Here is a 144,179-nt window from a genome sequence, read left to right as displayed (position 1 = left end):
TTAGAAAATATCAGTTATTAATGACTGCTAACATGCAGTCAAACTAAATTATCTTTATCAAATTAATAAGTTCAAGCTAGTTATACTAAATAATAGAAAAGAGGAACGGAAGATACTACACTACAGCTCACGTGGATTTTGCTATTTCCACGTGCCCACCGTGGGCGTGGGCACTGAGTGGGCATTACCTGTCCACGGGGGTCCACGTGCCCACGTGTCCACGCGTTGCCGTGGACAGTTGCCCACGCGTGTCCACGGGTATACGAGTGGGCGGAAGTTTATCGATCCATGTCTATTGCGTGTTTTACATGAGTCAGCAAGAAGCTTTAAATATATACAATGTAACAGATATGGTATGATTGGCAAGGTTCGAGACTACTCTTTACAAGAGACCAAATTTGACAAATAAATTAAGAAAAAAACGAGCGGTGTTTTTTCTTGGGTATTTCAAATATCTGTTATTATAATCCTTGATAATAAAGAATCTTAATTTTAATATTAATCAATTTCAATTTTCACGTGATTTTAAAAGATGAAAGCAGTTCATAGATGCAGCTTAAATGAGTATTTTTAAATACCGGTAAATATTTTGACCAATCATAATGAACCAGTTGAACCTAGATCCTCAAATTTCATACCCTTCGTGAGCTTGTTTGTAGCGTATATTTGCAGTTTCTAGATCCCCATGGTGTTATATAAAAAATTGTTGTTAAAAATAGCTACTGTGTATCGATTTGTGTAGTTCAGGTAATACACGAAGGTCGAACACAATTTAAAGGTAAACGAAGTGTAACGAGCTATTGCCAAGTATCTGGTTATTCACCAGTAGTGCTAGACGGGATCTGAATAAAAGTGACAAGCAATCATGATACAATATAAAGTCAATGTCAGGAATATATAAACTTTTTTGTATCATATGAGGCTGAGAAACTGGGGAAGGGCGAGGTTCCCTTCAACAGTTTTGCGTCGGGCACAAAAATGTATATGATCATGATATGGATTAATTGAGAAAAAAATATTCACACCTTTAAGACTCGTAAAATAAACAATTTCAAGGGATATTCAGTAAAAATGATAAGATCACCATTGGATGATTTTGTTTCCCGTGGGAGATACGGCGATGCAAGTAATTTCTGATTGATAAGTTCCATTTCAGCTACTTTGAGTTTCGCTTATTCTATTAACCTTTATGATATTTTCTATTTCAGCTTACTAATAACGGCCGCATGCCCCCAGCCCCGGCGGATAAGTCGGGGTCTGGAGAACCCCCGGTCATTCTTTAACGATTATACAAGGGTGTTCCAGAAACATAATTAAAAGCATTTCTACCATTAAAGGGCCGTTACAGATTTTATGAGATACATGTAGGAATTGTATGCTCTATGTGAGGAATTCACAATTTGTCAGCGTAAATGACACTGTTTACTTTCATTTTGAAAACAAATTGATCTAATATGCAATATTTCATTTTCCTTTGCAGATACGTACTGTGGTTGTACGATGCAGCTTTGGTCTTTAAATACAGTTTATGACATATAAATAAGTATAGTTTGAACAGAGATCATTTATTATCTGCGTTGTGGGGCAGTTCTTACACATACTTCTCGTGAAGTTATCCTTAGTCTACAAAAACATGTAAATGTATATCTTGAATATTTCTCGAAAAAGTATACTATTTAAAAAATAGTACTTTCTGAAGATTATAAACAGAAACTGACTGTGGTCTTTACATGCGACATATGAAAATGTAGGGGGAGGGGAAGAATAGAGAAAAATGTGAAAAAATTGTAGAGAATAGTGAGGTGTTTTAACAAACTAACAAGCTGTAAACAAAAACTAATTCATTCAAATTTGCACATGTCATCGTGCTCATATACATGTTACCCAATCTTTAAGCCCATTACACATTCTTTATGTGTCTGTCCCAATTAAAGAGTCTGCATATCATGTTGTTGTTGGTTCCGGTCTGTCTTGTTTGTTTTTCGTACATTGTTTTGTTATAAGTTTAGATGTTGAATTTCTCAATTGAATTGTTTCAAATTCTTCATGTCGTTGCATTCGACTTGACACTATTGGTTTTCTTCATTGCTGAAGTTTTCCGTCTTTGCTTAATCCACTGCATGTGAACTTTGGTTGATAGTTGTCTCATTGGCAATCTTACCACATCTACTTATTTTTACATTTGTGACAATGCTTCACGTTTCATTTACAAATTAAAATTATCCAGACAATTACCATGAATATCATAGAAACACGAGAACAATTCAACATCTATAACTATATGGCGAAATATCAAGCATTTTGTCAATACCATGCCGCCAATGAGGTTGTGGAGTGGGTTTTTAAAGAATAAAGATTAAGGAAGAAAAAAACACAAAAAAAACAAGGATAAGACTAGAGAATAAAGACGTGCTAAAATTCAAAGATATATAGAGAATGATGGAGTATAGTAAAAAGATGAGAGATAAAAGACAAAATAAAATGGGGAATTCACCATGCATGTATGTGTCTGTGCGATACATGTACATGTAGCTTATATTAATGTGTGAGTTTCACAGTGAATGTATTTCATACTATATTAGAATTCTTAACATTTCTAACTTATGGTTTCTCTCTTGTACCGAATGCAAGGTACAATATATATATAAATTGTCTTTCTTTGTGCATTTAAAAGAAGAAACCTGAAATTTTCTTTTATAAGATTACCAAATACGACAGCTACTTCTGGTAACTATAACAAATGTGCACTCTGAAAAAAAGGTTAACCTGTAAAAGTCAGTGAATAATAAAACAATTGTGACAATGTTTGGTGCATGCGAAGTGTTGGAGGAGTTGTGTTTATTTCTAAAGACACAAAATATATTAATCTACAATAACTTTTATCTCTGAAATATAAATAATTAACTGTCAACATTACATTTCATGGTTATTTGCAATTTGCAAATAAAAGTACTGTCCATAATAATGGTTCCATCTTTCTCGTGTAGTGTCAATTGTTCTTGCAATCAAGCCATAAACCTATTCAATAGGGTCGTTACTAATAAACAAATTCAATATGAACTGACACCTAGGTGTGAAATGAATATAGTATGTCTATTGTCTCTATGTCAAAGTGAATACCTGAATGGCTTCATACATTGTTCTTCGGTACACCCTTAACCCCCTTTTCCCACTTTAGACATTACCTGACAGTACCTGCACAATATTATAAAAAGATAATGCAAATTTGGTACTGTATCATTTGTTATAATTCGTTCAACGCAATGGCAACTACTTTCCGCTCACTAAGTCTGCAAAAGAAACAACCAACACACTATTTCGTGAAGTTCACAGCATGTGGTTCTTTCCAAGTGAGATCAAGAGGGTTCTTCAAATGTGATGGAGAGGTATGTACATTTACATTATTATATAGCTGCACATTAATATTGTATCCATTTCATTTTCTTTTCGGGGGGCTATGGATTTTTTTTGGAAAAAATCATTTGTTTTTTACCCTAAGAAAAAAAATGTTTCGTTTCACCCTCATCTGTCACAACAAATATGTAATGCTAGAATTGAAAGAAACAAAAATGTTTTCTTCGACTTTTCGCCAAAGAAATAGATCCCCCCGAAAGTGAAAAAAAAAAAATTTTGTCGAGAAAAAATCCATAGCCCCCCCCCCCCCCCGAATATCAAATGGTTGGTGCCTAAGAGGGGGCCATGTTTTTTCCTGTCCCAGCGTTTCAAATGGGTGGGCGCCTAAAAAAAAACCGTCTTAATCCGCCCTTGAAATATGAGACTATTATAACACTGTTAAAAAAAGGAGTTTCAGCTGATATCAATAAAAAAATCTATTTTCTGAAGACTATATGCAATTTATATATTCACCCAACTTTACTTACCGAAAAAATAACAACTCCATAATTTAAATATAGAAATGGGAAGACATTCTCACATTCGTAGAGTCAAATATTGTAGCAATTAGAAGATGAAAAACATTTTTCATTAGATTGTATATTAAATAGGGAACATAGATACAACTTCTTTTTAACAATTTGGAACTTTTCCTTTAAATACTATGATTTGTCTGATCCAAAAAGGTGATTTATATTCAAATTCAAATGCAACTATTTTATTGGACAAAGCACATGATACAAAGCGTATTCCAAGATATAAACACATTAAACATGACAATTGGTGCAAATACAACATTATGGAAACATAAAGAAAACATTTCAAATACCAATTATATATACATGTATAATATCACAGTATTACATAGTATTATACTTATGGTAGACCAACTGACATTCGATTTTTATTACGAACTTCAAAAGCTTGACTTAAATAATTATATATTTGTCTGGTGTTAACCAGATTTACTGGGTTAAGTAAATAAAACGTTGATTTAATATCATCATCATTATTAAGGTTTTTAAATATCAAACTTCTCTCGAAGGTCTTTATATAGACGACAATATAAAAGAAAATGAACTTCATCTTCTACTTTATCTTTACAAAGTTTGCAGTAATTATATGACATACTCAATAAATACCTTGAGGTGTCATTAGAATCGTGGAAAAGGGACACTTGAATAATTATTGTAATTAAATCATTGTGTATAGACATGTATATTCTTAGTTGGTTTTTTTTTTAAGTTAAGTTTTATATTATAGCTTATATGGCAATAAAACATTTGAATTTTATAATTATCATGATGTATATATGTTCCGGACCTTATGCGTACTTTTTCAAATTCTGGTACGGTCGGACCGTACGCGTACGGTCTGGTATCTGCAAAAAAAATTATCTTATCAAGTATTATCGTTAAAGGGAAACTTCGCAAAAAAACACAAAAAATGATATTATGTTTATTCTGTATAAACCATGATCTGTTATTTTTAGACTGATCATATTGCAAATAGTTAAAAAGTCAAAATTTCAACTCATAAATAAGTGTTCCGTGAAACTTGAATTGTTTTTGGAAATCTAATTAGTTCATAATTCTTTTATGTAATAAACTTTATTCAAATAAATAAGGATCTTCGCTCCACTGATTTCCCGCATGGCTAAAGGTATTACTCCCAAAGGTATTGTAGGGGGTGTGAGGTGACACGTCCAGGTATTCAAGCGATTCCCTGTCGAGCTTGCAAAATCATGGAATATGTGATATCGTATGCATATAAAATTCATGTACAGATCAACATAACTTAACTCACAAATTAATATTGAAAAGTTCAATTGTAATTGGAATAAAACTTCCTTTTTTTTTTTAACTACATGTATTTAAAAAGTTAACGATACTTAAATTTTTTAACATCTTGTATTTAGCATGTTAATCAGTAACACATTAATTTAATTATGATCATAGAAATTTACGATATCGGAAGTTAACATAATGTGGGATGACAGTTTTAGAATATTAGAAACTTTAACAAAAAAATGCAAATGCAAAGGAACATGAATGAACTGCAAACATGAAAATGTAAAAAATATTCCATTACTGGTGGTAGCAAGCGAGAGTACCAAACTACGATTCAGATATACAATTAAACAAATAATTAATTTTAGTTGTTCAATTTCTCATTTAATTTATTTATCTAATTGTAATGATAACAATTTATAAAACTAAAAATAAAGATTGTGATAAATGGTTAGCTCGTACTGGACCATACGCGTATACTCATACGGTCCGATCGTACGCGTATGGTCGGACCGTACGAGTATATGTATACGGTCCGGGCCGTACTCGTAAGGTCCAAATACTCATATGGTCTGGAACATATACATAGTTTAAGGGTAGAATATTTTTCGCAAAAATAAAATAGATACCTGGTTGTCAGAATAATCTTGATAGTGTGACAAATTTCTGATAATTTATATTTAAATCTACCATATACGACATTAAAAAAAATTGTCACAAAAAGCCAAGTCAGTACAATCAAATTGTTAAACGATCGAGTATCGAAAAGAACGAGTATTCTGGAATTGAATGTCCGACAAAAAGTTATCAAAGTGTGGGATCATATAATAAAAAAAAATACTTCCCATAAAACTATAGGGTTTCAAATTTATCAATGCATCAACACGAAACTATACGATATACTTTTGAAAGCACTTGTGACATTTAAATAAAAGAATTATGAACAAATAAGATTTTCGAAAATAATTTTCACGGAACTCTTATTTCCGCTCATTTATGACTATGAACTATAACTTTTTCACCAATTCCCATGATGTTTAAACAGTTAAAAACAAACGACTGACTTTAATTACTTAAATAAAACCAATTTCCGTATCAGGTTAGTTAGTCGGATAAAACAACCGTACGATTGACACGATATAGACACAGAATAAAACTTTAATATCTATGAATTTGAGCATTTTCATTCATAATGGACATAATACCATTCTTTGATTATTTTTTGAGGAGTTTCCCTTAAACTTTTATAATGATTTGGTATATGCCACAGATATAAAATAACTTTTTTAGTCCTCCCCCTTTTTTTTAATCCAGTATTTTTCTTAGTTTTCTAACAATTAATTAATTTTACATATACTATATTAAAATAAGTATGCTCGACCTGAATTTTATTTAGCTGATGTATTATGTTTCTTAGCACTTTCTTGTGTACAATGTACTATGTTAGTATTTTAACCCGCTATTGTTTCATGTTTTGCATTAAAGAGTTATATTTATTGTATTAATTTAACTTAGCCCAATATATTGAACTGGCTCCAGTTGAATTTAGATATTAAATTTAAAACAATCAAAATAAGTATTGGGAAATAAACACCTTTATTGATGTCAGTCAACAACATTAGAATCTTTCTGAATTGATTTTGGTGGCCCTTAAAAGGGCCGTTGTCACTAAGACAATTTATTAATCTTGGTACTCGTACATCTGGTCCATTTGCTCGTAAATTTCTTCTTCTTGTACAGCAGTCGTGTATTGTTGTAAAAGAAGCTTCACTGCTTGTAAACGATGCAAGAGTTGATTCTTGTACCGATAATTGTTGTTAATTCTACTAATCTCCCTCTCTAAGAAGTGCATCATATATGTATAGTGATTTACATAAGACATTGCTTTTTGTAGTCTGTCCATGATGACCACTGTATGAATGAGGCAAATAAAATGTATGGCCTTATATAGGTCATGCCAAGCAAATAATCTTTTTAACGTGTCATCCATGTAAAAACTCAGCACAGGAAATTTAAAACAATAGGTTTTAAAAGATAAGTGATATGAAGCCATAAACATAAAGGTACGGCACAATATAGGTCTTCAATTAACGAAGGACATAGTAATACAACAGAAAGTGACACCTGTTTAGTGTTTAAAAAATGACTAGTTTATAAATATTTTGGAATAGCAAAATGTTACAAAAGAGATTTATATATTAACAAAATCACTTTTCACACTCTGTGTTCTCTTTGTATTTATAATGTTTGGTCTACATGGTATCTCCAGATATTTCCCCAATTCAATTTCATATTTTGAAGTGTAATATAAACACCGTGATACAGTTTTCAACTGATGGATAATTATTCAAGAAATCGGAGATGAATAACGACCGATAGCTAATCATGAAAAGCAATTGGAAAACTATTTTAAATCAAATATTTCATTTTCTAAAAATAACTACTTGAAATCGTCGAATGCCTTTTTTACGTTTTTATAGAGAAAAAAAATTATACAGCCTTTATTTTAATTTCACATCTTAAATCTGGAAGTGATAACTTGACATTACAAGAAACATTTCTGAACCGCATTTGATCTAATTTGTACAGTTTGCTTGATTTTTAATACTTAATGAAATTACATGTACAATGTATGTGTGTCGGATTCACAGGTCATTTATAAATATTGCAGTTGTGACTGTGGATTAACAGGTGTGCGATTCCGCAATTCACCTCCAATCGCTTGATATTTGCTGGAGGGGGAGTTCGAAATGGATAACCTATTGACAATTATTTTTAAAAACTAACCAACTTGACATTTTATGTTTACATAATGAAGATATATATATTAACGTCTCACCATTAATATACACAACACAATATTTATATAATGCCATTCTTAAAAGAATTACGAGAGACAAAAAGTAAAATTTCTTTAAACAATAAAAGGACAACTAAAATAAAAACTATGTACATGCACTTATTTAAAATTTCTAAAACAAATTACAAAAATTTAACGGTCTAAAAATTTTATCGATTTAAAAAAACGTCTCCTTCTGTCTAAAATAGATTAACATTAACGTTCTGGCATCCTAAAGAGACGACCATTTGATATTCTGGTGGGGAGAGGGGGCAGGAGGATTTGTTTTTGATCGGTTATTTATTTTTGTACAGTGAGAGGACAGATTCTGAGTTTTTTTTATTTTCAATACATTGCAAGTCATGTAATTTATTTTCAAACTACCAAAGAACAAATCATTTATTTTTGTGATTATCAAGGCTGAGTTATTTATTTTCAAAGTCCTACCCCCAGAATATCAAATGGTTGTCTCCTAACACAAAAGACAGTGTCTCATGATCTCTCATGGTTCGTCAACATGTTAAAGTTCTCTACAGTGGCGGATCCAGAAATTTTCATAAGTGGGGTCACACTGACTGACCTAAGAGGGGGGCCGCTCCAGTCACGGTTCAGTGATTTCCTATATAAGCATTTTTTCCCAAAAAGGGGGGGGGGGGCTAAATCCGCCTCCGCTCATTTACACTGTTTATTTATTCATAAAGTTCGTTCCTTAAATCATCACAAAGTGGACATTCAATTAGTACATGTTCCTCAGTTTCAGTTTTATTTTCACACATAAAAGTCCGTTCATGCATTAGTAAACGTTCGAAGCGCCCGGTTTCGATTTGTATGGGTGCAACCCCACATCTGAATTGCGAATATTATCTAGGTTGAGCAGGAGATAATAGTGTTTTTATATAAAGTTCACAACTAATTCCGGTTTTAAATGTTCTATATGTCCTTAATGTGTTACTACCACCATCCGTAAGTCTTGCAGAAACTCTATGTAGATCTTCCGTCCACTTATTTGAAACAGAAGCACTGAACAATACTATAGTATTCAATCGGGGAAGCACAATTTAATCGATTTAAGAAAAGAAATACAACAAGTTCATAGTATGGAAATGTAGCCAGTAGAATTTGGTCAAATGTCCGATTTTGTCTCGTGGGAAACAGATTTAATATCTAATTTAATGTAATGTTATATAAAGTTTTTCTGTGATTAACCTATAACTATATGATCATTTATGTGTTAACATTGTATAACTGTCAAAATCAACATTTTCCTATTCGCAGATACATGTACATTGAATACGGTACTTCAATTACACCAATTATTTCTTCGTCAAGTCCCAATAAAAATGAAATTTGAATAAAAGCTTTTTTTTAATGTACTTAGGGGACACGCCATATGTATTTTATAGCCCTCCCCCTTTTTGACCAAATTGCTCGTGTTTTCTTCAATAAATTTTATATATTTTAACAATAACTCTGTTTTCATGCATGAACAGAATTGCGTTGTTCCGTTTCATTCTTAAATAAGGACCTATTTAGAGCTAATATGACATTTGGCCCTTCTTGTCATTGTGTGACAGATTGTGAGGATGTCTACCATTACCTCTTCATTGTCCGAAATACAAATGTCAGATATAGAAAAAAACTCATTCAAAAATCTTCACTTGCTATAGAAAACTTTCAATTTACATTAAAATAATTGCGGACACTTGGAATTTTCGAATGAACAAAATATTTAAATTTTAAAACAGATTAATACTCTCATAAAAAAGGTCTAACAGAATTCTTATACCCTGATAGAGCGTTAGTTGCTGTGTCAATTATTTTTCTCTCTCTGTCCTTTCTTATCTTCATTCTATTAACTGTTTGCTCTAAATGAATGTTCGTTCTCTAATTGATCAAATAAAATATGTTAAAACTAAACCGTGAAAATACTAGAAACAGCTTGTATTGGATATTTACTATGATATATAACAAGAATTCAATTGTATAAGCTTCCTTACAGTGGCGGATTTACCGGGGGGCACAAGGGGTCACGTGCCCCCTCCCCCAACATTTCAGGTTACCAAAAATATACACCTATCCACTCTCCTGTCAATCATCAGTTAATTGACCAATCACAGCGGAAATGAATCCCAGCTTGATTTGACTTTTTAACCTGGCCATTTAATATCTAATTGATACCAGCGTCCACACGTGTGATCTTTGACAACTTAGCGGTAAGGGTGTAAACATTGACACCTGTGTGTAATGTCATTAAAATACATTAACATGTTGATTCGAATAGAAAGATTTTCTTAATTGTTTTATAATTACATTTGTACGATAACCAGGTGAAACTTATTAGGTTTCTTTTTTTTAAAATAGGTACAAATATATGTTTGAAGTCGATAAGGCTGACATTCTTTTATATTTTAGTAGCTCTTCATTCCAAACTACAGAACTCACAAATAAAATTACTTCTTCAATTTCGTTTTGAGAATTTTATTCAGCAAACAAATTAAAACTATTATTTATTTTCAAAACCTTACAAGATTTGTTTTTTATTAAACGGCATTTCATAATTGATTGTTGATTGTTTATAGTCCAGTGGCAAATATGTATTGCATGTTTAAATTGTTATTTGGATGGAGAGTTGTCTCATTGGCACTCACACCACATCTTCCTATATCTAATTAGGACGAATATGATAAAGATCAATTGACAGGAGAATAAAGTATAAAGTGAAAAAAAAACACGCACTCACACTCACATGTACATGTATACATCTCCAAAACAAATAATAAAATTTAGTTTCATGGTGCTCCCCCCCCCCCCCCCCCGGGGGGAATCGAGGTTCTGGATCCGCCCCTGCCTTTATCTTCTTAAAAATAACATTTTTCTCCTTTGAATTGTATTAGATTGTGCAAAAAAGATGTGGTATGATTCCAGTGAGACAACTCTCCACAAGAGACATAAATGACACATAAGTTAACAACCATTGTTAACCGTACGGCCTTCATCAATGAGCACAGCCCATACCGCATATAGCTGTATAGCTATAAATAACCCCCTAAATGACAATCATATACAATTCAAATCTCAAAGGATTTCCATTGTTGAGTATTAATAGGGACTGCTTAATTTACGGTCTTAGAGAAACTAATGCTTTGGATAAAATGTAAAGGGCGTTGCTTCCTTTAAACAACAGTTGTATTGGCATAGAACTACAGCTACGTTTTGACTTTAAAGATAAACAATATTATTTTGTTTTATATGTATAAAGTCAAGTGTAAGAAATTACCATTTACAACAACGCGTATCGCGGTATAACTTTGTTTTGTTATATTTGATTTTTAAACTCGCTGTAAAACATTTTTTGCATTATAATTCCTGTATATGAAGAGTAGAATTTGAAACTAAAAACTTGTCTATGAAACAAAAACCTTGGAGAAGTGATTGATTTTGATTTAAGAAATACACACTGTTTGATATAACAATTGAATGTATGACTCTTCAATTTTAGATAATCGACTTGGGGCTGTACGAGGTACAGTATGGGTCGAAGAAACAAGTTGCTACGGCAGTTGTTTTAGCCAGTGGGACCGAGACGGACATGACGGCAAAAAAACTTGAGAGAGAGATTGTTGAAGACAGATCACCAACACCTTCACCAGCTCAATCACCAACCCCATCACCAAGATCACCCACTCCACCACCTAGTCCTCCAACTCCACCACCTAGGTCCTCATCCAACAGACAAAGTGACAAGATGCCAACCCTACGAATACCAGCAAGGCGAAGGAAGAACACCAACAAACAGCAAAAGAAGGTTAGTTTTTTCTTTTACAAATTGTTTTTTATTATGACCTTAATCTGGACTTCGGGACTTTCTTAGGTTCCGGGTTTTTGTTTCCTCTCGAATTTCCGGATTTCGGAATTCAAATTTATTTAACGTCGGGACCTCGGGATTTCGTGTTTTTTAAGCCCGCGTGATTTCGGGATCAGGACCTCTCCTACCCTCCCTCTTGACTGAGTAATTTAAGGGATGAACTGTAAAAATGATGTGTGCGGTGAAACTGTCTACATATTAGCAATAATGCTGGGACTTAAAAGTGGGCAAACTAAAGACTTTAACAATGAGCAAAACCCTTGTCGTATAGAAAGCTGAAGATGACAAAATGTCAATCAATTGAACGGACAAAAAATAGTGACCAATGTGTTATAACAATGTAACACCCCCACCGACATAATGATACTGTAATTTGGGGAGAGGTTAAGGCGTATTTTTTTATGATAATAACCCTATCGTAGCGATGGGCCATACATAATACATAATAGCATTATATAAACATTTGTCCAAATTATTGAGAGCTTTTTTTCATTATTGCAGTACTTCTGAGAGAAAAAAATCTGTTAATCATTACCTTAATATTTAAGTAAGACAAAGTTCAGTAGCACATTCGAGGTGCTTCAGCAATTTTGTTCTGAGAACAGGTGACCAATAACCATAACTCAATTTGAAACCAGCATGATATCACTGACAGTAAACGGACTGAAAGTTTAATACAAATGTGATATGACAAATATGAGTCGTGCCAAAAGTCACAAATTAATGTGTGGACAATTGTTTAAATATGTATAAGATAGAGATCTTTAAATATTTGTTTTTTATATATCCTTTTTAAGTTAACAAAATTGTTCATAACCTTGATAAAAGAATGAAATTTTTTTTTACTCATTATTAACATGTACTTTGGCGAGTCTAGATGGTGTCAAAGAACGAAACAAAAAAGTATATACACCACATTCTCACAGCCCTTGTCGAATTATTACGGTATTTTGATTTGTATAACCGTTAAAAATATATGTAACACTTAAACACTTAAAACAGTCATTTCAGTAACACTTTTGTTTCATTTTCAGAAATCAACACCTGGCAATGTGATCTTAACAGGGAGTCCTCCATCATCATCCGACGAGGAGCAGCCACCCCCAGCTCCTGAAATATTGACCCCTCAACCACCAACACCTGCACCGGCACCAGTACCTGCACCAGGACCAACACCTGCACCTGCACATGCACCAGGACCAGTACCAACACCAACACCATCCCCAATTGCACCCAACAACATATTCCCAGACGACCACCGGATATACAGACTGTTCGACGTCATGATTTCCGGCCAATCAAGACTTTTCGCCATGATGACAAATTTTGATAAGCGTCTGAAAGCCATGGAGACCGAGCAACAGAAACTGCACGCCAAGCAGGATAATTTAGAACGATTACTTACCACACAGAGGCAGGCAACACCAGGACTTCTGGCTGTTGGTAGTGACACTGAGAGTGATGAAGAAAACACCATCCCGGCAGACATGAAAATTCCAGATGATAGACTCTTAATTCTTAAAGACCGAGCCCATTCTGCCGGTAATTTTGCCTCCATATTGTTAAAAGAACTTATGCCACACCTTTTCGGCGATCAAAATCTAAGAAACATGTATAATTGGAACGGGGGCGGTATCAACGCAAAAAGAGAAGTGTGCCCACGGGCTAAGTTAGCCGTAAGGCAATATGTGAACCACTACTACCCAGAATGCCGGAAAGAGGAGACCTTCCGAAATGTGGTAGTTCACAAGGTGCTTATAATTGTAGAATGAAATATAAAAAATCAGTACAAAATCAAAGAAAATGACTGCAATCAGAGAAAATTTCTTTCTGCCATGCATACTCGGTAACAGATAGTGTCAATGTCCACATTCTTCCCATAGTTATTTGCCCACTGTTAATTAATAGGGATATTTTTTTAGTAGTGGGGGGGGGTCATACTTGTGAAACATCATTTTAAGGGGTCATTATGTGGTTCATAAAAATTATGGGGGGGGGGTTGCCAACAAAACTTTTTGATGTGAAAATTTGAACCGACCCCCTCAGCTGATAAATAATGACTGTTCCCTAAGATACAGATGTGAAGCCCACCCCTCCAGAAAACCGAGTTTTAGCAAATTCCAATTTTCCAAGTCCGTATTTGTGCTCAAACGCTACTTATACATGAGAAACGTGAATATGGATAGCGTCAGGTTCACGGAACATGCATAATTGTTAAAATAAGTATCATAAAGCGGACTTCTAAAAGTATGGAACGCCATTGGAGCCAAATAACGGTTATTAGGGTATGCCCTTCATATGTGATTGTGATACTGGCGGAGGCAATTGAACTAGATATGGTAAACTTTTACATCCTATAGTGGATGGGCAAGTTGTGGTAGCTGATGAAAAGATTTACATCTTCGGCGGAGTGACCGTAGACGAGTATGATACCGACACATGTGTGCAATGCTATGATACCTTCCTCAAGACCTGCTATATATTTAAACATAATGACCTCGGAATTCAGTTAACAGAATCAAAGGTGTTTGGTTGTGACGATAACATTTGCATTCTTAATAAAAAATTAAAGAGTTTTTCAATTATACCGTATTTCAAAAAAGTTGGAAGTGTTTCTCGCAATGAAGAGAAGATACAGTTAGTCGATAAGTGTTTCACTACGTTTCCGCCAGAGGGATTTCTGAAGAGTGGTAATATCTACTACTTCATTGGGGGGATGGATCGACGTACATCAAATACAGTAGTGAGTTGCAACTTAAAAACAAAACAGACGTTAATTTTTGAAGATGATGCTTCCTTACCTAGGAGCTTGACTGATTTCTCATGCTTAACTCTTGTTCTTGAAAAAGACATTTACTGGCGTAATTGAAATGTTTAACAATTAATATGTGAATATATTTTCCGGGCAGTTTTTTTTGCTATTTTCTTTTATTCTATGATCTATAGGTAGATATACATTATGCATGAGTTATACTTATACGATTATATTTACATACACGTTACAATGCATTAGCTACCGTATCATGTGGACAGCAATCATGTAAATAACTTAAGAATTTGTCATGTCGAGGCTTTTTATTACTGCATGATTAAAATATGTGCAAAAACTTTTTTGTGCATTGCATTACTTACGGTAACATATTATCTGTTTACACCTTCTGATGTTAGCAACTAGAAAATGTGTCATTTACAATCAGACCAAATCTTCATTTGATTATTTTTCCTTAAGATGTTCAGTTAAATTTGTGTAGAGTCAGAGTGACACACAAAAGAGTTGTGCACGTTTTCATACATGATACTGAATGCTTGTAGTACCTTCTTTTATCAAATTGTCAACAAAAACAAAAAGACATAAGTTACGTAAGCCTTAATCCTGTAGATATTTTTCGGATTGGTTTAGGTTGAATTTGTTAAGTCTTTGAAATAAGTTTGAATTAAGAAAAAAAATAATTGTGTCTATAAGCATCCATGCTGCATCTCTTTTTTAGGATCCTTAGTTCACGTTTGACCTCTTCAACCTTTTTATTGGTATTCCCAATTCTAAACCTAAAGATAGATTAAAATAATTATTCAATCTTTTTTTATACAAATTAATGGCTGAAATAGATTCCTAATATACATGTATCTTAAAAGAAAATATTTGGTCCCGGGACACAGTTATCGTCTTTTCAAATAAAGTAACTAGTGCAGATAGTGTTTAACTTGCATATCTTTTTCTTACACCTTTCAAAATTTATATCTTTATATGCCATGCCTAAAATATTAAGTTTGGGGTGAAATTACATGGATAAATAGTTTGAATTAATTGTTGTTGGAAATTGCCGAGGGTTTAATATGTTTGTCCCATCCGTCATTCCGCCAGTCTGGCAGTCCTGATTCTTGTTATAGCAACTTCTCTGAGACCACGCAGAGAATTTCTTGAAATCTTTTTAGATTATAAGGACATACTATGTAGTTGTGCACATCGACTGAAAATTACGAACTTTTTTCTAGCAGTTACGCCCCTTTGAAATTATTTTCTTCAGTTTACTACTGAAACATTTGTCATCAAAACTCCTCTGAAACCACACAACAGATTTGAATGAAAACGTTTAAGATAATACGGACATACTATGTAGATGTGCATATCGACAGGAAATTACGATTCATTTTTTTTAATGCACAAGGTCATGTTTTTCTGTAACTGTTAATGACTTATTTAAGTAAATCTATTGGTTGTTGGATGTCAACCGATTGACACTTAAGTCTTAGATTCTTGATTTGTTTACAAGTTGTTATTGGCTTTGAACTAGCTGTCAGTAACTTCGAGTACTCTCAGATCTGTACTTCGTGTCATTTCGTTGTAGCAATGTATATGTTTACGTTTACATCCACTCATTTTTTTCGATGATATTCTACTTTGTATCCATCTGATGGGTTAAGCCCTTTGCAACTAGTTTTTAGTTTTGTTATATGTTATAATATCTCTTAACTGTTCCCGTTTAGGGATGGGTTGGCGCCTTCAAACTAGTTTGACCCCACTACATACTTTATAATCTTATTCAAAGTTAATAGCCTGCAATTAAGTGTTAGTCTTTTATTGCTTCATACAACGGTTGATTGATTGATGGTTGCTTTACGCCGCATCAGCACAAAAAGGTTATATAGATTGCTTCATACAAGTCTTTTGTTTATTCATTTGTAGGTAAACAAAGATGTCAGTTTTTTTCGTTTGGATTGTTTTACATATGACATTTAGGGTCCTTTGCTATCTGACTATACAGTAATGATTTCACTTATTGGTGAAGGAAGTACGTTGACCTAATATTGTTAATATTTTGTCACTTATTGAGGAGAATTGTCTTATTGGCAACTATACCAAACCTTTTTGTATGTGTCCTTTTCATTCTTTACCCAATTCAATTAAAAAAAGACCAACATTTGCATTGTTTAAACAATTTTTTGGTGCAAATTGAGAAATTAATCACAAACTACTAAATTTCCAAAATATTGCAAACAAATGTCAAAGTTAACAATTCCGACATAGTATATTTAGGCTGTTTAATTGTACTTTTATAACAGAAACAAATTTCATGGAAACACAATACATTCACTCAATATAGTGTACACTTAACAACACTTTAAATTTTTGAAATACTAGGGCTTTTCTACCTCAGGAATTGATAACCTTAGCTGTATTTGGCAAAACTTTTAGGTATGTTTGTTCCTCAATGCTCTTCAACTTCATACTTTGTTTGGCATTTTTAACATTTTTTAATGAGAGCTTCGCTGATGCATGTGCCTTTTGTAGACGAAACGGGTTGCAACATAAAATTTCAATCCTTGTACCTATGTTGATTGTATTTGCAACCACTGGATCGATGCCACTGCTAAAGGAGTTTTAATTCCTCGAGGGTATAACCAGCCCAGTAGTCGATACAGCTATGTTGACTAATGTTAACATTGATATGTTCATTATTATAAACTATCTCTTAACAAATCATTGATTTTTTTAAATTCTACCGTAACGGCTTTTCTACCTCAGAAATAAACTACATTAGCTTTATTTGGCAAAATCTTTTAGAAATTTTGCTCCTCAATACTTTTCAAAATTGAACTGTATTTGGTCTTTTTAACATTTTTTTATGTGAGCGTCACTGATGAGTCTTTTGTACGAAATGCGCGTCTGGCGTAGATATAAAATTTCAATCCTGGTTTCTGTGATGATTTTTTTTTATTAACAAATAGTACAAATTATACTTTGCAAAATTTGGAAATAACTCATTTCTTGATTGAAAAGCGCTTTTGCGAAAGAATAACATATACATTATCTAAAATAAACAGCCGCTGTTGTAAAGCAGGTGCAAACATTCCTTTTATCCTCACAACAAAGGATTGATCACATTAGATTTACGAGCAATATATAATAATGAGTTTTAGAAATTGTATCTTGCTTTTATATAAATCAAATATCAAATCCTAACATCAAAAACATTTTCATCCCTTTTTAGTCGTTGTTTCTATGACATTTTAAATAAAAATAAAAAAAGTTAGTAAGAATTTTTTTCACTATCTTGCTTATTATTTTGATAATAACTCCCTATTCGGTTAATAATATCTACATCTTGCGCATGATAATTGAAACCTTAACCAAACATATATTTATAAGAACATAATGTTGTGTTAGTCAAAGTCGTGTATGTAATCAAACAATATTGAACCGCATCATTTCATTTATTTACTATAGTACATAATTACTTCAGAATATATACAAATAATTTTACAAAATTGTTTGTGATAGTTCAAGAGGGCAGACTATGGGTGCTATTGGCATTGTATCCGTTTTAATTTGTTTTATTTGTCTAGTTCTTAATACTATTTCAGTTACCGTTTTAGTGAGTTCAAAGAAATTAAAGATGTCTAAGTTCAAGACACTTGTTTTATGTTTAAGTATCAGTGATATAATAGTGGTGTTAGAAGGTCTATCTTTTGTTATTATACAATACACTGATAACGGAAACGACACCTTTGAATATATATGTGCCGCACTGAAACACGTTATGGCTGGCGGGTTTAGTTTCTCATTGTACCAGTGCTTTGTGATCTGTTTAGAACGTCTGAACGCAACATTTGCCACTAATAAACGCACTTTATGTATACTTACGTCACGTAGAGGAATATGCACTGGCTTTGTTCTGATACAAGTAGTAACGTCTTTGCATCTTGTTAATGATATTACGCGAGGACACAAACCGTGCACAACTCCGTCAATCTCGGTACCTAGCTTTGTACTGGTTTTCGATTTACCTGTTTTACTTTTGTGTGTAGTGATCGTCGGAGTTTACATAGTGATAATTTTTCGTATAGTTAAACAGCAATCAATTAATAAGAATCTAGGGTTAGGGAACGTCAGATCAGCTGATGCAATGAAGAAAAGTACAATAACACTAGGAATTATCATTGCTGTATCACTGGTAGGAATTATGCCGAGAGTATTGCTTGCTGTTGTTTCGATGTTTACTGGAAAAACGTTCACAGACTTTTGGAGGACCCTAAGTAATGTTTTATTACTATTAAATCCATTATTGGATCCGATAATTTATGTCTTTTGTGTGAAGGAATTTGGAGACCATCTTAAATTAATTTGGTCAAAATTCAAAACCTCAATCCAGCCTGTGAGTACTGTTGAAATAATTCAGCATTCTTTAAATTCAATAGAAATGTGTGACCATGAGGTACTTGAATCTATATAATTTATTTGATTGGCTCAATAATTTGTCAGAAGATAAAACAAGGCGTTTTTTGTGTATTGTTTGTTTAATTTAAATTATGTGATATATTGTTGTAGACCTAAACTACTACACATGCAAAGAGTTTAAAATAAAGGCAACAGTAGTATACCGCTGTTCGAAATTCATTAGTCGATCTCGAATGTTTCATTTTATTTTCAGTACACTATTAAATTTGATGTAAATTTAATGTTAGCAATTTAAGTCCTTTTGATAAATATGTGAATCTACCACTGCAAAGAGTCTAAAACGACATTTATACACATGCAGAAAGTTTAAAATAAAGTATTATACCGTTGTTCGAAATTCATTAATCGATCTCGAATGTTTCATTTTATTTTCAGTACACTATTAAATTTGATGTAAATTAAATGTTAGCAATTTAAGTCCTTTTGATAAATATGTGAATCTACCACTGCATAGAGTCTAAACCGACATTTATACACATGCAGAAAGTTTAAAATAAAGGCAACAGTATTATACCGTTGTTCGAAATTCATTAATCGATCTCGAAGGTTTCATTTTATTTTTAGTACTTTGATGAACATTATTAAATTTGATGTAAATTTAATGTAAGCAGTTTAAGTCCTTTTGATAAATATGTGAATCTACCACTGCATAGAGTGTAAAACGACATTTATACACATCAGACAGTGAAAGTTTCAAATTTAAACCGCGAGGCTCGCCAGGCGTTTTAAAAATTTCAAATTTAACTGTTGTTAGCTGTTATTGTTGTTTTGCACGAGATGTGATGGTGAAATCTGTATCACTCCTGATTTTAAAACAATATGTAGACAACCTTATTACTCCTCTCCGATTGATCTGCAAAAAAAATATATTTCTTTGATGTGACCTCGTCATGCATGGTCGCTTTATTAATGACTTCACAGAAGAATTTCAGCGAAAAGCAAGTACATTAAACTTCATTATCGAGTTTTGACCATTGAACAACTGAGATCAAAAGAACTATACGTTGTTTAAATACAAATAATCAAAAAAAGGATATGTATCGTGTAAAAAATAAAGAAATAACCTTTGATTAATCTAAAAATAGTTGCTAAAATAAATGCAATAATTTTCCACGTCAGTTGTGTCAGGTACTTATGTTGTTAGAATTTTATTAATGTTGTTTTGACATTTCGTTGATTTATTCTGTCTTGCACCTTTTATATCGACTCTATACTAGGCTGACGTAATTTGTTTATTCCAAGGATAGTCATATTATTAACATTATCTTATTACCGCGCATTAGCGATTACAAACATCATATCCATGTTAACGCACATTAAGAATTATTTGAATTTTCTAGCCAGCAACACCCACACAAATATCTATTTTGATCACCAGCATTGATAATTTCATCGGACATTGCATGTTCCATTGTGACGTAATTCACGTGCAGCCCATGTTTTGGTGAAATTTGAACACAGCTTTAATTTTTGTCAAAGCCAAAGATGAACGTCATACTATAGATTACTTTTCATGTCAAAAGATTCATATTTGAGATAACATATCCGTTTGTGAAATAAAGTTATTTAGCTTCTTTGATTTTCTTGGTTTTTTTTATAATGTCTTGAACAAACTCTTACTCATACGCAAATACGTAAAAGTATTTTGTTTACGCATAGTTAGAAAACATTGAGCAGTGCAGACAACAGAGGTATTGGTGAAATGAAGAGAAGAGAAAGAGGACTAGTAATTATTATTTGTAAGTTATTCGCAACAAATAATCGGATGTCGTCTCTGTCTTTAGTTTCATAGTTTACAGAACCAACATCGCTCAAATTGTATTGCTTGGCTCTACATATAATTTTCTGCTTTAAGATTTATATTTTTTTTTAATTTGAGCGTCTGGTGCAAATAAATATTTTCAACCCTAGTATCTATGATAATAACAAAATTAAGAATGAACATTGGGAAAGAAACAACAGCTCGACCACGGAAAATACAATAGCAGAGGGCCACCAAGGGGTCTGCAAATCAGCAAGAAAGACCCGCACCCGGAGCTAGCCCCTAACATAGTTTTGTACTAGTTCAGTAAAAATGGACGCCACACTCCAAAGATGTAAATGAACCGAAATTAAAAACATCCAAGACTAACAAAACCAAGAGGCTCTTGACTTGGAACAGGCGCAAAAATGCGGCGAGATAAAAAATGTTTTGTGAGATCACAACCTCTTTATAGTCGGGTTGTTACCCCTTACCAACCAAAAAATAAGAAACACATAGCAATACGGAGAGTTAAAAGCATTTTAAAAGAAGTCGGGGTCCGATGTCAGAATAGGTAACAAAGGAAACTTAACACAATGACAATGATACATAAATGAACAGAGGACTACTATCTATACTGACGTAACAGACAACAATTACTAGTAAACTGATTAAAAGATTATATCTACATCATACGAATTTCAAGTACTATGCCATCAGTTAGGGGTTCAGTATCATACTATCATAAAATATACTTAAAGAACATAACAGGTCAGTTTACTTACCACAGGGGCGATTCCACTTCTGGTGGAGGTAATAATCCCGGGGCTTATCACCAGCCAAGAAGTCAGCACTTCTACACGTTCTGTGTTGACATGAATCATCATTGCTATGATCATAATTATAAATAAACTGTTTTCAAAACCTTGAATTTTTTAACCTCTAAGGCCTTTCACTTCAGGAATAGATAACCTAAGCTGGTATGGCAAGGTTATTTTGGGTGTTCATTTTTTAAGAATTGGTCCTCAATGCTTTTCAAGTCATTCTTAATTTGGCCATTTTTACTTTTTTATTCGAGCGTCACTGATGAGACGAAACGCACTTCGGGCGCATATACAAAAAACAATCCTGGTATCTATGTCGAGTTTATTTATTAATGCAGTAGACCCAATCCGTAAATAAAAATCAAAAAGATGACACACTTAGAGTAAATGAGGAGTGAGTGCTATGTAGCTCACCTGGCGAAGTAGCTTTTCTTATCCCGTGATGTCCGTCGTCATCATCCGTCGTCGTTGTTTGTTCTCCGTAACTTTTTACAAACGTCTTCCCCTCTGAAACAAATAGGTCAAAAACAAATTAATGGGTCAAATTTAATCTAACTTTTTGGAATTTCGGATCCTCAATGCTCTTCAACTTTGTACTTGTTTGGCTTTATAAATATCTTGATATGAACTGATGAGTCTTATGAAGATGAAACGCACTCCTTGCATACAGGATTATAATCCTTGTAACTTTGATAACTATTGGCCACAATCAATATTAGGGTATCTAGTTAAAATATGTGTCCGATGATTCCGTCTGCTAACCAAAATATCCGACATGGTCAAAAATAGAACATAGGGTAAAAATGCAGTTTTTGGCTTATATCTCGGAAACTAATGCATTCACAGAAAATCTTATCTTTGTAGAAATGTGTATCTGATTGAAATCTGTCCGCTCTGCAATTTTAAAAAAGACAACATATTGTTGGGTTGCTGTACCTATATATATAATTGTGACGACATTTTGCAATCATTTCTTAATATTTTGAGTATAATTTGAGATAGAGAAGATTTTGAAACAGTAATAATGTTCAGCAAAGTAAGATCTACAAATAGGGCAACTCCTATGATTTCTGTGTATTCCTGGACATTCACTCCTATGTTCTTTGTTCTATTCAGAGCTTGAACTTGATTTTCACTCCAATATTTCACTGTTTTAACTACATGTTTACACTCTTAGTTTTAACTTTTACTACGAAGTTTGACTGTTTACTTTAATGGGTTTTTTTTGTACAGGACTTTTACTTTTGTCACTCCAGTGTTTTACTGTGTTTACCTTGACCTCCTCGAAAGATAGAAAGGGATGTTAAAACTTGTATTGATCAAATTAAGATTTAAAGACCTTTTTATAATTTTTTATTTGATAGTATTTTTTATCAGTTTATTCATTGATCAATTACTTAATATCGATAGTATATAAATTCTCGAGCAATAATGATAACCTCACCATAAAACCAACACAAAAACAAACTCAGCATAGATACCAGGATTTAAACATATAAAATTTGTATGTAAAACGCGCAGGTATTTTTTTAATGATAGTCTAACTAGTGACGCTTGAATAAAAAAGTTGAGTTAGCGAAATAAAAAACATTGAGGGGCATGTAGTATTACATGTGAACAACTCTTTTTTTTGTATATTTGAAATAATTGAGAACCGATTTACATAGTTGGCGGCAACAGAATCTCTAACTAAATAATTTACCATCATAACACTCTACATATAGGTTTATTAAGTATTCAGCATATTAACCATTTTTAGATATGAGGCTATCCTTGGTTGTCTACGATTACCAATACATGTATATTCGGAGTTTTGTATGACGTTCATTGTCACTGAATAAGTAAACATATTTGTTAAGGAGCCAGATGAAGTATGCCTTCGGATGCGGGATTTTCTTGTTGCAATTTAAGACCCATGGGTGGCCTTCGGTTGTTGTCTACTCTATAGTAAGGTTCTTGTCTCTTTGACACATTCCCTTTTTTAATTTTTAATTTTTGTATTTGTTTCGTACAATTTCTGTATCGTTTGATTTCTTATGGAGAGTGGTATCATTGGATATCATATACCACATCTTTTTATAGTTATTGCGTCAAAGGATGTTAAATAAACACATATATTTAATTTTATTTTCAAACAAACCATTAGGATTCTAGAGAAGATATATCAATTAGTATACGAAAATAGTTCATCAAAGTTTTAAAAGCCAAATATCAATTACATGTTGAAGGCCCGTCATTACAGCCAAGTCGAAAAAATAAACCTCTAGTAATCCCAGATCTTTACTTATTGTCTTCTCTGTTTGTTGTGGTCATGTAGTAGTACCCTGCCACGTCCAGTATGTGTTCTGGTAAGATGTAATTTCGCGTTGTATCGATCTGATCTGTGAAGCCCTCAATACATAGTTTGATAGCTTATTCTTGTGTTTCACTGTTACACTTCTGTTTCAGGCTAGTCAAGAGCTTGTAAATAAGTGGTTTCCATTTGTTATTATACTAGTATATCATTTGTTTTGGCTCATTATTTTGTACATCAGTCAGGTCATTAATTTTCTCGTTTATTTGATTTGTTTTAAACCCTATACTGTGACATTTATCTATGTTATTTAGTCTTTTGTGGAGAGTTGTCTCATTGCAATCATACCACAATTTCCATAGATTGAATGCAAATGCAAGGCAATATCACTACCGCAAATAAATGAATTTTCCAACATCTACCAGCACATAAAAACACATTCATTTTATCATCAAACTCTGGAACATATTATACAAACAAAACTGCTACATTTTGGAATATAGAATGATGAAAAGGCATTGAAGAATTCATCAAAAGGTATATCAGTGAGTATTTATGCAAAACTCAGCATAATTTTGATCTTAACATAAAGATAGTATTTGAAATAAACACCATACTGAAATACTTGCTAATTCCATTTCAAATTAAACAATGTTGATATCATTTAGCTGTAACACGATGTAAAATTTCAAAAAAAAAAGAATGAAAACTTATTATTTTATTTTATATCTAGAAACTGTAACAGTATTTTGTATCGTGAATAACTTTTTCATATGAAAAGAGAACGCATACAAAAAAACCAGACATGGTTATAAAAGCTGAAAGATAAAGTTGTAAAGGTACTTCATTCGACTGAAAATATTATTCTATTTTGTATCCAGTTCTTTGAAGTGTGTCACTTTCCAATATTCTACCATTCCAAACTCCGAAACAGTGGTGACGTTGCTTCGCTAAACTATCAACGAAGCGTAGCATTGAGGACGTAACCGCTGTTTTCGGAGTTTGCTACCATTTACCCATTCTTGTATATGCGAAGTCATGTCCTGCGAGATCGATGAATGCAACCCAAGGACAGCACACGCATTGATAAACTATTGGTGAAACTACGTGTCGATTTCCGCAATCCGTTAGTATCCACTTTTTATTTTGTCTTTCTTGTCTGAAGCATATTCACCAAAATACAATAAACCTTCTCACATGTTCAATTTAACTATATCTTTAAAGGTATGCGTAGTAAATAGAAAAATCACAAAAATACTGAACTCTGAGCAAAATTCATAACGGTCCCTAGTATTCAAATGGCAAAATCAAAAGATCAAACGAAATGATTACATTTGTTACAACTATCATATTTCTGACTGGATACCGACAATTTGCATGTAAAATGTTGGATTGATTCTAGTTGTATCGCGCTAAAACGCTCACTTGTAAACGTCACTTATAATTAACTGTCAGAAAACTGTCGTTTCAGTTATGCAGACATTATCTTTCAACGAAAGTAGTAAAACAAGCTTTTCACAAGCTTTTTTGTTACCAAAAGGAGACTTTAAATAAAGGTTATTGACTTTCCTGTTCGATGTAAAGAAAAAGTCGTAAATTTTCGTGAAATTGTCTAGTGTTGAATCATAAATAGTTCAGTTGGTTTCGTTTGGAATTTATCTAATTTTACAAATAGCAAAGTTGTTGTCATTATTGTTTCAATCACATATGGTGTGTTTAACTTTATTCACGGGAATGGCTTCGAATTTAAAATGGTTTTTTTTCGTACAATATACGTGAGGTGAATTTCCGAAAAGGAAAACAATCCGCACTTCTGTTCATATTTTTGCCATTGGCATATCGTACCGTAGCAAAATACAAATAAAGTCGTGGATAACATCAGAAAGTATAGAAATGAAATTATTTCTAGAATATTTTAGAAAAGAAGCAAACCATCAATAATTATGCATCATAGACATAACACTAATTATCCAATAAATCTTCACAAGACAGTGGTGCTACAATCAAAGCAGTTGTATATAAGAGTAAAATTATCAAGTGTTATTTAAGTTCGGCATATTTTTAAGAGGATTACAACTTCTTCCTGAATCGATACCAAGTAAAATCTTTGCCTCCTGTCCGTTGCAGTTACACAAATGTATAATTAAGGGTTGTTATCGTCTTTTTGATACGGTCATCAAAATTTTAATTTCAACTACCTTAAAAACACAAAAAGACTGTTAATGGAATGTAGAAAAGAAATACAGTTAACAGTACAAAAAAAAATATACAAGAACTCAAAATTTACCAAAACACCATTGAGATAAATACCTATCCATGTATGATCTAAAATGAACCAACAGTAAAGGTTACAAGGAAACAAATCTTTAACAGTATATGCAATGTTAATAATGACCTCTAAAATAAAGAACGTACGTCACTGTTTACGAATAACTCATTATATCAGTTTTACATCTTGAATTGTCACTTCTGTTTTAGTTTAGCCGTATTGGGCACAACTCTTGGAACTTTTGATCCTAAGGGCTCTTCAACTTTTACCCTTTTTGTGTTTGGCTTTCAGACTTTTTTCGTAAGAGCGTCACTGGTTAGTCTTGTGTGGACGAAACGTGCGTCTTTTGTATAAGATTTTAAACTATGCATCTTTCGTGTGTTTCTCTGTCTATATGTTCTCCCATTTATTTGTATTACAGTCCTATCATTTAATGTTGTCATTTTATTGTTAAATTAAGCATTGCCATAAAAGCGGGAGAATTTAAAGCCACAAAACCAGGTTCAACCCGCAATTTATTTTATAAAATGTCATGTACCAGGTCAAGACAATGGCCATTGTTATACTATAGTTCGTTTCTGTGTGTGTTACATTTTACAGTTGTGTCTCTGTTGTGTCGTAGTTCTCATCTTATATTTGATGTGTTCCCTCAGTGTTAGGTTGAAACCCGGATTTGTATTTTTCTCAATCGATTTATGAATTTCGAACAGTGGTATACTACTGTCACCTTTATTCAAGCTAATTTGTATATCAGATGTTAAATAATATGTGTTACTTAGGAGCTTACTCATGAAAACTGCTGACATAAACGTAGCATTGATTTAAAAAGAGTTATGTCCCGTTACCCATAGTAATTGATTCTATACTGAAATCCAATCTTACTTATACTGTGGACTTTCTGTTACTCATAGGAACGAAATTTAGATTAATATTTTTTTTTAAACTACAAACTTTTATAGCGTTATATGAAGAACGTTACAACGGCATGAAATCAAATATCAACGAAATGTTAATTTTCATCTATCCACACGAAAATCAATGACTTTCCAAAATATTGCAAAAAAATGCCTACGTTAACAATTCAGACATAGTATATTTAGGCTGTTTAATTGTACCTTTATAACAGAAACAAATTTCATGAAAACACAATATATTTACTCAATATAGTGTACACTTTTAAACAACACTTTAAATTTTTGAAATACTAGGTCTTTTCTACCTCAGGAATAGATAACCTTAGCTGTATTTGGCAAAACTTTTTGGCATGTTTGCTCCTCAATGCTCTTCAACTTCATACTTTGTTTGGCATTTATAACATTTTTTAATGAGAGCTTCGCTGATGCATGTGCCTTTTGTAGACGAAACGGGTTGCAACATAAAATTTCAATCCTTGTACCTATGTTGATTGTATTTGCAACCACTGGATCGATGCCACTGCTAAAGGAGTTTTAATTCCTCGAGGGTATTACCAGCCCAGTAGTCAATACAGCTATGTTGACTAATGTTAACATTGATATGTTCATTATTATAAATTATCTCTTAACAAATCGTTGATTTTTTGAAATTCTACCGTAACGGCTTTTCTACCTCAGAAACAAACTACATTAGCTTTATTTGGCAAAATCTTTTAGAAATTTTGCTCCTCAATGCTCTTCAAATGTGAACTGTATTAAATCTTTATAACATTTTTTTATGTGAGCGTCACTGATGGGTCTTTTGTACGAAATGCGCGTCTGGCGTAGATATAAAATTTCAATCCTGGTTTCTGCGATGAGTTTATTTATTAACAAATAGTACAAATTATACTTTGCAAAATTTGGAAATAACTTATTTCTTGATTGAAAAGCGCTTTTGCGAAATTACAACATTTACATTATCTAAAATAAATAGCAGCTATTGTAAAGCAGGTGCAAACATTCCTTTTATCCTCACAACAAAGGATTGATCACATTAGATTTACGAGCAATATATAATAATGAGTTTTAGAAATTGTGTCTTGCTTTCATATAAATCAAATATCAAATCCTAACATCAAAAACATTTTCACCCCTTTTTAGTCGTTGTTTCTATGACATTTTAAATAAAAATAAAAAGTTTTTACTATCTTGCTTATTATTTTCATAATAATTCCCTTTTCATTACACCCTATCTACGTCTGGCGCATAACAAAACATATAAGTATATTAACGTAATGATGTGTTTGCCGTGTATGTATTCAAACATTTATGATACCGGATGATTTCGTTTATTTAGTATAGCACATAATTTCTTCAGGATATATACAAATAATTTAACAAAATTGTTTATGATAGTTAAATAGGACAAACTATGGATGCTATTGGCATTGGAACCGTTTTAATTTGTTTAATTTGTCTTATTCTAAATATTATTTCAGTTGCCGTTTTAGTGAGTTCAAAGAAATTAAAGATGTCTAAGTTCAAGACACTTGTATTATGTTTAAGTATCAGTGATATAATAGTGGTGTTAGAAGTTCTATCTTTTGTTATCATAAGATACACTGACAACGGAGAAGACACCGTTGAATATTTCTGTGCCGCACTGAAACACGTCATGGCTGGCACGTTTATTTTCTCATTGTATCAGTGCTTTATGATCTGTTTAGAACGTCTGAATGCAACATTTGCCACTTATAAACGCACTTTACATGTTCTTACGTCACGTAGAGGAGTATGCACTGGCTTCGTTATGATTCAAGTAGTTACGGCTTTGCATCTTGTTGATGATATGACGCGAGGACACAAACCGTGCACAACTCCGTCAATCTCGGTTCCTAGCTTTGTCCTTGTTTTTGATTTACCTGTTTTACTTTGGTGCATTGCAATCGTCGGAGTTTACTTAGTGATAATTTTTCGTATATTTAGACAACAATCAATAAATGAGACTAGGTTAGGGAACATGCGATCTTCTAATGCAATGAAGAAAAGTACAATAACGCTAGGAATTATCATTGCTGTATCACTGATAGGAATTATGCCGAGAGTATTGCTTGCTGTTGTTTCGATGTTTACTGGAAAAACGTTCACAGACTTTTGGAGGACCCTAAGTAATGTTTTATTACTATTAAATCCATTATTGGATCCGATAATTTATGTCTTTTGGGTGAAGGAATTTGGAGACCATCTCAAATTAATTTGGTCAAAATTCAAAAACTCAATCCAGCCTGTGAGAACTGTTGAAATTAATCAGCATTCTTTAAATTCAATAGAAATGCACATGCGTGACCATGAGGTACTTGAATCTATATAATTTATTTGATTGGCTCAATAGTTTGTCAGAAGATAAGACAAGCTGTTTTTTGTGTATTGTTTGTTTAATTTTAATTCTAATATGACGTGCTTCTTTCGCTTTTTAAACAACACTGTGATAAAATTCTCGATATATCTATACTTAGCGCAGACTCCGTGGTGTACATAATAATGGCTGTTACAATATACTTCCCACGTAAATCCACATGCATTGAAACCTATTTGCAAACCCTTTGTCGATTTAATTGTTTTAAAAATTGCAATTCAGAAAAGACAAAATCACTTTTATTCTTATTCGGATGCACAATAAAAAGAAGTAATGCATAAGAGCTCGGAGAAACCAACATAATAAAAATTAAATAAAATTCCGCGAAAGTCTATTAATGTTTTTGGCGCATTGAAGTCATTTCAAAACATGACGTCATACAAATGAAAACTCTAGAGTTGAACGTTTTCTGTTACGTTAACTATTGATATGTCGTTTACAATTGTATTAAAATTGATTATCAAGGTAGGTTATGTTTGATTTTCTATTCTATTGCATTATTCGCATATGTACTGATTTCAGCAAGTCAACATGGCGGCTCATTGGTTACGAAATGTCAACTTTGGATTTGACGGTAGCCCACGGAAAAAAACATATAAATCAACATGACAATTGTTGGTTTTGAGAATGAAACATATTTTTTTCAGCGGTTGTTCACGAAATAATCCGTGCAAGCTACGGATCTATTAAAATGATGAGCTTTATCTAACAGGGAGTAAAAAAGAACAGCCATACACACAGATTTACCCACCCTCGCTTCAGTTTTTTTAATGATCGTATTTGTCCTATTAGAATCGAAATAATTCATGGAAGCCATAGATTATTGGAAATTTACACATGGCCTGGGCCGTGATATTCGTTGATTTTATCCCTCGCTAACGCTCAGGATAAAATTTGAATATCACGGCCCAGGCCATGTGTAAATTTCCAATAATCTATGGCTTCCATGAATTATTTCTTAATTATATGATGTATTGTTGTAGACCTAAACTACAACACATGCAGAAAGTTTAAAACAAAGGCAACAGTAGTTTACCGTTGTTCGAAATTTATTAATCGATCTCGAATGATTCATTTTATTTTTAGTACAAAATTTGATGTAAATTTAATTTTAGCAGTTTAAGTCCTTTTGATAAATATATGATTCTACCACTGCATTGAGTGTGAAACGACATTTATCAACATCAGACAGTGGGAGTTTCAAATCTAAAACGCGAGCCTCGCCAGGGGTTTTAAATATTTTAAATTTAACTGTTGTTAATTGTTATTGTTGTATTGTTCGAGATTTGATGGGGGAATATGTATCACTCCTGATCTTTAAACAATATGTAGACAACATCATTACTCCTCTTCGATTGATCTGCAACAAATATGTTTCTTTTATGTGACCTCATCAGTCATGGTCGCTTTATTAATGACTTCACAGAGGAATTTCAGCGAAAAGCAAGTACATTTTACTTCATTATCGAGTTTTGACCAATGAAGAACTGAGATCAAACGAACTATACGTTGTTTAAATAAAAATAATAATAAAAAAAGATATATATCGTGTACAAAATAAAGAAGTATTCTTTGATTAATCTAAAAATAGTTGCTATTCACGTCGGTTGTGTCAGGTTCTTATGTTGTTAGAATTTTGTTAATGTTGTTTTGACATTTCGTTGATTTATTCTGTCTTGCATCTTTTATACCGACTGTAGGCTGACGTAATTTGTTAATACTGTTCATTGTTCTCATATAGAATATTATTTTCAGAGTTTATCTGTGTTTTGTTATTTAACATTTCTCAAATTATCAAAATTGCTTCTTATTACCGCGCGTAAGCGACAAAAATCATCATATCCATTTAAACGCACATTAAGAATTATTTTCTTGAGTTTTCTAGCCAGCAGTACCCACACAAATATCTATTTTGATCACCAGCATTGATAATTTCATCGGACATTGCACTTTCCATTGTGACGTAATTCACGTGCAGCCCATGTTTTGGTGAAATTTGAACAGAGCTTTAATTTTAGTCAAAGCCAAAGATGAACGTCATACTACAGTTTACTTTTCATGTCAAAAGATTCATAATTTCGATAACATATCTGTATGTGAAATACAGTTATTTAGTTTCTTTGATGTTTTTGTTTTGTACAAGTGTCTTGAACAAACTCTTACTCATATGCAAATACGTAAAAGTATTTTATTTTCGCAAAGTTAGAAAACATTTAGCAGTGCAGACAGCAGAGGTATTGATGAAATGAAGAAAAGCGAAAGTTAACTAGAAGTTATTATTTGTAAGTTATTCGCAACAAATAATCGGATGTCGTCTCTGTCTTTAGTTTCATAGTTTACAGAACCAAAATCACTCAAACTGTGTTGCTTGGCTTTACATATAATTTTCTGCTTTAAGAATTTTTTTTAATTTGAGCGTCACTGATGAGTATTTTGTAGACGAAACGCGTGTCTGCTGCAAATAAATATTTTAACCATAGTATCTATGATAATAATAAAATTGAAAATGAACATGGGGAAAGAAACAACAGCTCGACCACGGAAAATACAATAGCAGAAGGCCACCAAGGGGTCTGCAAATTAGCATGAAAGCCCCACACCCGGAGCTGGCCTCTTGCATATTTTTTTACTAGTTCAGTAAAAATGGACGCCACACTACACTCCAAAGATATAAATAAACCGAAATTAAAAACATCCAAGACTAACAAAACCCAGACGCTCTTGACATAGAACAGGCGCAATAATGCGGCGAGATAAAACATGTTTTGGGAGATCACAACCTCTTTATAGTCGGATTTTTACCTCTTACCAACCTAAAATAAAGAAAGCATAGCAATACGGAAAGTTAAAATCAGTTTACAAAAAGCCCGAGTCCGATGTCAGAATAGGTAACAAAGGAAACCAAACCAAATGACAATGTTACATAAATGAACAGAGGACTACTATCTGTTACTGACATGCCAGACAACAATTAAACTGATTAAAGGATTATATCTACATTATACGAATATCAAGTACAATCCCATCAGTAAGGGATTCAGTATCATACTATCATAAAATATACTAGAAGAACATAACCTATCAGTTTACTTACCACAGGGGCGATTCCACTTCTGGTGGAGTATTAATCCCGGGGCTTATCACCAGACAAGAAGTCGGCACTTCTATGTTGACATGAACCATCATTGATATGATCATAATAATAAATAAACTGTTTACAAAACCTTGATTTTTATTAACTACTAAGGCCTTTTCACTTCAGGAATAGATACCCAAAGCTGTTATGGCAAGGTTATTTTGGTGTTTTATTTAAGAATTGGTCTTCAATGCTTTTCAAGTCGTTCTTAATTTGGCCAGTTTTACTTTTTTATTCGAGCGTCACTGATGAGTCTATTGTAGACGAAACGCACTTCGGGTGCATATACAAAACACAATCCTGGTATTTATGTCGAGTTTATTTATTAATGCAGTACACCCAATCTGTAAACAAATTAAAAAAGATGACACACTAAGAGTAAAGGAGGAGTTCTATTTAGCTCACATGTCAAAGTAGCTTTTCTTATCCCGTGATGTCCGTCGTCATCATCCGTCGTCGTTGTTTGTCGTCTGTAACTTTTTACGAACATCTTCCCCTCTGAAACTACTAGGTCACATAGATTAGAAATAACTGTGTCAAATTTAACCTAGCTTGGCCACAATCAATATTAGGGTATATAGTTAAAATTATGTGTCCGGTGATTCCGTCTGCCAACCAAAATATCCGACATGGTCAAAAATAGAACATAGGGGTGAAATGCATTTTTGGGCTTATATCTCGGAAACAAAAGCATTCACAGAAAATCTTTACTTTTGCAGAAATGATTGAAATCTGTCTACTCTGCAATTTTAAAACGAATCAGACAACACATTGTTGATTTGCTGTACCTATATATACAATTTTGACGACATTTTGCAATTATTCCTTATTGTTTTGAGTATAATTTTAGAAAGAGAAGATTTGTAAACAACAATAATGTTCAGCAAAGTAACATCTACAAATAAGTCAACTCCTATGATTTCTGTGTATTCCTGGAGATTTTTTGTTCAAAGCTTGAGCATGATTTTCACTCCAAAGTTTTACTGTTTTAACTACATGTTCACACTCTTAGTTTTACCTTTTACTACGAAGTTTGACTGTTTTCTTTAAATGTTTTTTTTCGGGTTTTTTTTTACAGGATATACTCCTGTCACTCCAGTTTTTTACTGTGTTAACCTTGACTTTCTCGAAAGATAGAGAGGGATGTTAAAACGTGTATTGATCAAATTAAGACTTAAAGACCTCTTTATAATTTTTAATTGCTAGTATTTTTTATTAGTTTATTCATTGATCAATTACTTAATATCGATGGTATTTAAATTTTCGAGTTATAATTACGACCTCACAATAAAAGCAACACAAAAAAAATCAGCAATGATACCAGGATTTAATGTAAAACGTGCAGGTATTCTTTTTACGATAGTCTAACTAGTGACGCGTGAATAAAAAGTTGAATTGGCGAAATAAAGAACATTAAAGAGCATGTAGTATTACATGTAAACAACTCTTTTTTTGTATATTTGAAATAATTGAGAACCGATTCACATTGTTGGTGGCAACAGAATCTCTAACAAAATAATTAACCATCATAACACTCTACATATAGGTTTATTAAGTATTAAGCATATTAACAATTTTTAGATAATATGAGGCTATCCTTGGTTGTTTACGATTACCAATACATGTATAGTCGGAGTTTAGTATGACTTCCATTGTCACTGAAATAGTATACATATTTGTATAGGAGCCAGATGAAGTATGCCTTCGGATACGGTAGTTTCTTGCTGCAATTGAAGACCAATGGGTGGGGTTCGGCTGTTGTCTGCTCTATAGACGGGTTGTTGCCTCTTTGACACATTTCATATTTCAATTCTCAATTTTTTGTATTTGTTTTGCAATTTCTGTATCGTTTGGTTTCTTATGGAGAGTGATTGCATTGGATACCATACCACATCTTTTTTATAGTCATTGCGTTAAAAGTAGTTAAATCTACACATATATTTAATTTGTTTTTCAAACAAACCATTAGATTATAGAGAAGATAGATCAATGAGTAAACGAAAATAGTTCATCAAAGTTTTAAAAGCCAAATATTAATTATGTGTTGAAGGACCGTCATTACAGCCAAGTCGAAAAAATAAACTTCTATTAATCCCAGATCTTTACTTATTGTCTTCTCGTTTGTTGTGGGCATGTATTAGTACCCTGCCACATCCGGCATGTGTTCTGGTAAGATGTAATTTCGCGTTGTTTCGATCTGATCTGTTAAGCTCGCTTTAGATAGTTTGATAGATTATTCTTGTGTTGCACTGTTACACTTCTGTTTCAGGCTAAGGGGATGTTTGCACCTTAAAACGAATCTTACCCAACCTCTTTTTTTCCTAAGTCAAGAGTTTAAGATAAGTGGTTTCCATTTGTTGTTCTACTAGTATATCATTTGTTTTAGCTCATTTAATTGTACATCAATCAGGCCGTTAGTTTACTCGTTTATTTGATTTGTTTTAAATTCTAAGTTTTAGTTGTCTCATTGCAATCATACCACAGTTTCCATAGATAAAATGCAAAAGCAAGGCAATATCACCACCGGAAATAAATAATTTTTTCAACATCTACCAGCACATGAAAATACATTTATCGTATCATCAAATACTGGAACATATTATACAAACAAAACTGCTTCATTTTGGAAAATATAATGATAAAAAGGCATTGAAGAAATTCATCACATGCTTTATCTATGTGAGTATTTATGCAAAACTCAGCCTAATTTTAATCTTAAATTTAAATAGTATTTGAAATAATAAACACCACACTGAAATACTTGCTAATTCAATTTCCAATTAATCAATGTTGATATCAATAAGCTGTAACACGATGTTAAATTAGAAAAAAAGGAATGAAAACTTTTTATATCTAGAAACTGTAACAGTATTTTGTATCGTTAATCACTTTATTATATGAAGAGAAACCACTTAAAGATAAAGTTGTAAAGTTACTTCATTCGACTAAGAATATTATTCTATCTTGTATCCAGTTCTTTGAAGTGTGTCACTTTCCAATATTCTACCAATCCCAACTCCGAAACAGTGGTGACGTTGCTTCGCTAAACTATCAACGTAGCGTAGCAAAGAAGACGTAACCGCTGTTTTCGGAGTTTTCTACCATTTACCCATTCTTGTATATGCGAAGTCATGTCCTGCGAGATCGGTGAATGTAACCCAAGGACAGCGCACGCATTGTTACACTATTGGTGAAACTACGTGTCGATTTCCGCAATCCGTTAGTATCCACTTTCCATTTCGTCTTTCTTGTCTAGAACATATTCACGAAAACACATAAAACCTTCTCACATGTTCAATTTAACTTTATTTTTAAAGGTATGCGTAGTAAAAAGAAAAATCACAAATATACTGAACTCGGAGGTAAATTCATAACCGTTACGGTAAGTCCCTAGTATTCAAATGGCAAAATCAAAAGATCAAACATATCAAACGAAATGAATACATTTGAAACAACTATCATATTTCTGACTGGATACCGACATTTCTCATGTAGAAAATGTTGGATTGAACCTGGTTGTATGGCGCTAAACCACTCACTTGTAAACGTCATTTAGAATTAACTGTCAGAAATTATTAATTATCTGGCATTTTGATTTCATAATTGATCCACAACTGTCGTTTCAGTAATACAGACAATATCTTTCAACGAAAGTAGTATAACAAGCTTTTTTTAAAAAGCTTTTTTGTTACCAAAAGTAGGATTTTTTAAAAATAAAGGTTATTGACTTTCCTGTTCATTGTAAAGAAAAAAGTCGGAAATTTTCGTGAAATTGTCTAGTGTTGAAACATAAATAGTTCCGTTGGTTTTGCTTTGGAATTTATCTAGTTTTACAAATAGCAGGTTTGTTGTAATTATGTTTCAATCACATATGGTCTTTTTAACTTTATTCACGGAAATGGCTTCTAATTTAAAATTTTCGTACAGAATACATGAGGTGAATTTCCGAAAAGGAAAACAATCCGAACTTCTGTGCATATTTTTGGTATTGGCATATCGTACCGTAACAAAATACATATAAAGTCGTGGATAACATCAGAAAGTATAGAAATGAAATTATTTCTAGAATATTTTAGACCATCAATAATTATGTATCATAGACATAACGCTTATTATCAAATAAATATTCACAAGACAGTGGCGCTACAATCAAACCAGTTGTATATAAGAGATAAATAATAAAGTGTTATTTACGTTCGGCATATTTCAAGATGATTACAACTTCTTCCTGAATCGATATATGATCTAAAATGAACCGACAGTAAAGGTTACAAGAAAAAAGATCCTTAACAGTATATGCAATGTTAATAATGACCTCTAAAATAAAGGACATACGTCACTGTTAACAGATAACTCATTATATCGCTTCTACATTTTGAATTGTCACTTCTGTTTAAGTTTAGCCGTATTAGGCACCACTCTTGGAACTTTTGATCCTCAGTGCTTTTCAACTTTTACCCTTTTTTTTTTTGGCTTTCGAAATTTTTTCATCCGACCGTCACTGGTTAGTCTTGTGTGGACGAAACGCGCGTCTTTTGTATAATATTTTAAACTAGGCACCTTTCATGTGTTTCTCTGTCCTATATGTTCTCCCATTTATTTGTATTATAGTCCTATCATTTAATGTTGCTATTTTATTGTTATATCTAAATAAAGTCAACAGCAGTATACCGCTGTTCAAAACTCATAAATCCATGGACAAAAAACAAAATCGGGGCAACAAACCAAAACCGAGGGAAACGCATTAAATATAAGAGGAGAACAACGACACAACACAGAAACGCAACAGCACACAGAAAAGGACCAAGCAACAGACAATACACCACGAGAATAACAAATATAACATCAAAACCAAATACATGAATATGGGATAGACAAGTACCGTGCCACGTCTTATCTCAAAAATAAGAGAAAACAGAAACGACTCAACGTGAAATGCAACACACACACAGAAACGAACAATATTATAACAATGGCCATCTTCCTGACTTGGTACAGGACACTTTTAAAGGGGAATAAAAGTGGTGGGTTGAACCTGGTTTTAAGGCATGCCAAACCTCGCACTTTAATGGCACAGTTAAATATAACATTGAAATGAAAACAAAATATTACAGGACTACAATACAAATAAAAAGCAGAACATATTAGACAAAGAAAAGCATGATTAATAGATAACAAAAAGCATAAGGTTTAAAATTCAATACGCCAAAAACGCGTCTAGTCCACACGAGACTCACCAGTGACGAAAAAAATACAAAATTGTACACCACTGAAGATCAAAAGTTGAAAAGGTTTTGCCAAATACGGCATTGTTTGTATGCCCAGGATAAGAACATTCATATTATATAAAACAATTCACACTATTGCAAACAGTAAATTTTAACAAATGAATATGAAAGAGATATACATAATGAAACTGAAGTAAAAACTAATTACAGAAAACTAAACCCGAATACATAACGCCCAGATATACAAGATCGAAAGTGAAAAAAGTACAAAGTTGTACAGCACTGAAGATCAAAAGTTGAAAAGGTTTTGCTAAATACGGCATTGTATTATGCCCGGGATAAGAACACTATTATATAGAACGATTCATGCTATTGCAAACAGTAAATTTTAACAAATGAATGTGAAAGATATATTCATAATGAAACTAAAGTATTAACTTATTACAGAAAACTAAACCCGAATACATGATGCCAAGTTCAATACAGCATAGACACACCAGAATCAGTCCAGTCAGTAACATTGCCATAAAAGCGGGAGAATTTAAAGCCACAAAACCAGGTTCAACCCGCAATTTTTTTCATACAATGTCCTGTACCAGGTCAAGAAAATGGCCATTGTTATAGTATAGCTCGTTTCTGTGTGTGTTACATTTTAACTTTGTGTCCCTGTTGTGTCGTAGTTCTCATCTTATATTTGATGTGTTCCCTCAATTTTAATTTGAAACCCGGATTTGTATTTTTCTCAATCGATTGATGAATTTCGAACAGTGATATACTACTGTCGCCTTTTATTCAAGCTAATTTGTTAATCAGATGATAAATAATGTATGTTACTTAGGAGCTTACTCATGAAAACTGCTGACATAAACGTAGCATTGATTTAAAAAGAGTTATGTCCCGTTATCCAAAGTAATTGATTCTACACTGAAATCCAATCTTACATATACTGTGGACTTTTTGTTACTCATGGGAAACGAAATTTAGATTAATATTTTTTTTTTTAAACTTCAAACTTTTATAGGGTTATATGAAGAACGTTAGAACGGCATGAAATCAAATATCAACAAAATGTTAATTTTCATCTATCCACACGAAAATCAATGAATTTCCAAAATTTTCCAAAACAATGCCTACGTTAACAATTCAGACATAGTATATTTAGGCTGTTTAATTGTACTTTTATAACAGAAACAAATTTCAGGAAAACACAATATATTTACTCAATATAGTGTACACTTAACAACACTTTAAATTTTTGAAATACTAGGTCTTTTCTACCTCAGGAATAGATAACCTTAGCTGTATTTGGCAAAACTTTTAGGTATGTTTGCTCCTCAATGCTCTTCAACTTCATACTTTGTTTGGCATTTTTAACATTTTTTAATGAGAGCTTCGCTGATGCATGTGCCTTTTGTAGACGAAACGGGTTGCAACATAAAATTTCAATCCTTGTACCTATGTTGATTGTATTTGCAACCACTGGATCGATGCCACTGCTAAAGGAGTTTTAATTCCTCGAGGGTATTACCAGCCCAGTAGTCAATACAGCTATGTTGACTAATGTTAACATTGATATGTTCATTATTATAAATTATCTCTTAACAAATCGTTGATTTTTTAAAATTCTACCGTAACGGCTTTTCTACCTCAGAAATAAACTACATTAGCTTTATTTGGCAAAATCTTTTAGAAATTTTGCTCCTCAATGCTCTTCAAATGTGAACTGTATTTGGTCTTTTTAACATTTTTTTATGTGAGCGTCACTGATGAGTCTTTTGAACGAAATGCGCGTCTGGCGTAGATATAAAATTTCAATCCTGGTTTCTGTGATGAGTTTTTTTTATTAACAAATAGTACAAATTATACTTTGCAAAATTTGGAAATAACTTATTTCTTGATTGAAAAGCGCTTTTGCGAAAGAACAACATATACATTATCTAAAACAAACAGCCGCTATTGTAAAGCAGGTGCAAACATTCCTTTTATCCTCACAACAAAGGATTGATCACATTAGATTTACGAGCAATATATAATAATGAGTTTTAGAAATTGTGTCTTGCTTTCATATAAATCAAATATCAAATCCTAACATCAAAAACATTTTCATCCCTTTTTAGTCGTTGTTTCTATGACATTTTAAATAAAAATAAAAATTGTTTTTACTATCTTGCTTATTATTTTTCATAATAATTCCCTTTTCATTACACCCTATCTACGTCTGGCGCATGACAATTCAAACCAAACTAAAAAATATATGTGTATTAACATAATGATGTGCTAGTCGTGTATGTAATCAAACATGTATTATACCGCATCATTTCATTTTTTTAGTATAGTACAAAGTTTCTTCAGGCTATATACAAATAATTTAACAAAATTGTTTGTGATAATTAAATAGGACAAACTATGGATGCTATTGGCATTGGGACCGTTTTAATTTGTTTTATTTGTCTAATTCTAAATATTATTTCAGTTTCCGTTTTAGTGAGTTCAAAGAATTTAAAGATGTCAAAGTTCAAAACACTTGTATTATGTTTAAGTATCAGTGATATAATAGTGGTGTTAGAAGTTCTATCTTTTGTTATCATAAGATACACTGAAAAGACACCGTTGAATATTCTTGCACTGAAACACGTCATGGCTGGCACGTTTATTTTCTCATTGTACCAGTGCTTTATGATCGGTTTAGAACGTCTGAATGCAACTTTCGCAACTAATAAACGCACTTTACATGTACTTACGTCACGTAACGGCTTTGCATCATGTTGATGATATTACGCTAGGACACAAACCGTGCACAACTCCGTCAATCTCGAATCCTAGCTTTGTCCTTGTTTTCGATTTACCTGTTTTACTTTTGTGCGTAGTGATCGTCGGAGTTTACGTAGCGATAATTTTTCGTATGATCAGACAGCGATTAATACATCAGACTCTAGGGTTAGGGAACGTGCGATCAGCTGATGCAATGAAGAAAAGTACAATAACACTAGGAATTATCATTGCTGTATCACTGGTAGGAATTATGCCGAGGGTATTGCTTGCTGTTGTTTCAATGTTTACAGGAGAAACGTTCCCAGACTTTTGGAGGACCCTAGGTAATGTTTTATTACTATTAAATCCATTATTGGATCCGATAATTTATGTTTTTTGTGTAAATGAATTTGAAGACCATCTTAAATTAATTTGTTCAAAAATCTATTACAGAATATAGATCATAAACTAACCGAAGAAAATAAAAAAATGTGTGAAATGGAAATAACTTTGGATGAAATAAGTAAGGCCATTACAATCTTGAAACCTGATAAATCCCCTGGGGAAGACGGAATTGTAAATGAATTTTACAAAATATATGAGTATTTGATAAAGGAAGACTTCGTGGCGGTTATTAAGGATATCTTTGACAACAATTTGCTCTGTGAATCTCAAAATAGAGGTATGATTACGCTTATGTTTAAGTCTGGGGAGAGAGAAGACATAAAAAATTGGCGTCCTATAACGCTCTTGAACACGGACTATAAGATTATTTCCAAAGTACTCGCGGAAAGATTAAAAAATGTATTACCGCAAATAATTGATTTCGATCAAAAAGGGTTTGTCAAAGGACGCAACATTTTTCAAGGCAATAGATTACTACAAGATGTTATAGATTTTTGTGAATTAGAAGATGAGGAGGGTGCAATATTATGTTTGGATCAACAAAAAGCATTTGATAGGGCGGAATGGGAATGGATCGATTTTTGCTTATTAAAATTTGGGTTTGGGGAAAAATTCCGGAGTAGGGTAAATATGCTTTTCATTAACGCCAAGACGTGTATTCATACGAATGGGTTTACTTCTAGATTCGTAGGCATAACCCGTTCAATTCGTCAAGGGTGCCCAATAGCCCCGATGTTATATATCCTGCAAGCAGAACCACTTGCAGCTTCAATTAGAAACAATCCTAATATAGAAGGAATAAAACTTCCTACTAGAACGGGGGACTATATTGAAACAAAGCTAAATATGTTTGCTGACGATACTCAACTCTTTAATAAAAGTGAGGAGTCTATCGAAGAAACATTTAAAACTTTAAAACTGTACGAAAATGCTTCGGGGGCTAAAATGAATATGAAAAAGACTGTTGGCATGTATTTAGGCAAGTGGCGAAATAAAAAAAACAAAATTTAACAAAATTAAATGGTCTAAGCGTCCTGTGAAAGCATTAGGGGTACAACACGGATACGGGATAGACTTAGATCAAATTTGGTTAGAAAAAATAAATAAGATAAAAAGCTGTATGGAAGTTTGGAAATCAAGAGATCTCACATTTACGGGAAAAGTTTTAATTATTAAATCCTTTGTACTGTCTGTCATTGGATACGAAATTGAAATAGAGGTATCCCGGAGATATACGAAAAACAAATAAATAATATTATATGGCACTTTATATGGGATGGGAAAACAAACCAAATCGCTAGAACAGTGTGCTGTTTACCGAAAGAAAAAGGGGGGATAGGAATGATAAACTTAAGGGACTTTATTAAATCAAAACAGGTGAAAAGTATGTACAGTATTGTCAACTCAAAAACACAAAAATGGAATGCAATAGGAAAATACTGGTTAACGTCACTAGACGAAAAATATGATACAGATTTTTTTTATATGTTCTTGTTCGGACACTACATGTTTTAGGCAAATACAAATGTCCAAATATTATAAAGAACTTTTAATTTCCTAGTCTGACTTACAGAAAATCCAAACATCGGTCACGAAAGAGGACCTTTTAGAAGAAAATATATTCGGCAATTTTAAATTTAAGTTCAAGGGACATGAATTATATTATGCAAATTTTGCCTCCAGTGGAATAAAAAAATAAAAGATATATGGGACTTAAACAATAAATCCTTTAAAACTTCTTTTGGTATTTGTAACCGTCTTAAAGATAAAAGGAATTGGATTGCACAATATAGCCGAATTAAATCTTCGTTAACACATCAACAAATTGACGTTTTAAAAACAGACTCCAGCATGCAAAGTCACTCTGATAGACCTAAAAAAATAATAAATTCTTGTCAATTTATAAAAAATGGAGTTGACCTTAAAGATATGAGATACTTCTATGAGAATAAAACAGCTCCAAAAAGCCAGTTTAAGTGGAATTTACATTTTGGGAATGAGCTACCATGGGAATACATTTGGGAAACCTTGAATAAGAATTTAGCTAACAGAAAAACTAAACAACTTCAATGGAAGTTACTACATAATATAATTTACACTGAAGAAAAATTACAAAAAATGAATCACTCAAACGGGAAGTGTCACTTTTGCAATGAAAAAGAATCACTTGTTCATCCTTTTATTTATTGTAAACTGGTGGAAGACGTTTGGCGGGAAATTTTTTAGAAAATATGGGAATTTTGTTCACAATTAAATATCGAAAAATTACAAAAATCGGAAACAAGTATAATATTTGGGGTCATTAATGCAGATGCATCTTATACCCAAATTTTAGATACGGTACTTCTAATCACGAAATGGGTTATCTGGAAAACTAGAAATATCGCAAAATATCAAAATAAAGGGATAAGTAAATCTTTGATTTTAAATATGATAAAACAAGAAATGCAATTTTTGCTCAAATATTTTAAACCGAAAACGAAAAACGAAGCCTTTTCTATTATGTGTGACATTTTTTGTATATAAATATACATTTTGTGTGGTCAGGTCAGTGCAATGACCTCTTTGATACTGATTGAATAATAATACGTATACTGCTCTCAACTCCCTACATGTAATTTCTATTGTGTATGTAATTCAGGTTTATCATCTAACTGTAACAAGACATGTAGTATCAACAGGTTCATTTTATAAACAAATATTTACTCACCATATCTTTGAAATAAAACCTTTTTGGAAATCCAAAATCATTAAATAATCCATTTTTTTTTATGAATGAACTACTGTAACACATCCCTTTAACAAATCGCACGTGGTAAATGATCACATGACCAGAATTTAAATGTAATTGAAATTAACATAACAAAAGACTTGATGTACGGTAACTTTGAAACTGCTTAATAAATACAGGTAGCTTTTGTGAGAAATAAATAAAGATACAAAACATACTTTATCTAAAAAATTATATATGGTGAGCGTAAAGATATATAGATCGATAATGATTGCAGGTACATGTACATTTGTACAATGACAGATAATATTTTTAAAGGTTGATGTTAATAATTTATAGTGGGAGTTTTTTTTTCTCATTTGCTTTTTCCCCGACAAATGAGACTGTAACAATTGGGGCCCCCTTAGTTGCTCCCCTTGGCAACTGAGGGTTGATGTAACAGGCGATTGTTAATAAAATATGTTTTATATTAAAATTAAAAAAAAAATGTTCAAAAATCAAAAACTCCGTCCAGCCTAGGTACTGTTATTCAGCATTCTTTAAATTCAATAGAGAGGTGTGACCATGAGGTGCTTGAATCTATATAATTGATTTGATTGACTCAATAATTTGTCAGAAGATACAAGACGCATTCTTTCCGTTTATAAGTTATCATAAGTCATAAGTTAAAGTATTACCTTCTTATTTCTTTTCTATCTTCAACTTGACAAAGAGTAATCAACTTTCACACAAACTCAAATACGCTAATATGTAGTGATGCTATGTTTAAAACGGGTGAAGTTACTGAAAGACGTTTTTGTGTATTGTGTATTTAATTTAAATCATGTGATGTATTGTTGTAGGCCAAAACTGCTACACATGCAGAAAGTTTAAATCATCACAAATATTTCATTACATGTTTAGTACTTTGATGAACATTATTAAAATTAATGTAAATTTAATGTTATCAACTTAAGACCTTTTGATAAATATATGAATCAACCACTGCATAGAGTGTGGTACGAAATTTATCCACTCCAGACAGTTGAAGTTTCAAATTTAAAACGCACGGCTCACCGGGTGTTTTAATTATTTTAAATTTTAGTGTTGGGAGATGTTAATATTGTATTGCACGAGATGTGATGATGGAATCTGTTTCTCTACTGATTTTTAAACAATATGCAGACAATATTATTACTTCTTTTCGATTTATCTGCCTTTTTTCATGACGTCACAATAGGAAATTCAGAGGAAGGCAAGTAAATTGGCCGTCATTATCGAATTTTAACCAACGAAGAACTCAGATCAAACGAACCACACGTTGATTAAATTAAAATAATCGACAGGCCAAGAAAAGGATAAATCGTGTAAGAATTCACGTCCGTTGTGTTACTAGGATCTAGGGTCTTGCGTTGTTGCTTTTTATTAATGTCGTTTCGACAGGGTGACGTAATTAGTTGATACTGTTAACAGGGGCAGATCCAGAATTTTAGGTTAAAGGAGGGGGAATTGGGGGGGGGGGGGGGGTCGCTCAAAGTAAAATTTTCGCGAACGAGGCGAAAGTTTTGTTGAGGTAAAATTATCGAAATATTCTTCTAGAGTGACAGAGATGACGAAATTAAATGTAGGACGAAGACGTTTTCTGAAATTCTTTGCACAACGCTGAAGTTTGATAAGGGTACGATATTTCTAGAAACAGTTTCATGAAACGGTTAATCAATCTGAATAAAATACAGATCTTGTGTCTAAGGATTTGCTTAAAAGGATCTGAAAACTCTCTATACTACCTTCTGATTAAAACACCTTTCGGGGTCCTCTGAAATTGTAGACATTTCATTGCTAATGAAATAGTTTCCAGAACAGAAAGTAGAATGGAGTGATGTCTGATCTTTGAAAGCAAAGCATGGACACACGATATGTGTTGTAAACAGATTCTGGGTGAATGTTTATTGAGTAACTTTTCAGCACTTTAGGATGTTATTAGTGTGGTATTTGATTGGTACCAGAGATTAAACAGGAAGGAACAGGTCATGCAGCAACACATGACATGGTGAATAGACATAGTTTTAAAATTGCTCCAGCATTTTGCAATCACATGTTTGTTTTATTAAGGTAGATCGGGTGTCTGCCTTCATCTTGGATTGTAGCAGAAAATGTAATGATGTTCATATTGCAAAACAATATTGTAATTAATTTGTAAGACTTTTCATTTTAATAGTAAGCAAGTAAATATATAGTTTATTAAAGTGTCACATATTGATTGACCTAAAAATAAGCAACATTATATAAATATATACACATCAAACAATCAATTATATCCAGCCATAAAAACTATTTATGAGGCACTATAAAACTGTTAAATGTCTATAAATATTTCGAATGTTTCACTTAAAAACATACAAGTCTCAATAATGACTTTAAAAAAAATCCTCATCAATATATTAAAATTATTATTATTTATATATTTCAAAAATTGTCTTATTCTTGTTTGTTTAATGCAGAATGTTTGTCAAATTGTTTTTCTCCAAAAACAAATTTATTTTTGCTTGTTGCAATTTTTTAGCGTTTGTCATATAAGGGAAGATAATTCTGATATTATAACTTTTGTAAAGGAATGTGTTATGTATTTACCTATTTTGTTTTGTAGCAGGAAAACGATTCCTGCCACCCCAATTTTTAACGAAACTAAGTTCCAGACTTATTCCTCTTAACTGACAGCCGCGGTATGATACTAAGAGGAGAAAAATACAAAATACTACTAATCATGCTAATACTGATATATTTTTGAAATGTTATTTTTTTGTGTATTCTAAATTGAAAATCTACGCATCATCATCGATGAACCTTTCAAAGTGTAGTTGGTTCCTTTCCAAGCACGCCAATAAACGCCTCGATGGGGCGCGACAGGTGTCTTAAGGAAATACTGGCCATTCAAATCAGCTTTTACACAGGCATCAAACCACCAGGCCCCGTGATACACTATAGCACAATGCGTATGGTCGTTATCGTTATCGCTATCCTTTGTTGAAAAGCGGTTGCCGTTGTGATATTCCAAGCCGTTACCTGCAAATACGAATAACACATTAAAAATAGAACATTAGTAAAATGCTAATGACTCATTTGTAAAAATTAAGTTATCATCAAGATGTTTATTGTACTTATACTACCATCATTGCGTAAATTTGTAGGTATGACATCCAAATAAGATCAAATAAGTAATAAAAAAAATCCCAATAGAGCAGTGTCTGTTTTCATATTTCAAGCTCGTATTCGCCCCGCATCTAAACATATTCAGAATACATCCAACCACCACTCCATATGATATGAAGTTAACGCGAATGTCTTCAAGTAAACACACTCTTATTTATTGTCATAGATAACAATTTGCTAGATTGGTGTATTGGAACAGGGACATTAATATATTGAAATTGTTATTTTCTAGAACTCAATACCTTTTTTTTTTTTTTTTATCTCAACTCTTATACCAAAATAGAACATAAAAACCAACTTAATTACCTGAGACTAGTATACTAAATATATTATGTCCCAGATTACGAATTGCTAACTTTTTCATTGAGATAGAAAAATCTTGCATGTGAAAGGTGAAAATGAAAATATGAAACACTGTCACACGACCAGACGTGACAATTTGATTAACTGTCTGATGAAAATAAAAAGGAATTACATTAGAAAAACGGTACGTTAAAAACTATAAACTTTCAGTTATTAACAAACATTTGATTGACAACATATTTGTTACGTTCGGGGGACGTGTTTTTCAACAAACTATCGGCATTCTAATGGGAACGAATTGTGCCCCTCTTCTTGCCGACTTGTTTCTTTATTATTATGAGGCTGAGTTCATACAGGAACTTCTTAGGAAGAAAGATAAGAAGTTAGCAATATCCTTTAACTCTACTTTCCGCTATATAGATGATGTTCTTTCACTTAATAATTCAAAGTTTGGTGACTATGTCGAACGCATCTATCCTATTGAACTAGAGATAAAGGATACAACAGATAGTTAAGTCGGCCTCATATCTTAACTTACATCTAGAAATTGACAATGAGAGTCGATTGAAAACAAAACTTTACGACAAAAGAGATGATTTCAGCTTTCCAAATGTGAACTTTCCATTTCTAAGTAGCAACATTCCAGCAGCACCTGCATACGGTGTATATATCTCCCAATTGATAGGATATTCCCGTGCTTGCATTTCCTATCATGAATTTCTTGATAGAGGGTTGTTGCTCACAAAGAAGCTATTAAATCAAGAGTTCCAAATGGTGAAGTTGAAATCATCTCTTCGTAAATTTTACGGACGCCATCACGAATTGGTTGACCGTTATTGAATAACCGTTTCACAAATAATATCGGATATGTTCCTTACGTCGTAACTACAATCCCCTTCCCTTTCATAAATGTGACCTACCGAATTATACTATTTACCGGATTTGTTATCTCATAAGCAACACGACGGGTGCCACATGTGGAGCAGGATCTGCTTACCCTTCCGGAGCACCTGTGATCCTCCTAAGTTTTTGGTGGGGTTCGTGTTGTTTATTCTTTAGTTTTCTATGTTGTGTCGTGTGTACTATTGTTTGTCTGTTTGTCCTCACGTAAGGAACATATCCGATATTTGGAACTCTTGGTTTAATAGCTTTCTTGTAAGCAGCAACCCTCTATCAAGAAAATCATGATAAGAAATGCAAGCACGGGAATATCGTATCAATTGGAGATATATACCCCGTATGCAGGCGCTGCTGGAATGTTGCTTCTTAGAAATGGAAAGTTCACCATTGGAAAGCTGAAATCATCTCTTTTGTCGTAAAGTTTTGTATCTGTAGTATCCTTTATCTCTAGTTCGATGGGATAGATTCGTTCCACATAGTCACCAAACTTTGAATTGTTTAGTGAAAGAACATCATCTATATAGCGGAAAGAAGAGTTAAAGGATATTGCTAACTTCTTATCTTTCTTCCTAAGAAGTTCCTGCATGAAGTCAGCCTCATAATAATAAAGAAACAAGTCGGCAAGTAGAGGGGCACAGTTTGTTCCCATTGGAATGCCGACAGTCTGTTGAAAAACACGTCCTCCGAACGTAACAAATATGTTGTCAATCAAGAAATCAAGCATCTTGATAATATCAGTTTCAGAGAATTTTTTGTTTGAATCAGAGTGATTCTTTACAAAGAAGAATTTATCCCTCCCTAAGACAAGATACTTGTATCTACGTTGGCCATTCTTTTTTATGAAGCAAAGTAATACCAACTCTTTCAATTTGTCTTTTAGTTTGGAATGTGGATTAATTGTGAAATTTTGTTATAAAAACGATACTCATTTCGTTTTTTTTTTATTCAAATCGGGTATAATCTAAACGTACCCTTAAAAACGATACATCAAAATATCAATATATGAAATCCGTACCTGCAGTACCATAATATCCATTTGCGGTTAGTTTGAATTTTGAACTTTCATCTCCAATTGCAAACACTTTATATTTTGCAAATGCAGTATTTCCATCGAAATCTATTAAATCGATCCTCATTTCATAGTTTCCTTGTGATGTAAGAGAGTGCAAGTTCTCGTTGCCTTAAAAGAAAAAAGAAAAAATTAAAGAGATCTAGTCCAAATGCTATCAAATCAAACTATGGTCAATTGTGTCTAAATGACGTTTATGTAATAACATTTATTATACATCAGCTATCATTTTCTATATAAAATAAGTACATAATATTTTGGCTATCTTTCAAATTGCAAGCGCTGAACTATTTGACCGGTCACCCGTTAATAGTTTCCAACTATTGGACCTCGATGAAACTGTTTAACCGCAAGCGTCATTATATTTCGCTGAATTTCAAATGCAGCAGATTGGAGGATTTTAAAAACACCGCGGGAGTTACGACATCGCGTTTACCTATTGTATCTAGGGTTGACGTCATTTCAGAATATTGAATATGAAATAAACGTTAAAGAGTATGGTTGGGTTTCTGCTTTTTATATCATGACAGTTTATTTATCCATATAATGAAGCACTTACTGACTGGATACTTGTTGAATAGTAAGTTTATTGTCCCCTCGGATACAACAATTGTTCTCGTTTACGCCTCCGGACGATATATACCTCGGGGACAATAATCTTACTTTTCCACTCATACCCAGTCAATAAGTATACAATATAGGTCGACTTTAAGTACAAAGAACACTCGATAAATGTTGTTCGTTCGAAGCGCTTTTCAGGATTAACCGCGATAAGGACGACTCAAACTCTAAACATATGAAAGTCAAGGATGTATAAGTATCTATACAATCAGCAAATCCCATGCCGTAATGTAAGCTTTACAATATAAAACAATTTAAACGCGAAAACCAACGGCCTTATTTTAAAACAATAAACGACAACAACTATGACAGACAGAAACCAACGACAACAACTATGACAGACAGAAACCAACGACAACAACTATGACAGACAGAAACCAACGACAACAACTATGACAGACAGAAACCAACGACAACAACTATGACAGACAGAAACCAACGACAACAACTATGACAGACAGAAACCAACGACAACAACTATGAAAGACAGAAACCAACGACAACAACTATGACAGACAGAAACCAACGACAACAACTATGACAGACAGAAACCAACGACAACAACTATGACAGACAGAAACCAACGACAACCATGCATTGAATTACACGATCCTGACTTGGATCAGCATTACACAGAATGTTGCGAGATTAAACTGTTTGCGAGCGCTCAACTGCAACCTTACTGGTTAACGGTGCGCTCAACTACAACCTTACTGGTTAACGGCGCGCTCAACTACAACCTTACTGGTTAACGATTGTAAAACAGCACAACAAAGGGATAAACTGTTAAAAACCATTGAAATGCGAGGAGTAGCAGCAAATGTCAATTTTAAAGTATTTGGTTTTACCTTGATTTACCTTGCTAGTTGTCAAACCAACACCTGTCCAACTCGAGTTCTATATACAACCAAGAAAGCACCGAGACGTGGTTTTTTTCAACGAGTGGCTTTAAAATGAATTATAGTTCAAAATCAAATTTCAATTAATATCTTGACTCTATGAACTTCAATGGAACATTTATCTTTATTTCCTTTTCATAATTAAAAAGATTTCTTTAGACGACCATTTTGTTTTTACGATGTCAACAAACATCCTTTTTCTCGTTGTTGATTGCCGTAGTTTCATCGATAGTGTTGCTTATATCCGCTTTATTTGAACTCTGGTGTATAGTTGTCTCATATAAAAGACCCCTAACTGATTATTGATAATTGATAGACCTTCTATCCGTATCTATTTAATTTGTTCTACAGACTGAAAACCTAAATAAGATATAAATTTTCAATTTTAAGGGATATTATAAGTCAAACCGTAGTTTGAAAATTGTATGTGTATTTTATAAACGATATAAAGGAACTAAAATGACAAATTATTAAAAGTCAGACGTGATAAAAAAAATTATAAAAATGATGATTATGATAATGGTAAAATACAGTGTAATCATATGCAAATTTACCAAGCCAGAACTCATGCTTAGGGCTCCCGAATCCTGATTTGTAGTCATTCCATCCGAGGTAGAAATCGATAAAGCCATTTTCTCTTTTTTGAAAAACCTGTAAAATATGCATGACAAACAAACTAAAATACCAGAAACATCAAAAACAAATAAATCTGAAGAGGTTGACCGTTCGGTAACCAAAAGTTATGGGTTTTAAAATGTAAGAATATGTTCTCAATTATTATTTTTTTCTGTCAAGGACTTATCTGTTTTTCGTCGACTTTTATAGGTTTTTTTTTGTATCCTTTATGCTAATCAACATGATATGGGTAGCATATACTTATATGCTGAAATCCTGGAAAATACCAAATATGAATTGGTATTTTTATTCTATATTTACTTTTGGCAAGGAATAGACTATTTTCATATTTCCGACTCTGGAGTATGAAATTATTTTTTGTGATTTAGTCGTGTAAAGAAAACAATAAATTGTTACTTTTTCCAAAAAAATGCACCGATTGTAAGCTGAATTTGTTTTTCTTCTAATACTTGCTCTTACTTGACTGGGTACCAGAATGACGTTCTACAGTGTGTAACATGGTGTATATGCAACCTGTCGAAAATTATAAACTCCAGTCTCAAAGTCAATAGTATGAAAATTGTCTATTGAAAAACAAAGTGTTCGGAACTATAAAAGAAGTTAGCTAAAACATTTACCATTTAAATTGTCAAATTGGCCGTTTCAGAATTTTAAGGACTATGAGTAATTTCATTGTTCGTACACCAAAATGAAAATAACGTCAAGTCATTGGATGAATTTCCATTGTTTAGGACGTTGCACAATTTTGAAAATATTACCCATAATACATTAGATTCTCAAACGCCGAATTCTGAAAACTAACTTACCGTCCAGTGTCCCTCGTCTAAATTCATTTCACAATAAACATCAACTCCTTGCGTTTGTTTTGGAAACACCTTATATACTCCACTTGGACATTTGTCAGAAATATCATTACAGTCAATAGGTCTTCCATCTCAAATAAGATAAAATCAAATAATACAGAATTATTCAGGATTTTAGTGCACAGTATGTATCCATATCAACCATGTCAACTGATGAACATCAATACTATTTAAAATATTTAAAATAGATGGTAAAATTGTGCCCCGAGGGGTGTCTAAGAGTGCACGTAACTTGCATTTATTTTAAAGCTTAACAGAAGTACTTTTATTGTTTATGTTTTAAATCAATTATCATTTTTATGCATGAATTACATATAATAAATAAAACAATCTTTAATTGTTATTGTTTTAAAAGTTAAAAAAAATTAAAAAAAAAAAATTGCTGTATAACACATTTTAACTTCTTAATTAATTTTAAATATTATTTACTTTGAACGAAATATGTTCGGTATACCACAAGTTCTATAGGAATGATTGAGTCTAAACTCTATTCCGAAGGACCGACAATTTGCGCAGCATATATATCAAGCTATAGTTGGTTCACTGTGTTTTCGTCATATTGGTTTGAAATATCAACAGAAAAAGGAAAGATAATATTAAATAATATATATACATGTAGCTTTGCCGCGGTTGACAATGTTTTCTCGGGGTAACAATCTGCTATTCCATCCTTTCAGCTATGTGGTATTTATATTTGACAGTGGAACATATATATTTGAGAAATACATATGACATTTAATATTAAAAAGGAACAACTCTTTTGATTTATAGTTAATGAATGTTATTACCATGACAAGTTGACGGCTGTGTGAAATAATCCTTCGCCTGTGTCCATGCTTCTTCTCCATAAAAACATATTCCTAAAAAAAATAAAAACATTCATTTTATATAACCTAGATTCTTCATTTGTCATGCAAGCATAAAATGAATGTCATAGGGTCATCCATGTTGAAAGTAACGTCTTTCAAAGTAATATGTAACGAAAACAATCTAATACAAAATATAAAAATTTGGAGATGTGGTATGATTGCCAATGAGACTACTATCAGAGTTCAAATGTAGTGGATGTAAGCAATTTAAGCTAAATCCAACCGTCGGCATCCAATAAAGATCATTGTTTGCCAAAAGCTGTATACTAAGAGAATTTTTTTTCAAAATGGTTAATATTAAACCAGCCTCAATTAAAGTTCAGCTTCTCTTTGAATTTCGAAATTATTATAAAGTTCAGACTCATTTCGTAATAATATCTTACAAAGTACAGACTGATTTTGTAAAAATACCAAGAAAATACTCATTTCGCAATAATTACTTACCCGGTTCTTGAGTAGTTTCATTGACAAATAACCAAACAAGTGATAAAAATATGGATATCTTTTTCATTAGAAACATTTTGCACTGATCAGTTCTCACTGCATTCATATATCATAACCTTTTCTCTACACTGAGTATTTATATGCAGATTTAAAAATGCGTAGATAGTTATGTCTGCAACATCATCGGGAAGACAATTACACTTACCGGTTTTCCGATAAGGTAAGTTTAAGATCATCTTTAGTAACAGATAAAATACAAGTATTAGCTTTTCTAAAACAAAATAGTATCCGTCGATGTGCAGTGTTAAATGATAAGTTTATAATACACGAATGAATTACATTAAAGGGTCATTAGCTATACGATATATATTATATCAAAAATCTAAAGTATGATTTTTTTCTGTTCAATCATTAATGAAAGTGAAATAATGAAATACTAATTCGCTTTTAGAAGTCAGTCTGGTTCAATTTTGTCAAATTAAACTAAGAAACATTGATGATGGATTATTCACTTGCAAATGAATAATTCGACCTCATTGAATCCATATGCATGTGACTTCCAGTTTAACCCCTTAGCTAGAGATGGATAGTATATGTATTGTGCGTGTACGGTTATTTGAAGGAAAAGAATGTTAAGATTGAAAGTGAAACAAAGGTAAATCATTTGATTGATGATTCGATCTACAAACTTTTTTTATACACTCAGGTAGAAAGATGATTAACATATATTTTTAATATATCATATGAAATTAAACAGACCTAGAAAAATCCAATTGCACGAGTTTCGCTCACTTTTTTTGTCTATATCTATGTTGATATCGCTTCTATGACCATCGGCAGTATTCGGAGGTCAAATCGATAATTCATTAGACGTCGTCAAGACTAAAAAACACACACGAAACGAAGCTACAAATCATCGTGCCCAAGCACTTTAAATTGATTATTTTAGACTTTTTATAATTTGGATAAATGTTTAATGTGTTTATTATAAATCAAATATGAGACTATGCGTCAAATTGGTGTACATGAATTTGGAAGCTAGTGTCAATCAAGCTGAGTTATATTTTCTATCGTATAACATGTATCACAAGACACACGCTTATGAGATAGGAAGATGTCAATTTCTGATCTAACGGGAATAGTAATCAAAGGTACTAGGCTTATCATTTGATACGACAGATGCGCATTTCGTATGCATTAGACTCATCAGTGACGCTCAGATCAAAATAGTTAGAAAGCTAAACAAGTATAAAGTTGAAGAGCATTGAAGAACCAAAATTCCAAAAAGATATGCCAAATACGGCTAAGGAAATATATGCCTTGGATAAGAAAATCCTTAGTATTTCGAATAATTCATACTTTTGAAAACAGTAAATTTATTAAAAAAAAAATTTAAAAAAAGGAAATTTAGAAACAGAAAACATATAAAACATAGCCTTGTGACACTATTTCATGGAGAGAAAATTTGATTTGTCAAATATATTATGCATTTAATCTCTAAGATCTTATTATATCTTTAAAAATACTGAATATTTCAAATACTTATATCATATATTCCTAAACCAGTTTAACCTTATCACATATTATGAAGCTTGAAACTCCTCTGGGCAGGATTATTATACTTTGATGATAGGATTGCAAGTTTTCCTACTTAAGGTCGCTGGTTCTTTCTTGTTACTCCGGCTTCCGACAAATATGGCAACCTTGATCAAGCCAAGTGTTTAATCTGGTGAAGAATGCCATAAAACAACCAGCCAAGCAATGTGCATGATACAATTATTGTACATGTTTTACATGTATTAACGTACATAGCAGTGAACAAAACGTTTGATTTTTTTTTTAAATTATAAGGATTTTCTTTCATAGAAAAAGATTACCTATAAGCTTTATTTGGCAAAACCTCTCAGAATTTTTGTCCTCAATGCTCTTCAACTTCGTACTTCATTTGGCCTTTTTATCTATTTTTATTGGAGCGTCATTAATGAGTCTTTTGTAGACGAAACGTGCGTCTGGCATAAACAAAACTAATCCTAGTACATATTATAGTATCTATGATAAATTTATTTATAAGTACGTGGTGCTATAAATTTAGGAATACAGTGTTATTTCAAATCCGATGAAATCCATATGAAAATACTGCAAGCTGACATACAATCATGTAATAACACACTCTAGCAAGACTGGATATATATTCAATGCATAATTGACCTTGGATCACGTATTTATTGCGCATTTACTTTTTAGCTATTAAATGTAAAAAATAAAAATAAATAACTATAACGTATAAGTATCGCCACACACAAGGCCAGCACTTTATGATCTGATAAAATAAAGTACAAGGTTAAACATTTTTTTTTAAATCTGGCGAGTCTGACTTATTATTTTAGTGAACGTCAAATATGTCATCTGATAATCTGTGTATTATATCAAGTACTATTTCAATAGAAAAATGGGTCATTACTTGACTATTGAAGTAATATAAATGCAAAACTTTCAAACTTCACAATTCTGAACATTTCCCGAACTGTTACATTTTGACAAAAAGCAGTCTGAACCGAACCATAAAATTTAAGAATTGATTCATAAAATGTAAAATTAAATTGCATTATATAGAGATATACCGAACTCTTACCGTTATCTTTCTGACAATTAATTTTGTTCAAAGCAACATTTCACCGATGATGGTGTCATATTTATGTAAAGGGAATACATTCCATAGATTGATTTTTAAATAGTTGCATCAATTCCTATCCTATTTGAGGAAAAATGATCCTCTGTTTTAAACATGTTAAAATCAAAAGAATGTCCTGGAAGAATATTACATTTAAACGGCATGTTTAATCGTGACACATTTTGATGGAGTCTGGAATTCAGTGGTTGAATGCCATTTCTTGTTGCCCGTCATAATTGTGGGGTTTTTTTGCTATTTAGTTTGTCATTATTTCAGGCTGTTGGTTTTCTGGTTTGAAATGTGTTACATTTAGTTATGTTTGGGCCTTTGTATAGTATACTTTACAGTAAGGGTTTTGTTCATTGTTGAAGGCCGTACTTGTACTTTAATAAAACATTGAATTGTATTGTAAAGCCAGTATTTGTACTGTAAGTCATTTATAGTTCCTTGCTTTCGTGTAATTAATATTCAGGTGAATAGTACCATTGCAATTAGTTATTATACCACATCTCTTAATTTCTATATTTATTTTAGTACTTTGTTTATATATCTTGCATTTAAAAGTACCTTTTTCTTTCTGCATGACCTACGATTTTTTTGTGATTCCTAGCTTTGAAGAAAGCAATATTCTGATACGGGAGAAGGGGCAAAAAGACTGCGTGAGAGCATTAACATTAAATTTAAATTGCATGGTATGTTCTTAAAAAGATTGCAAACGATTTGAACTATGCGTGACAAAAACAAATAATTTGATGCACGCGTGGTTCGAAATCAATTTTCAGATTGACGGGTGCTCCTCAGTAAAATGTTCACTTATTTTGTTGTATACAGGTATCATGCTACATGTCCAGTGGCAAATGGTTTATGCTTGTTCAGGACGAGAACAAATTAACATTAAAAACAGTACGTATATTCTGCAAAGAAGGCCGACCAGGAAGAAGGAGGGGATTTAGACTGCCACTAGAAATTATGGAATGTTGGGTAGGGGCATTAATTTAGCCTGGTAACTGCCAATCTAGATAATAGCAAAGAGTTGCTGCACGGTTTCTTTAACAGAATGAAAATATGTGACACTTTCTCTGCACGAAGCATAGGAATAAACATCCCATTCTGACGTTCATGTGAAATGGTTAAAAAAAATAATATTATATGCTGTAACTGATAAAGATGTAGCAATTAAAAAAAAATGGCAAATGAACCCAGGGCTAACACTCTGTAGGCACAGGGCTAGGGTTATAGGGAAATAAAGATATGTTTATCGAAGGCACTCTCTCTGCATGAAGCATTATATTTAACATCCTCATACTGACGCACTTTCATGGAATATGAATTAAAAAAACTATAAACCATATCCTGTTACTAATAAAAATGTATTATTCTAAAAGGAGGCCAAATGAACCCAGTACACATAACCGTCACCAAATTCGTGGATATTTGTCTTATTGCGTTTAATCTTCTTAACTTTAACGTGAGTCAATTTTTCATTACTGCAACTTAATGTCTTTAAAGTAAAATGATACCAAAGGGACAATCTCAACTCATTAATCAAAGAAACTTAGATAAATCCATGATCAAAACCAAATAAAAGTCCAACAGACAATGCAAACAGGTCCACAAAACACAGCACAGCATGAAAATCAACACTATCTAAAACAGCAAATGATCTTATGAGGTCAGGAAGGATATTTAACCTTTCATTCATTTTATATCACACCTTCTAATAATGTTCTTACTTTGCTGAACATTATTGCTATTTATAGTTTATCGCGTATCTCTATCTATGATAATATTCAAGATAACCAAAAACTGCAAAATTTCCTTGAAATTACCAATTCAGTGGCAGCAACCCAATAATGGATTGTATGGTTCGTCTGAAAATTTCAGGGCTGATAGATCTTGACCTATTGAACATTTTTATCTAATTTCAGATTTGCTATAAATGGTTTAGTTTTTAAGCCAAAAACTGCATTTGCCCCCTATGTTCTATCTTTAGCCATAGCAGCCATATTTGTTGATGGCCAAAGCTTTTGGATACAATTTATCAACTAAATACCCTTAGGAAGAATCAGTAAAAGTTTGAAAGTATTTAGCCGAGTAGTTGCAGATGAGAATATTCTTAAAATAGTTTACGACGACGATGGATGACGACGGACACCAAGTGATGGCATAAGCGCACATTGGGCCATAAGGCTCCTCACTCAGGACAGGTGCATAAACATGCAGCGGGTTTAAACATTTTAACCTGTGCCAACTTTCACCCTAACCTGAGACAGTAGTGTGACAATAAATCATAAAAAGACACACTATAAGATATATAAATTTAAATGGATTTACTCGATCATAATAACTTTAAACAAAAACAGATTTGACTGTATTTTGCCGGGATTATGATAGCTATATTATGTTTCCAACATAATTTTTTCAAAAATTTAAAATTCCAGCATCTTTAACTTTAATAACTTTTGTTTAAGCAACAGTAATTATTCAATCAAAAGGTGACCCTACACCGTATTAATACAGAGTCGCTATTGAATACATTCAGCAAATAACATCTGCGTTAAATATCAACTTAAACTTTCAAAATGCGGTTTCTACCAATTTTTATCATCATTGCAAGCACCGTTATGAACACGACAAAAAATACAGCTATGACAAACATTGAAAATGAAGAGGTACAAACAAAACAGGATATAACAGTAAACAGCTTGTTTACAACAGAAAAGACTAAAATCACCTAGAACTTACCCTTATAAATGCAAATCAGTACATATTTACTGCTCATACTATTAGCAAATGCAAACCCAGGGCCAACACATAATGAAACCAATAATACTGAATGATGTAGCCAGTGAAATTGGTCCAATCCTAACAATTATTTACATTTTTTTCAATGGAGAAAGCAAGGATTTGTATATAATACAAATCCTTGGAGAAAGGAAAGATACCTGATGACTGGCGAACTGCAAATGTCACTCCGGCATATAAGAAAGGCCAGAAATACATACCAGCCAACTATAGGCCAATATCACTACTATTTATCTGCTGCAAAATATTAGAACATATAGTCGCCAGTAACAGCATGAAACATGCAGAGGTAAATAACATCCTACACCCGCTACAACATGGCGTTAGGAGTTATAAAGATCATGTGAAATACAACTCCTTGAATGTATTGATGATATTACAAACTAGAGGCTCTAAAGAGCCTGTGTCGCTCACCTTGGTCTATGTGAAAATTAAACAAAGGACGCAGATGGATTCATGACAAAATTGTGTTTTGGTGATGGTGATGTGTTTGTACATCTTACTTTACTGAACATTCTTGCTGCTTACAATTATTTCTATCTATTATGAACTTGGCCCAGTAGTTTCAGTGGAAAATGTTAGTTAAAATTTACAATTTTTAGGGGGTCAATTGACCATTTTGGTCATGTTGACTTATTTTTAGGTCTTACTTTGCTGTAAATTGTTGCTGCTTACAGTTTATCTCTATCTATAATAATATTCAAGATTAATTTGGCCCAGTAGTTTCAGAGGAGAAGATTTTCGTAAAAGATAACTAAGATTTACGAAAAATGGTTAACAATTTACTATAAAGGGCAATAACTCTTAAAGGGGTCAACTGACCATTTTGGTCATGTTGACTTATTTGTAGATCTTACTTTGCTGAACATTATTGCTGTTTACAGTTTATCTCTATCTATAATAATAACCAAAAACAGCAAAATTTCCCTAAAATTACCAATTCAGGGGCAGCAACCCAACAACGGGTTGTCCGATTCATCTGAAAATTTCAGGGCAGATAGATCTTGACCTGATAAACAATTTGAACCCATGTCAGATTCCTCTTAATGCTTTGGTTTTTGACTTATAAGCAAAAAACTGCATTTTACTCCTATGTTCTATTTTTAACCATGGCGGCCATCTTGGTTGGTTGGCTGGGTCACGCCACACATTTTTTAAACTAGATACCCCAAAGATGATTGTGGTCAAGTTTGGATTAATTTGGCCCAGTAGTTTCAGAGAAGATTTTCGTAAAAGATTACTAAGATTTACGAAAAATGGTTAAAAATTAACTATAAAGGGCAATAACTCCTAAAGGGATCAACTGACCATTTTGGTCATGTTGACTTATTTGTAGTTCTTACTTTGCTGAACATTGTTGCTGTTTACAGTTTATCTCTATCTATAATAATTGAAGATAATAACCAAAAACAGCAAAATTTCCCTAAAATTACCAATTCAAGGGCAGCAACCCAACAACGGGTTGTCCGATTAATCTGAAAATTTCAGGGCAGATAGATCTTGACCTGATAAACAATTTTACCCCCATGTCAGATTTGCTTTAAATGCTTTGGTTTTTGAGTTAAAAGCCAAAAACTGCATTTTACCCCTATGTTCTATTTTTAGCCATGGCGGCCAACTTGGTTGGTTGGATGGGTCACGCCACACATTTTTTAAACTAGATACCCTAATGATGATTGTGGCCAAGTTTGGTTTAATTTGGCCCGGTAGTTTCAGAGGAGAAGATTTTTGTAAAAGTTAACAGACGACGCCGCGGACGACGACGGACGACGGGCGCAAAGTGATGAGAAAAGCTCACTTGGCCCTTTGGGCCAGGTGAGCTAAAAATCTGGAAAATGGAAAACAATCAGATCTGCTAATACTGGACTTTTCAAACGCTTTTGACAAGGTGTCCCACAGTTTACTCCTACATAAACTACACCATTATGGAATTCGAAGCAAAACAAATAAAGGGATACAAGAATTTCTCACCAACAGAACCCAAGTAGTAGTTGTGGAAGGCGAAACATCAGACAAAGCTAGACTCATCATGTGCTACAAAATAACAAACGACCTTGTAGCCATTGACAAGAGTAAATACCTACAAAAACCAACAAGAAGCTCTAGTTGGACAGGACATAATACTTAATTATTACCTTTTACAGCCAGCCCACCAAAGATTGTAGGAAATCAAATGGTCTTTCTTCGTAAACAATGTCAAGGGTTGGAACAAACTGCCTCCAGATATCGCTACATCAAAGTCACTTGAGATATTCAAGTCTCAAGTGACTAAAACTTCTAACTAAATCAATCATCAATTTGTTTTTAGCCAGTTTTTAATTATGCACAACTTGCCAGAATATTCATCATGTTAAATGAGGGCAGTATTTAGAAGAAGAAGACATAGTCTTATGTTTTTTACAGGGGCGTAGTTTGACCAAATTGATGTGCATGTCCATCTACTATCTAAAAAAAAATTTGGATCATTTTATGCAGAAAATGATTTTTTTTGGTTTTCAGTCATAGGAGGGTTAAAATAGATGCTACTTAGGACTTATAGACAATTCATTAATGCAAAACTATTCAGAATTCTTTTGAATAGGGTAAATCATGGTAAATTGAATACATATAAAGCAACACATTTTTGTGAGATCAAATTGTCCAAAATCTGCTCTTCCAGTCTTAGCAGAAACAAACTTCTCCATTACATGTACTTTGTCAATATTCACACTGAAATGAATATATGCATTAATACCAGCGATGATAACCTATTGTTATTCATGGTTGATCATACATATGTTTTCAACCGACGGAGTACAATTACGGATATCGTAATCGGTATCACTTGTTATCTTACCTCCTATACATTTCTAGGAATATGATTGGCTGAAAGCGACCTCGTGGAGACGGTGTATATTCAATATTAGGTTAGTAGGGAGGCGGGGATTTTTTCAATACACGGTTAGTTGTGGATTTACGACTTAGGCACTATTTGATTATTTAAAACTTATAAAGTTCTGTTTAATAGTGTTGATATAAAGTTTGTTGATAATAAATATTTATCGTTTAAACTAGTTGTTTAGTGCAGACCAAATGAAAAAGGTTCTTAAAATTGAACCCTTGAACACTTTAATACAGAAATAAGAAGATGTGTTTTGATATCAAATAAGACAACTTTAGTCTAAATTCAACAAATAAAGATAGTCGGTAAGATAAATTCGTTACATAGTGTGCTAGTGACCTAATATGATATATACAGGGTCAGTAAATTCCATATGGGGTTCGAGCTTCGCTCTCACCCCATATGGAATTTACTGACCCTGTATATATTATATTAGGTCACTAGCACACTATGTAACTAATATTACCAGCATTGTCAACATACACTGGGTTTATCGTATTGAGTGTGTTACACACTAGTGTGCTTGTTATCGAGAAACCTCCTGATTAATGCTAATCATACTTTTTTATGATACTAAGTACACGAAACTAAAGTAAGACCAAAACTAAAAGAAGAATGTGTCTGAATGACACAGACGCCCCTGCTGTTCTAACGCGAAACATACATTGGATATGGTTGCAAATCAAACTTGATCTATGTTTTGTGGTACTTAGCAATGTGTATAAGTTTACAAAATATTTGGTTGAGACAAACTGAAAATGAAGTTTTAGATCGGAAACTGATTTCTGCATTTTTTTTGGTAAACAAGAGACTCTCAAGAGCCTAAATCGCTCACCTGAAATTTTTTGCTTAAATCTTTCATCAATGATTATTTTTGCTTTTCAATATATATTAATGAATGGCTTAAAACTTCCATTGAAATGTTCTTTGTATCTGTCATATTTTTTTCAAAATCAAAGAAATGCATTTTACCCCTATATTCCATTTAAGCCATAGTGGCTATGTTTCATGACATACAAGAAAATAAAATATAAAATTTTATACTAGATTCTCTGAAACTCATTCAGCCCAAGTTTGGCTTAAATTGATTCAGCAGTTTCAAAGGAGAAGATTTTTTTAAAGTAAGCAAACTAAATGAACAAATTGTGAAAAAAATGATTTTAAAGGGCAATAACTCCTTAAGGGGACAATTGCAAATGTTGGTCATATGAACTTATTTGTAGATCTTACTTTGCTGTTTACAGTTCATCTTTATCATTAATAATATTCAAGATAATAACCAAAATCTGCAAAATTTCCTTAAAACTACCAATCAAGTGGCAGCAATCCAACAATGAGTTGTTAGATTCATCTGAAAATTTCAGGGCTGACAGAGCTTGGCCTATTAAACATTTTCTCCTCCATCAGATTAGCTCTAAATGCTTTGGTTTTTGAGATACATGTATAAGCCAAAAATTGCATTTTACCCCTACGTTCTATTTTTAACCAAGGCAGCCATGTTTTTTTACGAAACAGAAAATAAAACACAAACTTTATTCTAGATACCCTTATGACCATTCAGCTTAAGTTTGGTTGGAATTGGTTCAAAAGTTTCAGAGAAGAAGATTTTTTAAAGTTAGAAAACATGATAAACAAATTGTGTAAAATTGTCCTTAAAGGGCAATAACTCCTTAAGGGGTCATTGACAATTTTGGTCATACAAACTTATTTGTAGATCTTACCTTGCTGAACATTTTTGCTGATCACAGTTTATCTTAATCATTAATAAAATTCAAGATAATAACCAACAAGAGGCTGTCACAACGACAGCAAACCGGATTTATTAACATTTATTTGTATCCTGCCAATATCACAAGAACCATAACTGATGAACAGTGAAAGTGAAAATCGTCAATATCAAATTTAACCTCCATTTTGTCATCAGTAACAACATATTAAAATTTGGGAAGCTTTGGATGAACAGTTCATGCGTAAATGCACGGACACGACTGGAAATGCCATTTTGCAATCTTTCAAGAACCATAACTCCAGAACGGTAAAAGTAAAAATCGTCATTATTGAACTTGACCTCCATTTTGTCATCAGTAACAACATATTAAAATTTGAAAAGCTTTGGTTGAACAGTTCATGAGTAAATGCACGGACACGACTGGAAAAGCCATTTTTCAATCTTTCAAGAACCATAACTCCTAAACGGTAAAAGTCAAAATCGTCATTATTGAACTTGACCTCCATTTTGTCATCAGTAACAACATATTAAATTTGGGAAGCTTAGGTTGAACGGTTCATGAGTAAATGCACGGACACAACTGGAAATGCCATTTTTCAATCTTTCAAGAACCATAACTCCTGAACGGTAAAAGTAAAAATCGTCATTATTGAACTTGACCTTCATTTTGTTGTTTGTAACAACATATTAAAATTTGAAAAGAAGTTTGGTTGAACGGTTCATGAGTAAATGCACGGACAACATTTGGTTGACGCCCGCCCGCCCGGCCACCCGCCTGCCCGCCCGCCGTACATACCCAAATCAATAACCGACATTTTTGGGGTGTCACTAAAGACCTGAAAATATACGACTAAAATTATTCAAATTGCAATAACTTTTTTATTATTGGATGGAATTTCTTCAAGTTGGAATTTTATTAATTGTAAATATTCATATCTCATTAAAATTAAAAAATGTTAAATTAAAAACAATTTTTTGATGCCAAAAGTTGGACCTGAATGGAGAAATGAAAAGACCTGAAGGGACCTGAAAATCTATGTCGGACTAATTCTAACTACAATAACTTTTTTAATATTCAATGGATATCTTTCAACTTTAGATTTTGTGAAACTAAAAACTAGTTATAATGATCAAATTAAAAAAAATATATATGAAAAATACCATTTGGGTGTGAAAAATCGGAACTGAACGGAAAATTAAGTAACATAAATTTGCTTGAAAAGACTGCGGTCAGATTTATTCAATATATTTAACTGTTTTCAATCATTCTCCTTGAAATATGAATTTTGTTATAGGAAAGGTATAATATATCATTGAAATTATAAAGAATTTGATCGAAAATATAATGGTTGAGTTACAAAATTCGGACCTTGTCGGTGAAATAAAAGACATGAATGGATTATAGGGGTAGTTGTATTTAAACTCGCAAAACATTGTTTTCCTATTTGTTTCTATTTTAGACAAAAGTCTATTGAAGAGAATGAATGACTTTATATTTATACAGGAACATATTTGAAAACAAAGTACATTGTTATTAATGAATCCTGAACCTAAAGGGGAAAAAAAGGAAGATTGTCCGTTGAAATTATTCAAACTAATACAACTTGCTTAAACTACATTAATATATATTAACATTGAAAAAGTTTTAAAATTTATTACAAGTAATTTTACAACATACAGTGACCATGCTCCCATACATGTTCAATTTAAAACTGACTTTACTATGCAGTGCAATGATATAAATACAAAATTAATGGATGGCCAGTGAAGAATCTCAATTTTTCAAATGGAGTAAAGAATTTAGAGAATTATGCTATAATGCCCTACTAGTTAATGTTGATGATTTAAGTTCAACAATAGCTAATATGGACATAGCGTCTCAGGATGGTATGGACTTGTGCATAAATAACTTCACTCATTGCTTAACAAATGTGACAGCTCCTTTTTTCAAACAAATGCCAAAAGTAAAAGCGAAATTAAAGCGAAATTCCCAAAATCAGAGAGTAAATACTGATAAACCATGGTTTGACCAGAAGTGTAAAGAGCTATATGCCAATTATTGTAAAAAAATACATACTTTTAATGTTAAAAAAACATTTAATAGTCATATAGATATGAACAGTGCTAAAAAAGCTTAAAAGAAGTATGAAGGCGAGCTCAAACGTAGTTACAAACGACAGGAAGGTTATATGTCACCAAGGTTCGCTCCAGAGCACTGTTAGATAAGGGGGAGCTAACTCGTTTGTGCTTGAACCAAGGGACAGGGGGTCAGTCTATCGCTAGACTTAATGTTCTGATAGGCATAGCTAAAACGCAAGGAAGGTTTTCATAATTTAATTACTGTAACAATTTAAACGAATGATGATAACAAATCAATTAGTAAACAATTCCAAATAATAATAGTAATCTAATTAAAGTGCAAAGTATCAAATCTAAATATCAAGTCCAAAGTAAAACTATTTCTCCTTAAAATGTAAAATATAAAATAAATGCCAAAATTACTAAATCATAAAATATACTTAATCTCAAATTCAAAATGTAAAGTCTTAAAATAAAAGATTCTCAAAAGTATTTCCAAAGTTAAATTATTAGTCAGAGATAAATTTTGTCTCACACTACACAGTCAACTGGTAGACTGGTAGACAGTCTTATAGGGCCAGTATAATGACATGAGTAGTGTGAGGTTACGCTTCCGAAACACTGACTGTTATCTTAAAAATTCCCAAAATTAAATGGTGAGTCAAAAATACATTTTTGTCTAAACACTACAAAGTCAACTGGTAGACTGATCGACAGTCCTACAGTACCAGTATAATAGACTTTAGAAGTGAAAGGTTTGGTTTCCGAAAGGTGACTGATTTTCCTATATTTCACAACGCTATTTATATTAAATCCAAATATAAATCAATATGACTCGACATGTAAATATTACTCTCATTAACAAAAAATAGACATTAATTACCAAAGCCTAATCCTATAATGTTTTGATAAAAATCTAAACTTTCAAAGTGACATATGCTAATTACAATTAGTCTTTCAAAATAAAGTGCTTTGAGCAAACTGTGACATTTCGAGTACTAATGCCTCAGCATAGGTTAAATTAATTAAACAGATTTATTAAAACTTTTACAAAATACAAACATTAAATTTTCTTTCATAAAATAAAACATATTTTTTTCCAAAATAAAACTAACACAGATTTAAGCCAAATAACACACCATGACATATTCCCCCCTACTCCAATATGTTTGTCCCCAAACATGATATATACATTCACATATTAACATCTTAAAAATAGTCTTTATACACTCCAATAAACTATATATAACCTGGCGCCAAAATATGTACATACATCAACAACAATTTATTTCAACTTGCTAGTTTCTGGCAACCTGTATTCTACGAATTTAACAGATGAATAATAAAATAACATTTCAGTAATCCAAAATTCAAATTGATGTAGTGAAAAGAACCAACAGGCGTGCACTCCTACTAATTCCTAGCACTACAAAAAAAAGATAAACACTGAATGTTTTCTATATCCTACTGTCTTGGGAAGGTTGCTATGGTGGCATGAAAAGCACACTCATGATAATCACTAATGTCTAAATGATCTGAGTTGGTAATGTCAAAGTTCTGTTCTTGTAGTCTGTTTTCGCTTTGTTGTTTCACAAAAAGTTTAATCCTATAAATAAGCTCTAGCAAGACGGTTAAGTTCAAGAATTATGAATTTCTGGTAAGATGTCCAAAAGTTGAAGCACTATTTCTCTGATTATTGCAAACACCTGTCAACGGACACCTATTGCATCCTTGATCCTTGATCTCTGTATCGTTGTAGTGGTGTTAAGACGGTACACCTGATGTTTGCTGATACTGCTCAAGGAAGCTCCACTGTCAACTAAACATTTCACTTGATGGTTCTCTAATCCAATTTCGACAAAGTTCCTCTCCATAGTTGTAGTAAACTGGAAACTTGCTGTTCCTGGTATTACACTGGATAGCCTGGCACATCTGTCTTTTTGGCAGCACCATCCTTTTGAAATCCTTTTTCTACCCATAATGATATTTCTATTCCAATTACCAAACTGAAACTTAAAGTATTTTTGTCAGTATATTGTTTATGTTCGATTCTCTCTACCTTAAGTTATAACTTTATTAATTATGCAAATAAAATCTCTCCTGAACTAAATGTTAAATTCTATCTACTATGAGTCAAATTTCCAGATCGTATAAAATTATTTGCACAAGTACAGTTTCTCCTGAACTAAATTTAAATTCCTGTAAAGTTTTTGCACAAACAAATATTTATTTAAAGTTAACAGATTCACACCAAGAATCAACATACATCTATACTTTTCACTAAAAAGTTATTAAAGTGTATTATAATAGGCAAGATGTACTTATCTTTTAGTTATGTGTTGTTTAATCTGCAACTTGTCTCTCCTGCTACTGGTTCTCTCTTCCTCTCATAGTCTCTCCTGCTGTTGTCTCAATTTTGAAATTTTAAGTTTTTAATAATTTTGAATGAATTTTGCCAACCTACATTCTAGCTATGCAGTTTCAGAATCTAATTTGTATCATGCCCGGGTCCTCCACCATATCTGTCACCAAGGTTCGCTCCAGAGCACTGTTAGATAAGGGGGAGCTAACTCGTTTGTGCTTGAACCAAGGGACAGGGGGTCAGTCTATCGCTAGACTTAATGTTCTGATAGGCATAGCTAAAACGCAAGGAAGGTTTTCATAATTTAATTACTGTAACAATTTAAACGAATGATGATAACAAATCAATTAGTAAACAATTCCAAATAATAATAGTAATCTAATTAAAGTGCAAAGTATCAAATCTAAATATCAAGTCCAAAGTAAAACTATTTCTCCTTAAAATGTAAAATATAAAATAAATGCCAAAATTACTAAATCATAAAATATACTTAATCTCAAATTCAAAATGTAAAGTCTTAAAATAAAAGATTATCAAAAGTATTTCCAAAGTTAAATTATGAGTCAGAGATAAATTTTGTCTCACACTACACAGTCAACTGGTAGACTGGTAGACAGTCTTATAGGGCCAGTATAATGACATGAGTAGTGTGAGGTTACGCTTCCGAAACACTGACTGTTATCTTAAAAATTCCCAAAAATAAATGGTGAGTCAAAAATACATTTTTGTCTAAACACTACAAAGTCAACTGGTAGACTGATCGACAGTCCTACAGTACCAGTATAATAGACTTTAGAAGTGAAAGGTTTGGTTTCCGAAAGGTGACTGATTTTCCTAAATTTCACAACGCTATTTATATTAAATTCAAATATAAATCAATATGACTCGACATGTAAATATTACTCTCATTAACAAAAAATAGACATTAATTACCAAAGCCTAATCCTATAATGTTTTGATAAAAATCTAAACTTTCAAAGTGACATATGCTAATTACAATTAGTCTTTCAAAATAAAGTGCTTTGAGCAAACTGTGACATTTCGAGTACTAATGCCTCAGCATAGGTAAAATTAATTAAACAGATTAATTAAAACTTTTACAAAATACAAACATTAAATTTTCTTTCATAAAATAAAACATATTTTTATCCAAAATAAAACTAACACAGATTTAAGCAAAATAACACACCATGACATGAAACACTGACTGTTATCTTAAAAATTCCCAAAAATAAATGGTGAGTCAAAAATACATTTTGTCTAAACACTACAAAGTCAACTGGTAGACTGATCGACAGTCCTACAGTACCAGTATAATAGACTTTAGAAGTGAAAGGTTTGGTTTCCGAAAGGTGACTGATTTTCCTAAATTTCACAACGCTATTTATATTAAATCCAAATATAAATCAATATGACTCGACATGTAAATATTACTCTCATTAACAAAAAATAGACATTAATTACCAAAGCCTAATCCTATAATGTTTTGATAAAAATCTAAACTTTCAAAGTGACATATGCTAATTACAATTAGTCTTTCAAAATAAAGTGCTTTGAGCAAACTGTGACATTTCGAGTACTAATGCCTCAGCATAGGTAAAATTAATTAAACAGATTAATTAAAACTTTTACAAAATACAAACATTAAATTTTCTTTCATAAAATAAAACATATTTTTATCCAAAATAAAACTAACACAGATTTAAGCCAAATAACACACCATGACATATATGTTGTGTAAACTAAAGAAAGACAATCCAAGAAAATTTTATTCATTATTTAGGGAAAAAATCAGAGGAAATGTGATTTAAACATTACTGACTTTTTTGAATATTTCAAAGAACTTGTATCAAGTGCGCCGAATAACAATAAGAGACCCGAAGTGATTAATAATGAATGTGTTTTTGATGAACTAGATGCAGATAATGCCATGGTACAGACTGTTTGCTGAATGAATTTTTTATTGAATACAAGGATTTTATTATACCACATTTATGTACTATTTTTAACGCCGTATTGAATAGTGGATATTTCCCGTCATCATGGTCAGATGCTATCCTGGTACCAATTTTCAAATCTGGTGATGCTAATGATGCAGCAAGCTATCGTGGCATAAGCCTTGTCAGCAATCTAGGCAAACTTTTCACCACAATACTCAATAAAAGATTGTTGAATTTTTTTATATTATCATTAAATTGAACTTTTTGTGTCACAAAATCAAAAGTTGAAAGATATCCATCGAATATTAAAAAAGTTATTGTAGTTAGAATTAGTCCGACATAGATTTTCAGGTCCCTTCAGGTCTTTTCATTTCTCCGTTCAGGTCCAATTTTTGGCATCAAACCATTGTTTTTAATTTACTTTTTGTTAATTTTAATGAAATATAAATATTTACAATTAATAAAATTCCAACTTGAAGAAATTCCATCCAATATTAAAAAAGTTATTGAAATTTGAATAATTTTAGTCGTATATTTTCAGGTCTTTTCAGGTCCACTTTCAGGTCTTTAGTGTAACCCACATTTTTGTCACAAAAATCCGGTTAAAAACTGCAAAATCTCCTTAAAATTACCAATTTAGTGGCAGCAACCCAACAATGGGTTATCAGATTCAACTGAAAATTTCAGGGCTGATAGAACTTCACCTAATTAACACCTTAACCCCATGTCAGATTGCTCTAAATGCTTTGGTATTTGAGATATAAGGCAAAAACTGCATTTTACCCCTATGTTCTATTTTTAGCCATAGTGGCCATGTTTTTTGACAAAACAGTAAATAAAACACAAACTTTATTCTAGATACCCTAAGGATCATTCAGCTTAAGTTTGGTTGGAATTGGTTCAGTAGAATATGTTTGAAATAGTTTACACCAGAAGGACGACGACAACGACGGACGACGACAGACGCCAAGTGATGGCAAAAGCTCACAGTTCCTTCAAAACGGTGAGCTAAAAAGGAGTATAACTCTCGAATGAAAAAAGTGACGTTACCTAAATTGGAACTAGATCTGTGTTTTGTAGTAATACGCATTGTGTATCACTTTCATAAAATTTGAAGGAAGCAAACTAAAGTGAGAGTGGAAACCAATGTCTAATGGGTGTACGGACATACATGGGTAAAGCTTAAAGCCTTGTTGCCATACAGCGGGGGCATAATAATAAATATTCAATTAGGACAATTGGACATCATTAGAGTAAAATGCCATCAGTGCATTCATTACTTTAAGTAAATGCATTTAAGTTCACAGATGGATGATTTGATTTTGATTTTTGGTGTTTTAACGCCCCTTTTAAGCACCGTTTTTGGGCCATTTCGTGGCGGCCAGCTTTTATTGGTGGAGGAAGCAGGAGTGCCCGGAGAAAACCACCGACCTTCAATAGGAAAACTGACAATCCTAGTCAATTAAGATTGGAGTCGAGTGCACCCACACTAGTGGGCTTCAAACTCACAACCTCAGTGTTGACTGGCTAGTGATTACAGTAGTAACTACTTAGACCACTCGGCCACCAAGGCCCCTACACACAGATGGTTGAACAAAGACTGTCGCTTAGTGATGACAAATAGGTAAGGCTAGCTAAACCCCAATTAATTAAAAATGTATTTTGTTTTATAAACTCTTACATAGAATGCTGAAAATTGTAAATATTTTTTTCAGGATGCTGATGTGCATGCAAGTGCATTTAGGCGCATATGGAGCTACATGCCGATTGAAAAAACACCAGCATGATGGAATTTTCAAATTGCCAGCTTGTCATCATACAAAATCGTTGTTCCAAACTATATAAGAAGACAAGTTTGTAGATGTCATTAAAAACATTTACTCAATGAAAAATATCTTTATTAGAAAGACTATTCACAAATAAGCTTCTGTTTTTTAGAATCACTTTGTCCATTTTTGATACGTAACACTGCTTCACCAAGTTTGTCATAATCAGTGAGATCGTTATAGATATGACAAGAAATCCTCACATACAAAACACCATCAACACACTTTATCGGTACCTATAAAATAGAAAGAAAATTTCATAAAAATAACTGTTTTTACAGATCATTTAGTATTTATAAATAAGTTGTGGTTTGAGTGCCAATAAGAAAACTGTCAATCCAAGTCACAATGTATAAAAAGTTAACAATTATAGGTCAAAGTATGGCCTTCTACACAGAGCTTTGACTCACACTAAACAGCATGCTATAAAGGACACCAAAATGACTAGTGTAAAACAATTCAAACAAGAAAACCAAAGGTCTAATCTACATAGAAAACAAGAAACAAAAACTTATGAACCACACCAACAAACCACATCAAAAGCTTTGATTGCTGATAAAATAGATGTTAATTATTTAGAAAGAGGTTTCGTGGAGCGCTTTGAAGACCCAGCAATATACCGTTGTTTGTAAGGACACTTATGTAGTTTAGATATCCAATACAGTGATGGAAGATCCCGTTCTTCATCTTTGGTTGAAATTCCAAACGAACATAGAACAGATCTATGATTATCCAGGATTTCCTCTTTGATAAGTGTTGTGAGGGTATATGTTGAGTTTCCAAGTGACGCCATCAAGACCTTTGTTGGCAAAGGAAAGTTTAAGAAAAGATCTTTTCCAATGCGAAATGGTTTGAAAAGTCTGTGACTTGCAATATCCGAAATGATAGCTATAAGTTTGTATTGGTTAAAATGAGGGTTTGTAACAGTGGTTTCCAAACATAAATTGAACAGAGAATGAAGTTTTGAAAGGGGTAATGAATAAAGTTTTGTGCGAATGTGATGAATACCTAACAGCTTTTGTATAAATGGCAGCAAGTTATTAATAGAGACATCATGCAAAGTAGGTAATGTATAATGGAGATGACCATGACAAGAGACATGTGTATTGTATATATTAATTTGAGTATTCTTGTCATCATTTTTTGCTAATATGCTTGGTCTATATGCCATTTTGTGCTTCTTTGTTACATATTTGTTTGTTTTTAAAGTGATTAAGATTATAACACAATGTTGACATGCTGTATACATATTTTTTTTAATTTTACCTATTATGTCTGCTTGTTTTGTTGTCAATATAATGGAATTTGATGAGACTGTCATACAAGCAGGGATTGAAGTTGAAAATTTGGCATAGTTGCCCACATCTTATATTTTGTACCCAATATATAGAGTTCTATACAAGAAAAGCAGAAATTTTAGAAACCCACACCAAATTTTAGGGGCAATTGGCGAGTGGGCCCCTGCTAATTTTAAACCATGACAAGTGAGAGGTTTAGCTAGCTTTAAAACCAGGTTTAATCCACCATTTTCTACATAAGAAAATGCCTGTACCAAGTCATAAATAAAAAAAATCCCCAATTAACAAGAAAATATTGATACAGAACAAAAGACAAACACTGATGAAGTTCCCCACTTGGGATAATATTTTCATTTCTAAAAAAAGTTCATTTGTCAGTATTATCCTAACGCAATATAAAAACCATTTAAACATTCCGGTTTCCAGTGACAATAAGCAATGCTAAAGTTCAAACAATCGTAGCTGAATTCGAAGCCAACCTCCTGGTATGGGATTTTCTTGCTGTGTTGAAGACAAATTGTTTTCTGCTCTTTGGTCAGGATATATCTCTTCAACACATCACCATTTCCATTCTCAATTCAAATCAAGCTTGTTCTTAATGGCATAGTTTTAAGAAGTGTGTATTTGAACATGTATTGAATTGACAAACCTCTATGTTAAACTGGTGATAAAGTTGGTTTTGTAGAGACTCTGCATTACTGTATTCAATCTTAGTAGTATTTCTATAGACATCTGGTGGTATTTCCACTAAAGCCATACAACCTTAAAAAAAAAACATAAATAAACTTGTAATAACTTATTCTGAGTACTCTTAAAGAGGGGACCCAAGTCTATGACTAAAATAGATATCTCTTGTACAATTTTCATAAAATTTTGACAAAATCTTTACTTTGAACTGTAAACAAAAACATTAAGAAATTTGAGCCACACCATTTACAGAAATAATTTCATTGGCTATGTAGCATTTTGACAAACACTAACTTTGATCATTGAAAAGCTTGATTTTTCTTTACTTACAGTGTGCGATTAAAACGTTCAGCTGAATTTGAAAAAGCTAACTCACTTAGGTGTTCTGTAACCCTTAAGATTGGAAACTTTGTGTTTTTGTCATTGTGTTACAACTGTAGTTTGGGCCAATCTTATGAGTAAAACCCTTTTCAACTCACTATTTTAATAGTTATTTTATGTAGTGCTTTTACACCAACATCGTACACTCACAAATATGTTAAAACCCTACCCTAGACATTTTTCCTAGGAGATTTTGTGAGGAAGTTGTTTCTGGTTTCTAGCTGGCAGTCTGCAATACAGTCGAACCTGGTTGTGTTGAAGTTGAAGGGACTGGACCAAAGTATTAGACTCATCCGAGGTTCAACTCATCCGAGGTCGAGTGTGTTGTCAACAATTTTGAATGCATAAAATACTGTATGAGATTTGTGTAAACAAGATACAATGAACAGTGTGCCTTTTTTTTCTATATGACACTTTTTTATTGTGTATTCAATCTCCATTTTTGGTCCTTCGTAATAATTAAAAACAAAAGTACAGATACAAATCATGCACAAATAAAATCAATAGTCTACACAAATATTTACAAAGGTCAGTCGCTATAAATTATGAAATCACTCCCGGCACGAAAATAGTTCTGAACGGTCTCTGATGAGGTCGTCTGCTTCACATTAAATTATCATGAATTTATTATAATTGTCCTAATCCTTTTATCTATAGTAATTAATGAGTTTTAAATCTAACGATTCATTTAATGTCGGCTTGGGTCATTTAAATTCGTTTCGTTTTTATCTCATGTGAAAAATGTTCAACACACTAACATTCCGCTTGAACGATCAACAAAGGTGTTAATTAGCGGTCACCATAAACATGTCATTTTAACTGTTATACAAACAAGTATGTTTACTCAGCTTTAATCTCTTTTGAAAATGATTAGTTGACATAAGAAATACATCCGACTTAAATTTTTATCATTAGGTCTTTCCAAAATTCTTATGTTCGAAACTCGAGACATCAGGGTCAATTTACATTAATTTTACTTCGAAGGGACCATAAAATTTACTCGATTTAACCGAGTATTCGAATCAACTGAGTCCGACTCATCAGAGGTAATTATGCATTGAACAAACGGAAATTTTACCGAGACTGAGAAATTACTTCCGACTCATCCGAGTTTTCGACACAACTGAGTTTCGACACAACAAGGTTCGACTGTATCTGGTTTTTTTTTATTTAATGTTAAAAGCTTAAATCTGGTCGTGATTTTTTCTTTTTGAATTAATTCATTTTATGATCCAGGTCTTTCATAATTTACTATAAGGTATTGAATCTGCTTCTTCTTGAAGGTTGCACAGTGGTAAGTAATTTTTTGGTGGAAAGCTTTGACAATCATACCATATATTCTTATTTGTATACTAGTATTGTAATTTCAAACACGCATCTGCCGCAAATATAAAATTTCAATCCTGTCATCTATGATGAGTTTATTTACAACCACTGGGTCGATGCCACTGCTGGTGGAATTTTTATTCCCTGAGGGTATCACAAGTCCAGTAATCAGCACTTCTGTGTGGTCATAATTATAAGTTAACTGTTTACAAAACATTGAATTTTTCAAAATACTTAGGCTTTTTTACCTCAGGAATAGATTACCTTAGCTGTATTTGGCAAAACTTTTAGGAATTTTTGGTCCTCAATGCTCTTCAACTTCGTACTTTTTTTTGGTCCTTTTTAACATTTTTTTCATTCGAGCATCACTGATGAGTCTTTTGTAGACGAAAAGCTTCTGGCGCAAATATAAAATTTCAATGCTGGTATTTATAATGAGTCTATTCAGAAATAAAGGTGAGCATTTATTATTGTGAACACAACTAACTGGTATAAAAGTGACTGAAAAACCTTTTTGAATGGAAATCACAACTGAAATTAAGAATGTGAGTTTTATTATTGCAAACCTGATACTGTCACATTTTTAGCATTAATAAAAAAAAACATGCAACAATTTCATACCCCACATCCCCATATTGTTATTGCAGAAATGAAATATGTGTAAGAAAAAAAAATTGTATAAGAAAAAAAAAATTGATTCATAATTTCCTGTCAATATGCACATTTACATAGTATGTCCTTATTATCTACAAAGTTTCATGAAATTATGTTGTGTGGTTTCAGAGGAGTTGCCATGACAAACTGTTGCAGAAGTACATTGAAGCAAATAAGTTGAAAGGGGCTTAACTCCTAGAAAAAAAATGAATCGTAATTTCCTGTAGATATGCACAACTACATAGTATGTCCTTATTATCTGAAAAAGTTTCTTGAAATTCTGTTGTGTGGTTTGAGAGGAGTTGCGATGACAAAAGGTTGCAATAGTATATTGAGCAAATAAGTTCAAAGGGGCGTAACTCCTAGAAAAAAAATTAAATCGTAATTTCCTGTCCATATGAACATCTATGTAGTATGTCCTTATTATCTGAAAAGGTTTCATGAAATTCTGTTGTGTGGTTTGAGAGTAGTTGCGATGACAAAAGGTTGCAGTAGTATATTGGGCAAATAATTTCAAAGGGGTGTAACTCCTGGAAAAAAAATTGAATCGTAATTTCCTGTAGATATGCACATCTATGAAGTATGTCCTTATTATCTGAAAAGGTTTCATGAAATTCTGTTGTGTGGTTTGAGAGGAGTTGCGATGACAAAAGGTTGCAGTAGTATATTCGGCAAATAAGTTCAAAGGGGCGTAACTCCTGGAAAAAAAATTGAATCGTAATTTCCTGTAGATATGCACATCTACGTAGTATGTCTTTATTATCTGAAAAGGTTTCATGAAATTCTGTTGTGTGGTTTGAGAGGAGTTGCGATGACAAAAGGTTGCAGTAGTATATTGGGCAAATAAGTTCAAAGGGGCGTTGCTCTTGGAAAAAAAATTGAATCGTAATTTCCTGTTGATATGCCCATCTACATAGTATGTCCTTATTATCTACAAAGTTTCATGAAATTTTGTTGTGTGGTTTCAGAGGAGTTGAGATGACAAACTGTTGCAGTAGTACATGAAAGTAAATTAGTTCAAAGGGGCGTAACTCCTTGAAAAAAAATGTAATCGTAATTTCCTGTCGATATGCACAACTACATAGTATGTCCTTATTATCTGAAAAGGTTTCATGAAATTCTGTTGTGTGGTTTGAGAGGAGTTGCGATGACAAAAGGTTGCAGTAGTATATTGGGCAAATAAGTTCAAAGGGGCGTTGCTCTTGGAAAAAAAATTGAATCGTAATTTCCTGTTGATATGCCCATCTACATAGTATGTCCTTATTATCTACAAAGTTTCATGAAATTTTGTTGTGTGGTTTCAGAGGAGTTGAGATGACAAACTGTTGCAGTAGTACATGAAAGTAAATTAGTTCAAAGGGGCGTAACTCCTTGAAAAAAAATGTAATCGTAATTTCCTGTCGATATGCACAACTACATAGTATGTCCTTATTATCTGAAAAGGTTTCATGAAATTCTGTTGTGTGGTTTGAGAGGAGTTGCGATGACAAAAGGTTGCAGTAGTATATTGGGCAAATAAGTTCAAAGGGGCGCAACTCCTGGAAAAAAAATTGAATCGTAATTTCCTGTCGATATTCACAACTACATAGTTTGTCCTTATTATCTAAAAAGGTTTCCTGAAATTCTGTTGTGTGGTTTGAGAGGAGTTGAGATGACAAGAAACCGGACTGACAGACTGACGGACTGACGAACTGACAGACGGATAGACGGGTCAAAAACATTATACCCTCCGCAACTTGTTGCATAGGGTATAATAATACAAACGTCAAGATAATTAATTTTACCCAAACCTTCTCCTTAAATTTTCATGTCAATAAAAAGTAATAATACCATATGATGCTCCCCTGCATAAATAGGTGGGTATATAAATGCTATCTATTGGCACACAGTTTTCCCTTATTTTCCTTACCAAACATTTCTTCTGGGGCTGCTAAACTTGTACCCCATTTCTTCAGTAATAAATAGCCTAAAAATAAAATAATTTAATAGGTTAATAATATATATCAAAACAAGAGGCTGTCAGAGCGACAGCAAACCAGATTTATTAACATTTATTTGTATCCTGGCATTTTTCAATATCACAAGGACCATAACTGATGAACGGTGAAAGTAAAAATCGTCAATACCAAATTTGACCTCCATTTTGTCATCAGTAACAACATATTAAAATTTGAAAAGCTTTGGTTGAATGGTTCGAGTAAATGCAACAACATGACTGGAAACACAATTTTTCCATCTTTCAAGAACCATAACTCCTGAACAGAAAAAGTGAAAATCGCCATTATTGAACTTTACCTCAATTTTGTTATCAGTAACCTCATATATAAATTTGAAAAGCTTTGGTTGAACGGTTCATGAGTAAATACACAGACACGACTGGAAACGCCAATTTTAAATCTTTCAAGAACCATAACTCCTGAACGGTAAAAGTCAAAATGGTCATTATTGAACTTGACTTCCATTTTGTTATCAGTAACAACATCTTAAAATTTTAAAAGCTTTGGTTGAACAGGTCATGAGTTAATGCACGGACAGAACTGGAAATGCCATTTTTCAATCTTTCAAGAACCATAACTCCTAAACAGTAAAAGTCAAAATTGTCATTATTGAACTTGACCTCCATTTTGTAGTCAGTAACAACATATTAAAATTTTAAAAGCTTTGGTCGAATGGTTCATGAGTAAATGCATGGACAACATTTGGCTGCCGCCCGCCCTACATCCCCAAATCAATAACAGACATTTTTGTCACAAAAATCCGGTTAATAAGAAATATGAATGAACAACCCACATTTGTTTACCTTGGCAGAGCTTTTACTTTCTTCTGTTGGTATTTAAAGTTCAAAATGAAGATATATTTGCCTGTGCCGTTTTTGTCTGATCTTATCAGCATTTTTTTTGCTGAAAAGTCTTTATTTGTAATTTTCTTGCAAATGAGTAGAAATACACCATTCAAGTCTCCAAGCTTTTGAAACTTACAAACTTATGTTAATTAATTATATTCAATAGGGTAATGACCAATTCAACCATATTTATGTTTTCCATGCCCTTCAATATATATAGGAAGATGTGGTATGAGTCCCAATGAGACAACTCTCCATCCAAGTAACAATTTCTAACAGTAGATCATTAAAGGTCAAGGTATGGCCTTCAACACGGAGCCTTGGCTCACACAGAACAGCAAGCTATAAAGAGTCCCAAAAAATTACTAGTGTAAAACCATTCAAACAGGAAAACCAACAGTCTAATCTATATAAAAAGGAGAAACGAGAAACACTTGATCAGACGACAACCACTGAACATCAGATTCCTAATTTGGGACAGGTGCAAACAATTGTAGCGGGATTAAATGTTTTAATGGTACTAAACCTTCTCCCTTTTCTGAAACAATAGTATAACCTTCAACTTTGTATTTTATATGGTCTTTTAACTAGTTGTGTGATTGTAAGATGTGCATGTCCAACTGGCAGGTGTCATCTGACCTTGACCTTATTTTCATGGTTCAGTGGTTATAGTTAAGTCATTGTGTTTTGGTTTGTTTTTCTTATACTGCATGCAATAGGTTTACTATATTTGGTGTATGGAATGATTGTAAGGTGTACATGTCTAGCTGGCAGGTGTCATCTGACCTTGACCTCATTTTCATGATTCAGTGGTCAAAGGGTCAGTTTTTGAGATTTGGTCTTTTTTTCTAACACTATATGCAATAGGTCAACTATATTTTTGGTATGAAAATATTTTATGATGTGCATGTCAGTCTTGCAGGATTTATTTGACCTATACCTCATTTTCACGGTTCATTGCTCAGTGTTAAGTTTTTGTGTTTTGGTCTGGTTTTTTTATACTATAAGCAATAGGTCAACTATATTTGTTGTATGAAAGAATTGTCAGCTGTACATGTCTGCCTGGCATGGTTCATTGGTCAATGTTTAGTTTTCTTGGTTAAGTCTGTTTCTTAGAAACTATAAACAATAGGTCAACTATATTTAGTGTATTGAATGATTGTAGGGTGCAAATGTATTTCTTGTTTGGTTATATGACCTTGACCTCATTTTCTTTGATCATGTTAAGTTTATGTGATAGTTGTAGTAAAGCTTTATAATTAGGACTATCAACATAATATCAATGATAAGTAAAGAAGGCGAGACATTTCAGCATGTGCACTCTTGTTTTTTATATTAAGTAAGTATGATTTGCAGTGATATAGCCTTTTTTAAAGCAGTGTAAAGCCAACATATATCAATGAATATTAGGTATGAGAGACAACTTTAAAAATGTTATACTATGTCAAGTATTTAGAGGTGTAATACCTACAAATCAAAGTATTCACATCCAGTAAGCAGTCGAAAAAAAAGAGACGATAAAAGCACCATTATCTTTTTATTTGGTGTTTCTTTAAAATATTTTGGAAACTTGAGATAACATGGTTACTTTAGCCTCAATTTGATTGCTAAACTTCCCGATATGGTTATTTTTCTTATATGCAATGAAATGTTGTGAAATTTTTCTATAGTACTGGACAGGATAAAACTGTACTCATGCCAAGTATTTCTTTATTTGAAACAAAGATAATTTATAAATTCTGCACATTTTTTGAAAAGTGCAAATTTAACAAAGGCGAATAGGGAAAAAACAATGGTGATATTACACTTAGATTGATACATCAGTTTATCCATAGTTTACATGCTCAGATAATGAAACCACAGCTCTGTGCAATACAATTTATGAATACTCTGGCAACACAGTACTTTATATGTCTTTCATTTAGATAATTACATCCCAAATAACTGAGCACAGTCAAAAAACAACTATTATGTGGGTTTTTTTTCTGGATATCTAAATTTTGAATTTCAATGGCAAGACAAAAAATTTGATTTACATGCTTTTCTAGTCCTTGAATCTAATCTCTCTTAAAAATTAAAGAACCTTAGTGAGCTCGCTCACATAGCCCACGTCCCCTCATTGTCACTGGAGAAATAAAATAACTGTAAGAAAAAAAATATTATAAGAAAAAAAAATTGAAACATTATTTCCTGTCCATATGCACATCTACATAGTATGTCCTTATTATCTACAAAGTTTCATGAAATTCTGTTGTGTGGTTTCAGAGGAGTTGCGAAGACAAACTGTTGCAGTAGTATATTGAGGCAAATAAGTTTAAAGGGGCATAACTCCTAGAAAAAAAATTGAATCGTAATTTCCTGTTGATATGCACATCTACATTGTATGTCCTTATTATCTACAAAGTTTCATGAAATTCTGTTGTGTGGTTTGAGAGGAGTTGCGATGACAAAAGGTTGCAGTAGTATATTGGGCAAATAAGTTCAAAGGGGCGTAACTCCTGGAAAAAAAATTGAATCTTAATTTCCTGTCGATATGCACATCTACGTAGTATGTCTTTATTATCTGAAAAGGTTTCATGAAATTCTGTTGTGTGGTTTGAGAGGAGTTGCGATGACAAAAGGTTGCAGTAGTATATTGGGCAAATAACTTCAAAGAGGCGTAACTCCTGGGAAAAAAATTGAATCGTAATTTCATGTCGATATGCACATCTACGTAGTATGTCCTTATTATCTACAAAGTTTCATGAAATTTTGTTGTGTGGTTTCAGAGGAGTTGAGATGACAAACTGTTGCAGTAGTAAATTAAAGTAAATAAGTTCAAAGGGATGTAACTCCTAGAAAAAATTGAATCCTAATTTCCTGTCGATATGCACAACTACATAGTATGTCCTTATCATCTAAAATGGTTTCCTGAAATTCTGTTGTGTGGTTTGAGAGGAGTTGCGATGACAAGAAACAGGACTGACGGACTGACAGACTGACGGACAGGTCAAAAACATTATACCCTCCTCAACTTGTTGTGTGGGGTATAATAAGGCCTACACGAGGGGACATCAAACGTAATGTTAGTGAATTAAAATCTTGCCTAACAAATCACACCTTACAGTAGAACTCGATAGTTTATGTAATTACAAGCAAATGTGACCATTTTTTACACAAAAAAAGGGCTAAAAAAAAAAAAAACACTTGGTAGCTCATTGTAAGAGAAAGTTTTGATCAGGGATTTCTATATAAAACCAGAATGTGTCCATAGTACACGGATGTCCCTCTCGCACTATCATTTTCTATGTTCAGTCGACTGTGAAATTGGGGTCAAAACTCAAATTGTCAGTAAAATTAGAAAGATCATATCATAGGGAACGTGCGAAAGCTGAAAAGCCAGTCAAGGTCATAAAACACTTCCAGTAGTGTACTAAGTTTCAAGTTGATTTGACTTCAACTTCATCAAAAACTAACTTGACAAAACACTTTAACCTGAAGCTGGATAGACGGACGAACGATCGAACCAACAAACGAACCATTGCACAGACTAAAAAACATATATAATGCCCCTAGGTAGAGCATAAAAAGCCTCACCACAATGAACTTATATGAAAGTATAGAAAAAGCTGTTAAACTGTACAGTTATATATAAAACTTACATGCTTTCTTACATAAGCCATACATATATTGTCGAATCTTTGATGGTCCAACCGAATCCCAAAAGTCTATAACAGTATGAAGAGCAAGGAAAGGACTGTAATCATGTAGTCCTGTAAAAATGAGAAAATACCAAGATGTCAATTAAAAATCATTAGTTTAAAAAACACACTTTTATTGCTATTCATCATACTGTAAATTCTGAAATAATGGCAATGTTTTATTATTACGAAAAATGACGCAATAATTTAAACTTGCATTTTGAAATTTTTAAAATAAATTAAACAGGATTTTTCTCAATATTGCAAAAATTAAAATAGAATTTTAGTCTAAATTGACAAAATCACAATAATAAATGCACCCAATAATTTCTGAATTTACAGTGTTTGTTTTTGTATTTTTATTTTTTACATAAATCAGCACTTTAGTTTATTCTTTTGAATTATTAAACATTTGTCAGTTCCAGTCCTTTTATAGCTTGCTATATGCAGTATCGGTTTTTCTCATTGTTGAATATTATACAGCTATCTATAGTTGCTGACCTATGTTATTTGGTCTCTGGTGGAGAGTTATCTCATTGGCATCACACCACATCAAATATATTTGAACCACTCAATTGATAAATCAATACTCAACTGTACCTGCCCAAATAAATTCTGAATTGAACCCAGAACCAAAACCATGTGATATTATAAGTGGGCGTGTCTTAGACTGCAGATCTTTCTTCACATACATAAATGCACATCCTTTTGGCGCACAGAACCATTTATGTGCATTACTGATGTAGTAGTCTGGATCCAACATCTTCAGGTCCAGGTCTAAAGCCCCTAGACCATGGGCTCCATCTATCAACACAGGTATATTTCTGAAAATAGAGGATGAATTACATTGTGTTGTTGTTGAGTTCATTTGATAATACTGTACATGACTTAACAGTCAGCTGTGCAGTTTCTGTGCAGTCATGTGTGTATCATACATTAGTTTCACAATCAAAAGGATTCAATTCCATCCATGTGACAGTAGAATGAGTAGCATAGAGCTATTCAAGTACAAATATTAAGAACTATGATACAAAAGTTAATACAAAAATACTAATTCACACTGACAAAATATAAAATAACACAAACATTAAATAATATTCTAATATGAAAGAAAATATATTTTGCTTATATATTTATTAAGGATGTTAGAACAGATTTTTGTTCCAAGTACTCTCATTTGTACAAGTGCTCAATCAGCAAGTCAAGTTAAAAAGATTTACATCATATTTATCAATTAATGCTGAAATTGAATAATGAAATTTATAGAATTATAGATTATCGTTGAGCATCTCAACGAGATTGATTTTCTCGCTTGAGCTGGTACAGGGAAAGTGAGAAAAGCAATGGAGTTGAGATGACCAATGATAATCTATTTATCGCTATTTTACCTATGACGACGTTGTCAATTTCATGTCAATTTCGTTAGCAACGCCACGTGGCCTCCTTAGTTTCTAGTGATAATTATTTCATATCAAGCGAGAAGCATGATATGAAAATTATCACAAAAAAAGATCAAAAGAAAAATGCACAAAATAGCGATTATACTCTTTATCTAATACATTGACTGTCAATTTCTTTTATCTTGGATATAATTTTGCTTTTAAAATGAATATGAACATATATGTCTTGCTAAATAAATAATGTACACCAGGATAATGCATTCTGTATGTAATTGTTATTCAAAAGTTGTCATTTGTTGCTGTCTAGATATTTGTATTTCATTATTTTCTTTTGTACATAAATAAGAACTTTAAAAGATTGCTGTCTCATTGGAAATCATATCACATCTTCTTATTTTTATATTATGATAGCTAGCTGGCTCCTACCAAAATGACATGCTTTTTCATTTTCAAATTTAAAATTTTTAAAATATTTTTGAAGTTCTTCAGCCAAAAACTAAATTTGATATGTACTTTTACAAAGGAATAGTATTTTTAATAGGGTGTGTATAAATTTTTGAAGCTCACAATTTTCAAATCAATTTCTCACTTTTCTCGACAGATATCCACAAGTTCTTTGATAGGCAATATAAATGGTGTATTACTTGGAATGTGGTCAAACACTGCCAATTTTGTTCCTTTCTTCAAACTTTTCCTCACAATATCAACAATCTGAAAATAAATAATTTCTACTATTATCTAAGGAACATTTCTATATTTTGCAGTTAAGGTGACAAAGTCTTTATTGTCAATTGTACCTTCCAACTATGGGTAGCCTTCTCACATCATTCAATGATTTAAAATAAAATACTGTTGACATAATACTTATAAAATATGAGATATGGACCAAATCATAAGACTTTAAGGAAGCTGGCTTGTCATGTTTTAGATTTTTTGTTAGATTTTCAGAATCCTCTGGTTTTAACCATTTCAATGCCTTGAAAAAAATTGCCTGCTGACCCCCATTTTTCTTTCGTAAATCTTTTAAATGTATAATGATAAGCCTTCGAAAAAAGTCTTATAAAATTTTAATGACTTTCTAAGTTTTTGAGAACTTCAACTTGTCAATGATTCCTTTATTAATCCCCTATCTGTATCAACTATTTTTTTGAAAAGTTAATTACTTTGAAACTGAGAAGCGAACTCCCTTAAGTTGACCACTAAGCCATGAAAAAGGTCAATCTGCAGTGAACTTTATCAGATGGACATAAAGTAAACTAGAGGCTCTAAAGAGCCTGTGTCACTCACCTTGGTCTATGTGAATATTAAATAAAGGACGCAGATGGATTCATGACAACTTTGTGTTTTGGTGATGGTAATGTGTTTGTTCATCTTACTTTACTGTACTTTCTTGCTGCTAACAATTATCTCTATTTATAATGAACTTGGCCCAGTAGTTTTTGTGGAAAATGTTAGTAAAAATTTACAAATTTTATGAAAATTGTTAAAAGTTGACTATAAAGGACAACAACTCCTTAGGGGATCAATTGACCATTTTGGTCATGTTGACTAATTTTAAGGTATCACTTTGCTGTACATTATTGCTGTTCACAGTTTATATCTATCTATAACAGTATTCAAAATAATAACCAAAAACGGCAAAATTTCCTCAAAATTACCAATTCAGGGGCAGCAACCTAACAACAAATGTCAGATCCAACTGAAAATTTCAGGGCAGATAGATCTTCACCTGATAAACAATTCCCCTTAGCCAGATTTGCTCTAAATGCTTTTGTTTTTGAGTTATAAGCCAAAACTGTATTTTACACCTTTGTTCTAATCTTACTTTGTTGAACATTATTGCTGTTTACAGTTTATCTCTATCTATTATAATATTCAAGATAATAACCAAAAACAGCAAAATTTCCTTAAAATTACCAAACCAGGGGCAGCAACCCAACAATGGGTTGTCCGAAACATCTGAAAATTTCAGGGCAGATAAATCTTGACCTAATAAACAATTTTACCCTATGTCAGATTTGCTCTAAATGCTTTGGTTTTTCAGCCAAAAACTGCATTTTACCCCATGTTCTATTTTTAGCCATGGTGGCCATCTTGGATGGTTGGCCGGGTCACCGGACACATTTTTCAAACTAGTTACCCAAATGATGATTGTGGCCAAGTTTGGTTTCATTTGGCCCAGTAGTTTCAGAGGAGAAGATTTTTGTAAAAGCTAACGACGGACGACGACGGATGACGACAGACGCCAAGTGACCCTTTGGGCCAGGTGAGCTAAAAATGGAAACAGGGAATAGGTCAATGAGACAACAACCAGACCAGAAAACAGCAAAATGGGCCTTCAACAAAGCCAGAAAAACCTGCATTGGGAGGCAGGCTTCAGCTGGCCACTACACAAAAATATGTACTAGTGCACACCAAGCAATAATTCAATGTATCACATATAGTTTTTTAAAGAAACATATGTGTGACATCTGATCAAACATGAAAATACCTGCTGGTTACCTGTTACAGGTAATGTGACTGTTTCCTCTTGTAAAACAGCACCAGTAAGTTCACACTGCCATTTGAGAAGTTTTTTAACTGCACCTGAAATAAAAAAAATTCTATGACATGCGGGTACCCAAATTGCACCTTTATTGACAGTTTTTGTAACCTATGTTTATTTATGCTTTAGACAAAAGTTTTCATTATGTGTTTATTTTGTAGATGTATCATTATTTACTACATAATTTCACCAATTGAATCCACATTTAAATTTGCATCGTCAAAAGTCGAATAATAGAGCTTTTGTTTAATTTCTTTCTTTTGAACAATTGAATATAAGTCTATGCTTACTCTTCATTTTTTGAGAAATGGATACTTATAACATAATTATAATTGCTTATTTTAAAAAGATGACGTTTTTATGACTTTACATGACCACGTTATCTGTACATTTTTTTTTTTCAGTAAACACTTCATCTGTTGATAAATAGTGTGAATATTTTGTGTATATCTAAATATTTTTACCTATGTTGAAAGACATGCATAGTATCAAATCATAAAAATACAAATTGTTTAGTCTCTAGGAAATCTTGTAAGATTTCAGCTGCTACTTTTGCTAAATTGGTGCAATTTGGGTTCTCGGTGCAAGTTGTGTACCGTGACATAAGTTATTTGGGAATCATTAATACATGTATAAATGATGCTTTTTATAGCTGACTAATCGGTATAGGTTTTGCTCATTGTTGGAGTAGATTGTCTCATTGACAATAATATAACAGCTCTACCATTTCTCATATTAAGTAGGAAAATACAAGAAAAACAATGCATTTTAAAGACTGAAGCTCATGAATGTTATTGCAACAGCATGCCATACATCCTCCTTCTCATATCTGACTTTGAAATGAATATGTATGTGCGTAAATCAATAATTCAAGATGGCCTAAATTTTTATTAAAGATTTCTTTGCCTATCAATCAATATTTTCAAATTAAAAAAAGTCAGTGTATTATTATTCTGTAAAAAAAAAAAGATGTATGCATACCATATGTTGTGCTTAACATAAAAACGGTATCTCCTTTTTGTAGACTGGTTCCTTTCACTACAGTGTTAATGGCAGTTGTTGCATTGGTAACCAGAACAAGGTCACTAGGGTCACAACCTGAAATACAAAACAAAATTGAGGAATATGATAAGAAGAACTCAGAAAACAAATAAAAATTTCAAGAGAGCAATCAAGGTCACAAGTCTAAAGAGGACAGATAAAAACAATATTAAGAAGAAGAATGGCCTGTAAATCTTTAATAAGAAAATAAGGGACTCTGATATGACATGCTTGTTTTGCTTTATATACAACAGCATGATAAATTCTGGATACATTGTTACTTAGTGCAGACTCAGCATGCTCAGAGATGTACATATTAATGGCTGGTACAATAGACGTATTTACACTTGTATGCAAATTTGTCCGCCATTACATAAAATCACACAGGTTCCCGTAAACTTTGACATCACAATTCAAAACATTTGACGTCGCAACTAAAAAGTGATTGTTGTTTGACGTCAAAAGGTTATTCGGAGGTGATATAAGGCCATTTGGAGACAAAATACAGCTAAAGACCAAAAGTGTAAATACGTTTATTCATTTCATCCTTAAATACACATGTATTGTAATCTACATGCAAACACTATGTCTATTTCCCTGTGTCAAAATTAAAATTGAATATATAATCAGAACGGGATTTTTATGATACATAACAAAAAGAATACATGCTTTAGAGCATGGAAAATGTACAAATTAAAATACTGTTAAACTAAAATTCTGTTTAAATACATGAATGCTTTTGCCACATTTAACGCTATTTCAAAACAGACCATACAAATGAAAGCTGTTCAGCTAAAGGTTGTTCATGTAATTCTATTATATGTAATCACAAAATTTGCATGATATTGCAGTCTGTGCCAAACTGATTTATGGTTTGTCTGATCGAAAAAGAAATTTGACATTTTTCTTCTATATTTTCAACTAAAAATTCTGAAAATTTCTGTCTGACCAAAAGACATTTTGTCTGACATTTTGTTGGACAGAGAGAGTTTGGAATACACTGATATTGCATTAAAATTTTGAGGTAGATGTTGCTTAATTTTCTATTCTATGGTAAATTGTTAAAACAGTTATGTATTTCAGCAAATAAACATGACAGCTCACTTGTTACATGCAGTTACAACATATCAAATGTAGATTTGTCAGTAAATGGTAGTCAAGGAAACAGAACTGTTTAGGTTGATAATAATAAAGATTAACCACATTTTTTCTAGAGGTTTCTTAAGAAATAATTCATGCAAGCCATACATTTATTGAAAGTTATAAGCCTTATCTTATAGATGGCAGAATAGAACAGCTACACATATTGCACACTTAACATCACTTCATGCTTTTGTTAAATTATTTAAATAACCGTACATGTCCTATTTGAAAATATGATCAAATTAATTCATAAAACACATTTATTTGTTATCCTTTTCACATTTAAGCTGGGCTGTTTATTTTGTTTTACGTCATCCCTCTCTTGTCATGCTAATTATCGATAAATATCAAATTTTATAGCCCTAGCCATGTGAAAAATTTTCAAAAAATCTATGGCTTGCATAAACTATTTCTACCATGAATAAACAATTTCTGCCCGTTGGTGGAATTGGTTGTGCTGTGCAGAATTGCACATATTGTGATAAGTAATAGTAGTTTATTGGTAGGTTATAACTGGATAATATGATTACATAATTATATTTTTAAATCTGATACATGTATTATACTTTCGTTCCAATTCTGTGTTTAAACAACAAACCTACAAATTTAGCTAACCGTCTACTGATATATACCAGATGTGGAATCAATTCTCTGTCAAAGAATCTCAATGGTTGTCTTTCTGTGTAAACCTGCCACTTCTACAATAAAAAAAATTCTAAATAATAAACATCACAATAATTTCTAATTTACCCATTAGCTCAATACCAACAGACTCAACTTTATTGATTGATTGGAGTTTTAACTCCACTTTCAACACTATTGACCTATTTTGTGGCAGTTAGTTTTTACTGATGGGAAATCTTCAGTGCCAGGAGAGAAGAAAACTGACAATCCTAGTCAATTAAGATTTGAGTGTGCCTGCCCCATTTTATACAAATATATCATGCTTACAAGGGGTATTTGCCAAAAATACCGGTTGAGAGGTACAAATTTCCAGAGCCGTTAGGCGAAGGAAATTTGATTACCTCGAAACCGGTATTTTTAGCAAATACCCCTTGTAAGCATGATTTAATTGTTTAATTCCACGGAATGTTCCACCTCAGAAAGTTGATTATAATCAGGTATCTTATGAAACTTCGACTTGAATGTAAATCTATAATTTTTGTACACACTGCAGCTGTGCTATTTGCGAGGTCAAGATGCATTAACAGTATAATCATTTCTTATCATTTTTTTAATGTACAGTCACTGACTGTATATATATCTCCCTTTTTATGACCATAAGCTGGTTCTCGACTGACTACTACACTTTGTTCATCACAGAGCTCCAGATAAGAATTCACAAATTGGGGTTTTTACCCACCATTTTCTTATATAATTGGGTGATAAAGTTTTTTAATTGCATTATCAATTTCAATTCACCCGTCAGGTTAATATCAAATTGGGTTTTTCATCACCGAGCTCCTTAATGTATTGAGTTTTTTCATTGACACAATATTGAAATATTTAGGCAATATCTACCCCTTTTTTCCCCTCTATATGTTTCTTTCTTTTTTTAACTGTTTTATTTGGTTTAGAGTTATGGTGAGGGTTATTTGCTAGCTGTTTTATTTGGTTTATTCACTGAGGAGCAATTGTAGGTGTAAATTGTGTCCCGTTTCAAACCTTTTGCCAGTTTTGTATTTTCTCACAAAAACGGATATGTGTTTTCACAGGCACTCGTCTTATACCTTAAAGTTTATATAATAAATTCTGAGACCAGTGCCTGTGTGCATGGTTTGTATATTCATCAATTCTAACCGTAAAATGAATAAACCAGATGCTCCGCAGGGCGTAGCTTTATACGACCGCAGAGGTTGAACCCTGAACGGTTGGGGCAAGTATGGACACAACATTCAAGCTGGATTCCGCTCTAAATTTGGATTGTGATTAAATAGTTGACACAGCATAGGTTTCTGACACAGAATGAATGTATTCAAATGAACTTAAAATTTGTGATTTCTCTTAGAGCAATTCACTATGCTGTTGAATATTAATCCTCTCAAAAAAATGGTGAAGAAATTTTCTTTTTATTTATGAAATTTCAAATGAGAAAAATTGAACCCAATTTTTTATTCACATCCCCCTTTCCCTTATTCCAAAACTAATTTCAATTAAAATATTCTAATGGAGTTTGCAACAATTACTACTCATTTAAATACATCATAAAATATTAAGATGTAAAAAAACTGCTTGTTATCACTGAATGTTAAAGATTATTTAAATTTATCAGTTGGTAGTAAAAAGTGAATATACATTGTATATAACAAAGATTTAAGTTGATTCTGGACAAAGAAAGATAACTCCAATTAAAAAAAAATCTTGCAGATATTTCTTACTTACTATTCTGGACAAAGAAAGATAACTCTTAATAAAAAAAAAATTTGCTATTTCACAATATTGTGAAATTAGATATTTCTTGCCATTGCACAATACTGTGCAATTGAAAAGACTTGCTATTGCACAATACTTAATATAATAATTTTAGATCCTGATTTGGACCAACTTGAAAACTGGGCCCATAATCAAAAATCTAAGTACATGTTTAGATTCAGCATATCAAAGAGGCCCAAGAATTTAATTTTTGTTAAAATCAAACTTAGTTTCATTTTGGACCCTTTGCACTTTAATTTAGACCAATTTGAAAACGGGACCAAAAATAAAGAATCTACATACACAGTTAGATTCGGCATATTAAAGAACCCCAATTATTCAATTTTGATGAAATCAAACAAAGTTTAATTTTGGACCCTTTGGGCCCCTTTTTCCTAAACTGTTGGGACCAAAACTCCCAAAATCAATACCAACCTTCCTTTTATAGTCATAAACCTTGTGTTTAAATTTCATAGATTTCTATTAACTTATACTAACGCTATGGTGCGAAAACCAAGAAAAATGCTAATTTGGGTCCCTTTTTGGTCCCTAATTCCTAAACTGTTGGGACCGAAACTCCAAAAATCAATACCAACCTTCCTTTTGTGGTCATAAACATTGTGTTTAAATTTCATTGATTTCTATTTACTTTAACTAAAGTTATTGTGCGAAAACCAAGAATAATGCTTATTTGGGCCCTTTTTTTGCCCCTAATTCCTAAACTGTTGAAACCAAAACTCCCAAAATCAATCCCAACCTTTCTTTTGTGGTCATAAACCTTGTGTCAAAATTTCATAGATTTCTATTAACTTAAACTAAAGTTATAGTGCGAAAACCAAGAAAATGCTAATTTGGGCCCTTTTTGGCCCCTAATTCCTAAAATGTTGGGACCAAAACTCCCAAAATCAATACCAGCCTTCCTTTTATGGTCATAAACCTTGTGTTAAAATTTCATAGATTTCTATTCACTTTTACTAAAGTTAGAGTGCGAAAACTAAAAGTATTCGGACGACGACGACGTCAAAATTTGCGGTCGTATAAAAATAGTATATAAACTCTTACACTTGAATGATTTTGTTTTATTCAATTTATATAAATCTGGGTTTAGTTGATTTTTATTTAGAACTTTTGGTTTCTGATGCTTCATCATTTCGTAATTGATTTGGCCTTTCACTTTTTCCAACTGATTTCGTTTTTGATGAAACTCTGTGTTTATTAGTGATGTTCTCGTTATGGTACGCACACACGCCCGTGTGTTCGATGGACGTTTCCTTAAAACACTGGCTGAGTCTTGTTATCATCATAACTTTCCCTCAGCTTTTCAAAAGAAGCCGAAAACATGCTTCTATTCAATATTTTTACCGGACATTCACTTTCGTTTTATTTCAATGTATGTTATGATAAATCCCGAGCAATGCGAAAATAATATGACACACGCTAATTGGATAAACGCCGAGAAGATCGAAATGTTTACAAAAACACATGTACCTATTGAGCAATGGAAAACTCAAACAGGGATCTATTTTTAGAACGACAGGAAATTTCCAATTATAAATATTATAAAAATAGTTAACACGACGACTGTAAACAGATAAGGGTAAATAACGCAAATGGTAGCCAATAAAAGGGTTGAGAACTCATGGTTTTGGCATATTATTGGGTTTTCCGTTGAATTAATTGGGTTGTTGATCCCTTCAATGGACAATTGCATTGGGTTTTCTATTATTTGTATTGCGTGATCACGCAAATACGCAGCTTATCTGGAGCTCTGACTGTCATCAGTTTCAGTGAAGCGTAATACAAGTTGATTTCAGTTTGACAATTCGTTTCCTTTGAGTTTTATTTATGACGTCATTCACAGATTTTTTACGTCATTCGGTTCAAAATCAATAATGATGCTTTTTATCCAAAATTTTTCATCTGGAACCATATATTTGGAATGACCATGAATTTGTCATATATTAGAAAAGAAATAATTCATTGAGTTATTTTTAGACATGGTATTCCCCATCTGCCATGGTATTTGCTAGGGTATTTCCCATCTGCCATTGTATTTGCTAGCAAATACCCCGGCACATAGAATTCCCTAATGGCAAATACCCCGGCAGAGAAAAGAAAATCTCAATACATATAGGAATAGGTGAAAAATACCATGTTTCTCATCCAATCAAAATTCAGCATTATTACATAAGGTGGAATTATACAAAATATCTCACAACCTCAGTGTTACCTGGTTAGTGATACAATAACTTAAAATTAGCATCAACTTTAACCTTGCCACCTATTTTTTCCATGTTCAATTGAGGTTAAGAATCATAATAAATCTGTTAGCTGTAGAACTTTGCTCTTGATCACTTTTTGTTTTGTTATTACAGATATAATGATATTGAAAATGCTGTAAGTTCACAAATTATTGCATGCATTTATTATTTTGATTTTGTCATTTAGACTTAAACAAGTGAAACTGCGAACTACTGCTCACTGATGATACCCCCACCGCAAGTGGATAATATTAATAGTGTAAAAATATGCAAGTGTTCGGTAAACAGGAAGTTGTCTAGTGATGAATCTGAAAACGCATCATACAGTATAGCTGACTTATATAAATCTTGAAACCAAATTTCAGAAATCCTTGTATTGTAGTTCCTGAGAAAAATGTGACGAAAATTTTCAACTTGGCTATCATGTGTAAAATCATACAAGTGTTCGGTAAACAGGAAGTTGTCAAGTGATCAATCTGAAAACGCAACACACGGTATAGCTGATTTAGATAAACCCTGTAACCAAATTTCAGAAATCCTTGTATTGTAGTTTCTGAGAAAAATGCGACGAAAAATATTCATGGGACGGACAGACTGACTGACCGACTGACAGACAGAGGTTAAACAGTATATCCCCCTTTTTTTAAAGCGGGGGTATAAAAAAATGTGAATTTAATTTTTATGATTTTGAGAAATATATAACTGTCAAATTGCCTTTTATCACTCCAACCCAATTAACTAATTATAATTCTAACCAAGCACATTTTTTAAAAATTTTAATTAGTTCTGAAATTTTACATGGACTATTTCGTCATGTAATTTATTCCGTATACTATAGATTCATTATTATTTGCTGGATACCAATTTTTGTGGGTTTCCTGGGTACAGGTGATAAATAATTTTAATATTCAATGAATTACATATTTATACAGGCTTTGTATGCAAAGATTGTCAAAACCATGAAATCAAATATCCACCAACATGCAAGTTTTTGTCAATACACAAAAATTGATACCCTAGAAATTAAATAAACCCACAGTACACTTTTCTCCAAAAAAATCGTCTTACCTGTGCTGCTTCCATGGCTTGTTTGAGAACACCTCCAAAAGCTCCATGGTTTATAAAAGTACAGTTGTCCTGAAAAAAAAGATTAAATAAAAGTTAAGAAAAATAAATCAGTTTTAATATGGTTTGGTTTTTATTCAATATTTTATTTTGTTCTTTGCTAATAAGTTTTTATTACAATGCATATTTACCTAGTTTTTACCATCAAAAGATACATTTTAAACTAAATCATTAAAAACCTGTAGCAGTCACTCAGCTAAGAATAAAATCTCCATTAAAAGAAATTTCAATATTTATTTATTTTGTTTGCACTGCAGATCTACATGCATACAAGTTGCATCAGAACATATACAGTATTTCTCTAATTAAAATTAATTTGTTTCTAATTTTTCAATACATGTTGTGTGGCTCAAAGAACACTTATTGATATTTTATTGTCTTCATTTTGCCAAATCCTCTATACAAACCATAAATTGAACGATTTGATTTTTTTCCCAAAATATTTATTTTAGCATATGGGAGATAACTCATGTGAATTGATGTCAAAACTACCATTATCAACACACAATAGTTGTCTCCCATAAGTAATTGGTAGGTTTCTAGGAGGAAATTGTGTACTATTAGCTTTTAAGATGTCTAGATTTACTTCCATGGAAGAATTAAATTTGAAATGAATTACTGTACATTCCTACCAACTATTCAAAGTAAAATAAACCAAAATATTCAAAAATTAAATTTCAATCATTTCAAGTAAAGATAAACAACTTAAAGATGACCTTTTTCAGTTTCCTTAATGGATCTGAATATAAAGTATTCCTAAAGAAAGTATAAAATGATAACTTTTGATTAAATTATATTATTACTTTGATTCATTTATTTTCATCGGTATCAATTTCGTGGATTGCGGAAATCTTGCATGTTCATGAATATTAAATTTCATGGTTTTGCCGAAGTCTGCATTAAGCCTATAAAATTTGCTATACGTTGAACATTTAATTTCTTGATTCACATGTACCAATGAAAGCCACGAAAAATTTGTATCCAACGAAAAATAATGAATCCACAGTAGAATCAAACTACCTCTAAGTAGAAGTGACTTTTTTTGCACTTTCTACCAAACTGAAATTCATCATTCTCTGTATCCTTGAATACTGGTAAATCTATAGGTATTCTTGGAGGACTGTATTCTTCCTGTAAATGATAAGTAAGTGTTATCTGTGAAAATTGAGTACATCTGAAACATAATGAAAGTATTCTATAATGCAGTAGAAAAATAACTGTTTGACAATTTAGTTTTAAAAGCTTATATATACATATTTATCGCTATTTTGTACATTTTTTCTTTGTCAAATTGATCTCTTTTTGTGATAATTTTTCATATCATGCTACTCGCTTGAGATGGAAAATTATCGCTAGAAACTAAGCAGGCATGTGGCGTTGCTAACTAAATTGACATGAAATTGACAACATCGTCATAGGTAAAATAGCAATAAACAGATTATCATTGGTCATCTCAACTCCATTGCCTTTCTCGCTTGAGCTGGGACAAAGATAATCTATAAATATCATATTCATAAAAATTGACAACAAGATTGCATGATTACGGAAAAGAATAAAACCAATAAAACATTATATATATAGTTGCCAAGTGACATGATATAGTGTGTGATTAGCTTATAAGATTTTTTGACTTTCTATCGCTCAAATTCACTAAGGGGAAATGTTCACAGAAAGAGGTTGCTTTCAGGACCTGTACCATTGTCTAAAAAGCTGGTTGCTAAGTGAAAACGATGTGTACATACCACGATTCAAGATTTCAAGATAATATATATTTGGGAGTTCTTTTAAATATGCATTTAATTTTTTTTTTTTATATGCAGATATAAATATTTGTACTTTTTACTTTATAATATAAACCAAACAAGTTTTTTTTTCTACACTGACATCTGTAGAATAATTTACTTCATTTAAATAATAAATAACAAAACTAATTTGTAAAAGATAACAAAATTAATTGTTCTCAGTCTAAAATACCTCTGATAAACTAATTGTGCCTTGAACATTTGATGCGTGGAACGACCCAAAATCTCTTTTGTTGTCAGTCATTGTGTCTTTTCTGTATCACTGCAATTTTTTTAACACACCAATATACCAGTTTGCATTGAGCAGCATACAAAAAAATGAACTTATTCCAAACCTGAAAAGAAAAAAAACAAACTGCATACATGTAGTTTCTTTATTATATATATATACATATTTAAAAACCGATCCACACCTAGATAGGTTGAATGTTGATTGTTGCTATTTTTAGACACTACATATTCAAGACCATCATGACCATATATATGTATGAGAATTTGGACCATACATAACATTTTTACACACATGTTCTAGACCATAGGCAAACTTCTTAAAAATTCACATATGATACTGTCCGAATGTATGCTTGCGGTCTGTCTCATTTTAAGAAGTTGGTCAAGTTTATTAGATACAATTGTATATATTACAGATCAATTTAACTGAAATCTGTAAACATTGATCATGATTGATACATGAAATAAAAACTTATATCTAAACTATTTTAAAATGTCACTTTATTTCATCTGTTAACACGTTTAAGCTTCTGTATTGAATATGTCAGTATACATGAAATTTAATTATGCTCAATGAAATTTAAATTATAGGAAGTAAACATAATTCAGAATAGGAACTTTACTACAAAACCGTCAAAGATACTGGACAGATATCATGGATATTATAAAAAAATAAATCTATTGCAAATACAAAATAATTTTACACATTATAAATAAAACTTGTCAAAAACTGTATAAATGCAGACTGAAAAAGGTAGCTTTGTTACTCCAAGAATATCTATCATGCAGTTGTTGATAGAATCTGTCCTGATTAGTTTGTAGGGTTGATGACTGTATAATTGATAAAGATGCAAGTTTGTACAAACTTCCATGTGAATTTGGCATTATTTAGAACTCTTATTATGATATGGTTGATCATACTGATATAAAACTTATGACAAGCAAAATAGAAACTGCACATTTGAACCAGACAGCTTTTAATTGTATGGGCTGAGCAAAACAAGCAAGTTTTTCTCATGCTAGCAAAGCAACATGCATGAACAAAATATCTGACATTCCTTGTGGCAGCAAGTGTCAATATGGGTGAGACTGTGCCACAATAACATGAATAAGATTCAGATAGACAATTACTGAATTAGATAAATATTTATTTCAATTAATTAATGCTTACCATTTTACTTTATTCATCTTATTGCAATAATATCAAATTGTACAACATAACAAAATTTGATACCTTCATGACGAATAACGGTAAAATTTCTTGCCGAATGATGTTAACGTTAATTTTTAGGGTATCCGGTTTGTTCGCGTCCAATACACTTTCGCACCCTTCACGTTCGCACCTCGCACGTTCGCACCCAAGGCCCGTTCGCACTCTACACGTTCGCGCCCAATTTTAATTAAAATTCCAGTTGAATAATTGGAAAATCATGATTGTTCTTATAAATTGCTTTGGTGTAAGTAAACATTCAAGATTTTAAATGAAAAACACAAAAGATAATTGTTTTAAACAGCTTGGTCCCTTTGATCTGAAACAATAAAATATAGTAATACACTATTATAACCAAAACATGATCAAATTTATTCAACACACAAAAAAAAACGTAGTCAGAATCTTACTTTATTTTGAAACAATTCAATGAAACATAGTTATAGCAATACACCACAGTCGCTTGAATTTTAGTGATATGTGTATGAAAAAAAATTAAAAAAAATACTGTTATATGCAGTCGCTTGAATTTTAGTGATATATGTATGAAATTTTTTTTTTTAAAATACTGTTATTATACATATAACAGTATATTTTTTTTTTTTTTTTCATACCTATATCACTAAAATTCAAGCATTTTTCAAAAAAAAAATTCATACATATATCACTAAAATTCAAGCGACTGTGAATACACTAACCAAAACATGATTAAGAGTTATTCAACACAAAATAAAACGTTGACAGAATCCCACTTTATTTAGAAAGGATTAATTTTTTTTAACAATACACGATTCAAAACATGATTAAGATTTATTCAACACACAATGCTGTCTCACTTTATTTTGAGACAATGACAACAAATATAAGAATACACTTGCCAAAACTTGATTACAAAGCTATAGTTATTAAACACAAAACCAATTAAAATTGTGCGTGAACATGTAGGGTGGGAACAGACTTTGGGTGCGAACATGTAGGGTGCAAAAGTGAAAGGGGGCGAACATGAGTTGGTTCGAACATGAATGGGCGCGAACAGACCGGATTTATTTTTAGTGCATGACGATAAAATGTGCACTTTCTTTTAATCGATAAAACAAACGAATGATTTTGACGAATCACTTTAATTTTTTTCCAAAAATAACAGTAACTATAATTATTTGAGACCTCTGACCAATCACGGTAAGGATATTTAGATGAATCACGGTTAATTTTTATCAATTTGACACTATCAGAGGCTGAAAATCACCGTTTGACATCTGACGGTAACATATGGTAAAGGGCATTACCATGGTTATCACCCTCATACTACCTAACAGAATGCATACATGTGAACCTCCCGACGGGAGTACAAAACTCCCGTTTTCAGGGGTCTCCTCCCGTCCTCCCGTTTAGGAGAAAAAACTCCCGTGTATGAAATATTTCATGAATGAAAATTTTCAGACACCATATTTGATAATTTCATACTACTGTACGGGTGTAATTGACACCTGTGTTAAATTTTACCTGTACATCAAAGAAGATGACTAATTAATTGGTTTCACTTGACAGCTGGGGTGTCAAACATACTGGTAATCAACGATGTTTACCTCTGGCTAACTGCCGTTGTGTTATAAAAACGATGTGTATTGGTAATATTGAAATACATTTTTGTTACTTCCCTTTGTTTTATCCTGTTTTCAGTTATTTTGCTTTTAAAAATGTAAATTGTAAAAAGACTATAAATGATTAATATTTTAATCAAATAATTATAAAATGATGTTGATTAAATGAATTTAAATGTTTTGTGACAAATAAAAAAATATAAATTTATAAATTATTTTAGCAATCTAGACCTCCTTTCAAGGATTAAATTGAAGTTTATATTATAAAATTTTTCATAAAATATCTTCACTTATCTTATCTTATTATAAATCTGTTTAGCCTATGGAACTGAAATATACAATATGTACATTTAGACTATAGTCCAGTCAATCTAGCATAAATTTGACCCTAACCTGAAAGTAATTGCAACAGAAGATTTTTGAGTTTTAATCTTTAGCATTATACCCCAAATATACACAGTAAAAAGTCCCAAAAAATCTAACTTGAGGAAAATTAAAAAAATCCCCATTTAAAATTCCTATGGAGCTTTGCATTGAAAAGGGAAATAACTCTTGCAAAAAAGGCAGAAATATCACTAAAAATTGATACAAAATTATAACTTTACCGCTTCTATTCATCAGAATGTACCGATTCTTGATTTTTTAGTGGTCTTTAGAGTATAACAAACAACTCTAAAGGTGTTTTCGTATATTTTATCAAGCTATAATCTAGATTTCGTAATTTATTAGTTGACCATTTATTGAATTTTTCAACATGTCAAGATAAAGAATCTCAAATTTAATAAAAATAATTAAGCATGTATTCTTCTTTTTGTGGTTTAAAGTTTCTTAAGATAAGTAAGTTGCTGGAAAAATATAATATAAAGATATAAACAATACCAAATTTTCACATTATTTTTTCAAAATGGTTACAAAGCTTCAAATTTGCAATTTCTTGAATGAAAAATGTGCGAAAAAAATAAAAACTACCCATAACACTTCAGTTTTGTACATTTCATGAGATGGAGACTATATATAATTTAGTCAAATACAAACTTATAACCCAATCAAAGTATCATACTATACATAAATTTCAAGAAAAACAACCAAAAACTGACCAAAAAAGACTAATTTTTGCAAGAGTTATCTCCCTTCCCAATGTTAATTTCCATTGAAAATCTAAAATGCTGATTTTGAGTTTTCCTCAAGTTAGATTTTATGGGACTTTTTTCTGTGTTTATAAAGGGCATAATACTATAGATTAGAACTAAAACATTTTCTGTTGCAATTAGTTTGAGGTTAAATCTTAGTTTGACTGGACTACTAATAAACGCTCTAGTTAGTTTAATTGGGATTATAATACCCTGGGATTAGATGTTAGAATATAAAAGATTTTATTATGTAAGCTAGAAATAGCAAAAACATTTTACACTGTTTAAGTCTTTTTAAGTTTTCTACAATTATGACTTTCATAATGCTTATAAAAGCCATACAGTACTACTGTAAGTGTTTGTTATTTTTTAAATTAATTTATGATGTTGCAAACAAACATGTAGAGCTTATTTCTTTCTTATTTGTCTATACATTTACCAATGATAAGGAGATGGAGACATGAATAAAAATCTATACAGATATTTAAGATAAATAAATATAATGATTTATTTGCAAGCAATGAACAATCATTTATCAAAAACAAAACAAAACTAAACAGAAAACAGATTCTTCTTAATATTTTATTTTATTCAAATAGAAAGGCAATAAGGGTACTGTAAACATATTACAATTTGTATAAAAAACACAATTTCTACACCATATGGTTACATTTGTGACAAAATTTATGTCGATAAAAAACCTCCTGATCTGAGTCCTCATCTCCTGACCAAAATTTCCAAATCTCCTGATCTGAGTTTCACAGTCCATCACATGTATGAGAATGACGATTATGAAAGTGCTGGAAACTTTTAATAGAGCAGGGATACAGGTTCGTCTTCTATTTTGTAAATGATGTCATAAAGGCATGCAAAATTGATGATCTTTTCTGGTGAAACAGTGAAAGACACGATTCTAGAAATGACCTGTACAGGACATACAGTGTGATAATAGTCCAAATAATTCTGAGTCTTGAAACTGAAAGGCTATTATACTTTTCCCTTTGATGCCCAACAGCTTGTAAGGGGTCAAAGACTCACAGTCAAAGCAAAAATAGAATAAGCATAATAATTTGAACTAAGTGTGATATATACATGTATTCTACATAACGCAATAGATCATGGTGGTGCTCCAAAGAAAAGGAGTCGTCTGTACAACTTCATTTACCAAACAGAGGGGGGGGACACTTAAAACAAGCTAATAAAACAGTGTTTCATGATTGTTTAACAGATGGATTTTGTTTTTGTTTTGTTGTTTTTGACATTTAGATATGTCTTATCAACACTTTTAGCATGTTTGTTGCAGTTTTGGTACCTTCTGGTCCCTCCGAATCGTTGATGGGAATATCAAAATTGTTCACTGGATCACAAAAAACTATCACTAGAAACCCAATTCATTTCTTTTTTTATATTGAAGCGCACCAGAACGAACGTAATTTTGTGTGTTTTAATGAAATTTTAGTTCTTTTTTAAAACTAAAAAATAGATATTACAAATTGAAATTATTCTCAGAGCATAATATCATGTCATTGCAATGTTTCAATGCTAAGTTGTTTTTAAATAATTTCTATTTTAGTACATTATGCTTTACTATTCTTTTAATTTTATTTCTTGTACTTAGTATCCCACTAAGGGGAGGGTCTAAAACGCGGAAGTGGAAAACGCTGAAGTGAAAAAGCGGTGTATTATAACTAATATCTCTGGAACCGCTTAAGCTAAATCAATAAATAAAAGTGATTCTGAAAGCTATTACAATGGGCTATAAGATTAAATTAAAAAAATAAATTTGAATATGCTTTTTAACCGAAAAGTTGACCGGAAGTGTTTCTTAGTGTGACTTTGACAACACATTTTTGAACAGTAAAACTTATATTCACGAAAAAGCATATAACCCGGTCAAAGTCTGTAAATTGATTCTTATAGACATTTGAATGACGAATAATATGATATAAAGAAAAAAATAAATATATTGCTATAAAAGGGCAAAAAGTTGACCGGAAGTCACCCTTGTATATAAATGATGAAGTCAAATTTTCAACTTTGAATTAAAATTCCAAAAAAAATAAAAATCCCGGTCAAAGTCTGTAAATTGATTCTTAAAGACATTTAAATGACAAATAATATGATATAAAGAAAAAAATAAATATATTACCATAAAAGGGCAAAAAGTTGACCGGAAGTCACCCTGGTATACCAATATTGAAGTGAAATTTTCAACTTTGAACTAAAATTCACAAAAATATAAAAAGCCCGGTCAAAATCCAGAACATGATTCTTAAAGACAATTTAATAATAAATGATTTGATATAAATAACAATAAAAATATATCAAACTAAAATTGCAGAAACTTGACCTTTGTCCTAGCTTGTGTTTTAATCTTGACCCCCTTTTATGAAAAAAAAAATAATGACTAAAACTAGATATAAAATACTTGTCATTTTTATTTCATTATATCAAATTTCAAAAGTAATATAGCATACTTATCATTTCTGATATTTCATATTTTTCATTTAGATATTAACAACCCTCCTCCTTTTTCACCCGGGCTTGGGACCGGCGTTGGTGGAGTTATTGTTTTTTTTTTGTTTTTTTTTCTTATTTTGTTTTATTATTTATTGATACACTACACTCTTTGACATTAATTTATCTATTTATTATCTATTTTATGAAGGAAAAATAATGTTCAAATTAATTTCAAGAATAGGTATTGTGATTAATTTACATTTTTTTAAATTAACATTTTTAAAAATTTATTTCAAATTTATCAAAACTGTATATCGTGGCCTGTAAATTTCTTTAAAATTTCAGTTAAACTATTTATGTACTTCGCAGAACCAGCTGTTTCCTTTCATATCTTTTGCACAAGACCGATGTGCCCAGACATCACACATTTAACGCCCTGTTTTTCCTTCACAACCTACCATATTCTCTATTGTATCGGGTTTTCCACAGTCACAGTTTATTGAGATTATGTGGGTTTTAGTTTTCAGATTTAACTAACGACATTATTTGTTTGTGTTGACTCTAACCCTTTACTAATTTTTGCAGCCAAAATATGAAAACAAGTAGAAGAGGATTCACATTGACATGTTTCTTTTGGAAAAAGAGTTACACAGTATTTTCCTTTCCTGTCATTTACAATAAACGCACCTTGTTGTGGAACCAAAGTTATTAAATTATTGTCAACAATAAATCGTGCCAAACTTTGTTGACTGCTATCATGCAGTTGGGTATTCTATGACAGGTTGTTGATTAGCTACTACCTCATTATTTTCTAATTTGACCTGATTAGTACTAGACGTGTTCTCATCAGAGTTTGTTTGTTGATTTCCTGTGAATTTAAATTGCCTAAAGGATCAGTGTCAGATTTGAAAGAATTAGACTGAAAAAGTGGCTTGTCGTTTTTTAAATATTCAATTACTTCATCAGGACTTACAATTCTTTTTGGAAAAATAACATCTGATGGTGAAATGAATGCTCTACTAAACTCTTTTTTCAAATGATAATTTCCTAAACCAGAACGTCCACGTAAAATTTCATAATTCTCAAAATTGTGTATGTAATAAAAACCCAAAGCCAGTAAATCTACTGGTAGCTCTTTCCAATCATTTTCTCTTTTTAAAACGGCATTCATACTCTCGGAAAGATTGTTTGTTATTCCAGAATAAGGATCAAACATGCCGGGATATTTTTCAATTAACCATTTACCAGAGTGATTTTGAATTGCCGGACATATATGTTTATTGAAATGTTCTAAAACTACGGGAGTCCATTTTGATGTTAATTTCAATTTTGTGTCTAAAAATTCTGCTTCATTATCCGAATGCAACATCTGATTCAAATGATCTATATAGATTTTAATATTATCACTATCAACTTTGCCTTTTAACCAGAATTTAAAATCTTCTTTTATATGATTCCAACAAAACATAATCGGACAATTTGGAAACGTATCTCGAATAGCTCTTTTTAAACCTGGTTCTTGGTCAATGACAAAAGGAATTTTTTTTTATCTATTCTAGGAATTTTATCTTTCAAAAATTTAAACAAAACTTCATGCCATTTAGCGTTTTTACGTTCATGGATCAAGAATGCCAAAGGAACAAGTGGCGTTTCGTCAAATATGACATGTTTGAAAACTATCGGTGATACATAACAATCCCCAAGTTTAAAAGTTGTGTAATAAACTAAGTAAACTGGGTCTTCAGTTTTAAGCTCAATTATATCTTTGAATGTGTTTATGATTTCGGGGAGTGCCACAACAGCGTAAAGATCTGGATATACTAAAACTTCAGAAACAAACCCATCTAACTGATATGCCAAAAGTACTAAATTATATATGTCATCTTTTGATAAGGCCTTTTCTTGCCTGTCTTTACTTAAAATATTTTTTACCTGTTTTGTATTTCGGGGATTTGCTACGGCTTGGTGCGACCCGTCTACATCGTTTGTACAAATCATTTTTTTATAAACCTTATGTGGATTACCCTCTTTTTCTTTAATGGTATCAATAACTGAAGGCATAGTACGAACAAATTCAGTATCATGTTTACTATTTCCATTTTAAAGTTTATTCTTTAAGAATCAATTTACAGACTTTGACCGGGATTTTTATTTTTTTTGGAATTTTAGTTCAAAGTTGAAAATTTGACTTCATCATTTATATACAAGGGTGACTTCCGGTCAACTTTTTGCCCTTTTATAGTAATATTTTTTTTCTTTTTTTTCTATCATATTATTTGTCATTTAAATATCTTTAAGAATCAATTTACAGACTTTGACCGGGTTATATGCTTTTTCGTGAATATAAGTTTCAATGTTCAAAAATGTGTTGCCAGAGTCACACTAAGAAACACTTCCGGTCAACTTTTCGGTAAAAAAGCATATTCAAATATATATTTTTTTAATTTAATCTTATAGCCTATTATAATAGCTTTCATAATCACTTTTATTTATTGATTTAGCTTAAGCGGTTCCAGAGATATTAGTTATAATACACCACTTTTTCACTTCCGCGTTTTCCACTTCCGCGTTTTAGACCTTCCCGTATCCTTTATCCGGGTACACGACAACTCGTACTTTCGGCAAGTCGTACTTAACCAACTCGTACCCTATTTTTACCAACTCGTAACCATGTTTTATTTGATATTATTTATCTAGTTTATATGATATGCATATTGTTTGCACATTAAAATAATTATGACTACACAATATGCTAATCAGTGGTCATTAGTGGATAACATACCTACAAAAATAGAATGGATTTGTTAAAAGTCGAATAAACAGAGAGAAGTAAATGAAAACAAAAAATCGGTATAAGTGCGGCACTATGAACATCAAAGACCGTTGAGTTATACTTAAACAATCACCATCCTCACCGAAAAGAAAATGCATGGCTTAAACGTTGAAAAAAACAAGTTTTGAGAAACCCATATTACTATTATTAATAGCAACAAAGCCTTGTAAAAATGTTTTATGATAAAACTCTTACAATGTGTGTGTAAATATTAGTGATACTAGTAGGTTTTTTTTAATACGTCTCTCATAATTCTTCTAAATATTGGCTTAATTTTTGTTTTAACTTTTATACTTTTACAAGCCAAATGTGCTACTGTTTAATTGATGTCAATACGTATATAAATGATAGTAGTATTGTGATGAAATATACATTTTAAAATATTGTGCAAACGTACATGCAGAAAGATTAGATCAGACATGAAGTTGTTTTGATAACGGTTAATTAATGGCACACTTCGTGTGTGAATAAGGGCCGATTTACTGGTAATCGACATGCTTCAGGTGTGAAACAATGATCAATGAATCACCGGCACGCGAACTGCAATACATAATTTGTTTATTAAAGTGTCACATATTACTTGTGATTTCTTATAGGTTAAAAAATTATCAATAATGTTTAAATATACGTGATGTCAAGTGCCTTTGCATAGAATTGTAAGTAAATTGAATTATGAAATAAAATTATCTATCATAATTATAAAAAAATAAACCAATACATTTTAATTCTTATAGGCATTTATAAAGAGTTGTATAATCAGCTAGTACAACAGGAAGAAGAGATAAATATTTACTACTTACACGAAAAAACTAAGACATGTTCAACGCAGTGTTCACTAAAAAATATCCTTTTCATATTCTATATGGATCTACCTCAGGGTGCATTGGGATACTTCAGGGAGTTAAAATATCCATATCTACGGATATAAACGTAGAAAACTTGTATTATAATGCTAAAAAAATATAGGGTACGACTTAGTAGAAGTACGAGTTGGTAGAAGTACGAGTTGCCGAAAGTACGAGTTGGCTGAGTACGAGTTGCCGAAAGTACGAGTTGACATGTATCCCTTTATCCTTCTCTTTCATGAATTTGACCTACCGAATTAGACTATTTACCGGATTTGTAATCACATAAGCAACACGACGGGTGCCGCATGTGGAGCAGGATCTGCTTACCCTTCCGCCCGGAGCACCTGAGATCACCCCTAGTTTTTGGTGGGGTTCGTGTTGTTTATTCTTTAGTTTTCTATGTTGTGTCATGTGTACTATTGTTTTTCTGTTTGTATTTTTCATTTTTAGCCATGGCGTTGTCAGTTTGTTTTAGATTTATGAGTTTGACTGTCCCTTTGGTATCTTTCGTCCCTCATTTATATGATTTTTGAGAGAAACATTCTTGATAGAACATATTGTAAATAGAGCAATTAGTTTCGTAAATAAAGGATGACATAACAAAGCACAAAAGCAAAATGAAATTACTCATATTTCTTCTTATGAATATTTAACTTCTTAAAGATAAATATTGAAATTGTTTTACATTGTCATATTTTAAATACGAAAATATTGGACAAAGATGGCTGACAATTTGGACGACGAGTGGTGGGAAAAACAAAATAATGAAGTCCCTGGTAAATTACTAGTCTATCTAAATGTTTGTAACAGTCAGAGAAAAAAATCGAAAGACCCGTATTTTTTACGATAATTTGTTTTGGAAAAGGAAACGTGAGGGATGAAGTTGTTCGCTTTTAAGCCCTGCACGTGTGTGATTCCACGAAGTTCAAAATCTAGCACGTCCACAAACAAAAATAAACACCCGCTGTCATTGTGTAACTTCATTCGATATGTTAGTTTGACAACATACTTATTTATATACGGTCACTGATAATCTTATTTATTAGTATTATCCTCGTGTATTGTATTTTCGACCTACTAACATATCTTTCCGAATTTCCCTGTTATATGTTTGAACATACCTAATATTTTGAGAGTCGCTAGTATACGTGTGCATAAAGTAATTGTATCGGAAATTTAATTTTTTATTTGAGTTCATTAGATCGATGGCACCTTTGTTGACAAAAACAAGCGTCTTGTGTCTTTGACCTATCTAAAAAACGGGTCAAAAGTCGTAGACGACATGTCGTACAAATCCGGAATTGGTTATAAATTTGATACCAAAGTTTATATCAAAGTGTTAGAGGCGATCAAACTTATGACTTAAAGAATTAAAGGGTTAAATATACAACTATAAGATATAAAATATTATTTTGATGTCTTTTTTGGACAAGTTGTACACATTTCAGAATGAGGCACTTTTGAAGCCTTGTATGGTCTTGTATACATTCATGTTTTTGTTAATTACTTTGGTTAATCCATTGTGAAGTGAGGTTGGTGCCCAGATAGCAATACTTTGTTGGGCCAACATATTTTGATGTCTTTTTTGGACAAGTTGTACACATTTCAGAATGAGGCACTTTTGAAGCCTTGTATGGTCTTGTATACATTCATGTTTTTGTTAATTACTTTGGTTAATCCATTGTGAAGTGAGGTTGGTGCCCAGATAGCAATACTTTGTTGGGCCAACATTGGTGATTAGTTGGCACAGTTGGTAAACAGTTGGCGTTGGCAGGACAACAAGAGACCAACGTTGGTCCAACAACACTCAGCCAACAGTTATTTTGACACTGTTGGCCCCTCGTTGGCCCAACAACTTGGCACCAACTGTCATTTTTGTATGGTTGGCCAAATGTTGGCCCAACATTTTCTTACCAACTGTTATTTTAAAAGTAGTTGGTACAATGATATTCGACTTATGTTGTCCATTGGTTCAGTGTAAGATCTTCTGACCGAACCCACTGAACCAATTTTAAACAAACTTTATTTGAATGTTCATTCTTAGGATATATTTCACGACAATATTGAAATATAAGCCAACATTGTGCCAACAATATGCCAACGTATTAAGTACTTATCTCCCCATTTTATACCACAGATTTTTATTTTTATTTTAAATATTATTTCAAAGTGCAAACAAAAAGATGTGCTCTTCATTCTCTTTATCTAATATTTTCAAATCTGTGTAGTCATCTAAATGTATTTATCTTAATGTTTGAATTTTTTTTTTGCGCAATCAAAAAATATTCAAAACCAGCCCAAAACAATAAATAAAATTTGAATATACATTTGTAGTTGCATTTGAAAAATAATGATTAATATCATCTTATGAATTGTCACGTGTGGATATTTTCATTCTCCAATTGTCAGTTGATTGAATAATTTCTACATACAATACAGTATAGACCATGATATACTGCTAACTAATACAAAATAAAATGGAAAGCATTAAAAAACGTTGTTAAAGACGTTGGCAAACTGTAGAACGACCAACAATGGCCCAACATAACTTCAAAACTAGACTACGTTGGTAGACTGTTGGCAAACAGTTTACATTGTTGGCAGATTGTTGGCAAATAGTTAACTTTGTTGGCATACTGATGTTGGCCCAACAAAGACCCAACATGTTGGGCCAACGAAGGGCGGATGAGCAAAATGACGGTGGCCCAACATAGTTTTCCAACGTTGGCCCAACAATGTTGCCAACAGAATACCAACGTGGGCCTAACACATGTTTGCTATCTGGGTGAGTATTGTCTGTAATTTCCACTGACACTGTTTTTTCTGTAAATAAAATTTAACTGATATTTTATTTTTCTGTAAAAAGCTGTAAGGAGCATGCATATTTCCGTATTCAAATTAACTTTAAGTATAACAACTAACCACCTGACAGTCATGTGACTTAATGACCTTGAAGTTAACTTTGCATGCAAAAAGACCTCTGCCATAAGTTCAGAAAATTCGTTTATTTTAGACTGATTCTTTTTGGAAGGTAAAACTAGTATAAGTGAAAAGGGTACAAAAATGTGATATCAAATAAAAAAAAGTAAATATTTAATATAATAACTTTATTTGAAAAATCTTCACCACACGTGGTATCATTTGCTATTGTTACTAAGTATAGCAGCCGAATTTGACGCCATGCTGGCATGCGCAGCATATGGGAAGTGAAAGTAGAATTAGGTCGAAAACGTCAGACGGTCGAAAACACAATACGAGAACGATACAGTAAAAAAATAAAAAAATAAAAAATCGGGAATTTTCCCGAAATTTTCATTGAATGAACTCGAAATTGTTCAAACTTTTTTTTGTCGCTTTTTTTAATTCCCGCATATGCGCAGAACGCAGAAATCTACTTCCTTCTTCCATTGTCTTCTGGTCTCTTTGGCATGAGACTTTGAATAGTCTAGTAAAAAAGCTTTCGGGTTGATCCGGCCCCACGTCGATCCGGCCCAAGTCGATCTGTCCCACGTCCATCCAGCCCATATGTAAAGTTGATCCGGCTCTAATAAAAAATATATTTATAAGGTATAAAAATAAAGATATATATACTAATTGTAATTCATAAATGTTTATGATTTTTATACGACTGCAAATTTTGAAAAAAATTTCGTCGTATATTGCTATCACGTTGGCGTAGTCGTCGTCGTCCGAATACTTTTAGTTTTCGCACTCTAACTTTAGTAAAAGTGAATATAAATCTATAAAATTTTATCACAAGGTTTATGACCACAAAAGGAAGGTTGGTATTGATTTTGGGAGTTTTGGTTCCAACATTTTAGGAATTAGGGGCCAAAAAGGGCCCAAATAAGCATTTTTTGGTTTTCGCACTATAACTTTAGCTTAAGTTAATAGAAATCTATGAAATTTTGACACAAGGTTTATGACCACAAAAGAAAGGTTGGGATTGATTTTGGGAGTTTTGGTTTAAATAGTGTAGGAATTAGGGGCCAAAAAAGGGCCCAAATAAGCATTATTCTTGGTTTTCGCACAATAACTTTAGTTTAAGTAAATAGAAAATAATGAAATTTAAACACAATGTTTATGACCACAAAAGGAAGGTTGGTATGGATTTTGGGAGTTTAGGTCCCAACAGTTTAGGAATTAGGGGCCAAAAAGGGACCCAAATAAGCATTTTTCTTGGTTTTCGCACCATAACTTTAGTATAAGTAAATAGAAATCTATGAAATTTAAACACAAGGTTTATGACCATAAAAGGAAGGTTGGTAATGATTTTGGGAGTTTTGGTCCCAACAGTTCAGGAATAAGGGGCCCAAAGGGTCCAAAATTAAACTTTGTTTGATTTCATCAAAATTGAATAATTGGGGTTCTTTGATATGCCGAATCTAACTGTGTATGTAGATTTTTAACTTTTGGTCCCGTTTTCAAATTGGTCTACATTAAGGTCCAAAGGGTCCAAAATTAAACTTCGTTTGCTTTTGACAAAAAATTAATCGGTTGGGTTCTTTGATATGCTGAATCTAAAAATGTACTTAGATTCTTGATTATCGGCCCAGTTTTCAAGTTGGTCCAAATCGGGGTCCAAAATTAAACTTTGTTTGATTTCATCAAAAATTGAATAAATGGGGTTCTTTGATATGCCAAATCTAACTGTGTATGTAGATTCCTCATTTTTGGTCTTGTTTTCAAATTGGTCTACATTAAAGTCCAAAGGGTCTAAAATTAAACTTAGTTTGATTTTAACAAAAATTGAAATCTTAGGGTTCTTTGATATGCTGAATCCAAACATGTACTTAGATTTTTGATTCTGGGCCCAGTTTTCAAGTTGGTCCAAATCAGGATCTAAAATTATTATATTAAGTTTTGTGCAATAGCAAGTCTTTTCAATTGCACAGTATTGCGCAATGGCAAGAAATATCTTATTGCAAAATATTGTGAAATAGCAATTTTGTTTTTAATTAGAGTTATCTTTCTTTGTCCAGAATAGTAAGCAAGAAATATCTAATTGTAAGAATTTTTTTTATTTGGAGTTATCTTTCTTTGTCCAGAATCAACTTAAATCTTTGTTATATATACAATATACAATGTATATTCACTTTTTACTACCAACTGATAAATTAAAATAATCTTTACCATTCAGTGATAATAAGCAGTTTTTTTACATCTTATTCTGGGCCCAGTTTTCAAGTTGGTCCAAATCAGGATCTAAAATTATTATATTAAGTTTTGTGCAATAGCAAGTCTTTTCAATTGCACAGTATTGCGCAATGGCAAGAAATATCTTATTGCAAAATATTGTGAAATAGCAATTTTGTTTTTAATTAGAGTTATCTTTCTTTGTCCAGAATAGTAAGCAAGAAATATCTAATTGTAAGAATTTTTTTTTATTTGGAGTTATCATATTTTATGATGTATTTAAATGAGTAGTAATTGTTGCAAACTCCATTAGAAATTTTAATTGAGATTAGTTTTGGAATAAGGGAAAGGGGGATGTGATTAAAAAAATTGGGTTCAATTTTCTCATTTGAAATTTCATAAATAAAAAGAAAATTTCTTCAAACATTTTTTTTGAGAGGAATAATATTCAACAGCATAGTGAATTGCTCTAAGAGAAAACAAAAATTTTAATTTCATTAGAACACACTCATTCTGTGTCAGAAACCTATGCTGTGTCAACTATTTAATCACAATCCAAATTTAGAGCTGAATCCAGCTTGAATGTTGTGTCCATACTTGCCCCAACCGTTCAGGGTTCAACCTCTGCGGTTGTATAAAGCTACGCCCTGCGGAGCATCTGGTTATTATAATGTAAAAGGTGTACGGTAAACAAAATAAAAAAGGCCTTTGAAAAATATTTCCGTTACAGTAAAATATAGGAACTCAAGGAACACAATATTTCATTTTAATAATTCTTTGTCTTTGATATGAATTAACGTTACCTGATGCATTGCGTTTCTTTGTTTACATTGAACATGACGTCATAACTTAAATAACGTCACAAGTAAAATCCCTAACAACAAAACAAAAATCAGAAACGTTACGGTACCAGGTTTTTTTTTTAACAAATATTAAAGTTACAAAAAAAATTAATTCATACAGACTTCGTCTCCATTCACAGGTAATGCCTGCCTCATATTAACAGTTATAACATTTCAATTTAAAATAAGTAAAGAAAAAAATATTTTGTGTTATTTATAATTAGATTCAGGTTCAGAATCCAATGATGAAGAGGTAGAGAATGACAAAGAAGACAGCAAACAAAACAAAAGAAAGATAACTCCTACTGAAACAGATAAAGATGAGGATCCTCCCAAGAAAAAGAAGAAAAAGAAACGAAAGGTTAGATGAAAGGACCATGTACATTGTTTGTTTGATTATACAATGTAATAAATATAATTAGATATTTTGTACGTCTTTAAGGACCAATATATGTAAAATTATATAAAAATATTCTGATCCCCAGTTTGATGAAAAAAGGTTCTGTTCCAACAAATGACAAAAAGAATTATTTTGAATCCAGATTTTCCCCATAACCTTTTAGTGTTTAGCTGTAAAAAAAAATATTTGATTATTTGCGTTGAAAAACTAAATAAAATTGTTCACACTTTGCACGAAATTATCTTACAAAGACAAAAAAACAAAACCTATATCAGTCAGAGCTCAGACATAAATAAGTCTGAATCTGCTTTTGACTCGTAGAGGTCTAAATTTGTAAGTTTTAGGATTTGTCTCCCTTCAATGCATAAGACAAAATACGACTTTAGTAGATCAAATATTGTCAAGCAAGAAATAATTGACCAGAATCAAAAAGTTGCGAATACTGACTCCTACAAGTCGATAAGTTATCAAAATTGGTTATCAACATCAAGACCCACACATATTTATAAAGAGGTCATGCATCTAAATCAAATAATGACAACATTGAAAGACAATGCTTTATCTTCTAAAGAAAAATATGAATGAGAGTCTAAAAATCGGGGATAATGTTAATTAACCTTACAATGGAACCACACTTTATGAGGTAAAACATCTGTTTTAGTAAGGATGTTCAATTAAATAATTTAATATAGATAGCTCAAGTCCTTGTGAACTCTCAGACAGGTTTTTGCTGTCATAGGTTGTGTACTTTGGCCAGCAAGTAAAATTAAGTTTATTCATCAACATAAATAGACCTAAACAAGTCTGTCATGTTTTGACTTGGATAAGTCTAAAATTGAAAACACATTTTCATAATAAATACATGTTTTGACTTCTTTAAGTCGAAAACAAAAATTGACTTGTTTATGTCTGAGCTCTGACTGTATATGAAAGATGATTCTATTTCATTTGAAGCTGATTCCTGCTTATATTCCTTATCAGATTTCTCCATTCCAATATAGTTTCTCAATGATATTATGCAAATGGATTTTCTTCCAGTATAGCCAAACAGCATCTTATAATTTGTCCTGTTAAAATGTTTGATATTGTATTATAGAGAATTACAGAAGAATTAAAGGAAGGAAGTTCAAAAAGAGGCTCAGCCCAACAGCTGGTAGAGGTCATAGGGAAACATTTTGATGGGAAATTATCAGCTGTAGAACAGGATGAGATGAAACTTGATACTGGTAATCATTGGCTCAGTGTTTATTTTGCCATTTGATTAGGGACTTTCCATTTGAATTTTCCTCGAAGTTCATTTTTTTTGTGATTTTACTTTTGATACTTTCTACTTATTTAAAGACTGTTATAGACAGGAACTAATTTGTAACACCTTCTGGGGCTAAATATGTAAATTATTAACAATTCATCTGACATTTTCCTATCCAATTAATGCAAAATTTTACAACTTTTTCTAGAAATCTTATGGATTCTTTTGTCCTGAAAAATGTCAAATGTAAAAAATTCATGTGCTCTTGTAAATTAGAAGAGTACACATGACACAACATAGAAAACTAAAGAATAAGCAACACAAACTGCACCAAAAACTAGGGGTAATCTCAGGTGCCCAGGAAGGGTAAGCAGATCCGGTTCCACATGTGGCACCTGAGCATATTTTCTTATATTTCTACAGAAGTTTTTTTTAAAACGGTTTCATTAGCTGTCAAAATCAATAGTACTGAAGAACATATAAATTAGATTGACAGAGGAAACTGCTTATATAAAAAAGAAGATGTGGTATGATTGCCAATGAGACAACTATCCACAAAAGACCAAAATGACACAAACATTAACAACTAAAGGTCACTGTGTGGCCTTCAACAATGAGCAACACCCATACTGCATAATCAGCTATAAAAGGCTGACAATGTTAAACAATTCAAAATGTTTGTATCAAAAGTTCTATTTTGGCGGCTATATTAAATGAGTATTAATTTTGAATAGAACTTTACTGAAGGCAATGAAACATAAACAAACTTTTGATTCATATTTTTTGTAATTTCATTTCTTTATCCGTAATTCATATTTTTTCCCTTTGATCCTACTGCCTAATATTTTCAAGTATCAACGTACTGGCTGTATCACTGAAAATATTAGGCAATATATTGTGTGACATCATAATTACCGATAAACAGAATAATAGGTAGTTTCGTTTTTGATACTAACTCTATCATGTAAGCAGAGCTCCAGATAAGCTGCGTATTTGCGTGATCACGCAAAACAAATAATAGAAAACCCAATTAATTCAACGGAAAACCCAATAATATGCCAAAACCATGAGTTCTCAACCCTTTTATTGGCTACCGTTTGCGTTATTTACCCTTATCTGTTTACAGTCATTGCGTAAACTATTTTTATAATATTTATAATTGGAAATGTCCTGTCGTTCTAAAAATAGATCCCGGCATCAAGTAACTGAAATGGGTCCCTGTTTGAGTTTTCCGTTGCTCAATAGGTACACGTGTTTTTGTAAACATTTCGATCTTCTCGGCGTTTATCCAATTAGCGTGTGTCATATTATTTTCGCATTGCTCGGGATTTATCATAACATACATTGAATTAAAACGAAAGTGAATGTCCGGTAAAAATATTGAATAGAAACATGTTTTCTGCTTCTTTTGAAAAGCTGAGGGAAAGTTATGATAACAAGACTCAGCCAGTGTTTTAAGGAAACGTCCATCAAACGCACGGGCGTGTGTGCGTACCATAACGAGAACATCGCTAATAAACAAAGTGTCATCAAAAACAAAATCAGTTGGAAAAAGTGAAAGGCCAAATCAATTATGAAATGATAAAGCATCAGAAACCAAAAGTTCTAAATAAAAGTCAACTAAACCCAGATTTATGTAAATTGAATAAAACAAAATCATTCAAGTATAAGTGTTTATATACTATTTTTTATTCATTCTACGGTTAGAATTGATGAATACACACACCATGCACACAGGCACTGGTCTCAGAATTTATTAAGTAAAGGTATAAGACGAGTGTCTGTTAATACACATATCTGTTTTTGTGAGAAAATACAAAACTGGCAAAAGGTTTGAAACGGGACACAATTTAAACCTACAATTGCTCCTCAGTGAATAAACCAAATAAAACAGCTAGCAAATAACCCTCACCATAACCCTAAACCAAATAAAACAGCTAAACAAAGAAAGAAACATATAGATGGAAAAAAATAGGGGTTGATACAGGGCTTCCAAAATTTTTCTGAGCCAGCCGGACATTTTATATCTGATCCGAATTTTAATCCCCAAGACTAAGTCACAAAAGGCAATTATGGTAATCAGATGGCCATCACAATGATTGACATTAGATTAAAAACGATATTAAACTTTACTTTGATAAAAATTTGATGTTCTGTCATAAACTGTTAAAATTGGCATTGCATCATTCAAAGTGTGCACATCAGCGTGGTCATATCTGCATAAGACTTTTTATTTGTGCAAATTGACGTTGTCTAGAACTTTATTTTCCTTTTTAAAGTCACATTTTTCAAAACCGGATGTTGACTTGACAATGGTAAAACATGGACCATAAACGGATACGTAAAATCCGTGAACGTTTAAATAGCACGACTGAGCGAAGAAGCTCTTTCCACGTTATTTCTTCAACAAAATACTTGAAATGATCGTTAGGTACAGGTATCAATGATAGTTTTAGAATTTTGAAGAAATGTAGGATGCATAATTGAATTTCCCACCTGTGCACATGCGCACACGTGTTCTTCTTCATACAACGTAGTTCTGACGATTTTTTCATGTAAAACCTTTTTAAATGTTTCATCAAATCAAGTTTATAAATGTATTTATTATAAATTTGATCTTTTGGACTAAATCAATTGGATACAAACCGCTGAAATGTACGAAAGTAATTGTGAATGGAACGATTAAATTGATACGATGTCCGGTACTGAAATTAGTTTACCTGTCACCTGAACAGGTAAAGTTTTCAGCTGTCCAACAACTAATTAGCCTTGATCAAAATTAGAAAGTATTGAAGTAAGGGTTGTTTTGATTGTAATTAATCAACATGTCACTTTTATGACCGGAAATGTATGGCTGTTAAAGGCAAAATGTTGGGTCAAAAAGATCGTGAATTATATTAAAATGACCGAAAAAGCCTTGAAAACTAAAAAAATTATGACCGTTTCATGCTTTTCCCAGCCGGTCTTTTACCGGACATTATACAAATGACCGGAATATATGACCGTTTTGGAAGCCCAGGGTTGATATTGCCTAAATATTTTAATATTGTATTGATGAAAAAACCCAATACATTAAGGAGCTTGGTGGTGAAAAACCCAATTTGATATTAACCTGACTGGTGAATTGAAATTGATAATGCAATTAAAAAACTTTATCACCCAATTATATAAGAAAATGGTGGGTAAAAACCCCAATTTGTGAATTCTTATCTGGAGCTCTGCTGTATGTGGAATATCTAAACTTGCCCTAACAGGCTCATCTAGATATTCCACATGATATAGTCAGTACAATGTATCAAAAACGAAACTACCTATTATTCTATATAGAGATGTACATGTAAACCATGAATTAATATATATAACAATCGAATTAGAATAATACAATCACTTCTCCCTTCGTAGTGACTTTATTCAATAAAGAACATTTTGAAGACTTTGAAATGAACCTTTTCTCCCCTCATGAGCTGTATATGAGTAAAAAAATAAATCTTTGTAGAAAGTTATTTAGTGAAAAGACTGATATGTGTGTACATTTTTCTTTCTGACAGAAACTTTGAGCTTCGACCCTTTCAAACATTTTACTGACAATTTCTTCAATCTTATTAGAACTTTCGACCTTACATTTTTACATCTATAACTCTTATGGCAACAAAACTTAAGAGTGTGTGTTGAAAGCTGTACGATTGATTGACAACAATTGCTTACATCTTTTTCATTTCGATTTTGATGGATAGTTGTCTCATGTGCCATTAAACCATATCTCCTTATTTTTATATAAATAAAACTATTTTGTTGGCTTTTAAGGTCATTTTTTTGGTTTATAGTTAAACATCTTTTCTTTTTTCTTTTTAGGTGATGATTTCTATGGTAGTAGTGAGGAAGACCACACACCAACATCCTATTTTAGGTCAATTTTACCAAAGTGGAATAAACTACTGAAGACAGAACTAAAGCCAGGATCTCCTCTGGTTCTTGTTCTATGTTCCTCAGCAATCAGAGCAGTAGAATTAAACAGGTCAAATATTATAAGAACTCTATATAGATTAGACAGTTTGTTTTCCCATTTGAACGGTTTTTGCACCAAAAACCTGTAGTACCTAAATTTCAAGTACATTGTACAAATAAAGAACTGTAAAATACAGGTACCTAAATACATTGTATTACAATAATTTTAGAGTAACAAAATAGTACTGAAGTTTAAAAGTAATTTCCAGTACTACAAATTTTTAGTACAGAAATAGTACCTATGCAAAAGTAGCTGTGTAGGATATACAATAAATTGAAATAGAAATCAACTGTATGCTATATCAAGGACTTATATTAGAAGGATTGGAATCTCATAATTTTTGGAAAATATGTAGAGAATCGTTGGATTTGAACATATCTTCTATACATTTTTGAATTGCTTATATTTAATCTTATACCTTGTTGATAACCATGAAAATTCTTCTGTACATGTAAAAAACATTAAGACTTCAGACAAAATAAATTTCATTAAAATCAATCTATAACTTTTTAAGTTTTTAGCTGAACAGTTGAACTACGTTTTATTGTGTTTTTCACCCAAAATGTAGAATAACGCCCCAAAAATAAATACCCTCCTTTCTTAATTAATTCAAATTTCATGAAGGACATGAACATTATTAACCAAATTAACTCTAATCAATGTAAGAATCATTTAAGTTTAAGAAAATCTTTATTTCATTAAAATCCATCAACAACTTTTTAAGTTTTAAGGTGTACAGTGTGGTTTCTCCAATGATACTCTACATATTTTTTATCGGGACAAGGATTGTTAAGAAGTTACCTATCCCTCTATATACGTCCCTGGCTATATGCAGTCATGTTGTTTCACAATGACCTAGCTAGTTGATCATATTATTAGTTTACTGAAAGTATATTTTTAGTTCACCGGGCCCTAAGGGCCAAGTGAGCTTTTCCCATCACTTGGCGTCCGTCGTCCGGCGTTAACTTTTACAAAAATCTTCTCCTCTGAAACTACCGGGCCAAATTAATCCAAACTTGGCCACAATCATCATTGATGTATCTAGTTTAAAGTTTGTGTTTTTTTACCCGGCCAACCATCCAAGATGGCCACCATGGCAAAAAATAGAATATAGGGGTAAAATGCAGTTTTTGGCTTATAACTCAAAAACCAAAGCATTTAGAGCAAATCTGACATGGGATAAAATTGTTAATCAGGTCAAGATCTATCTGCCCTGAAATTTTCAGATGAATCAGACAACCCATTGTTGGGTTGCTGCCCCTAAATTGGTAATATTAAGGAAATTTTACTGTTTTTGGTTATTATCTTGAATATTATTATAGATGGAGATAAACTGTAAACAGCAATAATGTTCAGCAAAGTAAGATTTACAAATAAGTCAAAAGGACCAAAATGGTCAGTTGACCCCTTTAGGAGTTATTGCCCTTTATAGTAAATTTTTAACCATTTTTCGTAAATATCCAAGATCTCTTATAAAAATCTTCTCCTCTGAAACTACCGGGCCAAATTAATCCAAACTTGGCCACAATCATCATTGATGTATCTAGTTTAAAGTTTGTGTTTTTTTACCCGGCCAACCATCTAAGATGGCCGCCATGGCTAAAAATAGAATATAAGGGTAAAATGCAGTTTTTGGCTTATAACTCAAAAACCAAAGCATTTAGAGCAAATCTGACATGGTATAAAATTGTTTATCAGGTCAACATCTATCTGCCCTGAAATTTTCAGATGAATCAGACAACCCATTGTTGGGTTGCTGCCCCTAAATTGGTAATTTTAAGGAAATTTTACTGTTTTTGGTTATTATCTTGAATATTATTATAGATGGAGATAAACTGTAAACAGCAATAATGTTCAGCAAAGTAAGATTTACAAATAAGTCAACATGACCAAAATGGTCAGTTGACCCCTTTAGGAGTTATTGCCCTTTATAGTAAATTTTTAACAATTTTCATAAAATTTGTAAATTTTTAAGAACATTTTCCACTGAAACTTCTGGACCAAGTTCATTATAGATAGAGATAATTGTAAGCAGCAAGAATGTTCAGTAAAGAAAGATGTACAAACACATCACCATCACCGAAACACAATTTTGTCATGAATCCATCTGCTTCCTTTGTTTAATATTCACATAGACCTAGGTGAGCGACACAGGCTCTTTAGAGCCTCTAGTTATAAAATTAAAGGGGTGTACATATTCATGTGCATGATGTTTGTAAAAGAATATTTGGGGCATAAATCAATGAGACAGCAACCAAACAACACAACCAAAAAATGTTTACATTTAAATGAGTAACATTAATTAAAAAACTCAATTATACACCTTCATTTATTTTCAATTATGTTTTATTCTATTATGCATTTTGCATTTGCACCAATTTTTCTTTCATTTGTGCTGAATGTTTACAGGTAGATAACAGTTGAATGTTATTTATTATTTATCGTTATAAACATGTTCTTACTGAGTATTTATATACCACACATCTAATGTATTCCTTCCTTATAATTTCATCACTTTTATATTTGTTGTGTGAAGAGGCAGGCATTTCAAAAGTTCTCATTTTGACTTAAGTAACGGCCTGGTTTTTTTTTAAGACACCCATACAATTATATGTTAGGGTACTGCAAATAAAACTGCTTATCGTAATGTGAATGAAACAATTCTGGACTGCCACTCCATCCTCTTACAAACGCAAAGCAGTCCTCGATTTAATCTGAGGAAGGAATGGTAGCTAGAAAATTGCGATAGCTATTTATTGGTGTTAGTTTATACATGTATATCTTTATAATCTGTACTTAGCCCAACAGACATGAATTTGCTTTACCAGTTCTTAGCAGGATGAAAACAGCAACAATATATTTGCAGGGGACAACATAATACATATTATTATTGACAATTCATAATATATGAACAACTGGCTAACGGAAAAGGTTTATATTGATAATTAAGTATAAAAAGATAACATTTGTCTGTAATTTAACTTTAGGGAGAAAACGACGCAAATGAAAGAATCAAATAGGCACAAATGAAAGATTGAATCTTTTAAGAATCAATGGAAATGTCACAAGCTTGTCCTATTGCTCTTTGTGAATGTTGTCTTCAGCAAAGACAACAGACTTTAGAAGACTCCTAAAGTTACATTTTTTTTGTTTACTTATTTAATTCAATTACCTTTTGTTTATTTCAGAGAATTGCAAGATTTTAAAACAGAAAGTTGTAAATGTGCCAAATTATTTGCAAAACATTTTAAGGTATGACAAAACAGAAATTAATTGAAGTTAATATATGGGCATTCAATGTCTAATGGCAGATACATGTATTACAGTTGACTTCTTATTTTCATGACATTGGGATTGGCTAAATGTATTTAAACATTTGTCAAAAATTTAATCAAGGATACAGTTCAAACAGAAAAGTTAGCAGATAAGGGGAAGCAACTCATTAATATCTCTGCAACATATTCACCATTTAATGTGTCACAAGATAAAATATAAATGATTTAAAGAGATGAATACATAGTAGTTACTGCAAAATAATGTAGAATACTGGAAGTTTAGAAATTATTGTGATGCTTTTACTACTGCCAACCATTGGGACAGTGTTATAATAGCAATAATTTAAACTCATATTTTGATTTTTTTTATATATATTATAATTTAAACAGGATTTTTCGCCAAATTGCAAAAATTTAAATTGCATTTTTTTTCTAAAAAGACAAAATTGAAATAATACATGCACACAATTATTTCTGAATTTATAGTCTTATGGATGTTCTACTTTTTTTCAGTTAGAAGAACAGCAAAAGTTCCTAGAGAAAAGAGTTTGTCATGTAGGCATTGGTACACCCAACAGAATCTTGGCTTTGTTAAAATTAAGTGAGTTATTTCCCTTTAATGTTGCCTCAAGTTTGGCCTTGGAACACCAAACTGAATCTTGATTTAGTTGAATTATTTCCCTTTTATGTTGACTATCATGTTGCTGTAAAGGTGTAATAAGTCACTGATTGATAAGTCCCTATGGCACAGGCATTATTTCTAGATGAGCCTGCATAATGACGATCAAGCAGACTATTCATGAACTTTTATAGTGCAGGAATACATGCAGTCCTCTCTGCCTGGTAAATGAAACCATAAAGGCACACATAATTGACAAACTTTTCTGGTGAAGTACAGAACTAGAAAGTGGTCTTTTATTGTTATTTAAGTGTACACAGAACACAACACAATTGGAATGGTTCTCAAATGTCCATTTGAAATTATTACTTTGTTATGAGCAGAGCCTGAATGGATGATTATGAGAAAACATCTTTATTTTTTGGTACACAAAACTATCAAAGACTATCAATACATATCAATTACATGTAAACAAAATCATTTTGTGAGCGATTTATTTTCGCATCTTTAGCGAGTATAAAGATAGCACAAATATAAATTATGGTAAAAAGCTAAATCTTGGACCTTTTTTTATTTAACTACATCAAGAAGATTTGAAAATCATTGAGAAATGGGATAGAAAGTACTTGATGTGAAAGAAGGTATCCCTGAAAATAAGTTGGTTTACAGATCAAGTAATACTTTTTTCGAAGGGGAAGGCAAAATTTAAATATTTTTCTTTATCTTTTTTAGAAGCACTACATCCTGATGTAATAAAGGCAGTTGTATTGGATTTTAACTGGAGAGATGTCAAGTCAAAGAGAATTATAGACATTCCCGATGTGAAAGGAGATCTCTTGAATCTAATGAAAGACTATCTTATTCCTCATATAAACAGTTCTAAATGTAAAATTGGAATATTATGATATAAAAAGATCAGTTTTATTGCATTTTGAGAATTTGTCTGAGAAAATATGCTAAGGTTGAGACTCCTTGTTGAAGACCATACCTTGACCCATAAAGATTTACTTTTACAAATTGTGACTTGGAATAGATAGTTGTCTTATTTGCACTCATATCACATCTTTCTACATCTATATAGGTGAAATTCATTTTTTGCTGTTTAAAAATACTTAGAAGAAAAGCCCCAAATAATTGAAAATTTAATACATAAGTACAAAAGATGAGCAGTGTTGTATTTTAGAAATTTGAAATAAGCCAGCCAAGCAATCTGCCCAACTGTATTTTACAAAAAAGTACATATGATATGGTTCTAACCATTTCCATCAAAACAAGACTTCAGTATTATATAAAGCAAAGTGAACTACCAATTCAGGATAATGCATACAGACTTAAGAGAATGAGTTGGTTCACTAACTCATAATTTAGCCTTAAAGGGGAACTAGGTATCATATTCATGCTCACCAATTTGACTCAAATTCTCATATTTGATTTATAACAATGAAAAACATTTATCCAAATTAAAAATATGATGGCCATATAAGGGATATAAACATTGAAATAGATATCAATTGAAATCAGACTCTTGCATTTGGATTTTTCTAGGTCTGTTTAATTTCATATTACACATGTAGATTGAAAATAAATTGTTAGCGTTTTTACCTTTATAAGAATAATTTTTGTGGATAGAATTAGTCAATCAAATAATTTACCTTTGTTTCTTTTTCAATGTTGACAATCTTTTCCTTTAAATAACTGATAAAATTGAGAATGGAAATGGGGAATGTGTCAAAGAGACAACAACCCAACCATAGAAAAAACAACAGCAGAAGGTCACCAACAGGTCTTCAATGTAGCGAGAAATTCCCGCACCCAGAGGCGTCCTTCAGCTGGCCCCTAAACAAATATATACTTGTTCAGTGATAATGAATGCCATACTAATTTCCAAATTGTACACAAGAAACTAAAATCAAAATAATACAAGACTAAAAAAGGCCAGAGGCTCCTGACTTGGGACAGGCACAAAAATGCAGCAGGGTGAAACATGTTTATGAGATCTCAACCCTCCCCCTATACCTTTAGCCAATGAAGAAAAGTAAACACATAACAATACGCACATTAAAGTTCAGTTCAAGAGAGGTCCCAGTCTGATGTCAGAAGATGTAACCAAAGAAAATAAACAAAATGACAATAATACATAAATAACAAAAGACTACTAGCAGTTAACTGACATGCCAGCTTCAGACTTCAATTAAACTGATTGAAATATTATGATTTCATCATATGAATATCAGGCACAATCCTTCCCGGTAGGGGTTTAGTATCATACCAGCATAACGTTTATGAGAAGAACATAACCCTAGTCATGCCAACAACTGGTTTTTGAATAAATGTGTTTAGTTCTGATGCAAAGACCCTATAACTTCAGTATAAGTGAATCAATATTAACGCCAAAATATGCAATCTTTAATGACCTGACAACAGTATCGTAACTATATCCCTTCTTAATAAGTCTATTTAAAGGTATTGTTAGTTTCTGAGGTGAATACTGACATTTTTGTGCTTTAAAAAGAATATTTCCATAAAAAATTGGATGTGAAATACCTGAACGTATAAGAAGTCTGCATGTTGAGCTATATTTACAAATGATGTTCTTATACTGATGATAAAATTTAGTAAATGTTTTGACTTGTTTGTGATATTGAAAACCCTGGTGTAATAATTTTTCAGTACTACATAAATTTCTCTCGTTAAAATCTAAAACATTGTTACATACACGAGCGAATCGTACAAGTTGAGATATATAAACACAGTAAGATGGTGACAAGGGAACGTCACCATCTAAAAATGGATAACTTATGATAGGAAATGAAAAATTATCTCTTTTATTATAAATTTTATTGTTAAGCTTTCCGTTAGTGATATAGATATGAAGGTCGAGGAAAGGGCAGTGGTCATTGTTCCTGTTGGCTTTATTTAAAGTAAGTTCAACAGTATAAATTTCTTTAGTATAAATACTGAAGTCGTCATTATTGAGAGGCAAAATATCATCCAAATATCTAAAAGTATTATTAGATTTGTTTATCAGATGTTGTTTCAATGGGTCTTTGTTGAATTTTGTCATAAATTGTAACTCATAGCAATACAAAATGTATGTATAAAACATGCATGATTCATGCTTCATGCATCTTTAGCTAAGGGGTTAAACTGAAGTTCACATGAATATGGATTCAAAGATGTCATTTATTCACTTGCAAGTAAATAATGCATCACCAATGTTTCTAAGCTTAATGTTGACAAAATTGAACCACATTGGCTGCTAAAAGTGAAGTTATGTTACACTATTTCACTTTCATTAATGATATAACCAAAAAAAATCATATTTATATTTTCTAATTAGATTGAACTAAAGGTTCAAAGGAGCCTTATAAGCAATAAGTCTACTATATTTGTTGTATTGAAGAATTTTTAGCTGTACATGTCTGCCTGGCATGGTTCATCTGACCTTGACCTCATTTTCATGGTACATTGATCAATGTTTCGTTCTCTTGGTTAATGTTGAATTTATGTGACAGTTGTAATAAAGATATTTAGGTCTATCAACATATTTTTACTGGACTGAAAAGACATTGTCAAAAAAAAACCACTTCAGGTACAGGATTAAATTGCAACAATCAAAACTAAATTAAATGCTCTAATATAATTACATTTATTTGAGGTATTTTACCATGGACAGCTGACATAATCACAAACTTTCATCATGTAAACTATGTAATGCGATATGTGTAACACCTAAAAAAAATATGAATCCTAAATATAAAAATAAAATTGAGAATGGAAATGGGGAATGTGTCAAAGAGACAATAACCTGACCAAATAAAAAAACAACAGCAGAAGGTCACCAACAGGTCTGCATTAACACAGTGTGAGGACGGAACTGTACGGTGTTTTAATGTTTTGGTCATTCGGGAGACTGTCAAGCGGGGCTCCGACATTCGAGAGCATTTTCAGCTACGGAGAAGGAAAGTGTTTTATATAATTACTATCTCTGGGCTCACTTTTAATGCATACGAGAAAAGTATTGCATCTGTCAATAATAATCAAACATTCAGAAAATATTCTAATGGCAAGAAAACTGGGGGGGGGGGGGGGGGGGAATGGAATAAAAGTAAGAGCTCCGACCCAAATTATGCAAATGATTGTCTTCATTCAGCTGAAAATCTAGACTTTAAATTTTTTTTTTACCAAAACTTTAAGTTGTGTAATAAGAATTATATATTTTTTAATCATATACAACTTCAACAGGTTTACACTAGAAAATAGTTCTAAATCTTTGAAAACAGAAGTCACTAAATATTTTTCACTGTACGGTCGCTCGTCGGTAAACAACTTTCGACTGTATTATCACTTGGAGCAGTTCTGTAATGTCGCTTGGGAGCAGAGAAATGATTTTGGCTACAGTATTCATGAGAAACCTCGATTTTAGTACAAATGTATATAGAAAAAGGAAATTTACAAATCAAATATCTTTAAATAAAAACTCAGATTATATTTTATAGCCAATGGGATATTTATAAATATATACATTGACCTGATAAACTTCTTTATATATTTATATTAATATCATCAGCTGTAGTGTTCCTATAAATTATTGAATTGACTCCAAAGTAAGTAGTAATCGAGACGTCCCGTTATCATTTACATTCACAGAATTGTGCACTGACACACACGAAAGATCTATATTATTTGCAATGGCATTGTTAATTCTTTTTTAAAACGATTTTATGATGATAGTATCATACAAAGCATGTAAAAGCTTCAATCAATATGAAGTTCCATTTTTATACGCCCGTCGTCTTTAAAACAGGGCGTATTATGGTATACCGTTGCCTGTCCGTCCGTCTGTCTGTCCGGCGTAAACATGTCGCACAGTAACTTGAGAACGACTTATCCAAATTTCATGAAACTTAACATAGTTGTTTCTTATGATGGTCAAATGATCTGTATTCTTTTTGGTGAAAATAAGATTAAAACTTTTTGAGTTACGGCACTTTGTAACTAAAACAGGGGTGTGTTTTTTTCACATGTCGCACCGTATCTCAAAAACGATTCTTGATTATGGCTTAAAACTTTAAACACTTCTTAGTTATATTATTCTTAATATCTATATACTTTTTGGTGATGATTCAAAATTTTATTTTTGAGTTATTCAGTATTTTGTAAAAAAAAGGGGGAGGTTATTTTTACATGCCCAACCATATATCAAAAACGCTTTATGATTATTGCTTAAAACTTTACACATGTCTTTGTTATATTAATCTAAAGATCTGTATACTTTTTGGTGATGATTCAATATTTCATTTTTGAGTTATTGAGTATTTTGTAAAAAAAAAGGGGGAGGTTTTTTTTACATGTTGTGCCGTATCTCAAAAACAATTTATGATTATTGCTTAAAACTTTACACACTTCTTTGTTATATTAATCTAAAGATCTGTATACTTTTTGGTGATGATTCAAAACTTTATTTTTGAGTTATTGAGTATTTTGTTAAACAGGGAAGGTTTTTTTTACATGTCACGCCGTGTCTCAAAAACAATATATGATTATTGCTTAAAACTTTCTCAGAAACTATTTATGATTATTGCATATAACTTCCACACAGGACATCGGGCGTATCATGCGCTCATGGCGCAGCTATTTATTTATATTGTGACCTAAGTTGAAATCAATTCCCAAAACTTGAAAGTAAATTTAACAATTTTTTATATAGAAAATAGTAGAATATTTGAAATAATTACTTTATTGACTGAATTTTGTGTGACGAGCTTATTATTTTAATCGATATTTATTATGATGTGTGCTTTACGTTTTTGTCCTGTATACTGATTTTCGATTTATGTGTCTCTGGATTAGAAAAAACTACTTGTGCGTTAGAATGGTGTACTTGATTGAAACTTAATTGAAAAACAAGGACAAAATGTATGTTCACTCTTATTTATATATTTAATACATCAATATTGAGTGAAGAAATAGAAAACAATGAAATAAATATGCAATCTATTTTATTATTTTGCCCGAGTGATTGTACAGAAAGGCTCCGAGCGAGAATACAGCAGGCGAGCAAGCGATTGTACAGTCAATAATATTAACCAACTTCAAGAAAATTGATTTATTTAATTTTCTACTGAAACAATAGTTATAGAACTTCCAGAATGGTTAGACTATATATCACCAAAGGCTTAATTGTAAAAATTGGTGTAGTTATGAATATCCTTTTGATTTTTTTTTTAACTTTTATTCGCTGTTGATGAAGAATTTTGAGCGATTTACTCGGAGCTCAACCGTTTAATAGAAAACGTCTGGCTGTATATGTCGCTTACAGCATTTGATTGGTCTATATATATGTGTTGAGTGTTTTCGTTACCAAATCTTTTTAAGCAGAAACTTAATATTGTAACGTTTGCGTTAATCAAAACTTACGTTCATCAACATGTTGTTTTTCGAATGTCGGAGCACCGCTTGGCAGTCTTCCGAATGACAAAAATATTAAAACACCGTACAGTTCCGTTCCCACACTGTGATTAATCCCCAAATTGAAAGTGAATGTGATTGCATTCTTGTAATAAATGGCACGTCATCACCGCGATCAATTGATAATATAAGACAAATCTGCTTGCCGTGTGCAGAGTGTCGTCTATCCTCTGTTTCTAATATCTCCGGCATTGTCTCATAGCTCGGCCATGAAAGATACGACATACGAATTTAAAGCATTTATCACATTAAAGTATTTATACTGGTCATCGCTAGCTCAATACAAATGGAATAAAATCTACAGCAGGGGTATGATTTCTGCTGCAACTTCTAGATGGAATGTATATACATGTATATAGCCTTAGTCCATTGTTGAAGGCAGTACACTGACCTGTAGTTGTTATAATATTTCTGTGTCATTTGGTCTCTTGTGGTGAAGAGTTGACTTATTGGCAATCACACTACATTTCCTTTTTTTATATGGACAACGTCGATATCTGCTGGCTAAAAACTCAGAAAATCATGAATTTTATGGCACTATATGTACTTGTATATATGTTAAAAAAACGTGTAATAAAAAAATGCACAAAAAAAACGGAATAGAAAAACTATATTCTTTATTCATTATCACATACACATAGTTTCCCGTCGAATAAAAATTTGACCTAAGAGGTCTACATTTATTGCACAGCGAAAGGGTCCACCATCATGTCGGCATCACAGGGCTAAACCCTTGTTTCAACTGCTTGTGTCAATCATTGCAATGTAATCCTACAAAATATAATAGTAATTTATTGTATCAAATGAAGCAGAACTTTTATTTTCTTTTTCATATAATCTTTGTTCTGAACAATACAATAAACGTTTAAAGTAAAATTTCAATAACAGACTATGTTAGCGTTAAATTGATTTAAATTTTACCGTGATTCGTCAAAATATCCTTATAGTGATTCGTCACAGGTGTCAAATGAGTATCGTTACCATTATTTTTGGAAAAAATTAACGTGAGTTGTGAAAAAAAAATCATCGCATAAAAGACAAGAGGCTCTCAAGAGCCGAGTGATTCGCTCACCTTAATTTTTTTGGTTAAATCTCTCATCAATGATTATTTTGGCTTTTCAATTTATTTAAATGTTCTTTGAATTGTCCTATTTTCTTCAAAAGCAAATTGATACAGCAGTTTCAAAGGAGAAGATTTTTTAAAGTAAGTCAACATAATGAACAAATTGTGAAAAAAGTCTTTAAAGGGCAATAACTCCTTAAGGGGTCAATTGACAATTTTGGTCAAGTTGACTTATTTGTAGATCTTACTTTGCTTAACATTTTTGCTACAAACAGTTTATCTGTATCTATAATAATATTCAAGATAATAACAAAAAACTGCAAAATTTCTTTAAAATCATCAATTCAGGGGCATTATACCTGAAAAACCAGTTACCCAATTCGGCTGAAAATTTCAGGACAGGTAGACCTTGACCTAATAAATACTTTAACTTCTTGTCTTATTTGCTCTAAATGCTGGAGTTTTTGAGATATAAGCCAAAAACTGCATTTTACCCTGTGTTCTATTTTTAGCCATGACGGCCATGTTTTTTGACGAAATAGAAAATAAAACACATACTTTATTTTATACACCCTACTGATCATTCAGTTCGAGTTTGGTTGAATTTGGTTGAGTAGTTTTAGAGGAGAAGACAATTGAAAAAAATGAATAGTTTCTCGTCATGCACCAAAAAATACATTGAAAATACCGTTAACGTCATTTTGCAAGAATTTTTACCGTTATTCGTCTTGTACATGTATGTACCCTCATTACCACCCTCGTGTTTAACACTGTTCTCTGGGTTCTATCAATGAACATTCACTGTAATATTAATGGCACCAATTGGGATTTTAAAATTAAAGAAGCATTTATAATTAATAAGAGTTTTCGTCATTTCAAAAGTCACAATGTTTATAAGTTATTAATTGTGCGCTATTCTTCTGAAATAAATTTTGACAGGAATTATGTTTTGCAGGTCCCATCACTCATAATAAATTCTATCGGAAATTATAATAATATGCTAAAATTTGACGTCATTTATCAGGTTAATATAGTTAAAAGCTTTGATGATGTTAAACAATACATGTATATGTTTTCTGCTCTATGGCCGGGTTGTTGTCCCTTTGACATATTCCCCGTTCTATTCTCAATTTTATCGATGGAAAATACAAATTGAGAAGAATTTATTCTCATAACATATTCTATTTCCACAAAACTATGGTTTGGTTTGCTAGCCTACCATTATCATAAAATAGATATCGACTGCTCCAATTCTCTCATTGACTGTTTTCCTTTTGTTATCATCATTTTAATAGCATCCTAAAACAGAACCGAATGTTTAGTAGTTTCATTAAAATCATTATTTAAATCTTTCCACATCTATGCAACTTACATTACTCAAAGAGAAAAATGAGAGTCGGACATTCGCAACTCTTAGTCTAAGAGATACCGATAAAAAAATCTGTCAATCATGGCACTGATCATTTTAAATTCACACGAAGTTGTAATGCATTCGCCATTTCAGGGACTTTTAAGTTTTAGCTTACTTAATTTTGCGGTATGTGCTTTGTTCATTGTTAAAGGCCGTATGATTACCTATACTAGTTGTTAATTGTCTTAGTCATTTGGTACGTCTCATTAATTGGCAATCATACCACAGGATCTAATTCTTTTATATATTCACATGTATATTAATATGGGTGCTATGCCTTTTTGTGAATTAAAATCACACTTAGTGCGGATTTGGATAGGGTTTATCCTATGTACATACAGAACAATGGTCAACTTGCCAAAAAAAGGGAACAAAAATAGAAAAAGAAGACTTGGTGTAATTATAACTGACAGCATAAAGATCTAATATTAAGTCATACTACCTATCACTGGGATACAGGAGACAGAATCTAAATCCTACCTCATCTTGTAAATTTTTGTTAGCAGTAAAATCATGTCTTATCCATTCTATAAGTTCCTTCTGTTGACTTTTATCTGGAATTCTCCGAACAACTCTCAACATACTTCTATACAATTTTAAAACTTCTGACCTCAGCATAAACTAGAATATAGCATTAAAATGTTACATTTTTGGTTGCTTTGTTAACTTCTGTATAATCACATTACATGTATGCTTCAGAAGAATCCGTTATTTTGATTGGATAACTACGCTTGTGCGTCATACTCAAATTCACCCTCATATCCCAATGAAGTTTAACATTTTTGATGACACGTGCTATTACAAAACAACTTGAGTGCACACGTTGAAATGTCTGGCCTTATTTACTAATCATTGATATTATGTTGATAGACCTAAATATAAAGCTTTATTACAACTTTAACATAAACTCAACATTAAACAAGAAAACGAAACATTGATCAATGAACCATGAAAATGATGTCAAGATCAGATGAACCATGCCAGGCAGCAGTGGCGGATCTAGAAATTTTCATAAGTGGGGGCCCACTTACTGATCCAGTCACGCTTCAGTGATTCCCTACATAAGCAACCAAATTGTTTCCCAAAAAGGGGGCCCGGGGCCCCCGCCCCTAAATCCGCCTCTGTGCAGACATGTACAGGTAACAATTCTTCAATACAACAAGTATAGTTGACTTATTGCTTATAAATTAAGAAAAAGAGACCAAAACACAAACACTTAACACTTAGCAATGGACTGTGAAAATGAGGTCAAGGTCAAATAAAACCTGCGTAACAGACATTTAGATCTTAAAATATTTCCATACACCAAAATATTGTTGACCTAATGCATAAAGTATTAGACAAATAGACCAAAAATCAAAAACTTAACTTTGACAACTAAACTATGAAAATGAGGTCAAGGTCAGATGACACCTGTCAGCTAGACATGAACACCATACAACCATTCCATACACTAAATATAGTAGACCTATTGCATATAGTATAAGAAAAACAGACCAAAACACAAAAACTTAACTATAACCACTGAACCATGAAAATGAGGTCAAGGTCAGATGACACCTGCCAGTTGGACATGTACACCTTACAGTTCTTCCATACACCAACTATACAAGACCTATCGCTTATAGTATCTGAGATATGGACTTGACCACCAAAACTTAACCTTGTTCACTGATCCATGAAATGAGGTCGAGGTCAGGTGAAAACTGCCTGACGACATGAGGACGTTACAAGGTACGCACATACCAAATAAAGTTATCCAATTACTTATAATAAGACAGAATTTAACATTACAAAAAATCTCAACTTTTTTTCAAGTATTCACTGAACCATGAAAATGAGGTCAATGACATTGGACATGTGACTGACGGAAATTTCGTAACATGAGGCATATATATACAAAGTATGAAGCATCCAGGTCTTCTATCTTCTAAAATATAAAGCTTTTAAGAAATTTGGCTAACGCCGCCTTCGCCGCCGGATCACTATACCTATGTCGAGCTTTCTGCAACAAAAGTTGCAGGCTCGACGACAAAAAGTGCAAAGGTTGTGTCGTAAATAAATAAATAATAAAAATCGATTTTTCATGATCGTATCGAAAAAATGTAATTATAAGCATTGAATGCTTCTTTTAATAATTTCATAAGGTTTTAAAAGTATTGAGCGTGCCCACATTTTTGAATGAAGCACGGAAAAAATGTATTCGGTCTGACAACGCTTTTACACCCCAATGAATTTTCAAAAAGAAGCATTCAATTCTCAAATAAAGAATTTTTACACATTCATTTCCATTCCGTGCAACTTATTATTGGTCAGTGTATACTGATAAGCTATTATGCATCTTATTTATCTTATACCGGTACCTTTTCCCCAATCAATCAAAGACCATAGTAATTAACTCCAGAAAATGAAAATTGTTAAATTCAAATTGGACAACCATTTTGTCATCAGTAACAGCATATTAGATTTGGGAAAACATATACTTGTTGAAAGGTTTACAGGTTACTAACACATGTACTTGTTTCTATACATGGGAAGGTCGACTTTTACCACATATGGATAATATACCTTCCCCTGGATAGAAACAAGTGTCTGTGGTTCCTGCAAAGAAACGAAATACCGCGTTTGTTTCTAATAAAGGGCTATAATTAAGTCTTATTTATATATATATACATTGTATACAATGTATATATATATGTGGAAAATGTGAAAATCGTTAATACTCAACTAGACCTCTATTTTGTCATAATAAAATTGAGAAAGGAGTTGTGAATATGTCAAAGCGACAACCACCCGACCATAGAGCAGATAACAGCCGAAGGCAACCAATTGGTCTTCAATGTAGCGAGAATTCCCGCACCCGTAGGTGTCCTTCAGGTGGCCCCTAAAAATATGCATAATAGTACAGTGATAATGGACATCATACTAAACTCCGAATTACACACAAGAAACTAAAATTTAAAATCATACAAGACTAACAAAGGCCAGAATGGCCAGAGGCTCAAGTAACAACATTTTTAAAATTGAAAAACAATATTGTAGAATATTTTCTATAATAAGGTTATAGCAGGCAAATGACATACAGAGCCAGTTTCCAACATATCTCAGTTCCTGAACCATGTGAACGGTATAAATGGAAAATCGTCAGTATCGACCATGAGCTCCATTTTAAAAACCGTGATATTAACATTCAAAATAAGCTGATTGAACCGATGCTATTCAGTGAAATTAAGCCTATCCACGAGCACCAACCGTACCTCGCCATAATTTTAATAATCGGATCTTTCCATCGGAAAGGCACGGTAAAAACCTAATAGACGCTTTGGTACAGGCGTATGATTATTTTTTCATGGTTTTCACTGAATCTTAAATTTTGAATTTCTATTTTCTATTTTCATAGCACATGTGTAACACTTCTATATAAGATTACGACCCTTTGATATAAAAGGGGGTCTTTGCTTCATGAAAATTTATTAACTTTTTGTTTCTTGTACACATTTGACTATCCCCAACTATCCTACACATACATATATATAATGTTCAACAATATTACGTAATACGTAATATTTTTCATGCATGCATTCTGTCTTGTGCAAAGTAATTTTATTTTTTAAATCCTTTAGCCTGTTAATTGTTGCAGGATGAAAACAAATGTGAATTGTCGGAAACTATAAAATTTATGTGTATGTGGTAAGGCTTTAAAAACGTGACGATAATAGCTAGGTGCTCGCATCAATAATGAGGAGGGAGGTATGAGGGGTCCTGATCCCGAAATCCCTGGTTTAAAAACACGAGGTCCCGAAATTCCAAAAAAAGAATTCCAAGATCCCGAAAGGGTCAATCCCGAAATCCCGAGCTTAAAAACACCCGATCCCGGAGTCCCGATAAAGGTCATATCCCCCCGATCCCGGAGTCCCGATAAAGGTCCTATCCCCCCTCAATAATCCCGGAGTCCCGATAAAGGTCCTATCCCCCCCTCAATAATCCCGGAGTCCCGATAAAGGTCCTATCCCCCCCTCAATATTATTATTGAGGGGGGGATAGGATTATTATTGATGGGGGATAGGACCTTTATCGGGACTCCGGGACCTTTATCGGGACTCCGGGATCGTAAAATCAATTTTACATTTCCTACAACAAAGTAATCATGTACAATGTGCATTTGTTGTTTTTATACTGCAATTTACATGCGACACTTTTACAAGGTTTGGTTGTTATTGTATGCAAATAGTTATTTCTAATTTCTAATAAAAATCGACATAGTTTGCATGCGGACCGCGGAGGACCCCAAAATGAACTGTCCGGCACACAAAAATAATTTCAAGGTTTGCTCCGCAATACGGAGTTACAGGAGACCTGCACAAGAACAAGTAAAATAGAAAAAAACATGTTAGTGTATCTAGCCGATTCTCAGTGCTATTTGAACTGTAATTGACTGACTGCAGGATAAAGTAAAAGACTAAAGTATTAATTAAAGTGTACCTTTAGGGGGATAGGACCTATATCTGGACTGCGGGATCAGGTGTTCTTAAGCTCAGGATTTCGGGATTGACCCTTTCGGGAGCCGGGAATTATTTTTTTCAAATTTCGGGATGTCGGGATTTAATTTATTTAAATTCGGGATCTCGGGATTTCGTGTCAGTTTGAAGCCTGGGACCTCGGGATTTCGGGATCAGGACCCCTCCTACCACACCCCTACCATGGCAAAAGTACATTTTTTTGTACCAACCACTGTCAATGACAGTCGCTTGAATTTTAGTGAATTTTTTTTAATTTTTTTTCATACATATAAACTGATATGGCTTATGAACACAAAAGATAAGTCTATTGACTATTCTCACTGCTGCGTGTAAATTTATTTCGAAAAATTGTTAGTTATGTGGCTTTCAATTGTCTGCTTCAGACACGAGGAGGACTGTATAAATACCACAGCTACTTGAGTACCGCCCCTTGGTGTCTGTTGCAGTAAGGAAACCTACACTATTCTCAATACCTGTTTACTGCGGTATATATTATTTGCTGAGAATATACATGAACTTTTTCCATTTGTGTTTGTTTTTCTGCATCAGATACGAGGAGGATTGTTAGAGCTTTTAAGATCACAATCCTAGAGCATAGTCCCTTAATTGGTGTCTGTTGCAGCTAAACAATAATTTATTTTATATTTATACATTTCAGCAAAATATTATAAAATCAAGTGTGAAAAAAAATAATTAAATAAATGAATGGGGTTTGCCACATCTCTGGAGTAGCAACTCTCAAATACTTTTTTATTTAACAAATAATACCTGTATGACTATTTCAATAGTTTATTTTACAATGTTATGTAAAATACTGTATGATGTATCAATTATATATGTTATATGTATATGCCCCCCTGGGGACCTAATTTGGAAAATAAAATTTATCTTATCTTATCTTATATCACTAAAATTCAAGCGACTGTGTACTAACAATGTTACATAATTTCCTAGGTGTACCTAATCGCCTGTGATTTATCCTACATAACTACCATGCATTTATTTCTTAAGGAAAATAGTTGTCGCTAGACGTAAGGTAACAACAACCAACCAAGTCTTTTAAAAAACACATATTTATTAGTATGGCCTTAACAAATTAAGAACATTAAGAATTACCTCCCTTGGATAGTATTTCTCATCACGCGTCTACTGTCCAATTTTTGTTTTCAGACGATTAAATAGTGCACACTTATCTTGAGTTAATACCATTATATCTATTAACATACTATACCTTTGATAAAGACATCATGTGAGGTGCTTTTGATGCCATTTTAAATTGAATCCACTGGCCATGAAATGTTTGTTAAATCGTTGTTAGATGGGAGATAACTCGATTTATTTTTATTGCAAATCAAGTGAACGAAATGAGGCATTTATATAATTTTATTTGCAATGTTCAACTTCTAGTTACATACATCCACTTCATATACTGTATAAATCCTATATGTTTGTTCATGCATTTGTTAAATGTATAGTGTGTTTTAAGTTTTTTACATGCTTTAAAATATATATATATATATATAGTATTTAACTAAGATAAGCATGCAATCGTATCAAAATTGATATTCTAATAAATATACAATATTTATAGGTCAATGTCAGAAAAGGTCCGTGTAACACTTATCAATTCAAAGTTTTAAAAAGTTTTGAAATTTTAGATTTTTAGAATTTTGATCAAAGTTTTAAAATATCAAAATTTCAAATCGTGTTAAAGTTTTTAAATTTTGAAATTTTAACCAAATTATTAAAATATTAAAATTCTAAATATCGTTTATAAATTTGATAGTTTAGAAATTTGATCAAACTTTTAAAATACTAAACCTAACGTGCAATTTTGATTATTTGACTTTTTGAAAGTTTGATTTTTTAAACTTTTGATTAAAATATCAAAAATAGAAAATTAAGGGGCGAAAAGAGGGGTACCTGTAAACACTGATGTAGATACGGCTCTGATTCCAATTTGAAAGGAATATTATTGTTCCGTATTTGCATTTTGTTATTTGAGCATTTTTAAGTTATCGTACGACAATCGACTTTGAGCAAACTAAAAGAACACATGTACATCCAGTCAGAATGGGGCGTGTAAAGAGAAGCCACACTGTCAGCTGCATGATGGATTTTATCATGTTTGGCCGTACACCAATGTTGCTCTCGAAAAACCAGAGCAATGTAAAACGCTGAATTGTAAGTAAAGAATTCACCTACGGAACAATGAAACTGAAATTTGAAAGTTAAGAAAAATAAGAACCGAAACAATTGTCAGACGTATAGAGGAGGGTTGTGATCTCTAGAAACATGTTTAACCCCGCAGCATTTATGCGTCTGTCCCAATTCAGGAGCCTCTGTCCTCTTAAGTCTTGTATGATTTTAATTAAGTTCATTGTTATATTTCGGAGTTTGGTTTACTGCGAGCTGGTCGGTTTTCACTGATATATACTACTAAATGTTGGGCACCAAGAACACCAAATAGCTCTGAATTATTTACCTCAAACACTAACCTTATATAAGAGATTTAAATCAACGTATTTAATCCCGGTTCAAAAGGTTTAATTTTTTTTTGATAGATACACAACCTTAAGATTTCAGGATACTGTTATCCCATGTGATGTCTAATATGTTTCATATAAAAACAACTTCTTCTTTTCATTATTAGCTCACCTGGCCCAAAGCTTTTCTCATCACTTGGCGTCCGTCGTCCGTCGTCGTCCGTCGTTAGCTTTTACAAAAATCTTCTCCTCTGAAAATACTGGGCCAAATGAAACCAAACTTGGCCACAATCATCATTAGGGTATCTAGTTTAAAAAATGTGTCCGGTGACCCGGCCAACCATCCAAGATGGCCGCCATGGCTAAAAATAGAACATAGGGGTAAAATGCAGTTTTTGGCTTAAAACTCAAAAACCAAAGCATTTAGAGCAAATCTGACATGGGGGTTAAATTGTTTATCAGGTCAAGATCTATCTGCCCTGAAATTTTCAGATGAATCGGACAACCCATTGTTGGGTTGCTGCCCCTAAATTGGTAATTTTAAGGAAATTTTGCTGTTTTTGGTTATTATCTTGAATATTATTATAGATAGAGATAAACTGTAAACAGCAATAATGTTCAGCAAAGTAAGATTTACAAATAAGTCAACATGATCAAAATGGTCAGTTGACCCCTTTAGGAGTTATTGCCCTTTATAGTAAATTTTTAACCATTTTTCGTAAATCTTAGTTATCTTTTACAAAAATCTTCTCCTCTGAAACTACTGGGCCAAATGAAACTAAACTTGGCCACAATCATCATTGGGGTATCTAGTTTAAAAAATGTGTCCGGTGACCTGGCCAATCATCCAAGATGGCCACCATGGCTAAAAATAAAACATAGGGGTAAAATGCAGTTTTTGGCTTATAACTCAAAAACCAAAGCATTTAGAGCAAATCTGACAGGGGATAAATTGTTTATCAGGTGAAGATCTATCTGCTGTGAAATTTTCAGATGTATCGGACAACCTTTTGTTAGGTTGCTGCCCCTGAATTGGTAATTTTAAGGAAATTTTGCCGTTTTTGGTTATTGTTTTGAATACTATTATAGATAGAGATAAACTGTAACCAGCAATAATGTACAGCAAAGTGATACCTTAAAATAAGTCAACATGACCAAAATGGTCAATTGACCCCTAAGGAGTTATTGTCCTTTATAGTCAACTTAAAGTAAGATGTACAAACACATTACAGGTACCATCACCAAAACACAAAGTTGTCATGAATCCATCTGCGTCCTTTGTTTAAAATTCCTATATACCAAGGTGAGCGACACAGGCTCTTTAGAGCCTCTAGTTTATTTTGTAACTAAAACTGATTTGATATATTTCGTGCTATTCATTTATAACCAAGAATGATTGTTATCAGAGCCGTATCTACATCAGTGTTTACAGGTACCCCTCTTTTCGCCCCTTTTCTATTTTTGATATTTTAATCAAAAGTTTAAAAAATCAAACTTTCAAGAGTGAAATAATCAAAATTTCACGTTAGGTTTAGTATTTTAAAAGTTTGTTCAAATTCCTAAACTATCAAATTTTTAAACGATATTTAGAATTTTAATATTTTAATAATTTGGTTAAAATTTCAAAATTTCAAAACTTTAACACGATTTGAAATTTTGATATTTTAAAACTTTGATCAAAATTCTAAAAATCTAAAATTTCAAAACTTTTTAAAACTTTGAATTGATAAGTGTTACACGGACCAGAAAAGTATAAACTTTTTTTGTATAAGACTAAGAAACTGGGGAAGGGCGAGGTTCTACCGAGCCCTTCCTCAGTTTTGCGCCGAATACCAAAATGTTTATATTAATTTTTATAACATTGACCTAATATTGTTTTTTATACTGCAACCTAAATTATTACATTGATAACTAACATTTCAAATTGTAACTCACTTGTTATTGCAAAGTGTATACGGTATTACCAATTGCAAGTTTGGTTTTAATCGATGTGAAAGATGTTGAATGACTGACAAAAGATTTTACAGTATTTAGTATCTGTGCTGTTTTATTAGTGTTCATGTATAGTCCTTTAACCATGCCGTCTCCACAGTTGTACATACTAGTCTTGCATCTTTCAAAGAGGTCCAAGATCCACTTCGTTTTAGTCGATTATTTCATATTTGTTTTTTTTACAATGAAGTAAATTCGTCCAATTTCTGAAAAATTTACTTTTATAAGTAAATTTTTCTTACAATCCAACAAAAGTCCTCAAGTTTCGAGATGTTAATTCATGCCTTTAATTATTTTTCCCAGGTTTGCTCAATTTTTTTTTATTAGAGTTCAATGTTTCATCTCATTAATTCAACAAAGAAACTGATTGCGCAGAGATCTTAAGTATTTGCGCAAGGCCTTTAAAAATTGCTCCTTGGGTGCTTGTAAATGAGCAGTGTTCTGAAGATAACAGACAAATGGGATTTTCATTGTCCATGAAATTACACTTACATGATTAGTTAAGACATCTGCAAAGGGCAGATAATTTAAAATTCTATTAGAGCAAAGAAATACTAAGAATTTAATAAAAGAAGACAAAATGACTTTCTTACTTATATAAGAAAAAAAATCTGAATGTTTAAGGGACATAACTCAACCAATATTTGTTTTTACCTATACAAGTAAATAAAATTCACTTGTATAAGTATCCTACAAATTTACTTAATATTATAAGTATATTAATATTACTCCTTCAAGTAATTAAAAATAAATTGTACAAGTAGTATCCCTGACTGTTAGATCGGCAAATATAATAAATCTGTATCAATCGTCGTTTTACCGGAGCTGGCAAAATAACACTAATAATAACATTTAGAATGTAAAAAGATGATATTAAACGTATATCTTGAACGGTGAATTCCCAGGCACTTGTCTCAGAACCCCCCTCCCTCCCCTTTCCCCCCTTTATATACCGTAATATAACACATATTATATTGAGGTATAGAATGATGTACACACGAGGGAGTCATATCATTTGGTATACATTGTTTGTACGGGCGGAAGGGGATGCTTCATATTATTCAGTATACGGCGTTGTTCCAAAAATATGTTGTTTTTTTTCAATGACATCCTTTATTTATATGTCATGATTTACGTTTGATAACTGTAGTTTAAAAGAGGAGTTCCCAAATGAAGTCCGAGAATTATGAGTGATGATATAGATTTATATAGCGTTCGCTTATAAGCATGGCTCATAGTTATATATTGTATAAATCAATGATATGTTTGGTATGCAGTTGTATAAACATTGGCATTAGGGAAGGTATACGGGAATTTAGGCGGGTCTGACTGGGATGAGCACAATAAAAAAAAATACAGAGATTTACAGAATATACGTTAATTCTTCAATACAATGAAAATGCTGTAATATCCAATAATACAGCAACGAACGACCACCATACATGCAGATGCACTATGCACTATGACTAACCTTAATTTTTACATTCAAATTCTGTTTCAGCAGATAGATATTCTCATGAACTTTGAAAATACATTTAAAATATAAATTGTTGCAAAGAATTGATTATTCGCACTTATTGGAGAAGGCCTTACCCCACAAAAACTGGCAAAACCATAACATTCATATTGGGACGTCGCCTTGTGGTCATACTTTTCATGTATAAAATACATTTCATAAGGTTAAATCTCTAGATTGACAAAATGTTAAAGAAAATCCAATATCGTAAACTTTATAAAAATCCTAGCAGACTTTAAACTTTCATGAGATTTTATACAGTGAAAGATATCATGTTTTTACACCAAATCCATTGGATATTGAATGTGTACCGATTGATATTTTAGTCTTAGATGCATGATTTTTTATTAGTTGTTATTGGTTTTCAACTAGTTTTCTGTAATTTCGGGTATTTTCAGTTCTGTTCTTTGCGTCTTAATTTGATTTGTCAGATGTATAAATACTCTGCCACGTCTAGTCTGCGTTTTGTTATATTTTCTTTTAGCTTTTTATCGATCCGATGAGCTGAGCACTTTTCAACTGATTGTTATAGTTTGTTCTTGTGTTGTAAATTTAACATCACTGTGGCGATTTCTCCGCAGTGTATATGTGTCTGTCGTTATGTAGGAGCCTGTTATTGTTGTTGTTTATTGCTGGGTTTATTGTATTTTTATAGTTTGGGGTTGTATTGTTCCGTTATACTACTGTCTCCTGTTTGGTAAGGGGTCGCACCTTCAAATGTGTGTTAAACACCGCCACATTATGTATGTGCTGCTTTACTGGCAGGAGTCAGACTCTTATAGTTTAGTGGACAGCTGTGGTTCATGTCTGTCATATTTTCTTTTAAAGCCGTCTATACGGTATGTTTTTTTTTATCACTGTACAGATCATACGATTGACTATCACTTCATTTGAACTTCAGTTGAAAGGTTTTTACATAGGCAATCATACTACATCCTCTTACTTTATCTTTTTTGCATTGAAGAGGAAATAGTGAAAATAACAAAAGCTACGAATGTAACTGTGCATGTTAATTGATTATTGTTTGTCATGATTTGTTCAATGAACCATATTTTGCATACACATTTAGTGTTCCCAAAACATTCCAGAAAAATGCACATGTTGCAACTAGAAGGGTTTGGAATCAGTTTCAAAGATAGCTAGGTAGAAGAAGCATGGTAATGTTCTGGTACAAATATATTTATGCAATTTGCTTTCGTAAAAAATTTCCAAACAACAATGCATGAGACTTAAATATGTTAAAATGGAATCCATTCATGTATCTGTCCTCTCTTTTTAGATATGGCAACTGGTACAACTACAGACGGTAACTGTGGACCATGCTTATATAACAATAAGACAGTGCCTTGAAAGGTTTGGGTGTTTATCGTGCGAGGAAGGCCTATGTCAGTCTTGTTCGGAAAGTCATCAGGGTATCAAGGCTACTAGAAACCACAAAGTTATTCCGGTAGAAAAATGTCATCACGTGGCCTCCATCGGACATTTGATGTCACAAATCTGTAAAACCCATAGCAAAATTCTCGATCTTTATTGTTCTTCCCATGATGCACCTGTTTGTTCGTTATGTATAGCAGAGAACCACAGAGAATGCAAAGGAATCGTATCATTTGATGGTGTTGCTAAAAATGTTGTTTCATCTTCTTCGTTTTGTAATGTAGAACAACATGTTGCTAATCTCCTCCAAAACTTATCTCAGTTGAAGGAAGAACGGGAACGGAATTCTAAACAACTTCAAAATGACAAAATAACGAAAACTAAATCCGTCAAAGAAATGAGGAGAAAACTTAATAATCGCTTAGATACATTAGAAGAAAAACTTTTGCAAGAGTTATCTTCAAAATCTGGAACCTGTGAAACAGAAATCAATAATTCGTTATCCGAAATATAATCGAAAACTAAAGCAGGATACGCAGTACAATCCAACATCTCTCATCTAAAAGAAATGGCGATAGATGTACAATTGTTTCTTGCAATTAAAAAATTGATAAGTCAGTATCCATAGAGACTAACTGGCTTCATGAAATCGCAAATCAAAACAAAATGGATACATTGACCTTGAACCTGGATACGAAACCAATGGAATATATGCTTATAACAAAATCACTAGGATCAGTTAGGATAGATCGCAGCCGAAATACTGTTTCAATAAACCATCCGAGTATGAATGAGGCACAGATACCACGTAAAGCAAAACGTTTTAAAATAGATCAAATCCGGTTAGAACAAAAGATATACATCCAATGCAATACTCAAGAATTTGATGAAATTCGATTTGGATGTATGATTTGCAGTAATGGAGATATCATCCTTGCAGTTGGCTCAAGTAAGAAATTTATAGTTTTCAATGAAAGGGGGAATCATATAAAAGACATTTCTTTACCTG

At 32.3% G+C, this 144,179-nt stretch overlaps 5 protein-coding genes across 6 annotated transcripts; 2 read left to right on the top strand and 3 right to left on the bottom strand.

Annotated features, from left to right (window-relative positions):
* The first annotated feature begins 10,852 nt into the window (after window positions 1–10,852).
* Window positions 10,853–13,659, top strand: LOC134687692 (actin-binding protein WASF2-like). The gene is made up of 2 exons (XM_063548151.1): window positions 10,853–11,827; window positions 12,922–13,659. The coding sequence occupies exons 1-2, from the start codon at window positions 11,612–11,614 to the stop codon at window positions 13,657–13,659; spliced, it is 954 nt and encodes a 317-aa protein (XP_063404221.1). The 5' UTR covers window positions 10,853–11,611.
* A 32,323-nt stretch (window positions 13,660–45,982) lies between these two features.
* LOC134686855 (ficolin-1-like) lies at window positions 45,983–53,760 on the bottom strand. Its single transcript, XM_063546669.1, has 6 exons — window positions 53,608–53,760; window positions 53,083–53,154; window positions 52,238–52,365; window positions 51,350–51,446; window positions 49,222–49,386; window positions 45,983–46,856 (listed from the first exon to the last, which is right to left on the bottom strand). The coding sequence occupies exons 1-6, from the start codon at window positions 53,711–53,713 to the stop codon at window positions 46,603–46,605; spliced, it is 822 nt and encodes a 273-aa protein (XP_063402739.1). The 5' UTR covers window positions 53,714–53,760; the 3' UTR covers window positions 45,983–46,602.
* Window positions 53,761–71,967: 18,207 nt separating this feature from the next.
* On the bottom strand, window positions 71,968–102,029 carry LOC134686854 (uncharacterized). Its single transcript, XM_063546668.1, has 13 exons — window positions 101,982–102,029; window positions 96,670–96,832; window positions 95,716–95,826; window positions 94,639–94,707; window positions 89,496–89,595; window positions 87,695–87,811; window positions 86,660–86,754; window positions 84,758–84,879; window positions 83,369–83,592; window positions 82,730–82,840; window positions 78,156–78,212; window positions 73,848–73,960; window positions 71,968–72,136 (listed from the first exon to the last, which is right to left on the bottom strand). The coding sequence occupies exons 2-13, from the start codon at window positions 96,739–96,741 to the stop codon at window positions 71,984–71,986; spliced, it is 1,344 nt and encodes a 447-aa protein (XP_063402738.1). The 5' UTR covers window positions 96,742–96,832; window positions 101,982–102,029; the 3' UTR covers window positions 71,968–71,983.
* Window positions 102,030–107,462: 5,433 nt separating this feature from the next.
* Window positions 107,463–123,261, top strand: LOC134686853 (protein CMSS1-like). Of its 2 annotated transcripts, none has more exons than XM_063546667.1 (7): window positions 107,463–107,586; window positions 113,013–113,149; window positions 114,285–114,414; window positions 118,290–118,452; window positions 121,632–121,695; window positions 122,232–122,319; window positions 123,070–123,261. In XM_063546667.1, the coding sequence occupies exons 1-7, from the start codon at window positions 107,532–107,534 to the stop codon at window positions 123,240–123,242; spliced, it is 810 nt and encodes a 269-aa protein (XP_063402737.1). In that variant the 5' UTR covers window positions 107,463–107,531; the 3' UTR covers window positions 123,243–123,261. The 2 variants fall into 2 exon arrangements, with proteins under 2 accessions (XP_063402737.1, XP_063402736.1); XM_063546666.1 differs by having other exon boundaries at window positions 107,550–107,680.
* A 6,147-nt stretch (window positions 123,262–129,408) lies between these two features.
* On the bottom strand, window positions 129,409–137,142 carry LOC134686035 (LYR motif-containing protein 2-like). The gene is made up of 4 exons (XM_063545733.1): window positions 137,034–137,142; window positions 131,763–131,903; window positions 131,091–131,170; window positions 129,409–129,579 (listed from the first exon to the last, which is right to left on the bottom strand). Exons 1-3 carry the CDS (start codon window positions 137,070–137,072, stop codon window positions 131,096–131,098), a joined length of 255 nt encoding a protein of 84 aa, XP_063401803.1. The 5' UTR covers window positions 137,073–137,142; the 3' UTR covers window positions 129,409–129,579; window positions 131,091–131,095.
* Between the last annotated feature and the right edge of the window lie 7,037 nt (window positions 137,143–144,179).

This window comes from Mytilus trossulus, chromosome 10 (genome assembly GCF_036588685.1).
Source record: "Mytilus trossulus isolate FHL-02 chromosome 10, PNRI_Mtr1.1.1.hap1, whole genome shotgun sequence".
Classification (NCBI taxonomy): Eukaryota; Metazoa; Mollusca; class Bivalvia; order Mytilida; family Mytilidae; genus Mytilus; species Mytilus trossulus.
This window is presented reverse-complemented; position numbering and strand designations above follow the sequence as displayed.

Excerpts from the sequence above, each read along its gene's own strand:
- LOC134687692 (XM_063548151.1), top strand. The coding sequence starts at position 11,612 with ATGACGGCAAAAAAACTTGAGAGAGAGATTGTTGAAGACAGATCACCA. Across the intron at positions 11,828-12,921 it reads CCAACAAACAGCAAAAGAAG|AAATCAACACCTGGCAATGT; the intron begins GTTAGTTTTTTC and ends TTTCATTTTCAG.
- LOC134686855 (XM_063546669.1), bottom strand. The coding sequence starts at position 53,713 with ATGAATGCAGTGAGAACTGATCAGTGCAAAATGTTTCTAATGAAAAAG. Across the intron at positions 52,366-53,082 it reads ACAGCCGTCAACTTGTCATG|ATGGAAGACCTATTGACTGT; the intron begins GTAATAACATTC and ends ATCTTATTTGAG. Across the intron at positions 49,387-51,349 it reads TAAGCATGAGTTCTGGCTTG|GCAACGAGAACTTGCACTCT; the intron begins GTAAATTTGCAT and ends TTTTCTTTTAAG.
- LOC134686854 (XM_063546668.1), bottom strand. The coding sequence starts at position 96,741 with ATGACTGACAACAAAAGAGATTTTGGGTCGTTCCACGCATCAAATGTT. Across the intron at positions 94,708-95,715 it reads AAAGTCACTTCTACTTAGAG|GACAACTGTACTTTTATAAA; the intron begins GTAGTTTGATTC and ends CTTTTTTTTCAG. Across the intron at positions 84,880-86,659 it reads CTGTAACAGGTAACCAGCAG|ATTGTTGATATTGTGAGGAA; the intron begins GTATTTTCATGT and ends ATTTATTTTCAG.
- LOC134686853 (XM_063546666.1), top strand. The coding sequence starts at position 107,608 with ATGTTTGTAACAGTCAGAGAAAAAAATCGAAAGACCCGTATTTTTTAC. Across the intron at positions 114,415-118,289 it reads TGAGATGAAACTTGATACTG|GTGATGATTTCTATGGTAGT; the intron begins GTAATCATTGGC and ends TTTTCTTTTTAG. Across the intron at positions 121,696-122,231 it reads TATTTGCAAAACATTTTAAG|TTAGAAGAACAGCAAAAGTT; the intron begins GTATGACAAAAC and ends ACTTTTTTTCAG.
- LOC134686035 (XM_063545733.1), bottom strand. The coding sequence starts at position 137,072 with ATGGCATCAAAAGCACCTCACATGATGTCTTTATCAAAG. Across the intron at positions 131,904-137,033 it reads ACATGATGTCTTTATCAAAG|TTTATGCTGAGGTCAGAAGT; the intron begins GTATAGTATGTT and ends GCTATATTCTAG. Across the intron at positions 131,171-131,762 it reads ACAAAAATTTACAAGATGAG|GATGCTATTAAAATGATGAT; the intron begins GTAGGATTTAGA and ends GTTCTGTTTTAG.